General features: G+C 38.2%; 2 protein-coding genes across 4 annotated transcripts; one reads left to right on the top strand and one right to left on the bottom strand.

The window, feature by feature from the left end:
* Positions 1 to 64,350: 64,350 nt before the first annotated feature.
* LOC133545635 (WW domain-containing adapter protein with coiled-coil-like) lies at positions 64,351 to 143,463 on the bottom strand. Of its 3 annotated transcripts, XM_061891393.1 has the most exons (13): positions 143,112 to 143,459; positions 142,832 to 142,865; positions 121,323 to 121,512; positions 116,528 to 116,619; positions 105,663 to 105,772; positions 105,480 to 105,574; positions 91,789 to 92,055; positions 90,362 to 90,478; positions 80,778 to 80,911; positions 80,590 to 80,681; positions 77,308 to 77,491; positions 68,465 to 68,592; positions 64,351 to 65,321 (listed from the first exon to the last, which is right to left on the bottom strand). In XM_061891393.1, exons 1-13 carry the CDS (start codon positions 143,150 to 143,152, stop codon positions 65,252 to 65,254), a joined length of 1,554 nt encoding a protein of 517 aa, XP_061747377.1. In that variant the 5' UTR covers positions 143,153 to 143,459; the 3' UTR covers positions 64,351 to 65,251. The 3 variants fall into 3 exon arrangements, with proteins under 3 accessions (XP_061747377.1, XP_061747379.1, XP_061747378.1); XM_061891395.1 differs by lacking the exon at positions 90,362 to 90,478 and having other exon boundaries at positions 143,112 to 143,463; XM_061891394.1 differs by lacking the exons at positions 142,832 to 142,865; positions 143,112 to 143,459 and adding an exon at positions 128,056 to 128,346.
* On the top strand, positions 127,930 to 128,668 carry LOC133545636 (baculoviral IAP repeat-containing protein 5.2-like). Its single transcript, XM_061891396.1, has one exon. The coding sequence runs from the start codon at positions 127,961 to 127,963 to the stop codon at positions 128,387 to 128,389; it is 429 nt and encodes a 142-aa protein (XP_061747380.1). The 5' UTR covers positions 127,930 to 127,960; the 3' UTR covers positions 128,390 to 128,668.
* Positions 143,464 to 144,179: the final 716 nt, after the last annotated feature.

The following is a 144,179-nucleotide window of genomic DNA, read 5'->3' as shown; positions in this document are numbered from 1 at the left end:
CACACAACACTTTGATCATAGTATAGCACATTACACTTTGATCATAGTATAGCACACTTTGATCATAGTATAGCACACTGCACTTTTATCATAGAATAGCACACTACACTTTGATCATAGTATAGCACACTACACTTTGATCATAGTATAGCACACTTCACTTTGATCATAGTATAGCACACTACACTTTGATCATAGTATAGCACACTTTGATCATAGTATAGCACACTAAACTTTGATCATAGTATAGCACACTAATCTTTGATCATAGTATAGCACACTACACTTTGATCATAGTATAGCACACTACATTTTGATCATAGTATAACACTACACTTTCATCATAGTATAGCACACTACACTTTGATAATTATAGCACACTACACTTTGATCATAGTATAGCACATTACATTTTGATCATAGTATAACACACTGCACTTTGATCATAGTATAGCAAACTACACTTTGATCATAGTATAGACACGACACTTTGATCATAGTATAGCACACTACACTTTGATTATAGTATAGCACACTACACTTTGATCATAGTATAGCACATTATGATCATAGTATAGCACACTACATTTTGATCATAGTATAGCACACTACACTTTGATCATAGTATAGCACACTACACTTTGCTCAAAGTATAGCAAACTATGATCATAGTATAGCACACTACATTTTGATCACAGTATAGCACACTTCACTTTGATCATAGTATAGCACACTATGAACATAGTATAGCACACTATACTTTGATCATAGTATAGCACACTGCACTTTGATCATAGTATAGCACACTTTGATCATAGTATAGCACACTACACTTTGATCATAGTATAGCACATTCTGATCATAGTATAGCACACTTTTATCATAGTATAACACACTACACTTTGATCATAGTATAGCACACTATGAACATAGTATAGCACACTACACTTTGATCATAGTATAGCACACTACACCTTAATCATAGTATAGCACACTACACTTTGATCATAGAATAGCACACTACACTTTGATCATAGTATAGCACACAACACTTTGATCATAGTATAGCACATTACACTTTGATCATAGTATAGCACACTTTGATCATAGTATAGCACACTGCACTTTTATCATAGAATAGCACACTACACTTTGATCATAGTATAGCACACTACACTTTGATCATAGTATAGCACACTTCACTTTGATCATAGTATAGCACATTATGATCATAGTATAGCACACTACACTTTGATCATAGTATAGCACACAACACTTTGATCATAGTATAGCACATTATGATCATAGTATAGCACACTACACTTTGATCATAGTATAGCACACTACACTTTGATGAAAGTATAGCCAACTATGATCATAGTATAGCACACTTTGATCATATATAGCACACTACACTTTGATCATAGTATAGCACATTACACTATGATCATTATAGCACACAACACTTTGATCATAGTATAACACACTACACTTTGATCATAGTATAGCACACGACACTTTGATCATAGTGTAGCACACTATGAACATAGTATAGCACACTACACTTTGATCATAGTATAGCACACTACACTTTGATCATAGTATAGCACACTTTGATCATAGTATAGCACACTACACTTTGATCATAGTATAACACGCTACACTTTGATCATAGAATAGCACACTATGAACATAGTATAGCACACTATGAACATAGTATAGCACACTACACTTTGATCATAGTATTGCACTACACTTTGATCATAGTATAGCACATTATGATCATAGTATAGCACACAACACTTTGATCATAGTATAGCACACTAAACTTTGATCATAGTATAGCAAACTACGCTTTGATCATAGTATAGCACACTACACTTTGTTCATAGTATAGCACACTACACTTTGATCATAGTATAGCACACTATGAACATAGTATAGCACACAACACTCTGATTATAGTATAGCACTACACTTTGATCATAGTATAGCACACTACGCTTTGATCATAGTATAGCACATTACATTTTGATCATAGTATAGCACACTACACTTTGATCATAGTATAGCAAACTACGCTTTGATCATAGTATAGCACACTACACTTTGATCATAGTATAGCACACTACACTTTGATCATAGTATAGCACATTACACTTTGATCATAGTATAACACATTATGATCATAGTATAGCACACTACACTTTGATCATAGTATAGCACACTACACTTTGATCATAGTATAGCACATTACACTATGATCATTATTGCACACTACACTTTGATCATACTATAGCACATTACACTATGATCATTATTGCACACTACACTTTGATCATACTATAGCACACTATGAACATAGTATAGCACACTACACTTTGATCATAGTATAGCACACTATGAACATAGTATAACACACTACACTTTGATCATAGTATAGCACACTACACTTTGATCATAGTATAGCACATTACACTTTGATCATAGTATAACACATTATGATCATAGTATAGCACACTACACTTTGATCATAGTATAGCACACTACACTTTGATCATAGTATAGCACATTACACTATGATCATTATTGCACACTACACTTTGATCATACTATAGCACATTACACTATGATCATTATTGCACACTACACTTTGATCATACTATAGCACACTTTGATCATAGTATAGCACATAATTCTTTGATCATAGTATAGCACACTAAACTTTGATCATAGTATAGCACACTAAACTTTGATCATAGTATAGCACACTACACTTTGATCATAGTATAGCACACTACACTTTGATCATAGTATAGCACACCAAACTTTGATCATAGTATAACACACTTTGATCATAGTATAGCACACTACACTTTGATCATAGTATAGCACACTAAACTTTGATCATAGTATAGCACATTACACTTTGATCATAGTATAGCACATTACACTTTGATCATAGTATAGCACACTTTGATCATAGTATAGCACACTACACTTTGATCATAGTATAGCACACTACACTTTGATCATAGTATAGCACACTAAACTTTGATCATAGTATAACACACTTTGATCATATTATAGCACACTAAACTTTGATCATAGTATAGCACACTAAACTTTGATCATAGTATAGCACACTACACTTTGATCATAGTACAGCACACTACACTTTGATCATAGTATAGCACATTACACTTTGATCATAGTATAGCACACTTTGATCATAGTATAGCACACTACACTTTGATCATAGTATAGCACACTACACTTTGATCATAGAATAGCACACTACACTTTGATCATAGTATAGCACACAACACTTTGATCATAGTATAGCACATTACACTTTTATCATAGTATAGCACACTTTGATCATAGTATAGCACACTGCACTTTTATCATAGTATAGCACACTACACTTTGATCATAGTATAGCACACTACACTTTGATCATAGTATAGCACACTACACTTTGATCATAGTATAGCACACTTTGATCATAGTATAGCGCACTAAACTTTGATCATAGTATAGCACACTAATCTTTGATCATAGTATAACACACTACACTTTCATCATAGTATAGCACACTTCACTTTGATAATTATAGCACACTACACTTTGATCATAGTATAGCACATTACATTTTGATCATAGTATAACACACTGCACTTTGATCATAGTATAGCAAACTACACTTTGATCATAGTATAGCACACTACACTTTGATTATAGTATAGCACACTACACTTTGATCATAGTATAGCACATTATGATCATAGTATAGCACACTACACTTTGATCATAGAATAGCACACTACACTTTGATCATACTATAGCACACTACATTTTGATCATAGTATAGCACACTTCACTTTGATCATAGTATAGCACACTTCACTTTGATCATAGTATAGCACACTTCACTTTGATCATAGTATAGCACACTACACTTTGATCATAGTATAGCACACTGCACTTTGATCATAGTATAGCACACTTTGATCATAGTATAGCACACTATGAACATAGTATTGCACACTACACTTTGATCATAGTATAGCACATTATTATCATAGTATAGCACACTTTGATCATAGTATAACACAGTACACTTTGATCATGGTATAACACACTTTGATCATAATATAGCACACTAAACATTGATCATAGTATAGCACACTACATTTTGATCATAGTATAGCACACTACGCTTTGATCATTATAGCACACTACACTTTGATCATAGTATAACACACTACACTTTGATCATAGTATAGCACTTTGATTATAGTATAGCACACTACGCTTTGATCATTATAGCACACTACACTTTGATCATAGTATAACACACTACACTTTGATCATAGTATAGAACACTTTGACCATACTATAGCACACTACATTTTGATCATAGTATAGCACACTAAACTTTGATCATAGTATAGCACACTACACTTTGCTCAAAGTATAGCAAACTATGATCATAGTATAGCACACTACATTTTGATCACAGTATAGCACACTTCACTTTGATCATAGTATAGCACACTATGAACATAGTATAGCACACTATACTTTGATCATAGTATAGCACACTGCACTTTGATCATAGTATAGCACACTTTGATCATAGTATAGCACACTACACTTTGATCATAGTATAGCACATTCTGATCATAGTATAGCACACTTTTATCATAGTATAACACACTTCACTTTGATCATAGTATAGCACACTATGAACATAGTATAGCACACTACACTTTGATCATAGTATAGCAAACTACGCTTTGATCATAGTATAGCACATTACATTTTGATCATAGTATAGCACACTACACTTTGATCATAGTATAGCACATTATGATCATAGTATAGCACACTACACTTTGATCATAGTATAGCACACTACACCTTAATCATAGTATAGCACACTACACTTTGATCATAGTATAGCACACTACACTTTTATCATAGTATAGCACATTATGATCATAGTATAGCACACTACACTTTGATCATAGTATAGCACACTATGAACATAGTATAGCACACAACACTTTGATCATAGTATAGCACACTACGCTTTGATCATAGTATAGCACACTACACTTTGATCATAGTATAGCACATAACACTTTGATCATTATAGCACACTACACTTTGATCATAGTATAACACACTACACTTTGATCATAGTATAGCACACTATACTTTGATCATAGTATAGCACACTGCACTTTGATCATAGTATAGCACACTTTGATCATAGTATAGCACACTACACTTTGATCATAGTATAGCACATTCTGATCATAGTATAGCACACTTTTATCATAGTATAACACACTACACTTTGATCATAGTATAGCACACTATGAACATAGTATAGCACACTACACTTTGATCATAGTATAGCAAACTACGCTTTGATCATAGTATAGCACATTACATTTTGATCATAGTATAGCACACTACACTTTGATCATAGTATAGCACATTATGATCATAGTATAGCACACTACACTTTGATCATAGTATAGCACACTACACCTTAATCATAGTATAGCACACTACACTTTGATCATAGTATAGCACACTACACTTTTATCATAGTATAGCACATTATGATCATAGTATAGCACACTACACTTTGATCATAGTATAGCACATTATGATCATAGTATAGCACACTACACTTTGATCATAGTATAGCACACAACACTTTGATCATAGTATAGCACATTATGATCATAGTATAGCACACTACACTTTGATCATAGTATAGCACACTACACTTTGATGAAAGTATAGCCAACTATGATCATAGTATAGCACACTTTGATCATATATAGCACACTACACTTTGATCATAGTATAGCACATTACACTATGATCATTATAGCACACAACACTTTGATCATAGTATAACACACTACACTTTGATCATAGTATAGCACACGACACTTTGATCATAGTGTAGCACACTATGAACATAGTATAGCACACTACACTTTGATCATAGTATAGCACACTATGAACATAGTATAGCACACAACACTCTGATTATAGTATAGCACTACACTTTGATCATAGTATAGCACATTATGATCATAGTATAGCACACAACACTTTGATCATAGTATAACACGCTACACTTTGATCATAGAATAGCACACTATGAACATAGTATAGCACACTATGAACATAGTATAGCACACTACACTTTGATCATAGTATTGCACTACACTTTGATCATAGTATAGCACATTATGATCATAGTATAGCACACAACACTCTGATTATAGTATAGCACTACACTTTGATCATAGTATAGCACATTATGATCATAGTATAGCACACAACACTTTGATCATAGTATAGCACACTAAACTTTGATCATAGTATAGCAAACTACGCTTTGATCATAGTATAGCACACTACGCTTTGATCATAGTATAGCACATTACATTTTGATCATAGTATAGCACACTACACTTTGATCATAGTATAGCAAACTACGCTTTGATCATAGTATAGCACACTACACTTTGATCATAGTATAGCACACTACACTTTGATCATAGTATAGCACATTACACTTTGATCATAGTATAACACATTATGATCATAGTATAGCACACTACACTTTGATCATAGTATAGCACACTACACTTTGATCATAGTATAGCACATTACTCTATGATCATTATTGCACACTACACTTTGATCATACTATAGCACATTACACTATGATCATTATTGCACACTACACTTTGATCATACTATAGCACACTATGAACATAGTATAGCACACTACACTTTGATCATAGTATAGCACACTATGAACATAGTATAACACACTACACTTTGATCATAGTATAGCACACTACACTTTGATCATAGTATAGCACATTACACTTTGATCATAGTATAACACATTATGATCATAGTATAGCACACTACACTTTGATCATAGTATAGCACACTACACTTTGATCATAGTATAGCACATTACACTATGATCATTATTGCACACTACACTTTGATCATACTATAGCACATTACACTATGATCATTATTGCACACTACACTTTGATCATACTATAGCACACTTTGATCATAGTATAGCACATAATTCTTTGATCATAGTATAGCACACTAAACTTTGATCATAGTATAGCACACTAAACTTTGATCATAGTATAGCACACTACACTTTGATCATAGTATAGCACACTACACTTTGATCATAGTATAGCACACCAAACTTTGATCATAGTATAACACACTTTGATCATAGTATAGCACACTACACTTTGATCATAGTATAGCACACTAAACTTTGATCATAGTATAGCACATTACACTTTGATCATAGTATAGCACATTACACTTTGATCATAGTATAGCACACTTTGATCATAGTATAGCACACTACACTTTGATCATAGTATAGCACACTACACTTTGATCATAGTATAGCACACTAAACTTTGATCATAGTATAACACACTTTGATCATATTATAGCACACTAAACTTTGATCATAGTATAGCACACTAAACTTTGATCATAGTATAGCACACTACACTTTGATCATAGTACAGCACACTACACTTTGATCATAGTATATTACACTTTGATCATAGTATAGCACACTACACTTTGATCATAGTATAGCACACTACACTTTGATCATAGAATAGCACACTACACTTTGATCATAGTATAGCACACAACACTTTGATCATAGTATAGCACATTACACTTTTATCATAGTATAGCACACTTTGATCATAGTATAGCACACTGCACTTTTATCATAGAATAGCACACTACACTTTGATCATAGTATAGCACACTACACTTTGATCATAGTATAGCACACTACACTTTGATCATAGTATAGCACACTACACTTTGATCATAGTATAGCACACTTTGATCATAGTATAGCACACTAAACTTTGATCATAGTATAGCACACTAATCTTTGATCATAGTATAGCACACTAAACTTTGATCATAGTATAGCACACTACATTTTGATCATAGTATAACACACTACACTTTCATCATAGTATAGCACACTTCACTTTGATAATTATAGCACACTACACTTTGATCATAGTATAGCACACTTCACTTTGATCATAGAATAGCACACTACACTTTGATCATACTATAGCACACTACATTTTGATCATAGTATAGCACACTTCACTTTGATCATAGTATAGCACACTTCACTTTGATCATAGTATAGCACACTTCACTTTGATCATAGTATAGCACACTACACTTTGATCATAGTATAGCACACTGCACTTTGATCATAGTATAGCACACTTTGATCATAGTATAGCACACTATGAACATAGTATTGCACACTACACTTTGATCATAGTATAGCACATTATTATCATAGTATAGCACACTTTGATCATAGTATAACACAGTACACTTTGATCATGGTATAACACACTTTGATCATAATATAGCACACTAAACATTGATCATAGTATAGCACACTACATTTTGATCATAGTATAGCACACTACGCTTTGATCATTATAGCACACTACACTTTGATCATAGTATAACACACTACACTTTGATCATAGTATAGCACTTTGATCATAGTATAGCACACTACGCTTTGATCATTATAGCACACTACACTTTGATCATAGTATAACACACTACACTTTGATCATAGTATAGAACACTTTGACCATACTATAGCACACTACATTTTGATCATAGTATAGCACACTAAACTTTGATCATAGTATAGCACACTACACTTTGCTCAAAGTATAGCAAACTATGATCATAGTATAGCACACTACATTTTGATCACAGTATAGCACACTTCACTTTGATCATAGTATAGCACACTATGAACATAGTATAGCACACTATACTTTGATCATAGTATAGCACACTGCACTTTGATCAAAGTATAGCAAACTATGATCATAGTATAGCACACTACATTTTGATCATAGTATAGCACACTACGCTTTGATCATTATAGCACACTACACTTTGATCATAGTATAACACACTACACTTTGATCATAGTATAGCACTTTGATCATAGTATAGCACACTACGCTTTGATCATTATAGCACACTACACTTTGATCATAGTATAACACACTACACTTTGATCATAGTATAGAACACTTTGACCATACTATAGCACACTACATTTTGATCATAGTATAGCACACTACACTTTGCTCAAAGTATAGCAAACTATGATCATAGTATAGCACACTACATTTTGATCACAGTATAGCACACTTCACTTTGATCATAGTATAGCACACTATGAACATAGTATAGCACACTGCACTTTGATCATAGTATAGCACACTTTGATCATAGTATAGCACACTACACTTTGATCATAGTATAGCACATTCTGATCATAGTATAGCACACTTTTATCATAGTATAACACACTACACTTTGATCATAGTATAGCACACTATGAACATAGTATAGCACACTACACTTTGATCATAGTATAGCAAACTACGCTTTGATCATAGTATAGCACATTACATTTTGATCATAGTATAGCACACTACACTTTGATCATAGTATAGCACATTATGATCATAGTATAGCACACTACACTTTGATCATAGTATAGCACACTACACCTTAATCATAGTATAGCACACTACACTTTGATCATAGTATAGCACACTACACTTTTATCATAGTATAGCACATTATGATCATAGTATAGCACACTACACTTTGATCATAGTATAGCACACTACACTTTGATCATAGTATAGCACACTACACTTTGATCAAAGTATAGCACATAACACTTTGATCATAGTATAGCACACTACACTTTGATCAAAGTATAGCACATAACACTTTGATCATAGTATAGCACACTACACTTTGATCATAGTATAGCACACTAAGAACATTGTATAACACACTACACTTTGATCATAGTATAGCACATGTTCATTGTATAGCACATTACATTTTGATCATAGTATAGCACACTACACTTTGATCATAGTATAGCACACTTTGATCATAGTATAGCACACTACACTTTGATCATAGTATAGCACATAACACTTTGATCATAGTATAGCACACTTTGATCATAGTATAGCACACTACACTTTGATCATAGTATAGCACACTATGATCATAGTATAGCACATTACACTTTGATCATAGTATAGCACACTACACTTTGATCATAGTATAGCACACTAAACTTTGAACATAGTATAGCACATCATAGTATAGCACACTAAACTTTGAACATAGTATAGCACATAACACTTTGATCATAGTATAGCACACTACACTTTGATCATAGTATAACACACTACACTATGAACATAGTATAGCACACTACACTTTGATCATAGTATAGCACATAACACTTTGATCATAGTATAGCACACTAAACTTTGATCATAGTAGCACACTATGAACATAGTATAGCACACTACACTTTGATCATAGTATAGCACATAACACTTTGATCATAGTATAGCACACTACACTTTGATCATAGTATAGCACACTAAACTTTGAACATAGTATAGCACATCATAGTATAGCACACTAAACTTTGAACATAGTATAGCACACTATGAACATAGTATAGCACACTACACTTTGATCATAGTATAGCACATAACACTTTGATCATAGTATAGCACACTACACTTTGATCATAGTATAGCACACTACACTTTGATCATAGTATAGCACACTAAACTTTGATCATAGTAGCACACTATGAACATAGTATAGCACACTACACTTTGATCATAGTATAGCACATAACACTTTGATCATAGTATAGCACACTACACTTTGATCATAGTATAGCACACTACACTTTGATCATAGTATAGCACATACCACTTTGATCATAGTATAGCACATACCACTTTGATCATAGTATAACACACTACACTTTGATCATAGTATAGCACACTACACTTTGATCATAGTATAGCACATACCACTTTGATCATAGTATAGCACACTACACTTTGATCATAGTATAGCACACTACACTTTGATCATAGTATAGCACACTACACTTTGAATAAAGTATAGCACATAACACTTTGATCATAGTATAGCACACTACACTTTGATCATAGTATAGCACACTACACTTTGATCATAGTATAGCACACTACACTTTGATCATAGTATAGCACACTTCACTTTCATCATAGTATAGCACACTACACTTTGATCATAGTATAGCACATACCACTTTGATCATAGTATAGCACACTACACTTTGATCATAGTATAGCACACTACACTTTGATCATAGTATAGCACACTACACTTTGATCATAGTATAGCACACTACACTTTGATCATAGTATAGCACACTACACTTTGATCATAGTATAGCACACTAAGAACATTGTATAACACACTACACTTTGATCATAGTATAGCACATTACATTTTGATCATAGTATAGCACACTACACTTTGATCATAGTATAGCACACTTTGATCATAGTATAGCACACTACACTTTGATCATAGTATAGCACACTACACTTTGATCATAGTATACCACATAACACTTTGATCATAGTAGCACACTATGAACATAGTATAGCACACTACACTTTGATCATAGTATAGCACACTACACTTTGATCATAGTATAGCACACTACACTTTGATCATAGTATAGCACATAACACTTTGATCATAGTATAGCACACTACACTTTGATCATAGTATAGCACACTACACTTTGATCATAGTATAGCACACTAAACTTTGATCATAGTAGCACACTATGAACATAGTATAGCACACTACACTTTGATCATAGTATAGCACACTACACTTTGATCATAGTATAGCACACTATGAACATAATATAGCACACTACACTTTGATCATAGTATAGCACATAACACTTTGATCATAGTATAGCACACTAAACTTTGATCATAGTAGCACACTATGAACATAGTATAGCACACTACACTTTGATCATAGTATAGCACATAACACTTTGATCATAGTATAGCACACTAAACTTTGATCATAGTAGCACACTATGAACATAGTATAGCACACTACACTTTGATCATAGTATAGCACATAACACTTTGATCATAGTATAGCACACTACACTTTGATCATAGTATAGCACACTAAACTTTGAACATAGTATAGCACATCATAGTATAGCACACTAAACTTTGAACATAGTATAGCACATAACACTTTGATCATAGTATAGCACACTACACTTTGATCATAGTATAGCACACTAAACTTTGATCATAGTAGCACACTATGAACATAGTATAGCACACTACACTTTGATCATAGTATAGCACATAACACTTTGATCATAGTATAACACATAACACTTTGATCATAGTATAGCACATAACACTTTGATCATAGTATAACACATAACACTTTGATCATAGTATAGCACACTACACTTTGATCATAGTATAGCACACTACACTTTGATCAAAGTATAGCACATTACACTTTGATCATAGTATAGCACACTATGAACATAGTATAGCACACTACACTTTGATCATAGTATAGCACACTACACTTTAATCATAGTATAGCACACTACACTTTGATCATAGTATAGCACACTACACTTTGATCATAGTATAGCACACTACACTTTGATCATAGTATAGCACACTACACTTTGATCATAGTATAGCACACTACACTTTGATCAAAGTATAGCACATAACACTTTGATCATAGTATAGCACACTACACTTTGATCATAGTATAGCACACTACACTTTGATCATAGTATAGCACATAACACTTTGATCATAGTATAGCACACTACACTTTGATCATAGTATAGCACACTACACTTTGATCATAGTAGCACACTATGAACATAGTATAGCACACTACACTTTGATCATAGTATAGCACACTACACTTTGATCATAGTATAGCACACTATGAACATAATATAGCACACTACACTTTGATCATAGTATAGCACATAACACTTTGATCATAGTATAGCACACTACACTTTGATCATAGTATAGCACACTAAACTTTGAACATAGTATAGCACATCATAGTATAGCACACTAAACTTTGAACATAGTATAGCACATAACACTTTGATCATAGTATAGCACACTACACTTTGATCATAGTATAGCACATAACACTTTGATCATAGTATAGCACACTAAACTTTGATCATAGTAGCACACTATGAACATAGTATAGCACACTACACTTTGATCATAGTATAGCACATAACACTTTGATCATAGTATAGCACACTACACTTTGATCATAGTATAGCACACTAAACTTTGAACATAGTATAGCACATCATAGTATAGCACACTAAACTTTGATCATAGTATAGCACACTACACTTTGATCATAGTATAGCACACTAAACTTTGATCATAGTAGCACACTATGAACATAGTATAGCACACTACACTTTGATCATAGTATAGCACATAACACTTTGATCATAGTATAGCACACTACACTTTGATCATAGTATAGCACACTAAACTTTGAACATAGTATAGCACATCATAGTATAGCACACTAAACTTTGAACATAGTATAGCACATAACACTTTGATCATAGTATAGCACACTACACTTTGATCATAGTATAACACACTACACTATGAACATAGTATAGCACATAACACTTTGATCATAGTATAGCACACTACACTTTGATCATAGTATAGCACACTACACTTTGATCATAGTATAGCACACTACACTTTGATCATAGTATAGCACACTAAACTTTGAACATAGTATAGCACATAACACTTTGATCATAGTATAGCACACTACACTTTGATCATAGTATAGCACACTACACTTTGATCATAGTATAGCACACTTTGATCATAGTATAGCACACTTTGATCATAGTATAGCACACTACACTTTGATCATAGTATAGCACACTACACTTTGATCATAGTATAGCACACTACACTTTGATCATAATATAGCACACTACACTTTGATCATAGTATAGCACACTACACTTTGATCATAGTATAGCACATTACACTTTGATCATAGTATAGCACACTTTGATCATAGTATAGCACACTACACTTTGATCATAGTATAGCACATTATGATCATAGTATAGCACACTTTGATCATAGTATAACACATTACACTTTGATCATAGTATAGCACATTATGAACATAGTATAGCACACTACACTTTGATCATAGTATAGCACACTACACTTTGAACATAGTATAGCACACTACACTATGAACATAGTATAGCACACTACATTTTGATCATAGTATAGCACACTACACTTTGATCATAGTATAGCACACTACACTTTGATCATAGTATAGCACACACTTTGATCATAGTATAGCACACTTTGATCATAGTATAGCACACTACACTTTGATCATAGTATAGCACACTACACTATGAACATAGTATAGCACACTACATTTTGATCATAGTATAGCACACTACACTTTGATCATAGTATAGCACACTACACTTTGATCATAGTATAGCACACACTTTGATCATAGTATAGCACACTTTGATCATAGTATAGCACACTACACTTTGATCATAGTATAGCACATTATGAACATAGTATAGCACACTTTGATCATAGTATAACACACTACACTTTGATCATAGTATAGCACACTACACTTTGATCATAGTATAGCACACTACACTTTGATCATAGTATAGCACACTACACTTTGATCATAATATAGCACACTACACTTTGATCATAGTATAGCACACTACACTTTGATCATAGTATAGCACACTACACTTTGATCATAGTATAGCACACTACACTTTGATCATAGTAGCACACTACACTTTGATCATAGAATAGCACACTACACTTTGATCATAGTATAGCACACTACACTTTGATCATAGTATAGCACACTACACTTTGATCATAGAATAGCACACTACACTATGAACATAGTATAGCACACTACACTTTGATCATAGTATAGCACACTACACTTTGATCGTAGTATAGCACACTACACTTTGATCATAGTATAGCACACTTTGATCATAGTATAGCACACTACACTTTGATCATAGTATAGCACACTTTGATCATAGTATAGCACACTACACTTTGATCATAGTATAACACACTACACTTTGATCATAGTATAGCACACTATGAACATAGTATAGCACACTACACTTTGATCATAGTATAGCACACTACACTTTGATCATAGTATAGCACACTTTGATCATAGAATAGCACACTACACTTTGATCATAGTATAGCACACTTTGATCATAGTATAGCACATTATGAACATAGTATAGCACACTACACTTTGATCATAGTATAGCACACTACACTTTGAACATAGTATAGCACACTATGAACATAGTATAGCACACTACACTTTGATCATAGTATAGCACACTACACTATGAACATAGTATAGCACACTACATTTTGATCATAGTATAGCACACTACACTTTGATCATAGTATAGCACACTACATTTTGATCATAGTATAGCACACTACACTTTGATCATAGTATAGCACATTACACTTTGATCATAGTATAGCACACTTTGATCATAGTATAGCACACTACACTTTGATCATAGTATAGCACACTACACTTTGATCATAGTATAGCACACTACACTTTGATCATAGTATATATAGCACACTACACTTTGATCATAGTATAGCACACTACACTTTGATCATAGTATAGCACATTACACTTTGATCATAGTATAGCACACTTTGATCATAGTATAGCACACTGAACATAGTATAGCACACTACACTTTGATCATAGTATAGCACACTACACTTTGATCATAGTATAGCACACTACACTTTGATCATAGTATAGCACACTACACTTTGATCATAGTATAGCACACTACACTTTGATCATAGTATAGCACATAACACTTTGATCATAGTATAGCACACTACACTTTGATCATAGTATAGCACACTACATTTTGATCATAGTATAGCACACTACACTTTGATCATAGTATAGCACATTACACTTTGATCATAGTATAGCACACTTTGATCATAGTATAGCACACTACACTTTGATCATAGTATAGCACACTACACTTTGATCATAGTATAGCACACTACACTTTGATCATAGTATAGCACACTACACTTTGATCATAGTATAGCACATTACACTTTGATCATAGTATAGCACACTTTGATCATAGTATAGCACACTACACTTTGATCATAGTATAGCACACTACACTTTGAACATAGTATAGCACACTACACTATGAACATAGTATAGCACACTATGAACATAGTATAGCACACTACACTTTGATCATAGTATAGCACACTACACTATGAACATAGTATAGCACACTACATTTTGATCATAGTATAGCACACTACACTTTGATCATAGTATAGCACACTACACTTTGATCATAGTATAGCACACACTTTGATCATAGTATAGCACACTTTGATCATAGTATAGCACACTACACTTTGATCATAGTATAGCACATTACACTTTGATCATAGTATAGCACACTTTGATCATAGTATAGCACACTACACTTTGATCATAGTATACCACATAACACTTTGATCATAGTAGCACACTATGAACATAGTATAGCACACTACACTTTGATCATAGTATAGCACACTACACTTTGATCATAGTATAGCACACTACACTTTGATCATAGTATAGCACATAACACTTTGATCATAGTATAGCACACTACACTTTGATCATAGTATAGCACACTACACTTTGATCATAGTATAGCACACTAAACTTTGATCATAGTAGCACACTATGAACATAGTATAGCACACTACACTTTGATCATAGTATAGCACACTACACTTTGATCATAGTATAGCACACTATGAACATAATATAGCACACTACACTTTGATCATAGTATAGCACATAACACTTTGATCATAGTATAGCACACTAAACTTTGATCATAGTAGCACACTATGAACATAGTATAGCACACTACACTTTGATCATAGTATAGCACATAACACTTTGATCATAGTATAGCACACTAAACTTTGATCATAGTAGCACACTATGAACATAGTATAGCACACTACACTTTGATCATAGTATAGCACATAACACTTTGATCATAGTATAGCACACTACACTTTGATCATAGTATAGCACACTAAACTTTGAACATAGTATAGCACATCATAGTATAGCACACTAAACTTTGAACATAGTATAGCACATAACACTTTGATCATAGTATAGCACACTACACTTTGATCATAGTATAGCACACTAAACTTTGATCATAGTAGCACACTATGAACATAGTATAGCACACTACACTTTGATCATAGTATAGCACATAACACTTTGATCATAGTATAACACATAACACTTTGATCATAGTATAGCACATAACACTTTGATCATAGTATAACACATAACACTTTGATCATAGTATAGCACACTACACTTTGATCATAGTATAGCACACTACACTTTGATCAAAGTATAGCACATTACACTTTGATCATAGTATAGCACACTATGAACATAGTATAGCACACTACACTTTGATCATAGTATAGCACACTACACTTTAATCATAGTATAGCACACTACACTTTGATCATAGTATAGCACACTACACTTTGATCATAGTATAGCACACTACACTTTGATCATAGTATAGCACACTACACTTTGATCATAGTATAGCACACTACACTTTGATCATAGTATAGCACACTACACTTTGATCAAAGTATAGCACATAACACTTTGATCATAGTATAGCACACTACACTTTGATCATAGTATAGCACACTACACTTTGATCATAGTATAGCACATAACACTTTGATCATAGTATAGCACACTACACTTTGATCATAGTATAGCACACTACACTTTGATCATAGTAGCACACTATGAACATAGTATAGCACACTACACTTTGATCATAGTATAGCACACTACACTTTGATCATAGTATAGCACACTATGAACATAATATAGCACACTACACTTTGATCATAGTATAGCACATAACACTTTGATCATAGTATAGCACACTACACTTTGATCATAGTATAGCACACTAAACTTTGAACATAGTATAGCACATCATAGTATAGCACACTAAACTTTGAACATAGTATAGCACATAACACTTTGATCATAGTATAGCACACTACACTTTGAACATAGTATAGCACATAACACTTTGATCATAGTATAGCACACTACACTTTGATCATAGTATAGCACATAACACTTTGATCATAGTATAGCACATAACACTTTGAACATAGTATAGCACACTACACTTTGATCATAGTATAGCACATAACACTTTGATCATAGTATAGCACACTACACTTTGATCATAGTATAGCACACTAAACTTTGAACATAGTATAGCACATCATAGTATAGCACACTAAACTTTGATCATAGTATAGCACACTACACTTTGATCATAGTATAGCACACTAAACTTTGATCATAGTAGCACACTATGAACATAGTATAGCACACTACACTTTGATCATAGTATAGCACATAACACTTTGATCATAGTATAGCACACTACACTTTGATCATAGTATAGCACACTAAACTTTGAACATAGTATAGCACATCATAGTATAGCACACTAAACTTTGAACATAGTATAGCACACTACACTTTGATCATAGTATAGCACACTACACTTTGATCATAGTATAGCACACTTTGATCATAGTATAGCACACTTTGATCATAGTATAGCACACTACACTTTGATCATAGTATAGCACACTACACTTTGATCATAGTATAGCACACTACACTTTGATCATAATATAGCACACTACACTTTGATCATAGTATAGCACACTACACTTTGATCATAGTATAGCACATTACACTTTGATCATAGTATAGCACACTTTGATCATAGTATAGCACACTACACTTTGATCATAGTATAGCACATTACACTTTGATCATAGTATAGCACATTATGAACATAGTATAGCACACTACACTTTGATCATAGTATAGCACACTACACTTTGAACATAGTATAGCACACTACACTATGAACATAGTATAGCACACTATGAACATAGTATAGCACACTACACTTTGATCATAGTATAGCACACTACACTATGAACATAGTATAGCACACTACATTTTGATCATAGTATAGCACACTACACTTTGATCATAGTATAGCACACTACACTTTGATCATAGTATAGCACACACTTTGATCATAGTATAGCACACTTTGATCATAGTATAGCACACTACACTTTGATCATAGTATAGCACATTATGAACATAGTATAGCACACTTTGATCATAGTATAACACACTACACTTTGATCATAGTATAGCACACTACACTTTGATCATAGTATAGCACACTACACTTTGATCATAGTATAGCACACTACACTTTGATCATAATATAGCACACTACACTTTGATCATAGTATAGCACACTACACTTTGATCATAGTATAGCACACTACACTTTGATCATAGTATAGCACACTACACTTTGATCATAGTAGCACACTACACTTTGATCATAGAATAGCACACTACACTTTGATCATAGTATAGCACACTACACTTTGATCATAGTATAGCACACTACACTTTGATCATAGAATAGCACACTACACTATGAACATAGTATAGCACACTACACTTTGATCATAGTATAGCACACTACACTTTGATCGTAGTATAGCACACTACACTTTGATCATAGTATAGCACACTTTGATCATAGTATAGCACACTACACTTTGATCATAGTATAGCACACTACACTTTGATCATAGTATAGCACACTTTGATCATAGTATAGCACACTACACTTTGATCATAGTATAACACACTACACTTTGATCATAGTATAGCACACTATGAACATAGTATAGCACACTACACTTTGATCATAGTATAGCACACTACACTTTGATCATAGTATAGCACACTTTGATCATAGAATAGCACACTACACTTTGATCATAGTATAGCACACTTTGATCATAGTATAGCACATTATGAACATAGTATAGCACACTACACTTTGATCATAGTATAGCACACTACACTTTGAACATAGTATAGCACACTATGAACATAGTATAGCACACTACACTTTGATCATAGTATAGCACACTACACTATGAACATAGTATAGCACACTACATTTTGATCATAGTATAGCACACTACACTTTGATCATAGTATAGCACACTACACTTTGATCATAGTATAGCACACTACTACACTTTGATCATAGTATAGCACACTACATTTTGATCATAGTATAGCACACTACACTTTGATCATAGTATAGCACATTACACTTTGATCATAGTATAGCACACTTTGATCATAGTATAGCACACTACACTTTGATCATAGTATAGCACACTACACTTTGATCATAGTATAGCACACTACACTTTGATCATAGTATATATAGCACACTACACTTTGATCATAGTATAGCACACTACACTTTGATCATAGTATAGCACATTACACTTTGATCATAGTATAGCACACTTTGATCATAGTATAGCACACTATGAACATAGTATAGCACACTACACTTTGATCATAGTATAGCACACTACACTTTGATCATAGTATAGCACACTACACTTTGATCATAGTATAGCACACTACACTTTGATCATAGTATAGCACACTACACTTTGATCATAGTATAGCACATAACACTTTGATCATAGTATAGCACACTACACTTTGATCATAGTATAGCACACTACATTTTGATCATAGTATAGCACACTACACTTTGATCATAGTATAGCACATTACACTTTGATCATAGTATAGCACACTTTGATCATAGTATAGCACACTACACTTTGATCATAGTATAGCACACTACACTTTGATCATAGTATAGCACACTACACTTTGATCATAATATAGCACACTACACTTTGATCATAGTATAGCACACTACACTTTGATCATAGTATAGCACACTACACTTTGATCATAGTATAGCACACTACACTTTGATCATAGTATATATAGCACACTACACTTTGATCATAGTATAGCACACTACACTTTGATCATAGTATATATAGCACACTACACTTTGATCATAGTATAGCACACTACACTTTGATCATAGTATAGCACATTACACTTTGATCATAGTATAGCACACTTTGATCATAGTATAGCACACTGAACATAGTATAGCACACTACACTTTGATCATAGTATAGCACACTACACTTTGATCATAGTATAGCACACTACACTTTGATCATAATATAGCACACTACACTTTGATCATAGTATAGCACACTACACTTTGATCATAGTATAGCACATTACACTTTGATCATAGTATAGCACACTTTGATCATAGTATAGCACACTACACTTTGATCATAGTATAGCACACTACACTTTGAACATAGTATAGCACACTACACTATGAACATAGTATAGCACACTATGAACATAGTATAGCACACTACACTTTGAACATAGTATAGCACACTACACTATGAACATAGTATAGCACACTACATTTTGATCATAGTATAGCACACTACACTTTGATCATAGTATAGCACACTACACTTTGATCATAGTATAGCACACACTTTGATCATAGTATAGCACACTTTGATCATAGTATAGCACACTACACTTTGATCATAGTATAGCACATTACACTTTGATCATAGTATAGCACACTTTGATCATAGTATAGCACACTACACTTTGATCATAGTATAGCACACTACACTTTGATCATAGTATACCACATAACACTTTGATCATAGTAGCACACTATGAACATAGTATAGCACACTACACTTTGATCATAGTATAGCACACTACACTTTGATCATAGTATAGCACACTACACTTTGATCATAGTATAGCACATAACACTTTGATCATAGTATAGCACACTACACTTTGATCATAGTATAGCACACTACACTTTGATCATAGTATAGCACACTAAACTTTGATCATAGTAGCACACTATGAACATAGTATAGCACACTACACTTTGATCATAGTATAGCACACTACACTTTGATCATAGTATAGCACATTACACTTTGATCATAGTATAGCACACTTTGATCATAGTATAGCACACTACACTTTGATCATAGTATAGCACACTACACTTTGATCATAGTATACCACATAACACTTTGATCATAGTAGCACACTATGAACATAGTATAGCACACTACACTTTGATCATAGTATAGCACACTACACTTTGATCATAGTATAGCACACTACACTTTGATCATAGTATAGCACATAACACTTTGATCATAGTATAGCACACTACACTTTGATCATAGTATAGCACACTACACTTTGATCATAGTATAGCACACTAAACTTTGATCATAGTAGCACACTATGAACATAGTATAGCACACTACACTTTGATCATAGTATAGCACATAACACTTTGATGGTGACATTTGTCATAAAATCCTGACTTTTTTTTTTTTACATTGTTGCCATTTTTGGAATTTTTTGGCGTAAAATGACTTTTGTCATAATTTTGCCAAGCAAAATTCAGATTATTATTCCAATATTGTCAAAATGTTAAAAGTTTTTGTATAAAACTGACTTTTGTCAAGTAAAATCCCGACTCTTTACAAAATTGCCAAAATGTTAAGCCTTTCTTGTAAAAATTGCGACTGTTATTGAGTAAAATTCCAACTTTTATCATAACATTGCACAAATGTTCCACTTTTTTCTTGCAAAATTTTCACTTGCGTTGAGTAAAATGACGACTTTTGTTATAATACTAAAAAAACGTGTTTTTCCTGTGAAATTGTGACCATCTTCTTGCGAAATTCCAACTCGTTTTATTTTTACTAGAAAGGGTGGTCCTAAGAAGGAAAGCATTTTTTGGAGGTCTCAAGAAGGTAGGAAATACAAAAACGTGTGTGTGCTCCCACTCGTAGCTAAAAGATTGTTTGTTCGATGCTGGATAATTAGCTATCTAGAAAATGAAAGTCAGCTCTTTCAATTTGATTCCTCACCCACCAGCGTGATGGGTTGGCTGAACAGGCCGACTATTAAAAATGTTGCGCCAATTAAAATAGGTCTTTAAAAAATAAACAAAAAAAAGTCTATAACTCACTGTGATGTAGAGTATTGATTCGACCACTTCTGGTGAAACGTGTCCAGGGCTGAATTTCCTCGGGAAACTCTGGCGATTTGAACCTGGCACACCTGCAGAAATACAGTTCATGAGTGAGTGGGCGTGGAATGAATGGCAATGACAACAGAGAGTTATTAGAGGTTCCCCGAAATGTCAAGAACCCCACTCTTTGCGGTTGTTTAAGGCAGTGTTCTCAGACTTTTTAACACCTAGTCCAGTGGTCTGCGACCCGCGGCTCTTTCGTGCCATCGCCGTGGTTCCCTTTAGCTTTGAAACACAATGGCAACCAATAATGGTTACTTTATTAATTACATTTATTTAGTTATTTTTAATCCAACAGTTGTTATTTTGAAAAGTTCTGGTATCTTATCATATGATTAGATAAATTAAAAAAAATGCAATCTAGACTGGGCTCCTAAGAGGGCCCAGTCTGGAGTGGGAAAAAACCTCCATATATAACAACATACATTCCGAGACTTTCAACACAGAGGGGGGGAGTGGGGGCTATGGTGGCAGGCTGCAGCCATCCATCACCCCTAAGGGATTTGCGTAAATCACAGCCCCTGTGCATGAGCCATCTCTTGCTGCCATGCAATTGTATCGTTTTTAGCGGTCGACCCCCCCGGTAAAATAGCAATGGACGGCTCAAAAAGGAGAATCATTTCTGATGAAAATAGAACAATAGAATTAATTAGCTTTCATTGATGACGAGGTTGTTTTTTCCCCCTTTTTAAGTCAAATGAAATACGCCTTCAGAATATTGCCGCGGCTTGATTTTTAAACATTCAAAAGAAAACCCACTGGTCCTTCCCTTATAAAGGAATTTCCCTCAACGAATTTGGGAAAAAAATAATTTGGCGATTTGCTTGCACCCAGAGATAAAATGTGAATCATTTTCTGCCATTTTCGGGTTCTGTCGGAACTCCTGATTACGTTTTGAGACATCTCCTACAACTACAGCACCAATATTATGTTTCTGAAGCAAATCTGTTTTTTTGAATTTTTGCATAAGGGTCCCCCCCCCCCTTACGACATTTTAGCGAAAAAAAGTTTTCCAAAAATATGCATTTTCTGCCATTTTCAGGTTTTGTCAAGACTCCTGATGACGTTTTGAGACATCTCCTACAACTACAGCACCAATATTATGTTTCTGAAGCAAATCTGTTTTTTTGAATTTTTGCATAAGGGTCCCCCCCCCCCTTACGACATTTTAGCGAAAAAAAGTTTTCCAAAAATATGCATTTTCTGCCATTTTCAGGTTTTGTCAAGACTCCCGATGACGTTTTGAGACATCTCCTACAACTACAGCACCAGTATTATGTTTCTGAAGTAAATAAATTTTTTGGGATTTTTGCATAAGGGTCCCCCCTTACGAAATTTTTGCGAAAAAAAGTTTTTCAAAATTTGATTTCATAAATTTCATAGCATACGTGAAACGAAACTATAAGTGGTTTTATCATTTCAGGAATCGAACACAGTTTGCGGCTCTAGTTGGTAGCCGACACCCTGACCTAGTCCCACCTCAGAGGAAAATTCCATGACCAAGAGTGAAATACAGTAGCGTAGTAAACTTAAGTATCCATCAAAAACAAGGCAGAAGTTTTATTTAACTAGTATTATTCATATTGTGGCCACTGTAACAGTAAACACATTTTGAACAGTAACATTGTGTTTGAATACAGGAAATTAAAACATTGTACTTTAACCAAGTGATTATTTGGCGTACCACTAGTTGAGAGTCACTGGTTTAGGGTCAGAACCACTAGGGAGGTCCACAGATGTTTTTATGTGAGAATGTTCCTCAGTAACTAATGGGATAAGATGTGGGGTTCCTCAAGGCTCAATTTTAGGTCCCAGTCTTTTTCATCTATATACTCTGCTTCATGGGGACGTCATTGGGAGATTGTTTTTAGTTATTGGTTTTGAAGGCCTGAGGAAGAAACCTTTACCAAAGAAAACACAATCTATAAAAGATCTGGGTGGGATTTTTGACCCCGAGCTGACTTTTATCCCACATATTAAAAATATGACAAAAATATTTTTTTGTCATATTGTCTCTTTTGTTTCCTGTCGTGTAGTATGGGGGTTCATTTGTGTATTTCTTACAAAAGCTTTTTTTTTTTTTTTTTTTACACTGAATATATGTAAAACTTTTTGAATTTGAATTTTGTGAACTGAATTATTTTACGTGAAATTATGCTGACATTGGAAAAAAATTATAAAAAATGTGTGTTTAAAATTTCAGTGTAAAAAAATTGGTGTTTAAAAATTTGGGTGTAAAAAATATATTAATGTGAAACATTTTAGTGAGTGAAAAACTGTTTAAAAATTCAGTGAACAAAAATGTAGTTTTTAAAGTCAGTGTATAAATATTCAGTGAATACAAATTTGGGTGTAAAAGATTCAGTGTAAAAAATTGTAGTGTAGAAAAAAAAATTTGTGTTTAAAAATTCAGGGTAAAAAATAAGTGCAAAAAAATCGGTATTTCCAAATTAAATGTAAAAATATATTAATGTAAAAAAAAATTGTGTTTAAAAATTCAGTGAACCAAAATTCTGTGTTTTAAAAGTCAGTGTATGAAAATTCAGTGTTAAAATATTCAGTGTTAAAATATTCAGTGGACAAAAAATTTGGGCATAAAGATATTACGTGTACAAATATTCAGTGAATATAAAAAAAAATTCATTTATATTATTTCATTTTGTGTTGCGGTATTTTATTGTATTTCATTGTTCTGTTTTATTTTATTTCATTGTTTTTAATTCTGTTTATTTGATTTATATAATTTCATTTTATTGTATTTTAAGTTATTTCACTTTGTTGTATTTTATTGTACTGTGGCATTTCCTCTCATTGTTTTAAATTTTGTTTATTTGATTTAATTTGATATTATGTTATTTAATTTTTATGTTGTGTTATTTCACTTTATTTTATGCTGTGGTATTTCATTTTATTGTATTTCATTGTACTGTTTTATTTCATAACATTGTTTTTAATTTTATTTATTTGATTTAATTTTATTGTTATTTTATTTTATGTTGTGTTATTTTACTTTATTTTTATATTGTGGTATTTCATTTTGTTGTATTTCATTGTACTGTTTTATTTAATTTCATTGTTTTTAATTTTGTTTGATTCGATTTATTTTTATGTCATTTCCTTCATATTATCTCATTTTATTATATGTTGTGTTATTTAGTTTTATTGTATTTTATTGTACTGTGGCATTTCCTTTCATTGTTTTCTAATATTTGAATAATTTCATTTTATGTTATTTTATTTACATTATTTCATTTTATTCTATGTTGTGTTAATTGACTTTATTTTATGTTGTGGTATTTCATTGTACTGTTTTATTTAATTTCATTGTTTTTAAGTGTTTATCATTTTATTTTATGTTGTGTTGTTTCATTTTATTGTATTTCATTGTACTGTATTATTTCATTTCATCGTTTTTAATTGTGTTTATTTGGTTTAATTCCATTTTATGTTATTTCATTCATATTATTTTAATGTATTTTATGTTGTATTATTTCATTTTATTGTACTGTGGTATTTCATTATTTTTAATTTAGTTTAGATTTAATTTCATTTTATTTTATGTTGTGGTATTTCATTTTATTGTATTTCATTGTGTTATTTCATTTAATGGTTTTTAATTGTTTATTTAATTTATTTTATTGTACTGTGGTATTATTTCCTTTCATTGTTTTTAATTGTTTTATTTGATTTAATTTAATTTTATGTTACTTCATTTTATGTTGTGTTATTTCACTTTATTTTATGTTGTGGTATTTCATTGTACTGTTTTATTTAATTTCCAGCCATCCATTCATTTTCTACAGCTTGTCCCTTTTGGGGTTGCTGCAGCCTTTTCCAGCTGCATTCGGGCGGCAGGCAGGGTACACCCTGGACAAGTCGCCACCTCGTCACAGTTTATTTCATTTCTTTGTTTTTCATATTGTTTGATTTAATTTCATTTTATGTTATTTCATTTACATTATTTCATTTTATTGTATGTTGTGTTATTTCATTCTATTGTACTGTTTTATTTCCATCCATCCATCCATTTTCTACCGCTTATTCCCTTTCTGGGTCGCGGGGGGCGCTGGCGCCTATCTCAGCTACATTCGGGCGGAAGGCAGGCTACACCCTGGACAAGTCGCCACCTCGTCAGTTTATTTAATTTCTTTGTTTTTCATATTGTTTGATTTAATTTCATTTTATGTTATTTCATTTACATTATTTCATTTTATTGTATGTTGTGTTATTTCATTCTATTGTACTGTTTTATTTCCATCCATCCATCCATTTTCTACCGCTTATTCCCTTTCGGGGTCGCGGGGGGCGCTGGCGCCTATCTCAGCTACAATCGGGCGGAAGGCAGGGTACACCCTGGACAAGTCGCCACCTCGTCAGTTTATTTAATTTCTTTGTTTTTCATATTGTTTGATTTAATTTCATTTTATGTTATTTCATTTACATTATTTCATTTTATTGTATGTTGTGTTATTTCATTCTATTGTACTGTTTTATTTCCATCCATCCATCCATTTTCTACCGCTTATTCCCTTTCGGGGTCGCGGGGGGCGCTGGCGCCTATCTCAGCTACAATCGGGCGGAAGGCAGGGTACACCCTGGACAAGTCGCCGTCTCATCACAGGGCCAACACACATAGACAACATTCACACACTGTTTTATTTCATTATTTTTAATTTTATTTATTTGATTTCATTTCATTTTATTCCATTTGTATTATTTTATTATTATATTTCATGTTGTGTTATTTCATTTTATTGTACTGTGTTATTTCATTATTTTTAATTTAGTTTATTTGATTTAATTTCATTTTATTTTATGTTGTGGTATTTCATTGTGTTATTTCATTTATTGGTTTTTAATTTTGTTTATTCAATTTATTTAAATTGTATGTTATTTCATTTCATTTTTTTTTCTTTGTATTTGATTTTATTATATTTTATAAATATTGTCAAATGTCCTTCATGCTTAATTGTTACCTTCCGAAATTGATGGTATTGTAGTATTTGGTGGATGTGTTATTTATTTTGGTCTTTTGTTTATTTTTCCACTGAATAATCTCTGGCAAATCATTCAATTCCACCAGCATTTTGGTGTAATTTGCTTTGGCATAAATGATTTGGGGAGAAAAAAAGCCTTCCGTCACACAGTTAAAAAAAACAAAAACAGTTTTAAAGCGTCATATTGCAGAAACTCCCCTTGTAAAATATTGGCTTGGTTAATAAACCACCAGCTGGAAAGAGCAAGGGGACACAAATCCTATTCAGGATTGTTTTGTTCTTTTCTTTTTTCCTCTACAAATGATTATATTCATTCTCCCTCTTTGAACAAATCTATCAGCTCATTATTATTCATCCCAAACTTGGACTCACGTCTTAATTTACTGATCAAACAGCACTACCCTGTGGTGACTGTGCGGTATTACACCTCCTCTCCAATGACACTGCTATGTCAGCCCTGTCACTAGAAATATATTCTGTGCTTTATCTGGCCAAATATATCAAAAAGAATGTTTATTTATGTCCCGACTGACAGGACGGTAAATCCGCCGCTACTTTAAGTTGCACAGCGCCTCAGATCTGACAGATTGTGTTTGCAAAATATATCTCGGTGCATTTTGTTTCCCCGTCATACTTGTTACAAGGATTTGCTGCTGGTTGCGGAATCATTTCTGCACCTCGGAGCATAAACACCTGTTGTTTTTTTTTAGATATACCTATTACGTTGGTTTGTATTATTCTTAAAGCATAACCCAAAACGCCAAAAAAACGGAAATGCTGATTATCGGTCCTGCTAGACACCGAACTCTATTTAATAATACAACTCTAACATTTGACAATCAAACAATTAAACAAGGCGACACGGTAAAGAATCTGGGTATTATCTTCGACCCAACTCTCTTCTTTGAGGCACACATTAAAAGCGTTACTAAAACGGCCTTCTTTCATCTCCGTAATATCGCTAAAATTCGCTCCATTCTGTCCACTAAAGACGCCGAGATCATTATCCATGCGTTTGTTACGTCTCGCCTCGACTACTGTAACGTATTATTTTCGGGTCTCCCCATGTCTAGCATTAAAAGATTACAGTTGGTACAAAATGCGGCTGCTAGACTTTTGACAAGAACAAGAAAGTTTGATCACATTACGCCTGTACTGTATATACCTTTATATACATATATACATACATATATACTGTATATACCTTTATATACATATATACATACATATATACTGTATATACCTTTATATACATATATACATACATATATACTGTATATACCTTTATATACATATATACATACATATATACTGTATATACCTTTATATACATATATACATACATATATACCTATACTGTATATACCTTTATATACATATATACATACATATATACCTGTACTGGCTCACCTGCACTGGCTTCCTGTGCACTTAAGATGTGACTTTAAGGTTTTACTACTTACGTATAAAATACTACACGGTCTAGCTCCATCCTATCTTGCCGATTGTATTGTACCATATGTCCCGGCAAGAAATCTGCGTTCAAAGGACTCCGGCTTATTAGTGATTCCTAGAGCCCAAAAAAAGTCTGCGGGCTATAGAGCGTTTTCCGTTCGGGCTCCAGTACTCTGGAATGCCCTCCCGGTAACAGTTTGAGATGCCACCTCAGTAGAAGCATTTAAGTCTCACCTTAAAACTCATTTGTATACTCTAGCCTTTAAATAGACTCCCTTTTTAGACCAGTTGATCTGCCGTTTCTTTTCTTTTTCTTCTATGTCCCACTCTCCCTTGTGGAGGGGGTCCGGTCCGATCCGGTGGCCATGTGCTGCTCGCCTGTGTATCGGCTGGGGACATCTCTGCGATGCTGATCCGCCTCCGCTTGGGATGGTTTCCTGCTGGCTCCGCTGTGAACGGGACTCTCTCTGCTGTGTTGGATCCGCTTTGGACTGGACTCTCGCGACTGTGTTGTATCCATTGTGGATTGAACTTTCACAGTATCATGTTAGACCCGCTCGACATCCATTGCTTTCCTCCTCTCCAAGGTTCTCATAGTCATCATTGTCACCGATGTCCCACTGGGTGTGAGTTTTCCTTGCCCTTATGTGGGCCTACCGAGGATGTTGTAGTGGTTTGTGCAGCCCTTTGAGACACTAGTGATTTAGGGCTATATAAGTAAACATTGATTGATTGATTGAAATAAATGTAAATTAAAACACAAACGAAGCACCGAGGAGTTCATTCATCGGAATTTTTAGATAATCTGGGGCGGAAAAAAAGATGGGATTTGAATAATTGATGGCAAATCCTTCGCAGTGTCGCACGCGTCAATAACCTGACATTTAGGATTGTGTTGGCTCTTTTGCAGCAATTACTGGAGAGCCACAGCATTAGGTACACCTGCAATCAGGGCAAGGGTGTCCAAGGTGCGTTATTTATTTATCATCCCTTTGTACATTTAATAAAATAAGGAAATTATGAACAATACGATAATTATTACAAAAACAAACGAGGAGGATGTTGAATTGTACAAAATGTGTGAAAGTGGCCCTGCACACTTGCATTTTTTCGTACACGGCCCTCAGTGGAAACAGTTCGGACATCTCATTTGTCCAAAAATGAAATGGGTGTGGCTTTTGTTTAGTTTCTCGCTATAGTCCAAAAGAGACCGTATATATCTAAAAACAACATTTGTCAACTCCGGTTTCATGATTCTTAAGTTGTGTTCAGGCACTTCATCTTTCTAGTGCATTTTATTTTCACTGGCGGTTGCCGTTCTTTTTAGCTCACCGTTTGTCACGGTTTACCTGACACATGAAATGTGACAAATTTGGGGAGTGCGTTATCTACTTTAGCCACCAGATGGCAGTAGTGTTGAATATTTTTACGTGTTTTGTGGCCATTTTAAGTTTGACCTCAGCGGCATGTTTAACCCGATATTACAGTATGGCCCAATTTGTCGAGGTTTACCTGACACATGAAACTTGACACATTTGAGGCATGCACTATCTACTTTAGCCACCAGGTGGCAGTAGTGTTGAGTATTTTAAAATATGTTTTTGACCACAGCGGCTGGTTTATCTCATTAATAATACAGTATGGACTTTTTTGTCGCAGTTTACCAGACACATGAAACATGACAAATTTGGGGCATGCTCTCTATCTACTTAAGCCACCAGGTGGCAGAAATATTGAATATTTTAAAACATGTTTTGTGGCCATTGCAATTTTGACATAGCGGCTGGTTTATCTCGTTAATACAGTATTGACTCTTTTGTTGCGGTTTACCTGACACATGAAACGTGACACATTTGGGGCGTGCACTATATACTTCAGCCACCAGACGGCAGTAGTGTTGAACATTTCAAAATGTGTTTTGTGGTCCGTTCCAATTTTGACCACAGCGGCTGGTTTAACTCATTAACCACAGTATGGCGCCATTTGTTGAAGTTTACCTGACACATGAAATGTGACAAATTTGCGGCATGCACTATCTACATCAGCCACCAGATGGCAGTACCATTGAATATTTTAAAATGTGTTTTTGACCACAATGGCTAGTTTATCGCATTAATACAGTATGGACCACTTTGTCGCAGTTTACCAGACACATGAAACGTGACACATTTGGGGTTTACACTATCTACTTCAGCCACCAGACGGCAGTAGTGTTGAATATTTTTACGTGTTATGTGGCCATTCCAATTTTGACCACAGCGGCTGGTTTTTCTCATTATGGGCCCATTTATTCGCGGTTTACCTGACACATGAAACGTGACACATTTGGGGCGTACATTATCTACTTCAGCCACCAGATGGCAGTATTGTTGAATTTTTTCAAACGTGTTTTGTGGCCATTCTAATTTTGACCACAGTGGCTGGTTTAACTCATTAACCACAGTATGGCGCCATTTGTTGAAGTTTACCTGACACATGAAACGGGACAAATTTAGGTCAAGCAGTAGTGTTGAATATCTTAAAAAGAGTTTTGCGGCCCTTCCAATTTTTACCACAGCGGCTGCTTTAACTCGTTATTAACAGTATGGTCCAATTTGTCGAGGTTTACCTGACACATGAAACGTGACAAATTTGGGGTATGCACTATCTAATTTAGCCACCGGGTTGCAGTACTGTTGAATATTTTACAATCTGTTTTTGACCACAGCAGCTGGTTTAACTGACTAATACAGTAGGGCCCCATTTGTCCCGGTTTACCTGACACATGAAACGTGACAAATTTGGGGTATGCACTATCTAATTTAGCCACCGGGTTGCAGTACTGTTGAATATTTTACAATCTGTTTTTGACCAGAGCAGCTGGTTTAACTGTCTAATACAGTAGGGCCCCATTTGTCCCGGTTTAACTGACACATAAAACGTGACAAATTTGGGGTATGCACTATCTAATTTAGCCACCAGGTGGCCGTACTGTTGAATATTTTACAATCTGTTTTTGACCACAGCAGCTGGTTTAACTGACTAATACAGTAGGGCCCCATTTGTCCCGGTTTACCTGACACAAAACGTGACAAATTTGCGGCATGCACTATCTACATCAGCCACCAGATGGCAGTAGTATTGAATATTTTAAAATGTGTTTTTGACCACAACAGCTTGTTTATCTCACTAATACAGTATGGACCATTTTGTCGCAGTTTACCAGACACATGAAACGTGACAAATTTGGGGTGTACACCATCTACTTTAGCCACCAGATGGCAGTAGTGTTGAATATTTTTACGTGTTTTGTGGCCATTCCAATTTTGATCACAGCGGCTGGTTTAACTCGTTAACCACAGTATGGTGCCATTTGTTGAAGTTTACCTGACACATGAAACGTGACACATTTGGGTCAAGCCACCAGATGTCAGTAGTGTTGAATATCTTAAAATGTGTTTTGCGGCCCTTCCAATTTTGACCACAGCGGCTGGTTTAACTCGTTATTAACAGTATGGCCCAATTTGTTGAGGTTTACCTGACACATAAAACGTGACACATTTGGGGCATGCACTATGTTAGCCACCAGGTGGCAGTAATTTTGAATATTTTACAATCTGTTATTGACCACAGCAGCTGGTTTAACTGACTAAATACAGTAGGGCCCCATTTGTCCCAGTTTACCTGACACATGAAACGTGACAAATTTGTGGCATGCACTATCTACATCAGCCACCAGAAGGCAGTAGTATTGAATATTTTAAAATGTGTTTCAGACCATAACGGCTAGTTTATCTCATTAATACAGTATGGACCATTTTGTCGCAGTTTACCAGACACATGAAACGTGACAAATTTGGGGTATACACCATCTACTTCAGCCACCAGACAGCAGTAGTGTTGAATATTTTTACGTGTTTTGTGGCCATTCCAATTTTGACCACAGCCGCTGGTTTTTCTCATTATGGGCCCATTTATTCGTGGTTTACCTGACACATGAAACGTGACACATTTGGGGCGTACTTATCTACTTCAGCCACCAGATGGCAGTAGTGTTGAATTTTTTCAAACGTGTTTTGTGCCCATTCAAATTTTGACCACAGCGGCTGGTTTAACCCGTTAACCACAGTAGGGCGCCATTTGTTGAAGTTTACCTGACACATGAAACGTGACAAATTTGGGTCAAACAGTAGTGTTGAATATCTTAAAAAGTGTTTTGCGGCCGCTTCCAATTTTGACCACAGCGGCTGGTTTAACTCGTTATTAACAGTATGGTCCAATTTGTCGAGGTTTACCTGACACATGAAACGTGACACATTTGGGGCGTACACTATCTACTTCAGCCACCAGATGGCAGTAGTGTTGAATTTTTTCAAACGTGTTTTGTGGCCATTCAAATTTTGACCACAGCGGCTGGTTTAACTCATTAACCACAGTATGGCGCCATTTGATGAAGTTTATCGGACACATGAAACGTGACAAATTTGGGTCAAGCCACCAGACGGCAGTAGTGTTGAATCTCAAAATGTGTTTTGCGGCCCTTCCAATTTTGACCACAGCGGCTGGTTTAACTCGTTATTAACAGTATGGCCCAATTTGTCGAGGTTTACCTGACACATGAAACGTGACAAATTTTGGGCAGATGGCAGTAGTGTTGAATTTTTTTCAATGTGTTTTGTGCCCATTCAAATTTTGACCACAGCGGCTGGTTTAACTCATTAACCACACAGTATGGCGCCATTTGTTGAAGTTTACCTGACACATGAAACGTGACAAATTTGGGTCAAGCCACCAGACGGCAGTAGTGTTGAATATCTCAAAATGTGTTTTGCGGCCCTTCTAATTTTGACCACAGCGGCTGGTTTAACTCGTTATTAACAGTATGGCCCAATTTATCGAGGTTTACCTAACGTGACAAATATGGGGCGTGCACTATCTTATTTAGCCGCCAGGTGGCAGTACTGTTGAATATTTTACAATCTGTTTTTGACCACAGCGGCTGATTTAACTGACTAATACAGTAGAGCCCAATTCGTCCCGGTTTACCTGACACATGAAACGTGACAAATTTGGGGTGTACACTATCTACTTTAACCACCAGACGGCAGTAGTGTTGAATATTTTTACGTGTTTTGTGGCCATTCCAATTTTGACCACAGCGGCTGATTTTCTCATTATGGGCCCATTTATTCACGGTTTACCTGACACATGAAACGTGCCAAATTTGGGTCAACCCACCAGATGGCCCAATTTCTCGAGGTTTACCTAACGTGACAAATATGGGGCGTGCACTATCTTATTTAGCCACCAGGTGGCAGTAATGTTGAATATTTTACAATCTGTTTTTGACCACAGCGGCTGATTTAACTGACTAATACAGTAGAGCCCAATTCGTCCCGGTTTACCTGACACATGAAACGTGACAAATTTGGGGTGTACACTATCTACTTTAACCACCAGACGGCAGTAGTGTTGAATATTTTTACGTGTTTTGTGGCCATTCCAATTTTGACCACAGCGGCTGATTTTCTCATTATGGGCCCATTTATTCACGGTTTACCTGACACATGAAACGTGCCAAATTTGGGTCAACCCACCAGATGGCCCAATTTCTCGAGGTTTACCTAACGTGACAAATATGGGGCGTGCACTATCTAATTTAGCCACCAGGTGGCAGTACTGTTGAATATTTTACAATCTGTTTTTGACCACAGCGGCTGGTTTAACTGACTAATACAGTAGAGCCCAATTCGTCCCGGTTTACCTGACACATGAAACGTGACAAATTTGGGGCGTGCACTATCTACTTTAGTAACCAGACGGTAGTAGGGTTGAATATTAATCTTTTGTTCTTCCTGGGGGGGCAGATCTGATACCACGTTTTAAACCACACTAGCTAGATGCTAACTGCACAATGGCTTTTCCATAAACAAGCTAACGTTTAGCATTTTACATTTCCGAATTTGCTAATGAAAACTACAAGTAAGACGCATGTTACTGGTGTGCAGTAAATACTTTACTTACAGTCCAAACACTTTGTAGGCACAACAAAAGAAAAGACTGGCCCCCTTACAAACGTAATGGCAAATACTAACTTCCTGACTGTGTGGAAGGAACCCGGTCCTAATTGAAATAAATTCCAAGGTAGTAAAAAGTCTGCTTGTCGCCTGATTGAAAAGCAAGTTTTCCATCAGTTTGTGTTACGATTTAATGAGGCGGTTTAAACATTCATATGCTTCTCTAATTAAAAACAAGTTTGACACTTCCGTCGTTACCCGGATAATACATAACACATTTGGCATACCTTATAAAGTGTCAAAACTTTTTTTTTGTCAGCAGGGTGCAAACAGGGTCCTTGGTAAAAAAAGAAGACGAAAAGTTTTATTGCTGTTAGAACTGCAAAGTGACGATACTTTAGGATTTTCGAGTAAATTATCATTTGTGCATATTATTGTATGATGGCTGGAATAATGTAAACGACTAAATGCTACAGCGTTACAGTGCTACCTCAACTTAAGTGTTTTGAGATGAGCGCTGAATCGTGGCTAATTGTTATGCTAACGTCGTTTTTGTTGTAAACATCCCCGCCATTAGTTGGCGGAGCAAATGTCACAGTGATCCCCGCGAGGTAGGACCAGTTGGCTTAAAGCTAAAGATGGATATAACTTTGTTTTGATCTCGGGCCCAGAGAAGCTGGCGGCATGTCTGGATGTTGTTGATAAATGGCTTTCGCTTTGCATAGCAGAGCTTTAACTTGCACTTACAGATGTAGCAACGAACTGTATTTAGTGACAGTGGTTTTCTGAAGTGTTCCTGAGCCCACGTGGTGATATCCTTTAGAGATTGCTACAGCGTTACAGTGCTACCTCAACTTAAGTGTTTTGAGATGAGCGCTGAATCGTGGCTAATTGTTATGCTAACGTCATTTTTGTTGTAAACATCCCCGCCATTAGTTGGCGGAGCAAATGTCACAGTGATCCCCGCGAGGCAGGACCAGTTGGCTTAAAGCTAAAGATGGATATAACTTTGTTTTGATCTCGGGCCCAGAGAAGCTGGCGGCATTTCTGGATGTTGTTGATAAAAGGTTTTCGCTTTGCATAGCAGAGCTTTAACTTGCACTTACAGATGTAGCAACGAACTGTATTTAGTGACAGTGGTTTTCTGAAGTGTTCCTGAGCCCATGTGGTGATATCCTTTAGAGATTGCTACAGCGTTACAGTGCTACCTCAACTTAAGTGTTTTGAGATGAGCGCTGAATCGTGGTTAATTGTTATGCTAACGTCATTTTTGTTGTAAACATCCCCGCCATTAGTTAGCGGAGCAAATGTCACAGTGATCCCCGCGAGGTAGGACCAGTTGGCTTAAAGCTAAAGATGGATATAACTTTGTTTTGATCTCGGGCCCAGAGAAGCTGGCGGCATTTCTGGATGTTGTTGATAAAAGGTTTTCGCTTTGCATAGCAGAGCTTTAACTTGCACTTACAGATGTAGCAACGAACTGTATTTAGTGACAGTGGTTTTCTGAAGTGTTCCTGAGCCCATGTGGTGATATCCTTTAGAGATTGCTACAGCGTTACAGTGCTACCTCAACTTAAGTGTTTTGAGATGAGCGCTGAATCGTGGCTAATTGTTATGTTAACGTCATTTTTGTTGTAAACATCCCCGCCATTAGTTGGCGGAACAAATGTCACAGTGATCCCCGCGAGGTAGGACCAGTTGGCTTAAAGCTAAAGATGGATATAACTTTGTTTTGATCTCGGGCCCAGAGAAGCTGGCGGCATTTCTGGATGTTGTTGATAAAAGGTTTTCGCTTTGCATAGCAGAGCTTTAACTTGCACTTACAGATGTAGCAACGAACTGTATTTAGTGACAGTGGTTTTCTGAAGTGTTCCTGAGCCCATGTGGTGATATCCTTTAGAGATTGCTACAGCGTTACAGTGCTACCTCAACTTAAGTGTTTTGAGATGAGCGCTGAATCGTGGCTAATTGTTATGCTAACGTCATTTTTGTTGTAAACATCCCCGCCATTAGTTGGCGGAACAAATGTCACAGTGATCCCCGCGAGGTAGGACCAGTTGGCTTAAAGCTAAAGATGGATATAACTTTGTTTTGATCTCGGGCCCAGAGAAGCTGGCGGCATTTCTGGATGTTGTTGATAAAAGGTTTTCGCTTTGCATAGCAGAGCTTTAACTTGCACTTACAGATGTAGCAAAGAACTGTATTTAGTGACAGTGGTTTTCTGAAGTGTTCCTGAGCCCATGTGGTGATATCCTTTAGAGATTGCTACAGCGTTACAGTGCTACCTCAACTTAAGTGTTTTGAGATGAGCGCTGAATCGCGGCTAATTGTTATGCTAACGTCGTTTTTGTTGTAGACATCCCCGCCATTAGTTGGCGGAGCAAATGTCACAGTGATCCCCGCGAGGTAGGACCAGTTGGCTTAAAGCTAAAGATGGATATAACTTTGTTTTGATCTCGGGCCCAGAGAAGCTGGCGGCATTTCTGGATGTTGTTGATAAAAGGTTTTTGCTTTGCATAGCAGAGCTTTAACTTGCACTTACAGATGTAGCAAAGAACTGTATTTAGTGACAGTGGTTTTCTGAAGTGTTCCTGAGCCCATGTGGTGATATCCTTTAGAGATTGCTACAGCGTTACAGTGCTACCTCAACTTAAGTGTTTTGAGATGAGCGCTGAATCGTGGCTAATTGTTATGCTAACGTCGTTTTTGTTGTAAACATCCCCGCCATTAGTTGGCGGAGCAAATGTCACAGTGATCCCCGCGAGGTAGGACCAGTTGGCTTAAAGCTAAAGATGGATATAACTTTGTTTTGATCTCGGGCCCAGAGAAGCTGGCGGCATGTCTGGATGTTGTTGATAAAAGGTTTTCGCTTTGCATAGCAGAGCTTTAACTTGCACTTGCAGATGTAGCAACGAACTGTATTTAGTGACAGTGGTTTTCTGAAGTGTTCCTGAGCCCATGTGGTGATATCCTTTAGAGATTGCTACAGCGTTACAGTGCTACCTCAACTTAAGTGTTTTGAGATGAGCGCTGAATCGTGGTTAATTGTTATGCTAACGTCATTTTTGTTGTAAACATCCCCGCCATTAGTTAGCGGAGCAAATGTCACAGTGATCCCCGCGAGGTAGGACCAGTTGGCTTAAAGCTAAAGATGGATATAACTTTGTTTTGATCTCGGGCCCAGAGAAGCTGGCGGCATTTCTGGATGTTGTTGATAAAAGGTTTTCGCTTTGCATAGCAGAGCTTTAACTTGCACTTACAGATGTAGCAACGAACTGTATTTAGTGACAGTGGTTTTCTGAAGTGTTCCTGAGCCCATGTGGTGATATCCTTTAGAGATTGCTACAGCGTTACAGTGCTACCTCAACTTAAGTGTTTTGAGATGAGCGCTGAATCGTGGCTAATTGTTATGCTAACGTCATTTTTGTTGTAAACATCCCCGCCATTAGTTGGCGGAACAAATGTCACAGTGATCCCCGCGAGGTAGGACCAGTTGGCTTAAAGCTAAAGATGGATATAACTTTGTTTTGATCTCGGGCCCAGAGAAGCTGGCGGCATTTCTGGATGTTGTTGATAAAAGGTTTTCGCTTTGCATAGCAGAGCTTTAACTTGCACTTACAGATGTAGCAACGAACTGTATTTAGTGACAGTGGTTTTCTGAAGTGTTCCTGAGCCCATGTGGTGATATCCTTTAGAGATTGCTACAGCGTTACAGTGCTACCTCAACTTAAGTGTTTTGAGATGAGCGCTGAATCGTGGCTAATTGTTATGCTAACGTCATTTTTGTTGTAAACATCCCCGCCATTAGTTGGCGGAACAAATGTCACAGTGATCCCCGCGAGGTAGGACCAGTTGGCTTAAAGCTAAAGATGGATATAACTTTGTTTTGATCTCGGGCCCAGAGAAGCTGGCGGCATTTCTGGATGTTGTTGATAAAAGGTTTTCGCTTTGCATAGCAGAGCTTTAACTTGCACTTACAGATGTAGCAAAGAACTGTATTTAGTGACAGTGGTTTTCTGAAGTGTTCCTGAGCCCATGTGGTGATATCCTTTAGAGATTGCTACAGCGTTACAGTGCTACCTCAACTTAAGTGTTTTGAGATGAGCGCTGAATCGCGGCTAATTGTTATGCTAACGTCGTTTTTGTTGTAGACATCCCCGCCATTAGTTGGCGGAGCAAATGTCACAGTGATCCCCGCGAGGTAGGACCAGTTGGCTTAAAGCTAAAGATGGATATAACTTTGTTTTGATCTCGGGCCCAGAGAAGCTGGCGGCATTTCTGGATGTTGTTGATAAAAGGTTTTTGCTTTGCATAGCAGAGCTTTAACTTGCACTTACAGATGTAGCAAAGAACTGTATTTAGTGACAGTGGTTTTCTGAAGTGTTCCTGAGCCCATGTGGTGATATCCTTTAGAGATTGCTACAGCGTTACAGTGCTACCTCAACTTAAGTGTTTTGAGATGAGCGCTGAATCGTGGCTAATTGTTATGCTAACGTCATTTTTGTTGTAAACATCCCCGCCATTAGTTGGCGGAACAAATGTCACAGTGATCCCCGCGAGGTAGGACCAGTTGGCTTAAAGCTAAAGATGGATATAACTTTGTTTTGATCTCGGGCCCAGAGAAGCTGGCGGCATTTCTGGATGTTGTTGATAAAAGGTTTTCGCTTTGCATAGCAGAGCTTTAACTTGCACTTACAGATGTAGCAAAGAACTGTATTTAGTGACAGTGGTTTTCTGAAGTGTTCCTGAGCCCATGTGGTGATATCCTTTAGAGATTGCTACAGCGTTACAGTGCTACCTCAACTTAAGTGTTTTGAGATGAGCGCTGAATCGCGGCTAATTGTTATGCTAACGTCGTTTTTGTTGTAGACATCCCCGCCATTAGTTGGCGGAGCAAATGTCACAGTGATCCCCGCGAGGTAGGACCAGTTGGCTTAAAGCTAAAGATGGATATAACTTTGTTTTGATCTCGGGCCCAGAGAAGCTGGCGGCATTTCTGGATGTTGTTGATAAAAGGTTTTTGCTTTGCATAGCAGAGCTTTAACTTGCACTTACAGATGTAGCAAAGAACTGTATTTAGTGACAGTGGTTTTCTGAAGTGTTCCTGAGCCCATGTGGTGATATCCTTTAGAGATTGCTACAGCGTTACAGTGCTACCTCAACTTAAGTGTTTTGAGATGAGCGCTGAATCGTGGCTAATTGTTATGCTAACGTCGTTTTTGTTGTAAACATCCCCGCCATTAGTTGGCGGAGCAAATGTCACAGTGATCCCCGCGAGGTAGGACCAGTTGGCTTAAAGCTAAAGATGGATATAACTTTGTTTTGATCTCGGGCCCAGAGAAGCTGGCGGCATGTCTGGATGTTGTTGATAAATGGCTTTCGCTTTGCATAGCAGAGCTTTAACTTGCACTTACAGATGTAGCAACGAACTGTATTTAGTGACAGTGGTTTTCTGAAGTGTTCCTGAGCCCATGTGGTGATATCCTTTAGAGATTGATGTCGGTTTTTGATACAGTGCCGTCTGAGGGCTCGAAGGTCACGGTCATTCAATGTTGCTTTCCGGCCAGTGATTTCTCCAGATTCTCTGAACCTTTTGATGATATTATGGACCGTAGATGTTGAAATCCCTAAATTTCTTGCAATTGCACTTTGAGAAAGGTTGTTCTTAAACTGTTTGACTATTTGCTCACGCAGTTGTGGACAAAGGGGTGTACCTCGCCCCATCCTTTCTTGTGAAAGACTGAGCATTTTTTGGGAAGCTGTTTTTATACCCAATCATGGAACCCACATGTTCCCAATTAGCCTGCACACCTGTGGGATGTTCCAAATAAGTGTTTGATGAGCATTCCTCAACTTTATCAGTATTTATTGCCACCTTTCCCAACTTCTTTGTCACGTGTTGCTGGCATCAAGGTATAAAGTTAATGATTATTCGCAAAAAAAAAAAATGTTTACCAGTTTGAACAGCCCGATTGTAGCTGAGTTAGGCACCAGCGCCCCCCGCAACCCCAAAAGGAATAAGCGGTAGAAAATGGATTGATGGATGGGTTTGAACATCAAATATGTTGTCTTTGTAGCATACACAACTGAATATGGGTTGAAAATTATTTGCAAATCATTGTATTCTGTTTATATTTACATCGAACACAATTTCCCAACTCATATGGAAACGGGGTTTGTACTTCGCAGTGCAGGGGAGTCAAACGTACGGCGAAAAGGTTTAGACTTGGACTTAGACGAACTTTAAAGATCCACAAGGGAAATTAGTCCAAATCCGGAAAAATGTAATCCGGCTTTCGAGATGAGTTTGCCAAGTACGAAAATGAGCTGCAATTTTGTAATGAAAGAAATTGCTGTTCTAAATGTGTCCACTGGATGTCGCTATAGCAATTCTGTTAGGCAAGCAAACGGTTCATCCCGGTAACAAACGAGGTATATTATAATATAAAGCCTGACGTTTTAAGTCTTCTGCTTCGAAAACTTTGATATTTGACACCCTTATTTTCTCGAAATGTTTCTCTTGAGAGGAGAAAAGTGGGAGAAGAGGAAGAAGAAAACATTCTGGCCACTCCCCACAACTATAAATAGTAGCATGTGTACATGCAATTGTTATAAGTACACCTCTGCATCCCTGTTAACGTTAAAGACAACAAAAAAGAAAAATATGTAGATCAGCATACAACAAAAAAAAAACTTTATTGCCATTTTTTAATTCTGTAACTAAAATGATTTAAATTTCACAGATTTGCCTAAAATGGAAAAAAACCTTTTTAAAATTTTAAGTAGAATTTAAAGAAAAAATGTGTTTTATTTAAAAAATATTTTATTTTAAACTAGAAACATTTCTTTACCAACAAAAAGATTTAAATTGGAACGATTTCCCTTAAATAGAAAATAATATATATATACATATATTTTAATTTAGAAAATGGATGGATGGATAAAAATAAATTAGTTAAATGTTCTAATTTTAAGTAGAATTAATGAAAAATATATTTTATTTTAAAACTATTTAATTTTAAACAATAAATATTTCTTGACCAACCCGAAACAACAAAAAGATTTAAATTGGATCGATTTTCCTTAAATAAAAAAAATAATATTAATTTTAATTTAGAAAATGGATGGAAGGATAAAAATAAATTAAATGTTACAATTCGAAGTAGAATTAAGGAAAAATATATTTTATTTTAAAACTATTTTATTTTAAACTATAAACCTTTCTTGACCGACCCGAACCAACAAAGATTTGAATTGGACAAACTTGCCTTAAATAGAAAAATATAAATTATTTTAATTTAGAAAATGGATGGATGGATAAAAACACATTAAATGTTTTAATTTGAAGTACAATTAATGAAAAATATATTTTATTTTAAACTATAAACATTTCTTGACCGACCCGAACCAACAAAAATATTTAAATTGGACCGATTTTCCTTAAAGAGAAAAAATATTATTAATTTTAATTTAGAAAATGAATGGATGGATAAAAATAAATTAATTAAATGTTTTAATTTGAAGTAGAATTAATGAAAAATATATTTTATTTTAAACTATAAACATTTCTTGACCGACCCGAACCAACAAAAAGATTTAAATTGGAACGATTTCCCTTAAATAGAAAATAATATATATATACATATATTTTAATTTAGAAAATGGACGGATGGATAAAAATAAATTAGTTAAATGTTCTAATTTTAAGTAGAATTAATGAAAAATATATTTTATTTTAAAACTATTTAATTTTAAACAATAAATATTTCTTGACCAACCCGAAACAACAAAAAGATTTAAATTGGATCGATTTTCCTTAAATAAAAAAAATAATATTAATTTTAATTTAGAAAATGGATGGAAGGATAAAAATAAATTAAATGTTACAATTCGAAGTAGAATTAAGGAAAAATATATTTTATTTTAAAACTATTTTATTTTAAACTATAAACCTTTCTTGACCGACCCGAACCAACAAAGATTTGAATTGGACAAACTTGCCTTAAATAGAAAAATATAAATTATTTTAATTTAGAAAATGGATGGATGGATAAAAACACATTAAATGTTTTAATTTGAAGTAGAATTAATGAAAAATATATTTTATTTTAAACTATAAACATTACTTGACCGACCCGAACCAACAAAAATATTTAAATTGGACCGATTTTCCTTAAAGAGAAAAAATATTATTAATTTGGATTTAGAAAATGAATGGATGGATAAAAATAAATCAATTAAATGTTTTCATTTGAAGTAGAATTAATGAAAAATATATTTTATTTTAAACTAGAAACATTTCCTGACTGACCCAAACCAACAAATATTTAAATTGGACCAATTTGCCTGGAATAGAAAAAAAATGAATTTTTTTAATTTTGAAAATAGATGGATGGATAAAAATAAATTAATTAAATGGTTTAATTCGAAGTAGAATTATTTTAAACTTTTTTTAAAATTTTATTTTAAACTATAATCTTTTCTTTACCGACCCGAACCAACAAAAAGATTTAAATTGGAACGATTTCCCTTAAATAGAAAATAATATATATATACATATATTTTAATTTAGAAAATGGACGGATGGATAAAAATAAATTAGTTAAATGTTCTAATTTTAAGTAGAATTAATGAAGAATATATTTTATTTTAAAACTATTTAATTTTAAACAATAAATATTTCTTGACCAACCCAAAACAACAAAAAGATTTAAATTGGATCGATTTTCCTTAAATAAAAAAAATAATAATAATTTTAATTTAGAAAATGGATGGAAGGATAAAAATAAATTAAATGTTACAATTCGAAGTAGAATTAAGGAAAAATATATTTTATTTTAAAACTATTTTATTTTAAACTATAAACCTTTCTTGACCGACCCGAACCAACAAAGATTTGAATTGGACAAACTTGCCTTAAATAGAAAAATATAAATTATTTTAATTTAGAAAATGGATGGATGGATAAAAACACATTAAATGTTTTAATTTGAAGTACAATTAATGACAAATATATTTTATTTTAAACTATAAACATTTCTTGACCGACCCGAACCAACAAAAATATTTAAATTGGACCGATTTTCCTTAAAGAGAAAAAATATTATTAATTTTGATTTAGAAAATGAATGGATGGATAAAAATAAATTGATTAAATGTTTTAAATTGAAGTAGAATTAATGAAAAATATATTTTATTTTAAACTAGAAACATTTCTTGACCGACCCGAACCAACAAAAAGATTTAAATTGGACCAAGTTTCCTTAAATAGAAAAACTAATATTAATTTTAATTTAGAAAATGAATGGATGGATGAAAATAAATTAATTAAATGTTTTAATTCCAAGTAGAATTAATGAAAAATATATTTTATTTTAAAACTATTTTATTTTAAACTATAAACCTTTCCTGACTGACCCAAACCAACAAATATTTAAATTGGACCAATTTGCCTGGAATAGAAAAAAAATGAATTTTTTTAATTTTGAAAATAGATGGATGGATAAAAATAAATTAATTAAATGGTTTAATTCGAAGTAGAATTATTTTAAACTTTTTTTTAAATTTTATTTTAAACTATAATCTTTTCTTGACCGACCTGTACCAACGAAGATTTAAATTGGACCAATTTGCCTTTAATAGAAAAACAATTATTATTTTAATTTACAAAATGGATGGATGGATAAAAATAAATTAAATGTTTTAATTCGAAGTAGAATTAATGAAAAATATATTTTATTTTAAAATATAAACATTTCTTGACCGACCCGAACCAACAAAAAGATTTAAATTGGACCTATTTACCTTAAATAGAAAAAAAAAAATTATTATTTAATTTAAAAAATGGATGGATGGATAAAAATACATTATTTTAAAGTTTTAATTTGAATTAGAATTAATGAAATATACATTTTATTTTAAAACTATTTTATTTTAAACTATAAACATTTCTTGACCGACCCGAACCGACAAAAATATTTAAATTGGACCAATTTGCCTTAAATAGAATTTTTCTTTATTTTTTATTTTATTTTACAAAATGGATGGATGGATGGATAAAAATACATTAAATGTTTCAATTCAAAGTAGAATTGATGAAAATACATATTTTATTTTAAATTTGTATTTTTAACTATACACATGTATAAATATTTCAACCTACAAAACAGAAAATGAATAAAACAATTTGTGCAAACATTTTTTTTTGAATAATGGCTACACTGAGACCACTCTAAGTTCATTGCGTTTTTGAAACTGCACCAATTTTTCCTCAGAATTTTCCACTCGTGTTTTGTCAAGAAGGTTATTTTTAATTCGTACATTTTCGGAATGTGCTTGTTCAATTTTTGGCCGAAGGAAAAAAAAACAAAAAACTGTCTTTATTGTTACGTTATCATGCCATGGTTTTACTAGTCCGGTCCACTTGGGAACACATTTTCCTCCATCTGACTAACAAAAAAAACAACACAAGAATCTAGTGTTTTTTGTTTGTTTATTTTTAATCTAAAAGTTAGTATTTCTTTTTCAAAGATAAGTTACATGTTAAAATTGTGCTTTTTGAATTCAGATAGGAAATGTTGATTTGAGATACAAACATTTTAAGTTAAAATCTTCTAATGAGGCTGGTAAGTTAAGGTATTGTATTAGTACTTTGGTAGTGTGCAACAAGGGATAATGTCAACGTCATTCATAGTGTGGACTGTGACGTAACAGTTTGTTTACATGTAAAATCTTCCACTCCTCCTTTGTCTCATTTTGTCCACCAAAGGTTTTTTGCTGTGCGTGAATGCACAAAGGTGAGCTTTGTTAATGTTGTTGACTTGTTGGAGTGCTAATCAGGCATATTTGGTCAGTGCATGACTGCAAGCTAATCGATGCTAAAATGCTATTTAGGCTAGCTGTATGTACATATTGCATCATTATGACTCCTTTGTAGGTATTTTTGAGCTCATTTAATATTCTATACTTTTATCCACTTTGTATTTAATTTATATATTTGCATGTCTCATGACACATTATCTGTATGTAATATTGGCTGCATTTCTGATAGTTGTTTGTGTGCCATGTTGTTCCAGACCACAGCAAACATGACCTAGCTTGCCAAATATTGTAATAAATCTATCAAAATAAGAAAACCTGCTGTTTTCTTTAACTTGGACAAACACATTTATACATTTGGCCATTAAAAGCCAGTCATTTCCAGGAGTTATCTCACAATCTGAGTAGCCTCTGATTTACTAATGGTTTCTAATGTTGTAAAAATGTGTAGAATGAATATCAAATTTCTACATTTCTTTCTACAAGGACTTGCTTCAGCCTGCGACACACAGTCATTTTTATAGTAGGCTAATAAAGCTAATATAGACACTTACATCATGTGTTGCCTTCATTATAATACTTTTTTTATAAGGCTTTTAAAGTTATTTTGATAGTAGGCTAATATAGACACTTAAATAATGTGTTGCCTTCATTATACACTTATGTAAGACTTTTAAATTAATTTTGATGGTAGGCTAATATAGCTAATATAGACACTTACATCATGTGTTGCCTTCATTATAACACTTATAGTAATTTTGATAGTAGGCTAATATAGACACATCATGTGTTGCCTTCATTATAACACTTATATAAGACATTTTAAAGTCATTTTGATAGTAGGCTAATTAGACACTTACATCATGTGTTGCCTTCATTATAATACTTTTATATAAGGCTTTTAAAGTCATTTTGATAGTAGGCTAATATAGACACCTACATAATGTGTTGCTTTCATTATATAAGACTTTTAAAGTCATTTTGATAGTAGGCTAATATAGCTAATACAGACACATCATGTGTTGCCTTCATTATAAAACGTTTAAAGTAATTTTGATAGTAGGCTAATTCAGTCACTTACATCATGTGTTGCCTTCATTATAACACTTATATAAGACTTTTAAAGTCATTTTGATGGTAGGCTAATATAGACACTTACATCATGTGTTGCCTTCATTATAACACTTATATAAGACTTTTAAAGTCATTTTGATAGTAGGCTAATATAGCTAATATAGACACTTACATCATGTGTTGCCTTCATTATAACACTTATATAAGACATTTTAAAGTCATTTTGATAGTAGGCTAATTAGACACTTACATCATGTGTTGCCTTCATTATAATACTTTTATATAAGGCTTTTAAAGTCATTTTGATAGTAGGCTAATATAGACACCTACATAATGTGTTGCTTTCATTATATAAGACTTTTAAAGTCATTTTGATAGTAGGCTAATATAGCTAATACAGACACATCATGTGTTGCCTTCATTATAAAACGTTTAAAGTAATTTTGATAGTAGGCTAATTCAGTCACTTACATCATGTGTTGCCTTCATTATAACACTTATATAAGACATTTAAAGTAATTTTGATAGTAGGCTAATATAGACACATCATCTTTTGCATTCATCATAGCACTTACATAAGACTTTTAAAGTCATTTTGATAGTAGGCTAATAGACACATCATGCATTGCCTTCATTATAACACTTTTAAAGTCATTTTGATAGTAGGCTAATATAACTAATATAGACACTTACATCCTGCATTGCCTTCATTATAACACTTTTAAAGTCATTTTGATAGTAGGCTAATATAGCTAATATAGACACTTACATTCTGTGTTGCCTTCATCATAATACTTTTATATACGGCTTTTTAAATTATTTTGATAGTGGGCTAATATAGACAATTACATCATGTGTTGCCTTCATTATATAACTCTTATATAAGACTTTTAAATTAATTTTGAGCTAATACAGACACATCATGTGTTGCCTTCATTATAAAACGTTTAAAGTCATTTTGATAGTAGGCTAATACAGACACATCATATTTTGCATTCATTATAGCACTTATATAAGACTTTTAAAGTCATTTTGATAGTAGGCTAATAGACACATGTGTTGCCTTCATTATAAAACTTTTAAAGTTGTTTTGATAATAGGCTAATATAGACACTTACACCATGTGTTGCCTTCATTATAACACTTATATAAGACTTTTAAAGTCATTTTGATAGTAGGCTAATATAGACACTTACATCATGTGTTGCCTTCATTATAACACTTATATAAGACTTTTAAAGTCATTTTGATAGTAGGCTAATATAGCTAATATAGACACTTACACCATGTGTTGCCTTCATTATAACACTTATATAAGACTTTTAAAGTCATTTTGATAGTAGGCTAATATAGACACTTACACCATGTGTTGCCTTCATTATAACACTTATATAAGACTTTTAAAGTCATTTTGATAGTAGGCTAATATAGACACTTACATCATGTGTTGTCTTCATTATAACACTTATATAAGACTTAAGGTCATATTGATAGTAGGCTAATAGACACTTAAATCATGTGTTGCCCTCATTATAAAACTTTTAAAGTCGTTTTGATAGTAGGCTAATATAGACACTTACATCATGTGTTGCCTTCATTATAACACTTATATAAAACATTTAACATCATTTTGATAGTAGGCTAATATAGACACTTAAATCATGTGTTGCCTTCATTATAAAACTTTTAAAGTAATTTTGATAGTAAACTAATATAGGTAATATAGACACATCATGTGTTGCCTTCATTATAAGACTTTTAAAGTCATTTTGATAGTAGGCTTATATAGGCACTTACATCATGTGTTGGCTTCATTATAACACTTATATAAGACTTTTAAAGTCATTTTGATAGTAGGCTAATATAGACACTTACATCATGTGTTGCCTTCATTATAACACTTATATAAGACTTTTAAAGTCATTTTGATAGTAGGCTAATATAGACACTTACACCATGTGTTGCCTTCATTATAACACTTATATAAGACTTTTAAAGTCATTTTGATAGTAGGCTAATATAGCTAATATAGACACTTACATCATGTGTTGCCTTCATTATAACACTTATATAAGACTTAAGGTCATATTGATAGTAGGCTAATAGACACTTAAATCATGTGTTGCCTTCATTATAAAACTTATAAAGTCGTTTTGATAGTAGGCTAATATAGCTAATATAGACACTTACATCATGTGTTGCCTTCATTATAACACTTATATAAGACTTAAGGTCATATTGATAGTAGGCTAATAGACACTTAAATCATGTGTTGCCTTCATTATAAAACTTATAAAGTCATTTTGATAGTAGGCTAATATAGCTAATATAGACACTTACATCATGTGTTGCCTTCATTATAACACTTATATAAGACTTAAGGTCATATTGATAGTAGGCTAATAGACACTTAAATCATGTGTTGCCTTCATTATAAAACTTATAAAGTCGTTTTGATAGTAGGCTAAAATAGACACATCATGTGTTGCCTTCATTATAACACTTATATAAAACATTTAACATCATTTTGATGTAGGCTAATATAGACACTTAAATCATGTGTTGCCTTCATTATAAAACTTTTAAAGTAATTTTGATAGTAAGCTAATATAGGTAATATAGACACATGTGTTGCCTTCATTATAAGACTTTTAAAGTCATTTTGATAGTAGGCTAATATAGACACTTACATCATGTGTTGCCTTCATTATAACACTTATATAAAACATTTAACATCATTTTGATGTAGGCTAATATAGACACTTACATCATGTGTTGCCTTCATTATAAGACTTTTAAAGTCATTTTGATAGTAGGCTAATATAGGTAATATAGACACTTACATCATGTGTTGCCTTCATTATAACACTTATATGAGACTTTTAAGGTCATTCTGATAGTAGGCTAATATAGACACTTACACCATGTGTTGCCTTCATTAAATCATATTTTTTTTCACTTTTTGCGGCTCGAGACGGATTGGTTTTTTGCATTTTCGGTCAAATATGGCTCCTTCAACGTTTTGGGTTGCCAACCTCTGGCGTAGTGGTTCACGTATAGGAGCTAACTTTTATCCAAATAACTTAGGTCTGTCTACTCAACGTGTTGTATAAAAATTGTAAGCTTGTTACATCAGACCGGTCTCCAAGGACCACCACGATGACCAACAACCTACTACGCTACAAAGCCCAAGTATTCATTAAAAACATGGCAGAACATTTGAATATTTTTGGCCAGTGTGACATTACACACAGTTTGAACAGTAACACTGTGTTGGAATATAGGAAAATAAAACACTTTGGTACCACATTTTGAGAAATAAGACTAAAACCTCACCTTGCATGTGTCAATCAGTGGTTCACCAGAACGGTCTTTGTGCGCCTACTCCAGTCCGTAGTCAGGGTTTACCTGAGTCATTCGACCCGAGAGAAGAAGAAAACATGTTTGAAGTGAAGAGTTGTCAAGGAAATAAACATATTCAAGTGACTCACCATTCCGGAAGTGAAAGTCTTCAAGTGGGGTCACAAGTCCGGTCCATGTCCACGTACTGATTGGAGGATCTGCCCAAAGGTGATCTATGAACCAGTCCGGACCTGAAAATCCTTCAAGTTCGCAGCCAAATTTTGACCCCGGCCCCTCTGGTGTGAGGCGTCAGCGTCAGTAACTTTGTTTGAAGTCAGCAAGACTTAAAAAGGGACTGAACTTTTTTATTTTTATTTTGCCTATTTTTACAATCATTGTGAGAGACAAGAACACACTTTTTTTTTTTTAAATTAGGATTTTAAAGATGATTAAAAACGTTGTAGCCTTCAAAGCCCTTTAAAGCAACTCCATCAACATTTTATATACACAGTGCAAGTCGATATATAATGTAGTAACACACACATCCATAACAATATGTTCATATATCTAGGTATTTTGGTAATTTTATGCATTCTGTTTCCATGGCAACGCACTTTCAAATTCCGGCAACAAATGTGTTACTACGTCCGGAAACAAATGCGTGTTGAGTTGTAATCATGGCAGACACCGGATGACAGAGACGACTATTTTTGGACAAAATACATTTTTTGAAGGTGAATATACGGAGGATGAACTCCTGCTTGTAAAAAAAACATGTAAACAACTATCTTGGGCATTAAGATGCTAAGTCTAAGACACCTTAAAGTTATTTTCCTACTACAGCCTGGACAGGAAAGTCTAGTGGTTTTAGGATTAAATAAGGTCTCGGCGTGAAGAGTCGATGGGTAATTCTCTGAGGGGTTGGTCACTGATCAATATATCCACAAGTGCTGATCGTTAAGAAACAGGCGGCCAGTAATTTAGTTTGTGGAGTTAATTGAAGATTGACACTTCGATTATCGTCGGCGCCTTCACAGAAGGAAGTTTCTGGATTCAGGGCAGATACGGGATCACGTGACCTGATTTGGCGACCATCGGCCATCAAAGCATCAAATCATTAACTTTACAATTTGATGCCAGCAACACGTGACAAAGAAGTTGGGAAAGGTGGCAGTAAGTACTGATAAAGTTGAGGAATGCTCATCAAACACTTATTTGGAACATCCCACAGGTGTGCAGGCTAATTGGGAACAGGTGGGTGCCATGATTGGGTATAAAAACAGCTTCCCAAAAAATGCTCAGTCTTCCACAAGAAAGGATGGGGCGAGGTACACCCCTTTGTCCACAACTGCGTGAGCAAATAGTCAAACAGTTTTAAGAACAACGTTTCTCAAAGTGCAATTGTAAGAAATTTAGGGATTTCAACATCTACGGTTCATAATATCATCAAAAGGTTCAGAGAATCTGGAGAAATCACTCCACGTAAGCGACATGGCCGGAAACCAACATTGAATGACCGTGACCTTCGATCACTGTATCAAAAACCGACATCAATCTCTAAAGGATATCACCACATGGGCTCAGGAACACTTCCGAAAACCACTGTCACTAAATACAGTTGGTCGCTACATCTGTAAGTGCAAGTTAAAGCTCTACTATGCAAATCAAAAGCCATTTATCAACAACATCCAGAAATGCCCCCGGCTTCTCTGGGCCCGAGATCATCTAAGATGGACTGATGAAAAGTGGAAAAGTGTTCTGTGGTCTGACGAGTCCACATTTCACATTGTATTTTGGAAATATTCCACATCGTGTGATCCGGACCAAAGGGCAAGCGAATCATCCAGACTGTCATCGACGCAAAGTTGAAAAGCCAGCATCTGTGATGGTATGGGGGTGCATTAGTGCCCAAGGCATGGGTAACTTACACATCTGTGAAGGCACCATTAATGCTGAAAGCGCCGTCTTTTTCATGGACGCCCCTGCTTATTTCAGCAAGACAATGCCAAGCCACATTCAGCACGTGTTACAACAGCGTGGCTTCGTAAAAAAAAAAAAAAGAGTGCGGGTACTTTCCTGGCCCGTCTGCAGTCCAGACATGTCTCCTGTTGAAAATGTGTGGCGCATTATGAAGCGTAAAATATGACAGCGGACTGTTGAAGGACTGAAGCTCTACATAAAACAAGAATGGGAAAGAATTCCACTTTCAAAGCTTCAACTATTAGTTTTCTCAGTTCCAAAACGTTTATTGAGTGTTGTTAAAAGAAAAGGTGATGTAACACCTTGGTGAACATGCCCTTTCCCAACTACTTTGGCACGTGTTGCAGCTAAGTTTATTATTATTTGCAAAAAAATAATATCAAATATGTTGTCTTTGTAGCATATTCAACTGAATATGGGTTGAAAAGGATTTGCAAATCATTGAATTCCGTTTATATTTACATCTAACACAATTTCCCAACTCATATGGAAACGGGGTTTGAAAGTCCGTGGGAGACAAGTTGATCAAAGAGTAGGAAAAAGACTAATTGACGCACCGAGAGGTTGAAAAAAAAAAAAAGAGAATGTGGGGACTCGTAAATAAACTTGACAGCGATAAATACGCCGTGACAGGCAATCAGCGGCGTTAAAGCACGGCTCCCAAGGACAGAGCAAGTCCAGGGGTCTCCCAGGACCAGGGGTCCGCTCCGCGTCCCCGTGAGGCTGAGCGATGGACGCCTGATTGAGGCCTCTGGTGCTTTAGAGACATTGCCCCCCCCCTCCCCCCCACCGCACGCTGTTAAGTGCAGATGACCCCTGACCTGCCAGCAGGGGGAGGATGGAGGATCGAAGGCGGCGGGTGATAGCCGCCATCCATCACCTGGCCGGGAGAAATATCGCTTGTTATGTGAGGTGACAGTGATCAAGTCTACCGGGCTTGAAGAAACGCCAGATCCTGCAGTGCTTCACGGGCGAAGACAGCGGTATCTTGTCCGGGCTGCCTCTCGCCGAAACCTACATTCTTGCTGACATCGGCACGGCAGCTCTGCCTTCTAATGTTGGTTCCACTCCAACAACAAGAGTGCAAAAAAGTTCCCACAAAGAAAGTCTGAGTTTTGTTTGTGGGCACTATGAACTTTCTAAAGAGATATTCCTTTTTTGAGACAAAAAAAAAACATTTTTTGTGCAGTCTAAATAGCAAAAACCATTTTTCATATTCTTTCTATTTCTGTAATATTGCAATATTTTCTTGTAAAATTATTACTTTTTTGATGTAAAATTATTACTTTTTCATGCAAATGGTGACATCTGTCATAAAATCCTGACTTTTTGTTTTACATTGTTGCCATTTTTTTGTTATTCTTGTAATAGTGAATTTTCTTGCATAAAATGACCTTTGTAATAATTTTGCCAAGATTTTTAGTAAAACATTGCCAAATTAAAAATAAAAAAATACACACATATATATATATATATATATATATATATGTATAGAGAGAGAGAGAGAGAGAGAGAATATAATAATGAAGTAAATAATGAAAATTCAAAAACAATTACACAAAAAAATTCAAAAACTAATTTTTTTTTCACAATTTGTCGACTTTTTTCTTAAGAAATTGGGAACCATTTTTCATATTCTTTCTATTTCTGTAATATTATTCTTGTAAAATTATTACTTTTTTGATGTAAAATGATTACTTTTTCATGCAAATGGTGACATTTGTCATAAAATCCAGACTTTTTTTTTTACATTGTTGCCATTTTTGGAATTTTTTGGCGTAAAATGACTTTTGTCATAATTTTGCCAAGCAAAATTCAGATTATTATTCCAATATTGTCAAAATGTTAAAAGTTTTTGTATAAAACTGACTATTTAACGTTCCAACTGTAAAATGTTTTTTTGTTGTTGTTGCAAACAGCTCATTTGGAATTGCCTGCAATATGTTTCAAAAAAGCTGGGACAAGTGGCAAAAAAGAAATGCTTGTCTAACACATGTGAACAGGCTCATTGGGAACAGGTGGGTCCCGTGATTGGGTATAAAAGCAGCTTCCGTGAAATGCTCAGTCATTCACAAACAAGGACGGGGCGAGGGTCACCGCTTTGTGAACACGTGTGAGCAAATTGTCGAACAGTTTAAGAACATTTCTCAACAAGCTATTGCAAGGAATTTAGGGATTTCACCATCTACGGTCCGTAATATCATCAAAAGGTTCAGACAATCTGGAGAAATCACTGACGTAAGCGATATTACAGACCTTGGATCCCTTAGGTGGTACTGCATCAAAAAGCGACATCAGTGGGTAAAGGATATTACCACATGGGCTCAGGAACACTTCAGAAAACCACTGAGAGTAACTACAGTTGGTCGCTACATCTGTAAGTGCAAGTTAAAACTCTATTATGCAAAGCGAAAGCCATTTATCAACAACACCCAATTTTTTTTTTTTTTGCAATGTGCTGCTGCCATTCAATTCTAAGTTAATGATTATTTGCAAAAAAAATTAAGTTTCTCATTTGCAACATTAAATATCTTGTCTTTGCAGTCTATTCTTGGTATGTTCCACATGCTAACTATTATTATGGTCACGTTAGCTTGCTAGCATGCCAATATTAGCATGCTAACTTTCTGAGCTACTTTTGCTACCGTTTACCCCTGAGTCATATTACTTGGTATGTGACTTTTAGGATGCAAATGATACGTTAGCATGCTAAAAATTTAAGTGCTGGCTATTTGAGCTAGTTTTACAACCGTTCACCTTACAGTCAAATACCTTATGTGGCACTTGATAACTGCTAACATGTGTATGTTAGCATGGTAACCTTAAAGTGCTAAATGTTTCATACTCTGTAATTCCCCAGCCATACACCTTAGAGTCATATAACTCAGTATGTTCCACATGCTAACTATTATTATGGTCACGTTAGCTTGCTAGCATGCTAACATGCGCGTGCTAACTTTTTGAGCTACTTTTACTACCATTTACCCCTTTTGATTGATTGATACTTTTATTAGTAGATTGCACAGTACAGTACATATTCCGTACAATTGACCACTAAATGGTAACACCCGAATAAGTTTTTCAACTTGTTTAAGTCGGGGTCCACGTTAATCAATTTATGGTAGTCTGAGTCCTGAGTCACATTATGTGACTTTTAGCATGCAAATGATAGCATGCTCGCTAGCTAACTTAAACATGCAAACTTTTTCATTTACTTTTATACATATACACCTTAAAGCCGTGCTAATTGACGTGTGAGACATGCTATCTGTTAGAATTCACTCATTAGCACACATGCTAAGTGTTAACATTTTAATGTGCGCATGCTAACGTTTTAGGCTGGCTCTGTAATTTCTTTTGTACAGTTACACCTAAAACCCAGGGATTCACACCCACGGAGGTTCTATCGCTCGGCTGTCGAGAGCCTGCTGACGTGCTGCATAAAGGTGTGGTACGCCAGCTGCACTAAAGCTGACAATTTTCTAGTTATTATTAATATACTGTGTTCCTAAAAAGTTCATATACAAACTTTAAAATGACAAAATTGTGACCCAGAAGAGGATCCTGCATAAGCGGCGGTGAGAAGAAAAGCAAACCAAGTTAAGCCCGGGGCAATTTATCCGCGGTGGTATCGTTCGGTTGGATCTACATTTACTGGGGAACAAACGGCGCCGAGTGCTGCTGGGGGGGATGTTGTGCGTAGGAGATGTCATTTGGTTTCCCTTCAGCCCCCGCCGAGCGCCTCTGACTGGGTTAGGAAGCCGGCGTGTAAAGCTCAGCAGCACGTCTTGGACAGGACGTGACTTTGTGGGAGGAAATAACTGGACTGAGACAAGATCGCGGTTGAGAAAAAAAAAAAAAAAAAAGAGCTGAGCTCTGCACATCCACTTTTAGTGGCCGAGAACTTTCCCCCAACATTGGCACTTATTTCCAGCAAGCTGCACGGAACTTTACTATTTCTTCCAGTAGTTTGGCGATGCTTCAAAACTCACCAAATTTTACACAAACATCGGTATGGTGCGGCAACCCAACTTATTAAGCAACCAAAACCCCAAAATCTAAATTGCGCGCTAGCGCCCCCTAGGAAAAAAAAACAAAAAAACAGACATCCGTTAGCGATGTCGTAGAGACATGAAACAAAAACCATTATGTAGGGCTGACTTAGACCTAGATTTCATAATTTTACTTTCTAGGGCAAAAATCAAAATTTTTGCAAAAACCCATTCAAAGCAACATTTTCGCAAAAAATGCAATTTTTGCCTCTTTGAGCTGTAATTTGACCTCCTTAAAATGCTTCAAAACTCTCCAAACTTGGCACACACATCAGGACTGGAGAAAATTGCCATCTAATGAAAAAAACAAAGCAAAAACTGCTCCTAGGAAGAAAACAGACAAAATTGCTTGTAACTTCCAGTAGGAATGCCGGAAAACAATGAAACCTCTATGTAGGTCTCACTTAGACCTACATTTTAATAATTGACATCATTCGGCAAAAATCAACAGGGAGTCAAAAATTACCCCTTCAAAATAAAAGTCACCTTTTTTCAAACATTATCTCCTCTGAGCGCGTTTGTCGTGTCGGCTTCAAACTCGCACGGGAGAGAGATTGAACCCTTCTGATTAAAAGTTATTCGCAGAGTTTTGATTACTGCTCCGGTTTTGATTTTACGCGCCTTCAAAGAACCCCTGCGCAAAGTTACCTAAAAAATGTCATTTTTGCCTCTTTGAGCTGTAATTTGACCTCCTTAAAATGCTTCAAAACTCACCAAACTTGGCACACACATCAGGACTGGAGAAAATTGCCATCTAATGAAAAAAACAAAGCCCAAAACAAAGCAAAAACTGCTCCTAGGAAGAAAACAGACAAAATTGCTTGTAACTTCCAGTAGGAATGCCGGAAAAACATGAAACCTCTATGTAGGTCTCACTTAGACCTACATTTTAATAATTGACATCATTCGGCAAAAATCAACAGGGAGTCAAAAATTACCCCTTCAAAATAAAAGTCACCTTTTTTCAAACATTATCTCCTCTGAGCGCGTTTGTCGTGTCGGCTTCAAACTCGCACGGGAGAGAGATTGAACCCTTCTGATTAAAAGTTATTCGCAGAGTTTTGATTACTGCTCTGGTTTTGATTTTACGCGCCTTCAAAGAACCCCTGCGCAAAGTTACCTAAAAAATGTCATTTTTGCCTCTTTGAGCTGTAATTTGACCTCCTTAAAATGCTTCAAAACTCACCAAACTTGGCACACACATCAGGACTGGAGAAAATTGCCATCTAATGAAAAAAACAAAGCCCAAAACAAAGCAAAAACTGCTCCTAGGAAGAAAACAGACAAAATTGCTTGTAACTTCCAGTAGGAATGCCGGAAAAACATGAAACCTCTATGTAGGTCTCACTTAGACCTACATTTTAATAATTGACATCATTCGGCAAAAATCAACAGGGAGTCAAAAATTACCCCTTCAAAATAAAAGTCACCTTTTTTCAAACATTATCTCCTCTGAGCGCGTTTGTCGTGTCGGCTTCAAACTCGCACGGGAGAGAGATTGAACCCTTCTGATTAAAAGTTATTCGCAGAGTTTTGATTACTGCTCCGGTTTTGATTTTACGCGCCTTCAAAGAACCCCTGCGCAAAGTTACCTAAAAAATGTCATTTTTGCCTCTTTGAGCTGTAATTTGACCCCCTTAAAATGCTTCAAAGTGCAAGTTAAAGCTCTACTATGCAAAGCGGTTTAGTTCGGTTGGTAGAGTGGCCAACTTGAGGGTTACAGGTTCGATTCCCGCTTCAGCCATCCTAGTCACTGCCTTTGTGTCCTTGGGCAAGAGACTTTACCCACCTGCTCCCAGTGCCACCCACACTGGTTTAAATGTAACTTAGATATTGGGTTTCACTATGTAAAGCGCTTTGAGTCACTAGAGAAAAAGCGCTATATAAATACAATTCACTTCACATTTATCAACAACATCCAGAAACGCCGAGCTGTAATTTGACCCCCTTAACATGCTTCAAAACTCACAAAATTTTACACACACATGTAATAAAAAACCAAACCCCATAAATCTAAATCGCGCTCTAGCGCCCCCTAGGAAAAAACACAGACAAAACCGCTTGTAACTTCTGTTAGGAATGTCGTAGAGACATGAAACAAAAACCTCTATGTAGGTCTGACTTAGACCAGGGCTTGGGCCATGGGGGCAGCAGCCAAAGGCGGGCCCGACCAACGCTGCTTGCAGCTTTAATTTATGATTGAATCACTTATTTTTCAACAAGTTTTTAGTTATATTTTTATACCTTTTTTTCCAAATAGTTCAAGAAAGACCACTACGAATTAGCAATATTTTGCACTGTTATACAATTTAATTAATCAGAAACTGATGACATAGTGCTGCCTAGTTTCTCTTGTTATGTTTTTATTTTACTGTTATACCTTTATTCCCATTGTTGCTATTGTACTAATTCTGTATTTTGTTTCCATTTATACCCCCGGTGGGTGGGTGTGTCTGTCTGTCGGTCGGTACTGTTTGTTGTTGTTTTTTGCTGCCCTCTTGGCCAAGTCACTCTTGTAAAATCGTAGAGATGCCCAATAATATCAGGCCGCCGATGTCATCGGCCGATAAATGCTTTAAAACGAAATATCGGAAATTATTGGTATCGGTTTAAAAAAAAGTACAATTTATGACTGTACGGAGTGGTACAAGGACCTAGGGGCGGCATAGCTCGGTTGGTAGAGTGGCCGTGCCAGCAACTTAAAGGGTTGCAGGTTCGATTCCCGGTTCCGCCATCCTGGTCACTGCCGTTGTGTCCTTGGGCAAGACACTTTACCCACCTGCTCCCAGTGCCACACCCACACTAGTTTAAATGTAACTTAGATATTGGGTTTCAATATGTAAAGCACTTTGAGTCACTAGAGAAAAGCGCTATATAAATATAATTCACTAGAGAGAATTACAGAGTATGAATAAACCTTAAAAGCACTGCCTTTGCGTGCCTGCCCAGTCACATAATATCTACCGCTTTTCATACACACAAGTGAATGCAAGGCATGCTTGGTCAACAGCCATACAGGTCACACTGAGGGTGGCCGTATAAACAACTAACAGTTACAAATATGCGCCACGCTGTGAACCCACACCAAACAAGAATGACACAACACATTTTCAGGAGAACATCCGCACCGCAACACAACATAAACATAACAGAACAAATAAATGGGTTATAATGGGTTGTACTTGTATAGCGCTTTTCTACCTTCAAGGTACTCAAAGCGCTTTGACACTACTTCCACATTTACCCATTCACACACACATTCACACACTGATGGAGGGAGCTGCCATGCAAGGCGCCAACTAGCACCCATCAGGAGCAAGGGTGAAGTGTCTTGCTCAGGACACAACGGACGTGACGAGGTTGGTTCTAGGTGGGATTTGAACCAGTGACCCTCGGGTTGCGCACGGCCACTCTCCCACTGCGCCACGCCGTCCCTATGCAAGGCATGCTTGGTCAACAGCCATACAGGTCACACTGAGGGTGGCCGTATAAACAACTAACAGTTACAAATATGCGCCACGCTGTGAACCCACACCAAACAAGAATGACACAACACATTTTCAGGAGAACATCCGCACCGTAACACAACATAAACATAACAGAACAAATACCCAGAACCATAACAGAACAAATACCCAGAACCCATTGCAGCACTAACTCTTTCGGGACGTTACAATATACACCCCCCGCTACCTCCTACCCCCGCCCACGTCAACCTCCTCATGCTCTCTCAGGGAGAGCGTGTCCCAAATTCCAAGCTGCTGTTTTGAGACATGTTAAAAAAAAAAAACAATGCACTTTGTGACTTCAATAATAAATATGGCAGTGCCATGTTGGCATTTTTCTTCCATAACTTGAGTTGATTTATTTTGGAAAACCTTGTTACGTTGTTTAATGCAGGGGTCACCAACGCGGGGTCCGCGGGCACCAGGTCGCCCGTAAGGACCAGATGAGTCGCCCGCTGGCCTGTTTTAAAAATAGCTCAAATAGCAGCACTTACCAGTGAGCTGCCTCTATTTCTTAAATTGTATTTATTTACTAGCAAGCTGGTCTCACTTTGCTCGACATTTTTTATTCTAAGTGAGACAAAACTCAAATAGAATTTGAAAATCCAAGAAAATTTTTTTAAAGACTTGGTCTTCACTTATTTAAATAAATTCTTTTTTATTTTTACTTTGCTTCTTATAACTTTCAGAAAGACAATTTTAGAGAAAAAAATACAACCTTAAAAATTATTTTAGGATTTTTAATCACATATACCTTTTAAATTCTTTCCTGACAATTGAAATCAATGTTCAAATAATTTATTTTTTATTGTAAAGAATAATAAATACATTTTAACTTAATTCTTCATTTTAGCTTGTTTTTTGGACGAAGAATACTTGTGAAATATTTCTTCAAACTTATGATTAAAATAAAAAAAAATATTCTGGCAAATGTAGAAAATCTGTGGAATCAAATTTAAATCTTATTTCAAAGTCTTTCAAATTTCTTTAAAAATGTTTGTTCCGGAAAATCTAGAAGAAATAATGATTTGTCTTTGTTGGAAATATAGCTTGGTCCAATTTGTTATATATTCTAACAAAGTGCAGATTGGACTTTTAACCTATTTAAAACATGTCATCAAAATTCGAAAATAAATCTTCATCAGGAAAAATTACTAATGATATTCCATAAAAAAAATGTTTTTAAGTTTTTCAAAAAGATTCGCTTTAGCTAGTATTTCTCTTCATTTTTTGGGATGAATTTAGAATTTTAAAGAGTCGAAATTGAAGATAAAATATGTTTCAAAATTTAATTTTCTTTTTTTTCGTTTTTTCTCCTCTTTTAAACTGTTCAATTAAGTGTTTTTTCATCATTTCTTCTCTACAAAAAACCCGTAAAAGGAAAAAAAAATGTACGACGGAATGACAGACAGAAATACCCACTTTTTTATATATATATATATATAGATTTATTTACTGAAGGTAAATTGAGCAAATTGGCTATTTCTGGCAATTTATTGAAGTGTGTATCAAACTGGTAGCCCTTTGCATTAATCAGTACCCAAGAAGTAGCTCTTGGTTTCAAAAAGGTTGTTGGAAGGTTTAATGCATCCAACAAAATTAGGCATGATAATGCGTTAATTCCAAGACTGTATATTTTGGTATCGGTTAATATCACAATCGGTAATTAAGAGTTGGACAATATCGGATATCGGCAAAAAAGCCATTGTGGGACATCTCTACCCAAAACCTTAGTTTTTGTTTACTCTGTAAACCAAAATCCTAACTGCTCTCTTCTTTTATGACGTCCAACACAAATTTAGGAACACATATTTAGGTAAGTTGCGTTTATGAAGTTTTATAACCATTACTAATTGTTCCCAAACACCTCATTTTTGAGTGACCGAGCTGCTATTATACCCAATCATTATACCCACCTGTTCCTGATTAGCCCGTTCACCTGTGGGATGTTCCAAATAAGTGTTTTGACGAGCATTCCTCAACTTTCTCAGTCTTTCTTGCCACTTGTGCCAGCTTTTTTGAAACATGTTGCAGGCATCAAATTCCAAATGAGCTAATATTTGCAAAAAAATTAAGTTTTCCAGTTTGAACGTTAAGTATATTGTTTTTTTTTAGTCTATTCAATTGAATATAGGTTGAAAAGAATTGTTTTTTAGTTTGTATTTACCATTTACACGACGTGCCAACTTTACTGGTTTTGTACTTATATTGATACCAAATTTCCCAGTATCAGCCACCCTGATATTTTACTGCTTTTGGTGGAAAGCGGTGGATTGCAGCTGCCTTTAAAGCAACCGAAACACAGCCGGTGTTTGTTTGTTGTGAAGCTTTAACACAGAGCGGTCATGCGGACATTTTTCTCTACGTCAACCAGCAAATTTTTGGATGGGAAAATTGTGATATTAAGTCGGCTCTTACCGGAGACTTCAGTGGATTATGTGACCTCCTCCTGCAGCTCAAAAAGGCAGCTGTGATCCTCGGCTTCTCTCAGAGACACTGGCGTTCACCGCAGCCATCCGACTTTCAGGTATGACTTTGTATTCTCACTAAAACACTATTAACACAATAAGCAGATAAGGGATTTTCCAGAATTATCCTATTAAACGTGTCTAATTACATCTGAAACGCTCACACTGCCGCTGCCTGGAGTTGTCGCCTTTTCTTTGTTCTTTTCTTTTTAGTGCTTCACTCTAACTTTCCTCATCCACGAATCTTTCATCCTCGCTCAAATTAATGTGGAAATTGTCGCTTTCTCGGTCCGAATAGCTCTTTCTGCTGGAGGCTATGATTATAAACAATGTGAGGATGTGAGGAGCCTTACAACCCGTGACGTCACGCTACTTCCGGTAAAGACAAGGCTTTTTTATTAGCGACCAAAAGTTACGAACTTTATCGTCGATGTGCTAAAAAATATGGCAATATCGCGAAATGATCAAGTATGACACATAGAATGGACCTTCTATCCCCGTTTAAATAAGAAAATCAAATTTCAGTAGGCTTTTAAAGAGGTGGACAAACTAGGTTAGGCTTGAATAATGTTTAAGTCTGACCTTTCGGGAAACCAATTGCTGCAAGTGTGTATTTTGAAGCTGTGCAAGCAGGAAAAGATGCTGAGGAGTTGTGGCTACAAAGGTCAACGTCACCCGAGCTATTACACACAACATGGGCCAAAGACGCTTTCATCCTGCTATTCTGATTAATCATCCTCAGTCAGCTTGACACACATTTTACCAGCTTTTTGTTTGTTCTGGTCACTCACCACATGACCTATAGCGTCGTTTTGCTGAGAAAGCCGCATGCGAACACTTGCTCACTGTCGCCATCTTGTGGGCACAGGAGTGAAATCGCTTTCAAGATGTATTAAATCCTAAATGACACCCTCGGACAACAGGACTGTGTGAGTAGGTGTGGTATTATATTTTAATCTCATATTTGACGGAATACAAAGCCCTTGCACCCCCTTTCCCACCAGCCTAACCCGCCCCGCTCTGTCAAGAAAAAGTGTGCACATCATCTTGTGGAATCTAGTCAAAAAAAAAAAAAAAAAGTAACTAAAACAGCTGAGACACAAAATAAATCGCATTCCCGGGTGTTTAAGTGTACAAATGTAGCTCGGCGTGATCTCTCGGTTCATAAAAAAAAAAAAAAAAAAAAATGTAAACCCACACGGCATAAAATATTTTTGGGGCGTTAAAGGGGATCAGCCACAGCAGCTGACAAAGTAAAATCCATGTTGAATTTTATTTTGAAATAGTAAAAAAAAAAAAAATTCTTTCCAACGAGATTTTTGCATTATGACTACGACCACAAAAACTCAATCATGTTTAACAATAATTTACATGACTGCCAAGTCAGTCACTTTGCTATTTTACACAACCACTTGCTACACTGCACAAAAGGAATGGAAGATTTGACATAAAAAAATAAAAATAAAAATAAAAAGCAGAACGGATCAAGAGATCACACAACGACCTCATAAGTACTAGCAGCTGACCGAGGTCCGAAAACGTGGGCTTTTTTTTTTTTTTCAATAAATTTTCCTTCAAAATGGCTTTCAAACGTCAGGATTCTGAAGGTTACTAGGATTATTCGTGGACCGAGCTCCATTAATTGGGACAAAGCAAAATGTAAAAAGGTAAAATGTGACTCCGCTGCATGTAGAACCGGAATGGTGATAATAGTAGCGGAAGAAAAGGTGTATCATCACTGCCACTAGATCGTACACTAAAAGTCTGATTCACGTGTTGGAAGGTGGCCACTTCTGCCACCGGCCGATAATGTTTGGATAGTTGTTTTTTCCAAGGTAATAAACTAATCTTTGTCTGACCACAACATCTAAAACACACCTGAAAACAAACTCGGTACAATACACACAATCCGAGAAAGGTGCCGTTTGAAAAGAGCCTGAGGTCCTCTTGTGTCCAGCTTGGTGAACCAGTCACTTTTCACCTTCTCGGTGAGAGCGACTCGCAAGCGGAGGGCGGAGGAAAATAAAACAAACATGGCAGACATGTTCGGGATGACGGAGCTCACCCTTTTGGAAAAAGCCGCTGCCATCTAACAGTCTCTCTCAGTTGCTCTTGTGAGGGGAATAAACAGGCAGGCAAGGAGCAGCTGTCCCCGTCCCGGTCAGTTCTGCTCAGACCATGTAAGAGTTCTGGTTCTTCAGCTTGTCCAGCTCTTTGCTCTGCTGCCTCAGAAACAGGATTCTGGAAGCATACGGCATGGATTTAAGTCTTGTTTTCAATAGCGGGTCATTACCGTATTTTTCGGATTATAAATCGCGGTTACACTCTGGAACAACTTGTGTGTGAAATTATTAACACATAACCATAAAATATCAAATAATATTATTTGTCCCATTCACGTAAGAGACTAGGCGTCTATCAGCAACCGGAACCATCCCGTCTGGATTCAGAAAGGCTGGAATAATTGGAACTGCACCCGACGACGACTCTGAGGTGAGCGACGTACCGAAAGAAGAGGAAGCGGCGCCTTGTCTACCTTTGAAGTTGGCAGAGTTGTTTAGAAGCGACGCAGAGGAAGAAGATTTCATGGGATATAGCGATTAGGATAGCATGTTCTGAATGTTATAGTTACTTGCCAACCGTGAGATCTCCGAATTTGGGGGTCGGGGTGGGTTAAGGGGGGAGGAGTATATTTATAGCTAGAATACACTGAAATTCAAGTATTTCTATACATATATACATATGTATATATACATACATATTCACGTATGTATATATACATATACACATATGTATATATACATACATATTCATACATATATACATACATATTCATACATATATACGTATATATATACATATGTATATATATACATACATACATATGTATATAAATACATACATATGTGTATATATATAAATACATACATATATGTATATATACATACATATATATACATGTATATATATACATACATATATATATATACACATGTATATATATATATATATACATATGTATATAAGGGGTAGGAGTATACTTATAGCTAGAATACACTGAAATTAAAGTATTTCTTTAATATGTATATATACACACATATATATGTGTGTGTGTGTCTATATATATGCGTGTATATATATATATATATGTGTGTGCGTATATATATATATATATATATATATATACATATGTATATACACATGTATATAAGGGGTAGGAGTATACTTATAGCTAGAATACACTGAAATTCAAGTATTTCTTTAATATGTATATATACACATGTATGTGTGTGTGTGTGTGTGTCTATATATATATGTGTGTATATGTATGTATATATATATATATATATATATATATATATATATATATACACCGTATTTCCTTGAATGGCGCTAATTAATTTAAAACCTCTTCTCACTCCTGCGCTTACCAAAGGCATGCGGTTAAAGTAAGCATGCGCTAATTATTTCAAAACCTCTTCTCACTCCGGCACTTACCAAAGGTATGCAGTAAAAATGTGAGTGTGATGTAAGCTTGGCCCTTATATCCTACTGAATAGCTCTTAATCTTCTTCCCTCTATGTGATTTCAAATTACCGGTATAGAAATTAGCCTCCTCCATTTTGAAAATGATGACAGGGGAAGTGTCACCCGTGACGTCACGAGTTTGACCAGGCGGTAATACTAAGCATGCGCTAATTATTTTGGGAAGCGAGTTTGACCCGGCAGTAATTCAATGCAGCCGCATACTATATGCCCTGCGGAAATTCAAGGAAATACGGTGTAATATATATATATATATATATATATATATATGTCTTGATTGGATTATCCAGAGAATAGTGCTCGATACCGTGGTAGAGCGCAATATGTAGGTGTGGGAAAAAAATCACAAGACTACTTCATCTCTACAGATCTGTTTCATGAGGGGTTCCCTCAATCACCCTAAGAAACACCCTAAGAAAAATATTCAACAAGAACAACATTAAATTGAGCTACAGCTGTATGAATAACATGCAACAAATCATTTCAAACCACAACAAAGCAATTGCAAAAGGACTGCCTACCCCCAGACTAAACGACTCTGAAACCAATAATGAATGTAACTGTCGCAAGAAACCTGATTGCCCTCTCAACGGAAGGTGCTTACAGACATCAGTCGTTTACCAAGCAAAGGTAACACGCAAGGACATTAACACATCCGACACGTACGTAGGATTAACCGACGGAGCGTTCAAAACAAGATGGAATAATCACAACGCCTCCTTTAGAAACCAGACTTTGCAGAATTCTACAGAACTCAGCAAACACATTTGGAACCTCAAATACAATAATGTTGAATATTCAATAACATGGCAAATTCTTGCATCCAGCACACCTTACAACAGTGGTAATAAAAGATGCAACTTATGCTTAAAAGAGAAACTGTTTATTATATATCATCCAGATCTATCATCCCTTAACAAGCGCAGTGAAATCATTTCAACATGACGCCATAGACGGAAACACCTCCTAGGTAACACATGAGCCAATCACCACGCCCCTACACCTGCCTGTACCCACCCACTCTGTGCCCTATATAAACCATTGTATGTGAATGCTTCCATTAAAATCTCCTGATGATTGAGGGAACCCCTCATGAAACAGATCTGTAGAGATGAAGTAGTCTTGTGATTTTTTCCCACACACACACACACACACACACACACACACACACACACACACACACACACACACACACACACACACACACACACACACACACACACACACACACACACACACACACACACACACACACACACACACACACACACACACACACACACACACACACACACACACACACACACACACACACACACACACACACACACACACACACACACACACACACACACACACACACACACACACAGGGAAGAAAAGCAGAACGACCGTGCGTCGGCTAAATACAAATATATTCCACAACCCCAATTTCTGCGGTAAAGAAAAAGGTCCGTGATGAGCAAAGACAATTCCAGGAAAAGTGGGAGATGCAATATTTCTTTTGTTGAGGACAGGGGCACCCAGACGTGTCTTATTTGCACAGAGAAAGTTGCGGTGCACAAGGGATACAATTTGAAACGTCATCATAAAACTAGACATGCTGAGGAGTGTGCAACATTTATTTTGGAAGAAATCTTTTCTTGCGGCCCAGCCTCACCTAGACTCTCCGTCCAGTGGCCCTCAGGTAAATCGAGTTTGAGACCCCTGCTCTAGTGCAACTTATGTTTTTTTTTTTCCTTCTTTATTATGTATTTTCGGCCGGTGCGACTTACACTCCGGAGCGATTTATAATCCGAAAATTACAGTACATTTGTATTCTTTGTCAGTGGCCTCACCTCTGTTCCCTCAGTGTGGCCTGGATTTCACTGACTCGGACCAGGGAGCGGAGGTTCTTCATCTCGGTGCACAGCTCCGACATGTACAGGCTGCCCATGTTGTGGATGTCCTCGCGCAGCCGGGCCGCCTGACAAAGAAGGGACAGTGTGTAGTGTGGGACAGCCACTGCAGAAGCATTAAGAAACACGAGGAAAATACTACACGGTCTAGCTCCATCCTATCTTGCCGATTGTATTGTACCATATGTCCCGGCAAGAAATCTGCGTTCAAAGGACTCCGGCTTATTAGTGATCCCCAAAGCCCAAAAAAAGTCTGCGGGCTGTAGAGCTTTTTCATTTCGGGCTCCAGTACTCTGGAATGCCCTCCCGGTAACAGTTCGAGATGCCACCTCAGTAGAAGCATTTAAGTCTCACCTTAAAACTCATTTGTATACTCTAGCCTTTAAATAGACTCCCTTTTTAGACCAGTTGATCTGCCGTTTCTTTTCTTTTTCTTCTATGTCCCACTCTCCTTTGTGGAGGGAGTCCGGTCCGATCCGGTGGCCATGTACTGCTTGCCTGTGTATCGGCTGGGGACATCTCTGCGCTGCTGATCAGCCTCCGCTTGGGATGGTTTCCTGCTGGCTCCGCTGTGAACGGGACTCTCGCTGCTGTGTTGGATCCGCTTTGGACTGGACTCTCGCGACTGTGTTGGATCCATTGTGGATTGATCTTTCACAGTATCATGTTCTCATAGTCATCAGTATCATCAGTATCACAGTATCACGTTCTCATAGTCATTATTGTCACCGATGTCCCACTGGGTGTGAGTTTTCCTTGCCCGAGGATGTCGTAGCGGTTTGTGCAGCCCTTTGAGACACTAGTGATTTAGGGCTATATAAGTAAACATTGATTGATTGATTGATTGATACTCTGTCCCCTCCTGTTATATTCATTTGTCAGAAACAGCAATGGTGCTGCATGTTTAGTTACCCAAAAAGATGTTCGAAACCAAAAAAAAAATGCTAACAAGCATTGTTAATATTTTAGTATCAACTCCATTACTAACTACAGTTGTGATCAAAATTATTCAACCCCCACACAATTTTGGTGTTTAACACTGTGTTTTACAAAATACCAAAAAAGGACATTTTTCTTAATATCTCATTGACAAAATGATTCAACCCCGTAGTTCCATGCATCTTTAGTACTCAGTAGAACACCCTTTGGCAGTGATGACATCCTTCAAACGTGATACATAAGCTTCTTGCAAGCATCTACAGCTATTTTAGCCCATTCCTCTTGGGCAAAGGCCTCCAGTTCATTCATATTCTTGGGCTTGCGTGCTGCAAACATCCTTCTTCAAGTCCCACCACAGCTTTTCTAGAGGATTAAGGTCTGGCGACTGTGAAGGCCACTCCAGAGTCTTCCAGCCCTTCTGCAACCACTCTGATGTTGATTTGGAGGTATGCTTGGGATCCTTGTCCTGTTGGAAGGTCCAACGTCTCCCAAGCCTCAGCTTCCTCACTGACTTCATGACATTTGCAGCTAATATATCCTGCTAGGAAATAGAATTCATAATGCCTTGAACGCGCTGGAGATTCCCGGTACCTGAGTCAGAGAAACAGCCCCAGAGCATGATTGACCCCCCCACCATGCTTAACAGTAGGCAAGGTGTTCTTCTCTTTGTAAGCTTCATTTTTTCTCCTCCAGACATAATGTTGATTCATAGGCCTAAAGAGTTCCAGTTTTGTCTCATCACTCCATAGAACAGTTTCCCAAAACCTTTGGGGTTTGTCCAGATGATTTTTGGCAAACTGGAGTCTATTTTCTTGTGCCTGGTAGTCAGAAGTGGGGTGCGCCTGGGATTTCTGGCATGGAGGCCTTTATCTCGTAGTGCGTGCCTTATTGTCTGGGACGAAACCTGCGTTCCCCCCTCTGCAATGTCCTGTTGTAGTTCCTCAGCTGTTTTTCACCACTGTACGCACACAGCATCCTCTTTCTACCACGCCCAGGTAGTGTTTCCACTGTGCCTTTAGCTTTAAACTTGCGAATTATGCTCCAACTGTGTCTCTTGGAATGTGTAATGTCTTTGCTATTTTCTTATATCCATATCCTTTCTTATGAAGAGGAATTACCTCCCCTCTTGACTTCTTTGACCACTCCCTGGACTTCACCATGTTGCAAATACACCATTAACCATCTACAACAGGGGTAGGGAACCTATGGCTCTAGAGCCAGATGTGGCTCTTTTGATGACTGCATCTGGCTCTCGGATAAATCTGAGCTGACGTTGCTTAACACGATAAGTAATGAATAATTCCACTTGTAATCACAGTGTTAAAAATAATGTTCAAAATATAAATCATTCTCATGCATTTTTAATCCATCCATCCGTTTTCTACCGCACCTGTTCAAGAAGTTGCGTTAATGGTAAGAAGTTATTTATTTATTATTGGTTAGTGTGGGGCTTGCCCTCCTGGGGGTTCTTCAGACCCCCAAGCACCGACATGAGAGCCTGTTTCAGGATTACAATATTGTTTTATTTTTCAATAAGTCTCTCAGTTGCTTTTTAGCAATAGTATTTCCAGCCCCAACCCAGTCTCTTCTCCTGGCTGCTGCTTATAACAGAGCGACAGGTGATTAGATAACAAGGCCCAGGTGGGCCTTCTACGCACCTGTCGCTGCAGGCCCGCAGGCCACGCCCCTCCACAGTTAGCTTCAGAATAACAATGTTATTACAAAGAATAAGAGACCTATTATATTCTAGAAATGTTGGTCTTACTTAAAAATTAGTTGTGTTTAGTGTTAAAAAAATTATATGGCTCTTACGGAAATATATTTAAAAATATTTGGCTTTTTGTCTCTCTCAGCCAAAAAGGTTCCCGACCCCTGATCTACAAGAAGCTGAGCGTCACAGTCTCAATCAGTTTAATTGTTGCTCGTTATGGTTTAAATCACATTTACAGGTGTTTTCAACACCTGATTGAAAAGACCTTATTCAAATTCTGTTCTTAAGAGTTATGATCTTCAAGGGGTTTGATAATTTTGTCAATGAGATATTAAAAGAAATGACACTGTTTGGTATGTTACAAAATATGATGTTGTAATTCAAGTTGCATTTGTCTATTTATTGCATCTTTATTTGATATGACTATAAACAAAATACGGAATAAATGTCCTAGTTGCTAAATACCAACATTGTGTGGGGGTTGAATAATTTTGACCACAACTGTATTCTATCAATATTTAGCTGGTTTGAATGGCATGTATTGCCTACAAGGGCAGCAACCTCAGAATGCCACCAGCCTTTCATCCACTGTGATAATAATAGGGCCTGGGTTAGTGGAAGTTGCTCTACCCACTTGTCCCACACTGTCAGTCTCAATTACTATGGAGAAAATGCAAAAAAAGTCTCCAGAGACGTTGTGGCTTGAAATATAGCCTTGCCTGTCTTTGCGTCCCACAAACTGGCTGTCGATTGACCGTTGGACTCAATCCAGAATGAGGAGCCCCAAATACGCACATAAATGTGTTTGGTCCCGCTCCTTCCGCTTCTCGGAAAAATAGGCCTCCCTTTTAGATGATTATTTTGCAGAATGATTTGCAAAGAAAATCTGACATTAATAGTCTGACATTTCTGACAACTTTTTACCTCCAGTTTGACTGTTGGGTCAAAGTGAACATGCAAGGGGGGGTTGAAAATATGGAAGAGGAACCATTTACATATTATGTTGATTAAACTAATTAAGGCAAAGCAAAAGAAGTTCCATTCTGAAAAATATTTTAAACCATTTTTCATAAGATTTTCAAACTTAAAAACGAGTCAATTTTACCCAAAACATAACACGAGGGTTAAGAAAAAAAAGCATGTGAACGATACAATCAAATGTTGTGTCGTTTGACTGTGTTGCGCCAAACTGTGTTTATCAGGATGCGGGTTTTTTCGCTCGCAGATCAAACGTCGTGGCTTTTTCAATCCAGTCAGGGTTTCCTGTACACCAGTGGGCTGAAGCCCAAAATATTGAAAGAGCCATATTGGCCTAAAAATGCAATATAATTTCTGTCTAGAGCCACAGAAAATTAAGCCTTATACAAGTGATATAATGAAGGCAACACATAATGTTAAGTGCTTGTATTAGCTTAATATCAAAATTACTTTTAAAGTCTTATATAAGTGTTATAAAGAAGACAACACATGTGTCTATATTAGCTATACAAGCCTACTATCAAAGGCTGATGCAAATCTTCGTTGACAGAAATGTTGTATTTGAATTTTTTCTCTACACATTTTTACAACATTGGAAAACATTAGTAAAATGGATGCTTCTCACAGGATGAGATAACTTCTGGAAACTACTGGCTGAGTATGGCAGAAGGTATAGATGTTGGTGTCCCAGTTTAAGGAAACGGCAGGCTGTGTTTTTCTAACTGATTTTTTTTACCATCTTACAAAATTGAATTGTTATTTAAGTATAATCAGACCAAATTACTATTTTAAAGTAGCACATTTGTTGCATTATGTCATTTGTAAAGTACTGAATTCAAGTTACTACCGGTTTTTTACATAAATTCGGATAGGGAACGGACAAACGTTGAAAGACTACGGTCAGTTTAAAACAAACAAAAAATCTAAATTTATGAGTTCAAATGTGTTAAAATTTTCCGACATTGTGTTTTTAAAACCAATGGAAATTATGTTTCGAGTAAAGAACAACAGCCTTCCAGCTTGTATTCGCAGGCTATTTCATTTAAGAGGAGAAAACTATCATTTACGGGGGATATCGATTTTTGAAATGGGTAAAGCGAGAACAAATATAAAATACAAATGTATTACAGTTTTAGGAGTTAAATGGTGGAACAAGCTCAGTGATGAGCTGAAGACATGCAATTCTTTGGTAAGGTTTAAGAAAACATTGAAAGGTGAAATAATTGAAAATGATAAAATATAGTCACAATTACTTTCATCCCATTGATTTTTGATTTATTTATTTTTTTATGTTGATGTTCCAGGCAATCTAATTTTCTGTGGAGGTATAGGATAGGCAAATAAGCTTTGGCTTCAGCCTATTCCTTTTTTGGTCATTCTTTTTCTTTTCTTTTATGTGTAAATGTGCATTATTGTATACATATAACATGTACTGTAAAACTGATCACACACAATGGTTGATTGATTTGATTTGATTGATTATATGACCGAAATAAACTTATTTCATTCATAAATCACTGCCATAATGTCAAGGTGACTCTTCCTGTTTTATGGACAATTTCTTCACTCTTTGTAGCACGCATTTTACTTTCTCTTCTCACTCCAAGCAAAGAATCAACTTCATTGAAACTTGAAACATTGGGTACAATCAGCACCAACAATTAAAAAACTGAGCAAAACAATAACAATACAAGTTAATACTAAAATATAATGACACAGATTTGTTTTCAAACATATGTATAAGGCTACGTCGGATAGTCGAACCTCGGATTCAGGAGGAACAGTGTGGTTTTCGTCCTGGTCGTGGAACTGTGGACCAGCTCTATACTCTCGGCAGGGTTCTTGAGGGTGCATGGGAGTTTGCCCAACCAGTCTACTTGTGCTTTGTGGACTTGGAGAAGGCATTCGACCGTGTCCCTCGGGAAGTCCTGTGGGGAGTGCTCAGAGAGTATGGGGTATCGGACTGTCTTATTGTGGCGGTCCGCTCCCTGTACGATCAGTGCCAGAGCTTGGTCCGCATTGCCGGCAGTAAGTCGAACACATTTCCAGTGAGGGTTGGACTCCGCCAAGGCTGTCCTTTGTCACCCATTCTGTTCATAACTTTTATGGACAGAATTTCTAGGCGCAGTCAAGGCGTTGAGGGGTTCCGGTTTGGTAACCGCAGGATTAGGTCTCTGCTTTTTGCAGATGATGTGGTCCTGATGGCTTCATCTGACCGGGATCTTCAGCTCTCGCTGGATCGGTTCGCAGCCGAGTGTGAAGCGACCGGAATGAGAATCAGCACCTCCAAGTCCGAGTCCATGGTTCTCGCCCGGAAAAGGGTGGAGTGCCATCTCCGGGTTGGGGAGGAGACCCTGCCCCAAGTGGAGGAGTTCAAGTACCTAGGAGTCTTGTTCACGAGTGAGGGAAGAGTGGATCGTGAGATCGACAGGCGGATCGGTGCGGCGTCTTCAGTAATGCGGACGTTGTACCGGTCCGTTGTGGTGAAGAAGGAGCTGAGCCGGAAGGCAAACCTCTCAATTTACCGGTCGATCTACGTTCCCATCCTCACCTATGGTCATGAACTTTGGGTCATGACCGAAATGATAAGATCACGGGTACAAGCGGCCCAAATGAGTTTGGGTCTCTCCCTTAGAGATAGGGTGAGAAGCTCTGCCATCCAGGAGGAACTCAAAGTAAAGCCGCTGCTCCTTCACATCGAGAGGAGCCAGATGAGGTGGTTCGGGCATCTGGTCAGGATGCCACCCGAACGCCTCCCTAGGGAGGTGTTTAGGGCACGTCCAACCGGTAGGAGGCCACGGGGAAGACCCAGGACACGTTGGGAAGACTATGTCTCCCGGCTGGCCTGGGAACGCCTCGGGATCCCCCGGGAAGAGCTAGACGAAGTGGCTGGGGAGAGGGAAGTCTGGGTTTCCCTGCTTAGGCTGTTGCCCCCGCGACCCGACCTCGGATAAGCGGAAGATGATGGATGGATGGATGGATGTATAAGGCCTTTTTAAAGAAAATACATGCATCAGGGCCAATTAATTTACGGGAATTGTTTAAACTTCTACTCTACTCTAGTAGAGGAGTTCAAGTACCTAGGAGTCTTGTTCACGAGTGGGGGAAGAGTGGATCGTGAGATCGACAGGCGGATCGGTGCGGCGTCTTCAGTAATGCGGACGTTGTATCGATCCGTTGTGGTGAAGAAGGAGCTGAGCCGGAAGGCAAAGCTCTCAATTTACCGGTCGATCTACGTTCCCATCCTCACCTATGGTCATGAGCTTTGGGTCATGACCGAAAGGATAAGATCACGGGTACAAGCGGCCCAAATGAGTTTGGGTCTCTCCCTTAGAGATAGGGTGAGAAGCTCTGCCATCCAGGAGGAACTCAAAGTAAAGCCGCTGCTCCTTCACATCGAGAGGAGCCAGATGAGGTGGTTCGGGCATCTGGTCAGGATGCCACCCGAACGCCTCCCTAGGGAGGTGTTTAGGGCACGTCCAACCGGTAGGAGGCCACGGGGAAGACCCAGGACACGTTGGGAAGACTATGTCTCCCGGCTGGCCTGGGAACGCCTCGGGATCCCCCGGGAAGAGCTAGACGAAGTGGCTGGGGAGAGGGAAGTCTGGGTTTCCCTGCTTAGGCTGTTGCCCCCGCGACCCGACCTCGGATAAGCGGAAGATGATGGATGGATGGATGGATGTATAAGGCCTTTTTAAAGAAAATACATGCATCAGGGCCAATTAATTTACGGGAATTGTTTAAACTTCTACTCTACTCTAGTAGAGGAGTTCAAGTACCTAGGAGTCTTGTTCACGAGTGAGGGAAGAGTGGATCGTGAGATCGACAGGCGGATCGGTGCGGCGTCTTCAGTAATGCGGACGTTGTATCGATCCGTTGTGGTGAAGAAGGAGCTGAGCCGGAAGGCAAAGCTCTCAATTTACCGGTCGATCTACGTTCCCATCCTCACCTATGGTCATGAGCTTTGGGTCATGACCGAAAGGATAAGATCACGGGTCTCTCCCTTAGAGATAGGGTGAGAAGCTCTGCCATCCGGGAGGAACTCAAAGTAAAGCCGCTGCTCCTTCACATCGAGAGGAGCCAGATGAGGTGGTTCGGGCATCTGGTCAGGATGCCACCCGAACGCCTCCCTAGGGAGGTGTTTAGGGCACGTCCAACCGGTAGGAGGCCACGGGGAAGACCCAGGACACGTTGGGAAGACTATGTCTCCCGGCTGGCCTGGGAACGCCTCGGGATCCCCCGGGAAGAGCTAGACGAAGTGGCTGGGGAGAGGGAAGTCTGGGTTTCCCTGCTTAGGCTGTTGCCCCCGCGACCCGACCTCGGATAAGCGGAAGATGATGGATGGATGGATGGATGTATAAGGCCTTTTTAAAGAAAATACATGCATCAGGGCCAATTAATTTACGGGAATTGTTTAAACTTCTACTCTACTCTAGTAGAGGAGTTCAAGTACCTAGGAGTCTTGTTCACGAGTGGGGGAAGAGTGGACCGTGAGATCGACAGGCGGATCGGTGCGGCGTCTTCAGTAATGCGGACGTTGTATCGATCCGTTGTGGTGAAGAAGGAGCTGAGCCGGAAGGCAAAGCTCTCAATTTACCGGTCGATCTACGTTCCCATCCTCACCTATGGTCATGAGCTTTGGGTCATGACCGAAAGGATAAGATCACGGGTACAAGCGGCCGAAATGAGTTTGGGTCTCTCCCTTAGAGATAGGGTGAGAAGCTCTGCCATCCGGGAGGAACTCAAAGTAAAGCCGCTGCTCCTCCACATCGAGAGGAGCCTGATGAAGTGGTTCGGGCATCTGGTCAGGATGCCACCCGAACGCCTCCCTAGGGAGGTGTTTAGGGCACGTCCAGCTGGTAGGAAGCCACGGGGAAGACCCAGGACACGTTGGGAAGACTATGTCTCCCGGCTGGCCTGGGAACGCCTCGGGATCCCCCGGGAAGAGCTAGACGAAGTGGCTGGGGAGAGGGAAGTCTGGGCTTCCCTGCTTAGGCTGCTGCCCCCGCGACCCGACCTCGGATAAGCGGAAGATGATGGATGGATGGATGGATGTTTAAACTTCAGCATCAAGGTCAAAATTTGGGGCTCAAACTATTGCAGTCAGAGACAAAGATGAATATTGCTCAAAGTTCTGTATATTTTCTCACATTACCTGTTTCTCAGTGTTCTCTGAAGGCCATCCTTGGATATGTTTAATGAGATTCTCATCAAAGTGAGCTGCCAGGGAGGGGGTGAAGGAGCTAGGGGCGTCAGAGTGACTTGGACCGCTGTTGCTGGAAGCGGCGTGGGACAACGCAGCACCAGCTGTGTTTGATCCCATTGAGAGAAGTTCCTGACTGCAGGAAGAGAGAAAAGGGATGGACAAATGTTATATTCAGGCATGTGAGCACTTGACAGGAAAAAAGAGCAACATTTTTATCAGCATGTGCTGCCACGCAAAGCCTGAAAGAAAATTTAGAAAATCAAAACTGACTTTCCTGCAATTGTGTGCATTTCTACGCAACATTTTACCTTTAGATTTATTCTCATCCACAAACGTCGTTTGGCTGTCTTTTTAACACTTACAGTCACGGTCAAAAGTTTACATACACTTGTAAAGAACATAATGTCATGGCTGTCTTGAGTTTCCAATAATTGTTACAACTCTTATTTTGTTGTGATAGAGTGATTGGAGCACATGCTTGTTTGTCACAAAAAACATTCATGAAGTTTTATGAATTTATTATGGGTCTACTGAAAATGTTATGAATTTATTATGGGTCTTCTGAAAATGTGACCAAATCTGCTGGGTCAAAAGTATACATACAGCAATGTTAATATTTGGTTACATGTCCCTTGGCAAGTTTCACTGCAATATGGAACTTTCAGTAGCCATCCACAAGCTTCTGGTTGAATTTTTGACCACTCCTCTTGACAAAATTGGTGCAATTCAGCTAAATTTGTTGGTTTTCTGACATGGACTTTTTTCTTCTGCATTGTCCACACGTTTAAAGTCAGGACTTTGGCAAGGCCATTCTAAAACCTTAATTCGAGCCTGATTTAACCATTCCTTTACTACTTTTGACGTGTGTTTTTTTATTTATTTATTTTTTTTATTTAATTTTTTAATTTTTTTTTTTTTTATTAAATCAACACAAAAACACACGGAATACACTTTCCATCAGTGCATCAACCCCCCAAAGAAAACCCCTCCCTCCCCCATTCACACCCAGCCACACCCACTCACACAAAAAAGGGTTGTTTCTTTCTGCTACCAAAATGCTGGTTCCCACAACATATATAACACAGTCTGCAAGGGACATAGTCCCTGAAACACACATGATTGTGTGTGTCGCCGGTCCACTAACACTATCATTAATTACTATTTTTTATGTAATTGTTTTATATGATTTTACTTTCTTTTTTATCCAAAAAAAATGTCATTGTTTTCCTTTTTTTTTAATCTCATTTTATTTTATTAAAAAAAAATTAAAAAAAATAACCTTATCTTCATCAGACCAGGTTGTTAATGGAATTAGACTTGTCTAAAAGGTTTTTAAAACCAGGTCCAGTCCAGACAATGTCAAAGTGGGCCTCAGCAACACACACCCTCATCCATGTGCAACAACAAAAATTAGGGAAACAACAGATTGCATATAAGTTATAAACAAAATTACATTTTCATAAAAAGCATTTGTGTATAGTCCCTATTATGTCCAAGTCAGATTCAACACACACCTTCATTTTGTACACTCAAAAAAAGGGAACACAACAACAGATAGCTTTTGACGTGTGTTTGGGGTCATTGTCCTGTTGGAACACGCAACTGCGCCCAAGACCCAACCTCCGGGCTGATGATTTTAGGTTGTCCTGAATAATCTGGGAGGTAATCCTCCTTTTTCACTGTCCCATTTAATCTCTGTAAAGCATCAGTTCCATTGGCTGCAAAACAGGCCCAGAGAAAAATACCACCACCACCACCATGCTTGATGGTAGTCCTGGTGTTCCTGGGATTAAAGGCCTCAATTTTTGTTTCATCTGACCACATAACTTTCCTCCAGAAGGTCTTATCTTATATAACACTAATCTTGTATCAACATTACTGTATGTATACTTTTGACCCAGCAGATTTGGTCACATTTTCAGTATACCCATAATAAACTCTTTAAAAGAATCAACTTAATGAATGTTTTTTTTTGACCAACAAGTATGTGCTCCAATCACTCTATCTGAGCATCCTGGATGATGCCAGTCACCCTCTGCATAGCATTATCAGTAGCCAGAGGAGCCTGTTCAGTGCTAGACTGCTTCATCCCAAGTGCAGGACTAATAGACTCAAAAACTCCTTTGTCCCACACGCCATTAGACTGTACAACTCCTCTCTGGGCCGGAGGGTACAAGGATGACAGGGGATGCAAAACAATAACAGTGCAATACGTTTTCATAACATGGTCACTACTGCCTACTTTCTCTTGTTATATTCTTATTTGCTTTTTATTTTTTATTGTAATATTTCTCGATTTTGTTTCCATTTAAACCCCCATTATTTACTTTTTTTTTTTAATTGATCTCAACTCTGTACACATGCTGCTGGAATTTTAAATTTCCTGGGTTAGGAAGGAACTCTTCTGAAAGAATCAATAAACTACTATCTGTCACAAAAAATAAAAGTTGTAGAAATGATTGGAAACTCAATACAGCCATGACATTATGTTCCATGTAACGTCCATCCATCCATCCATCCATTTTCTACCGCTTATTCCCTTGTGGGGTCGCGGGGGGCGCTGGCGCCTATCTCAGCTACAAATCGGGCGGAAGGCGTGGTACACCCTGGACAAGTCGCCACCTCATCACAGGGCCAAACAGATAGACAGACAACATTCACACACTAGGGCCAATTTAGTGGTACCATATAATTTTTAGTTTTCTTAGTAGATCGTTTACTAACATTGTTATCAATAAAAATGTAATGTAAAACTCTAAAACATGGATGCAAGGAACTGAGAAAATCTTTCACATTTGGCAACTCTATCCTGTTGCCACGCACCTTCAGGTAATATACTTCCTGTGCTGGGATCTCTGTTTACAATCAGGCTACTAATAAATACAGTAGAACTACAACTGGTTACGGAACTAACCATGTTTAAATTGTAATCATCCAAATAGAAAGCCGGTAACGTTGTGGCTCTCAAAACGAACGCAGGCGACATCAAGTAAGCTAGCTCTTTGATGCTAACTAGCGAGCTTGGTTGGGGGCCCCGTCCTGGAACTCAGTGCAGCGTTTAGGCAAGAGGAACAGTGAGTACTTGCGGCTGTGTTTACATCTAAATATTTCATAAAAACTTAAGTGATATTTTGACATAAAAATGAATGTTAAAAATGCGGATTTCACAATGCCTTCATTTTGGGGAATATCAGAAGATGTTGGGAATCAACATTGCTGCATCATAACTACCTTCTTTGCTGGAGAGTTCTGGGGTCCTCTGGGCGCTTCTCCGAAGTCTGAGCCAGGGGGGTAGGGCCTTGCTTAGCGGACGACGTACTACCCTGCAGACACAAAAGAGAGGATGATTTATCAGACACAAATAAGGGCTGCCACAGCAGCAAGGTGAGTTAACACAAAGCCTCAAAAGGGTTTCTCACTCGAGTCTGCAAAGATGTGCCGCTGCTGGGGGTTTTCTGGTTGCCTTGCTGCGTGCCATTCCTCGGCGAAACGTAAGGCCGAGGCGACGACGTGTCTGATGTCAGAGATGCAGGCGACTGACTGGAGTGCTGGGCTGAGGAGGTCATGACGTAAGATCAATGACGAGTAGGACTGTGATCCATATACATAAGACACTCCAAAGCAAACAGACACATCAAAGTGTAGACGTACTCCTGTCCTCAAAATGATTCACACTCATTATTTCAAAGAATACAGTCCAGTTTGTTTGGGACTTACATGTGACATGAAAAACTATTGATAAAAAATCCATGAAATTACAGAATATTGTTCTTCTTTCACTTGTTAGTAACATAGAACAATAACAGTGCAATACGTTTTCATAACATGGTCACTACTGCCTACTTTCTCTTGTTATATTCTTATTTTACTGTTCAATCAATCAATCAATCAATCAATCAATGTTTACTTATATAGCCCTAAATCACTAGTGTCTCAAAAGGCTGCACAAACCACTACGACATCCTCGGTAGGCCCACATAAGGGCAAGGAAAACTCACACCCAGTGGGACGTCGGTGACAATGATGACTATGAGAACCTTGGAGAGGAGGAAAGCAATGGATGTCGAGCGGGTCTAACATGATACTGTGAAAGTTCAATCCACAATGGATCCAACACAGTCGCGAGAGTCCAGTCCAAAGCGGATCCAACACAGCAGCGAGAGTCCCGTTCATAGCGGAGCCAGCAGGAAACCACCCCAAGCGGAGGCGGATCAGCAGCGCAGAGATGTCCCCAGCCGATACACAGGCAAGCAGGACATGGCCACCGGATCGGACCGGACCCCCTCCACAAGGGAGAGTGGGACATAAAAGAAAAAGAAAAGAAACGGCAGATCAACTGGTCTAAAAAGGGAGTCTATTTAAAGGCTAGAGTATACAAATGACTTTTAAGGTGAGACTTAAATGCTTCTACTGAGGTGGCATCTCGAACTGTTACCGGGAGGGCATTCCAGAGTACTGGAGCCCGAACGGAAAACGCTCTATAGCCCGCAGACTTTTTTTGGGCTCTAGGAATCACTAATAAGCCGGAGTCCTTTGAAGGCAGATTTCTTGCCGGGACATATGGTACAATACAATCGGCAAGATAGGCTGGAGCTAGACCGTGTAATATTTTATACGTAAGTAGTAAAACCTTAAAGTCACATCTTAAGTGCACAGGAAGCCAGTGCAGGTGAGCCAGTACAGGTATATATGTATGTATATATGTATATAAAGGTATATACAGTATAGGTATATATGTATGTATATATGTATATAAAGGTATATACAGTATAGGTATATATGTATGTATATATGTATATAAAGGTATATACAGTATATATGTATGTATATACGTATATACAGTATATATGTATGTATATAAAGGTATATACAGTATATATGTATGTATATAAAGGTATATACAGTATAGGTATATATGTATGTATATATGTATATAAAGGTATATACAGTACAGGCGTAATGTGATCAAACTTTCTTGTTCTTGTCAAAAGTCTAGCAGCCGCATTTTGTACCAACTGTAATCTTTTAATGCTAGACATGGGGAGACCCGAAAATAATACGTTACAGTAATCGAGACGTAACAAACGCATGGATAATGATCTCGGCGTCTTTAGTGGACAGAATGGAGCGAATTTAGCGATATTGCGGAGATGAAAGAAGGCCGTTTTAGTAACGCTTTTAATGTGTGCCTCAAAGGAGAGAGTTGGGTCGAAGATAATACACAGATTCTTTACTGTGTCGCCTTGTTTAATTGTTTGGTTGTCAAATGTTAGAGTTGTATTATTAAATAGAGTTCGGTGTCTAGCAGGACCGATAATCAGCATTTCCGTTTTTTTGGCGTTGAGTTGCAAAAAGTTAGAGGACATCCATTGTTTAATTTCATTAAGACACGCCTCCAGCTGACTACAATCCGGCGTGTTGGTCAGCTTTAGGGGCATGTAGAGTTGGGTGTCATCAGCATAACAGTGAAAGCTAACACCGTATTTGCGTATGATGTCACCTAGCGGCAGCATGTAGATGCTGAAGAGTGCAGGGCCAAGGACCGAACCCTGGGGAACTCCACACGTTACCTTAACGTAGTCCGAGGTCACATTGTTATGGGAGACACACTGCATCCTATCAGTAAGATAAGAGTTAAACCAAGACAGGGCTAAGTCTGACATACCAATTCGTGTTTTGATACGTTCTAATAAAATATTATGATCGACGGTATCGAAAGCAGCGCTAAGATCGAGGAGCAGCAACATAGATGACGCATCAGAATCCATCGTTAGCAATAGATCATTAGTCATTTTTGCGAGGGCTGTCTCCGTGGAGTGATTTGCCCTGAAACCGGATTGAAAGGTTTCACATAGATTGTTAGACGCTAAGTGTTCATTTAACTGCTCCGCAACAATTTTTTCGAGGATTTTTGAAATAAAGGGAAGGTGAGACACCGGTCGGTAGTTTACCATGAGGTCAGGATCGAAGTTATGTCTTTTAAGAAGAGGATGAATAACCGCTTTTTTGAATGCTAGGGGAACAGTGCCCGAGGAAAGTGATACGTTTATAATATTTAGCACTGATGGACCTAATAATACAAAGAGCTCCTTGATCAGTTTCCCAGGAAGAGGGTCAAGTAAACATGTTGTTTGTTTTATTCCATTTACACGTTGTAACAATTCCTCTAATGTTATTTCCTCAAAACGAGAGAAACTATTTTGGAGGGCAGTATCCGCCGTATATACAATCGTGTCAGTGTTAATAGAACCCCGTTGTAGCTGGGACGCATTGTCTTTAATCTCCTTTCTAATGACTTCAATTTTCTTACTAAAGAATTGCATAAAGTCATCAGCTGAGTGGGTTGAGCTACTGGAAGGGGTCCCTTGTTGGGTTAGCGATGCTACCGTACTAAACAAAAATTTAGGATCGTTTTTATTACGGTGGATGAGATTTGAGTAATATTTAGCTTTAGCTAAGGTAAGCATGCGTTTATAAGTTATTAAACCATCACTAAATGCTTGATGGTGCACCTCAAGTTTAGTCGTGCGCCATTTGCGTTCCAGCTTTCTACATAATAATTTCTGAGCTCTAGTTTCTTCTGTAAACCACGGGGTGCGCTTTTTTGGAGCCTTTTTTAACTTTAGCGGTGCTATGTTATCAATGGTTTCGCGCAGGGCGTCGTTAAAGTTGTTAGTGAGGTTATCAATAGAGCCCACATATTTTGGGAATGGTGCCATTACCGAGGGCAGTAGGTCAGCAAGAGTTGTCGTTGTGGCCGTATTAATGTTGCGGCTGCTATAGCAGTTATTATTATTATTAGTTTGACGAACATGCGTCTGAACCTCGAATTTTATAAGGTAATGATCGGACAATACTTTAGTATACGGGAGTATCGTAACTTTGGAAACGGTGATACCCCTGACAAGCACTAGGTCTATCGTATTACCGTTGCGATGCGTGGGTTCATTTATTATTTGTGTGAGACCACAGCTATCAATTATACGCACGGTGGGTCCGATGGGGTATTCATATGGATATTAAAGTCCCCCATTATGATTATATTATCGGCGTGTGTCACTAGATCAGCAACGAACTCTGAGAATTCATTGATAAAGTCCGAATAGGGCCCTGGGGGGCGGTAGATAACAGCCAGGTGTAGAGGCAGCGGTGTGACAGACCTCATAGTAAGCACCTCAAACGATTTATATTTATTATTTATGTTAGGACTAAGGTTAAAGTTTTCGTTGTATATTAGTGCGACCCCCCCACCCCTTTTAAGCGGACGGGCAATATGCGCATGTGTAAAGTTAGGAGGACATGCCTCATTTAGCGCAAAAAAGTCGTTTGGTTTAAGCCAGGTTTCACTGAGACCGATGACGTTAAGATTGTTGTCTCTGATGATATCATTAACTAACAACGTTTTGGGAGACAATGATCTTATGTTTAAAAAACCTATATTATAGGTAGTGGGCTGTTTTAGGGAGTTTTTGATCAAATTATCCGTAGTAGCAATATTAATAATGTTGTGTTTATTATGCCCAGTGCATTTAGTATAATTACGACCATATCTAGGAATTGATACGACGGGAATTTTCCGATTGTTTGATTGTTGCTTTGATAAACTGCACGCATCATGGTTAGCCACCTCAGTAACGGGGATTTTCCGATTGTTTGTTTGTTGCTTTGATAAACTGCACGCATCATGGTTAGCCACCTCAGTAACGGGGATTTTCCGATTGTTTGTTGCTTTGATAAACTGCACGCATCATGGTTAGCCACCTCAGTAACGGAGATTTTCCGATTGTTTGTTTGTTGCTTTGATAAACTGCACGCATCATGGTTAGCCACCTCAGTAACGGGGATTTTCCGATTGTTTGATTGTTGCTTTGATAAACTGCATGCATCATGGTTAGCCACCTCAGTAACGGGGATTTTCCGATTGTTTGTTTGTTGCTTTGATAAACTGCACGCATCATGGTTAGCCACCTCAGTAACGGGGATTTTCCGATTGTTTGTTGCTTTGATAAACTGCACGCATCATGGTTAGCCACCTCAGTAACGGAGATTTTCCGATTGTTTGTTTGTTGCTTTGATAAACTGCACGCATCATGGTTAGCCACCTCAGTAACGGGGATTTTCCGATTGTTTGATTGTTGCTTTGATAAACTGCACGCATCATGGTTAGCCACCTCAGTAACGGGGATTTTCCGATTGTTTGTTTGTTGCTTTGATAAACTGCACGCATCATGGTTAGCCACCTCAGTAACGGGAATTTTCCGACTGTTTGTTTGTTGCTTTGATAAACTGCACGCATCATAGTTAGCCACCTCAGTAAAACACATGTCCAACTCTGAAACACTCAAAGCAGAAAAAACTTGTTCTAATTTAACTGACTCCTCACCCAGACCAGTAGTCTCGCATCTTCCATTTAAATCTGGCTGCAGGATGGAGGGAAGTGGTGTCCTGTGGGGATTAGCCTTCTGCTTTGTTTTTAGCCCCGCTCGGCATCCGCGTTTTCGATCACACCGCTGGCGTCTGCTCCGTAGAGGGCCCCCGCTGCTACTAGACTCCGCTGCTTCACAGGCCGCTGGATGTAGCCGCCGACGTATTCCCATGCTAGTTAGCACGTTTAGCACGCACGCGTCTATCGGTCCAAAACGGCCCGATGTGTCCACATCCAGAAGTGTCTGGCGGTCGTACGTGAGCCGCCATCTTGGTTCTTTTATATTTTTATTCCCATTGTTGCTTTTTATTTTTTTATTCTTATTGTAATATTTCTCTATTTTGTTTCCATTTAAACCCCCATTATTTACTTTTTACTTTTTTTAAAATTGATCTCAACTCTGTATACTGCTGCTAGAATTTTAATTTTCCTGAAAGAACTCTCCTGAAGGAATCAATAAAGTGCTATCTATCCATCTCTCTATGTCCTAAATAAACTTGACAAAGGCATTTATTTGATCACAAAAACATCTTAACAACTACAGAGGGCATGTATTTTTCTGAGTGCATGTAGTTAACATACAGTACAAAACACTGAAAATAAAGAACATGCTGGTATGATTTATTGTACAACAGTTTAAAGGCCACAAACTAGTTTTAATCAACTTTAATTCTGCTTCTACCATAAGTGAACTTAACTCTGTCCTTTCCATGGCAATTAACGGGAATATATGGGAATTAATGAGAAATTAATGGGAATAAACATCAAAAGCAACATGCTAGATCTTGCAGCATGATTATTAGCTCCAAACCCCGTTTCCATAAGAGTTGGGAAATTGTGTTAGATGTAAATATAAACGGAATACAATGATTTGCAAATCATTTTCAACCCTTACTCAGTTGAATGCACTACAAAGACAACATATTTGATGTTCAAACTCATAAACTTAAAAACAAACTTAGAATTTCTTGGCTGCAACACGTGCCAAAGTAGTTGGGAAAGGGCATGTTCACCGCTGTGTTACATCACCTTTTCTTTTAAAAACACTCAATAAACGTTTTGGTAACTGAGGAAACTAATTGTTGAAGCTTTGAAAGTGGAATTCTTTCTCATTCTTGTTTTATTCTTCAGTCATTCAAAATTCCGGGGGTCTTCGCTGTCGTATTTTACGCTTCATTATGCGCCACACATTTTCGATGGGAGACAGGTCTGGACTGCAGGCGGGCCAGGAAAGTACCCGCACTCTTTTACTACGAAACCACGCTGTTGTAACACGTGGCTTGGCATTGTTTTGCTGAAATAAGCAGGGGCGTCCATGTTAATGTTGCTTGGATGACAACATATGTTGCTCCAAAACCTGTATGGACCATTCAGCATTAATGGTGCCTTCACAGATGTGTAAGTTACCCATGCCTTGGGCACTAATACACCCCCATGCCATCACAGATGCTGGCTTTTCAACTTTGCGGCTATAACAATCCGGATGGTTATTTTACTCTTTGTTCCGGAGGGCACCACGTCCACAGTTTCCAAATACAATTTGAAATGTGGACTCGTCAGACCACAGACCACTTTTCCACTTTGCATCAGTCCATCTTAGATGAGCTCGGGCCCAGGGAAGCCAGCGGCGTTCCTTGGTCTTGTTGATGAATGGGTTTTGCTTTGCATAGTAGTTTTAACTTGCACTTACAGATGTAGCAACCAACTGTAGTTACTGACAGTGGTTTTAAGAAGTGTTCCTGAGCTCATGTGGTGATATCCTTTACACACTTACTGTATGTCGTTTTTTTATGTAGTACCGCCTGAGGGATCAAAGGTCCGTAATATCATCGCTTACGTACAGTGATTTCTCCAGATTCTCTGAATCTTTTGATGATTTTACGGACCGTATATGGTAAAATCCCTAAATTCTTTGCAATAGCTCGTTGAGAAATGTTGTTCTAAAACTGTTCGACAATTTGCTTACAAATTGGTGGTCCGTCACCCAATCCTTGTTTGTGAATTACTTAGCATTTCATGGCAACCACCTGTTCCCAATTAGCCTGCACACCTGTGGGATGTTCCAAATAAGTGTTTGATGAGTATCTCTCAAGTTTATCAGTATTTATTGCCACATTTTCCAACTTCTTTGTCACGTGTTGCTGGCATCAAATTCTAAAGTTAATGATTATTTGCAAAAATTAGCCTGCACACCTATGGGATGTTCCAAATAAGTGTTTGAAGAGCATTTCTCAAGTGTATCCGTATTTATTGCCACATTTTCCAACTTCTTTGTCACGTGTTGCTGGCATCAAATTCTAAAGTTAATGATTATTTGCAGAAAAAAAAAAAGTTTATCAGTTTGAACATCAAATATGTTGTCTTTGTAGCATATTCAACTGAATATGGGTTGAAAATGATTTGCAAATGATAGTATTCTGTTTATATTTACATCTAACACAATTTCCCAACTCATATGGAAACGGGGTTTGTAAAACCAACTGATTTAATGCAAATGTGTAGTGCATTCTTCCATCACATGCCCAGACAATTCCCAGCATGCTACACACTACAGCAGGTCTATTGAGGCCACATTAGTATTTGAGCCCAAGGACGTCATCCAGTCAGGTAAGTTTTGATGATATTACTGGGGTAAATATATTTGATCTGTGGTATATAAGTTTAATAGAGGTGTAATTGCTTGTTACTATATGACTGTTGACTACTCCAGCAGACTTCCACTCAAGCTAGCTAGCTGTTCCTGTACTTGTTAAATGATTTGGGGGCCAATATCTCTAGCTAGCTAGGTTTATGTACCACCACCGTCTCATAATGAACCTAAAATATTTCTCCGTTAGCCGTGATGCTAATTTTCTCCATTTTAAATCCCATTCATTTATGCTAACAATGTTAGCGATCAAAATGTACCTTTTTTGTGATCTGTAAAGTTCAACTAGCAAATAATGAATCAAAACGTGTAGTTTTCTCTGCCTTCTTTTCTGCTAGCCATTCTGTTGTCGTACAAGAATGTAGGCTATAGTGTGATTTAGCATGCTGATTGACTCCAGTTGACTACTCCAGTTGTTTAGGTGACTATTTATATCGGTGTGTCGCAACGCATTAGTGTTTTACAAGAATAAACAAATACAAACAGAAATTAAAGCTGCAAGCAGCGATGGACGGGACCGCTTTGGCTGCTGCCCCCGCAAAAATAAACGGTAGAAGATGGATGGATGGATTATTACACAGAGAAAAAATTATATACTCGTGTTATACATCAGTCTCATAGTAATAACAGTTGTAAAGTTGCTTGGGCATTTTATAAAGATGCCTTGGTGCCGCCATTTTGAGACTCTAATGCATTGTGAATAAAATGCAGCTTTTGTAGTGAAGTGGGAATAGCAAACTTCCTGTTGATTTTAGTTGGGGGCGGTCAGTGTATGAAATATAGGTCTCAGTGAGACCTACATTGAGGTTTTTGTATCATGTGTGTATGACAGTCCTACATTGCGTTAGAAGCAGTTTTGTCTGAGCAGGAAGCCGCCATTTTGTGACAGCAGTTCACACAACAGCATAAAATCCGGGCTCATAAAATCCAAACCGGGGTAGTAAATTAAAACTCTTTCATCAACTTTTAATCAGAAGGGTTAAATCTCTCTTCTTTTGCTTATTTGAAGTCGAAACGACAAACGTCCTAGGGGGACGTAATGTTTGAAAAAAAAGCGAATTTTTTTTAGCCAACTTTTGTATGTAAGGGGGAATTGCAAACTTCCTGTTGATTTTAACTGGGAGATATGAGTGTATGAAATATAGGTCTAACTGAGACCTACGTAGTGGTTTTTGTTTCATGTTTGTTTCTACGACGTTCCTACTGGAAGTTAGAGACAGCTTTGTCTGTGTTTTCTTCCTAGGGGGCGCTAGAGCGCAATTTTGAGTTTTGGTTTTTTGATTAGATCGCAATTTTTGCCAGTCCTGATGTGTGTGTCAAATCTGAAGCATGTTAAGGGGGTCAAATTACAGCTCAAAGAGGCGGCGGAATAATAATAAAGAATGATAATAATACAACCTTAAAGATTCAATAGGGTCCTCTGTCCCAAAGGGACATCGGTCCCTAAAAAATGCCACGTACACCATCTAATGTGTGGGGAGATTTCACCCCCACCAATGTAGGCGGAAAGGCTGTGTACATTTGCAAATACTGTGCAAAGAGCGACGTCAAAAATGCCACAAAAGTGCAGCAGCAAATAGACATTTGCCCAATAATATGACATTATTGTAATTACCTATTAATTCCCATATATTCCCAATAATCCCCATGGACGGTGTCCAATTTTGTATAATCAAAAAATGGTCAATATTTCCAAACGTCCCGGAAAGTTTCTGGAAATTTACCGGAAACTTTGCGCCCCTAATCTGGTCTCAGACTGTAAACTCAAACTTAACGTTTTGTGGAACGTCTCTGCATGAAGGTCAGTGACAACAGTGAGGTTGAGGCTGCACTCAGCAAACTGAGTTAGGGACATAAAGGACAGTCGGACCGTCGGCGAGGTACAGGGTTAGCACCAGCAGGTGGGGGGAAAAACAGCGTGGAGCTCGTACCTTGGTTGGCGTGCTGAGCAGCTGAGAGCAGAGCAGTGATGTTGAAAGCGGGTCCAGCAGTGAGGAGCTTATGAAGCACAGACCGCAAGGAAGCTTGGGTGACAGCAGCTGCCAAGACTGGAGGAAGAGGAAACGCACACACACACACACACAAACACACAGGTGAGTGACACACAACAAGTGGGTGCAGCGCTAAAGTAGAGCAATGTTAGAAAACAGTAGAAACAAAAATACACATCTGTACATAGACATCACCGTCAACAGCCAGCTTATTAAAAATGAAACTTTACAAGCATGCTCGTGTCTAATCGGCACATCCTGGTTAGGAACAGCCACTAAAACTGGTCCAAAAACAAACTGGAAGCTTTATGAGCTGTGTACACAACATTTAGTGGCACTATAAAATCAAATGTTAGGACTTTTCTGTTAGGACGGACGCCTCTTCTTACAGTGGGGCAAAAAAGTATTTAGTCAGCCACTGATTGTGCAAGTTCTCCCACTTAAAATGGTAACAGAGGTCTGTATTTTCATCATAGGTACACTTCAACTGTGATGAACATAATGTGAAAAAAAATATCCAGGAATTCACATTGTAGGAATTTTAAAGAATTTATTTGTAAATTATGGTCAACCATTCAAAGCTCTCACTGATGGAAGGAGGTTTTGGCTCCAAATCTCACGATACATGGCCCCATTCATTCTTTCCTTAACACGGATCAATCGTCCTGTCCCCTTAGCAGAAAAACAGCCCCAAAGCATAATGTTTCCACCCCCATGCTTCACAGTAGGTTTGGTGTTCTTGGGATGCAACTCAGTATTCTTCTTCCTCCAAACACGACAGGTTGAGTTTATACCAAAAAGGATACATGGATGATACAGCAGAGGATTGGGAGAATGTCATGTGGTCAGATGAAACCAAAATAGAACTTTTTGGTATAAACTCAACTCGTCGTGTTTGGAGGAAGAAGAATACTGAGTTGCATCCCAAGAACACCACACCTACTGTGAAGCATGGGGGTGGAAACATCATGCATTGGGGCTGTTTTTCTGCTAAGGGGACAGGACGATTGATCCGTGTTAAGGAAAGAATGAATGGGGCCATGTATTGTGAGATTTTGAGCCAAAACCTCCTTCCATCAGTGAGAGCTTTGAATGGTTGACCAAATACTTATTTTCCACGATAATTTACAAATAAATTCTTTAAAATTCCTACAATGTGAATTCCTGGATATTTTTTTCCACATTCTGTCTCTCACAGTTGAATTGTACCTATGATGAAAATGACAGACCTCTGTCATCATTTTAAGTGGGAGAACTTGCACAATCGCTGGCTGGCTAAATACTTTTTTGCCCCACTGTACATGTTAAAAGCAGCAATAATATGCAGAATATAATATGAGGAAATTAAATCTGCATATCGTCCTCACCCTCATTGAGCTTCGCCATGTCCATCCCACCGTTGCTCATCTGCAGAGTAGCTTGAAGTGCGGGCAGGAGCTGGCGCAGGAGGGCAGGGTCCTGAAGATGTGCCGGAGATGGGGACTGGACGCTTTGAGTTAACTGGGCCGTGGAAGAGGAGGACGAGGACGAGGACGTGGTCGTGGTCGTGGGGACGGACGTTGTGTTTAGGCTCTGTGAGGAAGAGCACACATTGCCCGAATTGGACGCGCTAGATTGGTCCCCTGAAGTCATCTCTGAAAAGACAAGTGGAAAGGAACACCGTGCTTAATATGGATCCGAAGACAGTGGGACCTTGTTGGGGTTTCCCACAGAAATGGACAACAACTGCGATAGTGAAACCCCTCCTGTGCAATATCCAATACCTTGACTATACAGTCGTGGTCAAACGTTTACATACACTTGTATATATTATTGGAAACTCAGGACAGCCATGACATTGTTCTTTACAACTCTTATTTTTTGTGATTGGAGCACATACTTGTTGATCACAAAAAACATTCATAAGTTTGGTTCTTTTATGAATTTATTATGGGTCTACTGGAAATGTTTTGCTGTCAATGGAACTGGTGCTTTACAGAGAGTAAATGGGACAATGAAAGAGGAGGATTACCTCCAAATTCTTCAAGACAACCTAATATCATCAGCCCGGAGGTTGGGTCTTGGACGCAGTTGGGTGTTCCAACAGGACAATGACCCCAAACACACGTCAACATTGGTAAAGGAATGGCTAAATCAGGCTAAAATGAAGGTTTTCGAATGGCCTTCCCAAAGTCTTGACTTAAACGTGTGGATAATGCAGTCGAAAAAAGTCAATTTCAGAAAACCAACACATTTGGCTGAACTGCACCAATTTTGTCAAGAGTGGTCAAAAATTCAACTTGTGGATGGCTACCAAAAGTGCCTTATTTGCAGTGAAACTTGCCAAGGGACATGTAAGCAAATATTAACATTGCTGTATGTATACTTTTGACCCAGCAGATTTGCTCACATGTTCAGTAGACCCATAATAAATTCATAAAAGAAGTAAACTTCATGAATGTTTTTTGTGACCAACAAGTATGTGCTGCAATCACTCTATCACACAAAAATAAGAGTTGTAGAAATGATTGGAAACTCAAGACAGCCATGACTGTAGTCAGTTGGAAGCGTGTCTTAATGAAATTAAACAATGGATGTCCGCTAACTTTTTGCAACTTAATGCCAAAAAAACGGAAATGCTGATTATCGGTCCTGCTAGACACCGACCTCTATTTAATAATACAACTTTAACATTTGACAACCAAATAATAAAACAAGGTGACTCTGTAAAAAATCTGGGTATTATATTCGACCCAACTCTCTCCTTTGAGTCACACATTAAAAGCGTTACTAAAACGGCCTTCTTTCATCTCCGTAATATCGCTAAAATTCGCTCCATTTTGTCCACTAAAGACGCCGAGATCATTATCCATGCGTTTGTTACGTCTCGTCTCGATTACTGTAACGTATTATTTTCGGGTCTCCCCATGTCTAGCATTAAAAGATTACAGTTGGTACAAAATGCGGCTGCTAGACTTTTGACAAGAACAAGAAAGTTTGATCATATTACGCCTATACTGTATATACCTTTATATACATACATATATACCTATACTGGCTCACCTGCACTGGCTTCCTGTGCACTTAAGATGTGACTTTAAGGTTTTACTACTTACGTATAAAATACTACACGGTCTAGCTCCAGCCTATCTTGCCGATTGTATTGTACCGTATGTCCCGGCAAGAAATCTGCGTTCAAAAGACTCCGGCTTATTAGTGATTCCTAGAGCTCAAAAAAAGTCTGCGGGCTATAGAGCGTTTTCCGTTCGGGCTCCAGTACTCTGGAATGCCCTTCCGGTAACAGTTCGAGATGCTACCTCAGTAGAAGCATTTAAGTCTCATCTTAAAACTAATTTGTATACTCTAGCCTTTAAATAGACCTCCTTTTTAGACCAGTTGATCTGCTGCTTCTTTTCTTTCTCCTATGTCCCCCCCTCCCTTGTGGAGGGGGTCCGGTCCGATGACCATGGATGAAGTACTGACTGTCCAGAGTCGAGACCCAGGATGGACCGCTCGTCGGGACCCAGGATGGACCGCTCGCCTGTATCGGTTGGGGACATCTCTACGCTGCTGATCCGCTTCAGATGGTTTCCTGTGGACGGGACTCTCGCTGCTGTCTTGGAGCCACTATGGATTGAACTTTCACAGTATCATGTTAGACCCGCTCGACATCCATTGCTTTCGGTCCCCTAGAGGGGGGGGGTTGCCCACATCTGAGGTCCTCTCCAAGGTTTCTCATAGTCAGCATTGTCGCTGGCGTCCCACTGAATGTGAATGACATTATGTTCTTTACAAGTGGATGTAAACTTTTGATCGTGACTGTAAGTGTTAAAAAATAACAGCCAAAAGAGGTTGGTGGATAAGAATGAATCTAAAGGATGACCCCAAACTAGGGCGGGTTTGTCTGTGCGATATAGAAAATAACTATCATATTTTTCGGACTATAAGTCGCACCTGCCGAAAATGCATAATAAAAGAAAAAAACATATAAGTCGCACCGGAGTATAAGTCGCATTTTTGGGGGAAATCTATTTGATAAAACCCAACACCAAGAATAGATATTTGAAAGGCAATTTAAAATAAATAAAGATTAGTGAACAACAGGCTGAATAAGTGTACGTTATATGAGGCATGAATAACCAACTGAGAAGGTGCCTGCTATGTTAACCTAACATATTATGGTAAGAGTCATTCAAATAACTATAACATATTGAACATTCTATACATTTACCAAACAATCTGTCACTCCTAATCGATAAATCCCATGAAATCTTATCAGTCTAGTCTTTTACGTGAAAGAGTTAAATAATATTATTTGATATTTTACGGTAATGTGTTACTAATTTCACACAAGTCGCACCCCCGACCAAACTATGAAAAAAACAGTGACTTGTAGTCCAAAAAATACAGTATATCGTGATATTCGAGTATACATTCTCACGCAGTTGCCTTTAGCTGCGGGCATTGTCTCGCTCTTTCCGGTCTCTCACAGACAACAAGCACCTTCTTACACACGTCACATACAGTCACGCCATACGTCACATACATATACGCCCTCGCGGAGCAGAGAGGTAGCAGCATGGGTAACGTTAGCTGTGATGCTAGCAGAGCCGTGCGAGTGGCAATACGAGAGAAAGAAGGTGCGAATGAAGGATCAATCAATCAATCAATCAATGTTTACTTATATAGCCCTAAATCACTAGTGTCTCAAAGGGCTGCACAAACCACTACGACATCCTCGGTAGGCCCACATAAGGGCAAGGAAAACTCACACCCAGTGGGACGTCGGTGACAATGATGACTATGAGAACCTTAGAGAGGAGGAAAGCAATGGATGTCGAGCGGGTCTAACATGATACTGTGAAAGTTCAATCCACAATGGATCCAACACAGTCGCGAGAGTCCAGTCCAAAGCGGATCCAACTCAGCAGCGAGAGTCCCGTTCACAGCGGAGCCAGCAGGGAACCATCCCAAGCGGAGGCGGATCAGCAGCGCAGAGATGTCGAGGCGGATCAGCAGCGCAGAGATGTCCCCAGCCGATACACAGGCAAGCAGTACATGGCCACCGGATCGGACCGGACCCCCTCCACAGGGGAGAGTGGGACATAGAAGAAAAAGAAAAGAAACAGCAGATCAACTGGTCTAAAAAGGGAGTCTATTTAAAGGCTACAGTATACAAATGAGTTTTAAGGTGAGACTTAAATGCTTCTACTGAGGTGGCATCTCGAACTGTTGATGAATTAATCCCCAAGGAAAACAGCAGGGGGTCCATCGTCTGGCGGTGGTTTGGCTTCAAGTGGGAATATATCGGCCAGACAACCGTAATTTCTTAAGTGATTTCAAAAGCGTTGCTATAAAAAGTAGCATTACAGCTAATACGTAACATCATTTGAAAAGTCACCAGCTAGAGAATGAAGAGCGCGCTTACGCCGTATGTCAACATCTCCGTTCGGTGCCACACGCCCACACCATCAAAATGCCGAGGCAAACATTTCCAGGTCAACAACGTGTGGAAAAAAAAGTCAACAACAGAATTCAATAACGTCTGTAGTAACCTACCACAAAGCCAAGGACGAACACTATTGGATTATTCAGCTCATTTTTATTTGACACTTGAAATGTCTCTGACAATCTTGCACTTCCTGTTTTGGAAATGACATGAACGTTTGTGCCATTGCTTAATAACGGTTTAATAAATACACTTTTGGTCAATTGACTTAGTTGTGATTTCCTTCTCTGCATGAAAGTTTAAAGGGGAACATTATCACAATTTCAAAAGGGTTAAAAACAATAAAAATCAGTTCCCAGTGGCTTGTTGTATTTTTTGAAGTTTTTTTCAAAATTTTACCGGTCCCGTAATATCCCTAAATAAAGCTTTAAAGTGCCTTATTTCCGCTATCTTCGAAACCACTGTCCATTTCCCTGTGACGTCATACAGTGCTGCCAATACAAACAACATGGCGGTTACCACAGCAAGATATAGCGACATTAGCTCGGATTCAGACTCGGATTTCAGCGGCTTAAGCGATTCAACAGATTACGCATGTATTGAAACAGATAGTCGGAGTATGGAGGCAGATAGCAAAAACGAAATTGAAGAAGAAATTGAAGCTATTGAGCGACTAGCTATTGACGCTATTCGGCCATAGCGTGGGTGTACCTAATGAAGTGGCCCACAGCATGGCTGCCTTATTAGCATCGCCGGTAAAATGTGCGGACCAAACGATCAGGACTTTCGCATCTTGTGACACTGGAGCAACTTAAATCCGTCGATTGGTAAGTGTTTGTTTCGCATTAAATGTGGGTATCTAGTTTCAAATGTACAAACAGCTAGCGTAAATAGCATGTTAGCATCGATTAGCGTAGCATGTTAGCATCGATTAGCTGGCAGTCATGCCGTGACCAAATATGTCTGATTAGCACATAAGTCAACAACATCAACAAAACTCACCTTTGTGATTTTGTTGACTTAATGGTTGCAAATGCATCTGCAGGTTATCCATACATTTCTGTGCCATGTCTGTCTTAGCATCGCCGGTCAAATGTGCAGACACTCTGGTACATTCAATGGGGGTCTGGTGGCAGATTCCTTGCCAGTGGTGCAACTTGAATCCCTCCCTGTTAGTGTTGTTACACCCTCCGACAACACACCCACGAGGCATGATGTCTCCAAGGTTCCAAAAAATAGTTGAAAAAAACGGAAAATAACAGAGCTGAGACCCGGTGTTTGTAATGTGAAAATGTATATGGCGGGTGTGTTACCTCGGTGACGTCACCTTCTGACGTCATCGCTAAAAGACCGGTAAACAGAAAGGCGTTTAATTTGCCAAAATTCACACATTAAGAGTTCGGAAATCCGTTAAAAAAATACATGGTCTTTTTTCTGCAACATCAAGGTATATATTGACGCTTGCATAGGTTTGGTGATAATGTTCCCCTTTAAAATGAGCATATATTAATGCAGTATGAAAAAGAATGTTTTAATGTAGACACATAAAATCATCATACTGCTGTGATTATATGCATCAAGTGTTCATTCAAGGCCAAGGCAAAAATATCAAGATATGTATCGTGTATCGCGATATGGCCTAAAAATATCGAGATATTAAAAAAAAGCCCTACCCCAAACACACGTCGAAATTGGTAAAGGAATGGCTAAATCAGGCTAGAATTAAGGTTTTAGAATGGCCTTCCCAAAGTCCTGATTTAAACGTGTGGATAATACTGAAAAAACAATTCCATGTCAGATAATTAACACATTTAGCTGAACTGCACCAATTTTGTCAAGAGTGGTCAAAAATTCAAGCAGAAGCTTGTGGATGGCTGCCAAAAGCGCCTTATTGCAGTGAAGCTTCCCAAGGGACATGTAACCAAATATTACCACTGCTGTATGTATACTTTTGACCCAGGAGATCTCCCGTCCAAAGGCAAAACCCAGTAACTCAATTTTGGTCAAAACTGAGCTGATAATTTTGGAGTTCCTAGGTGATATGCTTTACATTAGTGTATGCGATATTGTAATTTGTTCTGTAAAGTAAGCTGTTACGCGCATGGTAGGACCTAGCACAGGGGTAGGGAACCTATGGCTCTAGAGCCAGATGTGGCTCTTTTAATGACTGCATCTGGCTCTCGGATAAATCTTAGCTGACGTTGCTTAACACGATAAGTAATGAATAATTCTGCTGGTAATCAGTGTTAAAAATAACGTTCAAATTATAAAACATTCTCATGCATTTTAATCCAACCATTCATTTTCTATCGCACCTGTTCAAGAAGTTGCATTAATAGTAAGAAGTATTATATTTATTATTGGTTAGCTTTAGAATGGCAGTGTTATTAAAAAGAATAATCAATCAATCAATCAATCAATGTTTATTTATATAGCCCCAAATCACAAATGTCTCAAAGGACTGCACAAATCATTACGACTACAACATCCTCGGAAGAACCCACAAAAGGGCAAGGAAAACTCACACCCAGTGGGCAAAGAGAATTCACATCCAGTGGGACGCCAGTGACAATGCTGACTATGAGAAACCTTGGAGAGGACCTCAGATGTGGGCAACCCCCCCCCCTCTAGGGGACCGAAAGCAATGGATGTCGAGCGGGTCTAACATGATACTGTGAAAGTTCAATTCATAGTGGCTCCAAGACAGCAGTGAGAGTCCCGTCCACAGGAAACCATCTCAAGCGGATCAGCAGCGTAGAGATGTCCCCAACCGATACAGGCGAGCGGTCCATCCTGGGTCCCGACGAGCGGTCCATCCTGGGTCTCGACTCTGGACAGTCAGTACTTCATCCATGGTCATCGGACCGGACCCCCTCCACAAGGGGTAAGAAGTGAAGTATATAGCGCTTTTTCTCTAGTGACTCAAAGCGCTTTACATAGTGAAACCCAATATCAAATTTTTATATTCAAACCAGTGTGGGTGGCACTGGGAGCAAGTGGTTAAAGTGTCTTGCCCAAGGACACAACGGCAGGGACTAGGATGGCAGAATTGGGGATCGAACCTGCAACCCCCAAGTTACTGGCACGGCCGTTCCACCAACCGAGCTATACCGCCCCAACTCATTACACCCTAAAAATGTTGGTCTTACATAAAAATGCACAAATTTAGTTGTATTCAGTGTTAAAAAATATTATATGGTTCTCACGGCAATACATTTTGAAATATTTGGCTTTCATGGCTCTCTCAGCCAAAAAGCTTCCCGACCCCTGACCTAGCAACTACCACATAACCGCGTAGATACAACAGACAAACCTAGTATCTCAAGGGATCAATCGGAGCTTCTTTGTCAGTCGCCTTATTGTCTTTAATGAGACATTTGCAACCTGATGATGTGATATTATGGCACGAGGGGATATTTGGAAGATTGGCCCAGGACGTTGCAAGCACCTTCATTAAATGTATTGTTCTTGATTCTTCCCCTTGCATACTCTTTTGGGCAGATAACTGTGGAGGTCAAAATAAAAACTGGACGCAGTACACGGCTCTTGCCCAATGTGCAAACGCGGAATGGGGCCCACCCGAGATTGTGATAAAATATCTGGAGAAAGGGCACACGTTCATGACAGCAGATTCAATCCATGGCTCAATCGGCAAGAAAATGAAAGCTCAAGAAAACATCTATATGTTTGATGACTTTGTAGATCTTTGTAAGACAGCATCAAGATAGATTGGTTTTCCTTTGTTTTCTCAAAATCAGCTAGAAGTGAGTTACTAGGCTTTGCCTTTGGACGGGAGAGATTGCTCACATGTTCAGTAGACCCACAATAAATTCATAAAAGAACCAAACTTCATGGATGTTTTTTGTGACCAACACGTATGTGCTCCAATCACTCTAACATAAAAAATAAGAGCTGTAGAAATGATTGGAAGCTCAAGAAAGCCAAGACATTATGTTCTTTACAAGTGTATGTAAACTTTTGACCACGACTGTATATGGACCAGGGGTCGGGAGCCTTTTTGCCTGAAAGAGCCTTTAAAGCCAAATATTTCAAAATGTATTTCCGTGAGAGCCATATAGTATTTTTTAACAATGAATACAACTAAATGTGTGCATTTTTAAGTAAGACCAACATGTTTAGAGTATAATAAATCACCTATTCTTTTTAATAGCATTCTTATTCTGAAGTTAACCAATAATAAATCAAATACTTCTTACCATTAATGCGACTTCTTGAACAAGTCTGGTAGAAAACGGATGGATGTATAAAATGCATGAGAATGTTTTATATTTTGAACGGTATTTTTAGCACTGTGATTACGAGCGGAATTATTCATTATTATCGTGTTAAGCCAGGGGTGTCCAAACTTTTTCCCACTGAGGGCCGCACACTGAAAAATCAGAGCAAGCGGGGGCCATTTTCATCATTTTTATTTTAAAAACCAATACAATATATGTCTAAAAATATACATTTAGGCCTCCACTCAGTTATGATCCCGGGGACCCCAAAGGGTTTTGGTCAAAAAAAATATTTAAAATGTGTCATTATTCAGTATTATAATTTTTATTTTTATGCAAGATTTAAATCTCTGGATCAACATTAGAAAAAAAAAATGGAAAAAACACAAAATATGCATTATTTTCACCCAATAACTTTTTTAGGTGGAATATTTATAAATAAATAAATAAATGGGTTGTACTTGTATAGCGCTTTTCTACCTTCAAGGTACTCAAAGCGCTTTGACACTACTTCCACATTTACCCATTCACACACACATTCACACACTGATGGAGGGAGCTGCCATGCAAGGCGCCAACCTGCAACCATCAGGAGCAAGGGTGAAGTGTCTTGCTCAGGACACAACGGACGTGACGAGGTTGGTTCTAGGTGGGATTTGAACCAGTGACCCTCGGGTTGCGCACGGCCACTCTCCCACTGCGCCACGCCGTCCCTATTTGAGATTAGTGAAGTGAATGTGAAGTGAATGATATTTATATAGCGCTTTTTCTCTAGTGACTCAAAGCGCTTTACATAGTGAAACCCAATATCTAAGTTACATTTAAACCAGTGTGGGTGGCACTGGGAGCAAGTGGGTAAAGTGTCTTGCCCAAGGACACAACGGCAGTGACTAGGATGGCGGAAGCGGGGATCGAACCTGCAACCCTCAAGTTGCTGGCACGGCCGCTCTACCAACCGAGCTATACCGCCCCGATTATATAATAATTGGAGCCTTAATTTTGGATTTTGATTCATTATTATTTTTTGAGCAATGACACTTAAAAACAAATCACACTAAAATAATTGGGGATCCAAAAGTGTCCTACTTATTAAAGTGTTAAAAAATAAATTATACATTTTATTTACTGTTTACTTTTAGCACAATAATCTCGAGATCAACTTCAGATATATCCGTCAATTTTAAGTTTGTTTAGGCCCTTCCTAAAAAAAAAAAAAACAACTCAGTTTTTTATATGGCAAAACACAAAATATGCAACATTTTCCCCAAAAAGATATCTCAAAGTGGAATATTTAATGTGATGTAATCAGAGCCTTGAATAGGTCAATTATTCAAAATGACATTGATTCCATCCATCCATTTTCTACCGCTTATTCCCTTTCGGGGTCGCGGGGGGCGCTGGCGCCTATCTCAGCTACAATCGGGCGGAAGGCAGGGTACACCCTGGACAAGTCGCCACCTCATCGCAGGGCCAACACAGATAGACAGACAACATTCACACACTAGGGCCAATTTAGTGTTGCCAATCAACCTATCCCCAGGTGCATGTCTTTGGAAGTGGGAGGAAGCCGGAGTACCCGGAGGGAACCCACGCATTCACGGGGAGAACATGCAAACTCCACACAGAAAGATCCCGAGCCTGGATTTGAACCCAGGACTGCAGGAACTTCGTATTGTGAGGCAGACGCACTAACCCTTCATTGATTTTGATTCATTATTATTTTTTACAGAAAGAAACAGCCTGCATGGCAGCTTTGTGTTATAAGAGTAAGCATTGCAACAATTTCTTGTTACATTTCATCTCTTTGCTCTTTTATACCACTTTTGATGTTTTCAATTTTTTTTTTATTGTATTCTTAAAATGTGCCGTGGAGCCGTTAAAAAATGACCCGCGGGCCGCACTTTGGACACCCCTGTGTTACGCAATGTCAGCTAAGATTTATCTGAGAGCCAGATGAAGTCATCAAAAGAGCCACAGGTTCCCTACCCCTGATATAGACCATTGGAGCATGGTTTGTTTCAGTATCACTGTGGATAGATGACTCACTTTGTTTTCTAGTCGTTCTGCGAGCGATTCAGACTCAAATGTTCCATAGCGGCACAGAGGAGAACTAGCAAAAACAATGTGAATGTGATAGTATGGCAAGCCAATGCCATATCGTCAATACCCCAGAGAGTTTTTATTGACTGAATGTCATTGGGGTTAATCAACACATGGTCATGAGTTATAACCCTTTGCTTCTGACGCTTAGGTGGATCATGTTGGCTCAATTTGTATACAACTAGGCTGAAAACTAACAGTTGATTCCAATTGGTAGTGGTGGACTGAAGCAGAACACACAATGATTTTCTTCTTTTATTCCCGGCAGACTTAAGCTTGGCTGTGTGTGGATGATTACATGCGATCGAAAGGAGACAATTGATGAAACAATTCCAATATGTTGTCTCAGGCAGCTGTCAACAAGTCTACAAATTGAGTTGTGCCCAACCAGAGTGTAATCAAAATAACCTTTGCGTGAGATTTTTTTTAAGAACCTGCAAATAACTGCTTTCCCATGCTTTAAATTCTAGTCGCACAATTGTAACATCGTTCAATATTGCTTCAGAAAGCAGATCTACACTGCAAAGAGTAGTACACAAGTCGATAATAGCATTTAAGAAGTTGTACATGTTGAAACTGTCGCTAACGTGGTGGACTTTTGGGCAAGAAATGGAGCCAGACCTTCCAAAAATGGTTTGTTTTGTATCGTTATCTGAACATGCAGCAAGATGTTGCCAACATTTTTTGTTGTTGTTGTTCCTGTGTCTTTCTGCTGATTAAAAATGTGATTAAAATTTGAAAAGAAAAATCATTAAGTGACCTCAAAGGTATTTGTAAGACAACCGGTAGGGACAATACTTCCCAGGTAACGACATAACAGACTGATTCACAAATTTATATTGTAATATGACCCACTACTATATTTCACTTCCCAAAAACTAAGGTGATTTTCTCTGTTGTTTTTAAGATCATATATTAAGTGGCACTCTTCATAACAAATTAAAACAATTACAGTTAATAGACTTAAGATTTAGACTTCCTTTTATTGTCATTCAAATTTGAACTTTACAGTACAGAGAAGAACGAAATGTCATTGCATTAGCTCATGGTAGTGCAGGATAAAAGAGCAATAAGGTGCAGATATAAATATATTACTGTACATAGATACATATATTGCAATTTTGCATATGTATCCACATTTATTGTTAGAATAATCGTGTATATATTATCACACAAACTTTAGTATGCTTAAACTCTGTTACTATAATTAGCTATTTAGCTTAAGCTGTACTTTTTCTATCTGTGCAAGGACAAAAACTTCTTGTCTGAGAGGCAGCCTCAGCCGCAGATGTTATCTTTATTTTAGCCCGGTAACAAGCAAGGACTTCAAGGACCTCAACAAAGATAAGACGACAGCACGCAGACGAAGCAGAGACAAGGTGAAATCACAAGGCCCCAGCACATTCCGTCACGTATTGTGCGTCCTGGACCTGCTTTGCATGATATACCGTATTTCCTTGAATAGCCGCCGGGGAGCTAATTAATTTAAAACCTCTTCTCACTCCTGCGCCTATTCAAGGCATGCGGTAAAAGTAAGCAGACGCTAATAATTTTAAAACCTCTTCTCCCCCCTGCGCTTACCAATGGCATGCAGTAAAAAATTGAGTGTGATTAAAAAAATAAAAATAATAAATTATTTTGCTCTATATCATGTCATTACGCCCACTTTTACACCATGCTGCTTTTGATACGAGAATGCAAGCATACTTGGTCAACAGCCAGACCTTTTACACTGATGTTTGTGATATAAACAACTTTAAAATTCTTACTAATATGCGCCACACTCTGTGAACCCTCACCAAGCACTATTCTGGAGAGCATTGGCTCTGTGGCACATTCTAAACGCAGCATAGGGATTACCCATAATGCAGTGTATCAGTGTCTCTTGGATATATTATACACGCGCCCTCAACCCCGCCCAGGGGGGAAGGTGTTTGGTGCCAGCGGTTGTATGGACGTGTAGCCAGGAGTCGTGGATGCATTGCATTGTGGGTAGGTGTTGTGTTGCGTTTGTGGTGTGTTGCAGGGCATATGTTCTCCAGAAATGTGTTTGGTTAGGGTTCACAGAGTGTGGCGCATATTATTAAGAGTGTTAAAGTTGTTTTATATCACAACTATTAGTGTGATCTGTATGGCTGTGGAACAAGATCCCTGGTTTACACACAGTAAAAGCAAATAAACTCCTCCGCCGTCTTGAAATGACGGCAGGGGTAAGGTCACTCGTGACGTCACAAATTTGACCCGACGGTAAAAGTAAGCATGCGCTTATTAATATGGGGAGCGAGTTGTGCCCGGCCGTAATTCAAGGCAGGCGCATATTACATGCCCGGCGGCTATTCAAGGAAATACAGTATGTGACCACTCCTTTTAGAAGCAGCCTCAGTGATGTTGAATGTGGAACTCCTGAATAAATAGAGGGACGCGGGAGCTGAACCTTAGAGCGTAGAGCGAGACTGTGACTAAGTGTACAGGTCCTTCCTTGCGTTCTCCTCATGAGCTAAATTGAACTCCGTCTCTGCATGATTCCTTGCTTCTTGTCTGATTAATAGAATAGAATAGAATAGAATGTACTTTATTGATCCCTAGGGGAAATTCAGCACCACAGTTCGCTCATAATAAACAATGATAATAAATCATATATTATATACATAATATCTGAATAATATAAATATATATTCTACATATATTCTACATTTAAGTGCAGTCAAGATGGACATATGCATTAAATATTATACAGTCTGATGGCTGATGTCATCAGTGTTTGAACATGACATTTATGGATGTATGTTATATTGTCTTTATATTCCAGCGAGTTAATCCATTTTGGGGGGGGAATTGAGGGGATTATTTTAATGCCTTCAAGAGTTTTACAGCCTGAGGGAAGAAGCTTTTACAGAACCTGGAGGTTCTGCTACGGAGGCTGTGGAACCTCTTTCTACAGTCCAGCGGTGAAAACAGTTCCTGGTGGAGTGGGATTGTATGAACTGATTTCACTTATGGATGATGAATCCCGGATCAGAACACCCTCAAATACCACTGTACAACAGGGAAAGGAAGCCTCTGTAGGTCAAATCTAAGACTTTGACTTTTCTAAAGACCATAATAAATATAATTTCAGACCATTTCACATCCATATGGACAAAAAAGTTCAAAGACATTAAGGAAAATCAGAGGAACAAAATTAATTCTAAGTATATGAATTCAATCACTGCCTTGTATTGGGTAAAATACAGTAAGTCGCCGCTTTAAAAACAACACTTTTTTAAATTCTGCAACGTACGCTCACACTTACTTGTAGATTTGTCCTGTAAGGCCTCTTGTCTGTAGTCCATGTCCCGTGGGAAACTGTTTGCTGGCAACTTGACTGAGTCCCTCTGCCGTTGCTCTCTGGAGGAAATGCAAAGCAGAAGTTACGATAGAAAAACATTCCAATAGGCAAAGAACAATGTCAGTAGTCGTAACAGGGGGCGCTTGCCTCTCCAACAGGTCCTTGGGCTTCTCCCACTGGGAGACCTCAGTTCTACAGTTGTAGTAGTACTTCTTCCCAGAAGAACTGATGTGTTCTGTCCAGTCATCCGCTGGTTCCTGGTCGTAACAAGACAGTTACATTTCTATTTCAATAAGATAAACCACGGATTAATATGTTCACTGTAAGGGAAAATGGTGAAAAAGGACAATTTGATAGTTAACAGCGCATCACAGCTTACATATTGTGTTGCATGTTCATGTGTAGTTAAGAAAGTAGGGGCTGGGCGATATGGCAAAAAAATGATCACAATTTTTCATAGCATCCGATCTTCAATCAATCAATCAATGTTTACTTATATAGCCCTAAATCACTAGTGTCTCAAAGGGCTGCAAAGACCACCACGACATCCTCGGTAGGCCCACATAAGGGCAAGGAAAACTCACACCCAGTGGGACATCGGTGACAATAATGACTATGAGAACCTTGGAGAGGAGGAAAGCAATGGATGTCGAGCGGGTCTAACATGATACTGTGAAAGTTCAATCCACAATGGATCCAACACAGTCGCGAGAGTCCAGTCCAAAGCGGATCCAACACAGCAGCGAGAGTCCCGTTCACAGCGGAGCCAGCAGGAAACCATCCCAAGCGGAGGCGGATCAGCAGAGCAGAGATGTCCCCAGCCGATACACAGGCGAGCAGTACATGGCCACCGGATCGGACCGGACCCCCTCCACAAGGGAGAGTGGGACATAGAAGAAAAAGAAAAGAAACGGCAGATCAACTGGTCTAAAAAGGGAGTCTATTTAAAGGCTAGAGTATACAAATTAGTTTTAAGGTGAGACTTAAATGCTTCTACTGAGGTGGCATCTCGAACTGTTACCGGGAGGGCATTCCAGAGTACTGGAGCCCGAACGGAAAACGCTCTATAGCCCGCAGACTTTTTTTGGGCTTTGGGAATCACTAATAAGCCGGAGTCCTTTGAACGCAGATTTCTTGCCGGGACATATGGTACAATACAATCGGCAAGATAGGCTGGAGCTAGACCGTGTAGTATTTTATATGTAAGTAGTAAAACCTTAAAGTCACATCTTAAGTGCACAGGAAGCCAGTGCAGGTGAGCCAGTACAGGTATATATGTATGTATATATGTATATAAAGGTATATACAGTATATATGTATGTATATATGTATATAAAGGTATATACAGTATATATGTATGTATATATGTATATAAAGGTATATACAGTATATATGTATGTATATATGTATATAAAGGTATATACAGTATATATGTATGTATATATGTATATAAAGGTATATACAGTATATATGTATGTATATATGTATATAAAGGTATATACAGTACAGGCGTAATGTGATCAAACTTTCTTGTTCTTGTCAAAAGTCTAGCAGCCGCATTTTGTACCAACTGTAATCTTTTAATGCTAGACATGGGGAGACCCGAAAATAATACGTTACAGTAGTCGAGGCGAGACGTAACAAACGCATGGATAATGATCTCAGCGTCTTTAGTGGACAGAATGGAGCGAATTTTAGCGATATTACGGAGATGAAAGAAGGCCGTTTTAGTAACGCTTTTAATGTGTGCCTCAAAGGAGAGAGTTGGGTCGAAGATAACACCCAGATTCTTTACCGTGTCGCCTTGTTTAATTGTTTGGTTGTCAAATGTTAGAGTTGTATTATTAAATAGAGTTCGGTGTCTAGCAGGACCGATAATCAGCATTTCCGTTTTTTTGGCGTTGAGTTGCAAAAAGTTAGCGGACATCCATTGTTTAATTTCATTAAGACACGCCTCCAGCTGACTACAATCCGGCGTGTTGGTCAGCTTTAGTGGCATGTAGAGTTGGGTGTCATCAGCATAACAGTGAAAGCTAATACCGTATTTGCGTATGATGTCACCTAGCGGCAGCATGTAGATGCTGAAGAGTGCAGGGCCAAGGACCGAACCCTGGGGAACTCCACACGTTACCTTAACGTAGTCTTGATTAATATCACGATTATCTTTTTTTAATTAAAGTCGGATTGTCCCGTGCAGGTGTATAGCGAGAACCCTTGCATCCCTAGTATTGCAGGGATGTGATACTATGTCTGTTACTTTCTTGTAACAGACATTTCCGCCATGTTTGAGCGAGGTAATAATACAGGTGCTGTTCATATTATTAGAATATCATGAAAAAGTTGATTTATTTCAGTAATTATATTCAGAACGTGAAACTTACATATTATATCAATTCATTACACACATAGTGATATATTTGAAATGTTTATTTCTTTAAATTTTGATGATTAGTACTGACAATTACTGAAAATCCCAAATACAGTATCTCAGAAAATTAGGATATTAGTTACGACTAGTACCAACAAATATTTCATTGAAATATGGGCCAACTGAAAAGTATGAACATGGAAAGTTTCAGCATGTACGGCAATCAATGCTTAATTGCAGCTCCTTTTGCCTGAATTGCTGCAGCAATACGGCGTGGCATGGAGTCCACCAGTCTGTTGCACCCTCAGGTGTTATGAGAGCCCAGGTTGTTTTAATAGATAGATAGATAGATAGTACTTTATTTATTCCGTCAGGCGAGTTCCTTCAGGAAAATTACAATTTTCAGCACAATCCCAGTCAAGATCAGACAAACATTACAGGGAGACAGAACAGGATCGCTGACGGGTCTGCCGGCTTCCAGCGCCCCTTACAAAAAAGATGACATACAGGTAAACAAGGGGGGTGGAGGGAAAAAAAAAAAGAAAAAAAAATAGAAGATTAAAATAAAATTAAAAAATCGGTCTTAGCCTAGGCCCTGGAGTGGGGGTGCAGACTGAGGCCAAGGGAAAAAAACAAACAAAAAAAACAACAACAACAACAACTCATAGCCATAGTACACATCCCTCTTCCATGTGTGTAAGAGGGAAACATCAAACATCAAAGAACACAGAGGACATTAAAGACATTAAAGCAGCTGATGCAACAAGACACTTCTACATACAGCTATGAATAAAAAGTAAAAGAAACATATCCACTGTGGTGGCCTCTGCGGTGTTCCACGCCATCGTCTGCTGGGGTGGAGGGAGCGTGGCCAGAGACAGGAGCAGACCCAACAAGGCAACCAAGACAGCCGACTCTACTCTCGGCTAGTGTCCAGTCCGCATAATAGTGGCCTTCAGCTCTTCAGCATTGTTGGGTCTGGCATCTGGCATCTTCCGCTTCACAATACCCCATAGGTTTTCTATGGGGTTAAGGTCAGGTGAGTTTGCAGGCCAATCAAGAACAGGGATACCATGGTCCTTAAACCAGGTACTGGTAGATTTGGCACTGTGTGCAGGTGCCAAGTCATGTTGGAAAATGAAATCTTCACCTCCATAAAATTGGTCCGCGGCAGGCAGCATAAAACTTCCTGGTAGACTGCTGCATTGACCCTAGACCTCAGGAAACACAGTGGACCAACACCAGCAGATGACATGGCACCCCAGACCATTACCGATTGTGGAAATTTGACACTGGACTTCGGGCAACGTGGATTCTGTGCCTCTCCTGTCTTCCTCCAGACTCTGGGACTTTGATTTCCAAAGAAGATACAAAATTTACTTTCATCTGAAAACATAACTTTGGACCACTCAGCAGCAGTCCAGTCCTTTTTGTCTTGAGCCCAGGCGAGACGCTTTTGACGTTGTCTCTTATTCAAGAGTGGCTTTACACAAGGAATGCGACAGCTGAAGCCCATATCTTGCATACGTCGGTGCGTGGTGGTTCTTGAAGCACTGACTCCAGCTGCAGTCCACTCTTTGTGGATCTCCCCCACATTTTTGAATCGGTTTTGTTTGACAATCCTCTCCAGGGCGCGGTTATCCCTCTTGCTTCTACACTTTTTTCTACCACATCTTTGTCTTCCCTTGGCCTCTCTAATTAATGTGCTTGGACACAGAGCTCTGGGAACATCCAACCTCTTTGGCAATGACCTTTTGTGTCTTGCCCTCCTTCTTTAAAGTATCAATGGTCATCTTTTGGACAGTTGTCAAGTCAGCAGTCTTCCCCATGATTGTGTGTCATACACAATCAAAACGTGACCATTTAAAGGCTTTTCCAGGTGTTTTGAGTTAGTTAGCTAATTAGAGGGTGGCACCAGGTGTCTTCAATATCTGACCTTTTCACCATATTCTAATTTTCTGAGATGTTGAAGTTAGGGTTTTCATTGGTTGTCAGCTATAATGGTCTCCTTTTTGGCAAAAACCACCTGAAATGTATCAGTCTGTTTGGAATGAATGTATACATTCTACAAGTTTGACTTTCTAAATGGAATTAATGAAATAAATTAACTTTTTCATGATATTATAATATGACCAGCACCTGTATATGCCAACAGCTGACAACTGACTTTTGTTTTTATATATTATATATTCGAAGGATTCGTGGATGATGAATAACTTAATAAAGTGAGCTTTACATGTTTATTTTGTGTGTTGTGACATTAACGTTTGAGCAACGTTGAGTTATTGATATATTGTTGTTGCTTTGCCCTATATCGAGACGTCGTTAATGGAGTCCGTGTCGCTGCTGTTGTGTAGCAGTTCAGTGACAATTCCTGCTTTCCTGAAATCACGTCTCTCAATAGGAGCCATTTTGGGGTCTTTACCTTTAAACACACAATCATATATCCCAGCATGCACCGCGCGCTTCTTCTCCTACGGGGGAAAATGAAACCGGCGGCTGCTTACCGTAGTTGTGAGACCCATTGTGGCACAATATGTCCATACATAAGGCGCCCCGGATTATAAGGCGCACTGTCAGCTTTTGAGAACATTTTTGTTTTTTCAGGTGCGCCTTATAGTGCGGAAAATACGGTATATATGTAGCAGGTATATAACTTGTATTATATGCATTCCACCAAAAATCCATCCATCCATCCATCATCTTCCGCTTATCCGAGGTCGGGTCGCGGGGGCAACAGCCTAAGCAGGGAAACCCAGACTTCCCTCTCCCCAGCCACTTCGTCCAGCTCTTCCCGGGGGATCCCGAGGCGTTCCCAGGCCAGCCGGGAGACATAGTCTTCCCAACGTGTCCTGGGTCTTCCCCGTGGCCTCCTACCGGTTGGACGTGCCCTAAACACCTCCCTAGGGAGGCCTTCGGGTGGCATCCTGACCAGATGCCCGAACCACCTCATCTGGCTCCTCTCGATGTGGAGGAGCAGCGGCTTTACTTTGAGTTCCTCCCGGATGGCAGAGCTTCTCACCCTATCTCTAAGGGAGAGACCTGGAAACCCATTTGGGCCGCTTGTACCCGTGATCTTATCCTTTCGGTCATGACCCAAAGCTCATGACCATAGGTGAGGATGGGAACGTAGATCGACCGGTAAATTGAGAGCTTTGCCTTCCGGCTCAGCTCCTTCTTCACCACAACGGATCGGTACAACGTCCGCATTACTGAAGACGCCGCACCGATCCGCCTGTCGATCTCACGATCCACTCTTCCCTCACTCGTGAACAAGACTCCTAGGTACTTGAACTCCTCCACTTGGGGCAGGGTCTCCTCCCCAACCCGGAGATGGCACTCCACCCTTTTCCGGGCGAGAACCATGGACTCGGACTTGGAGGTGCTGATTCTCATTCCGGTCGCTTCACACTCGGCTGCGAACCGATCCAGCGAGAGCTGAAGATCCCGGTCAGATGAAGCCATCAGGACCACATCATCTGCAAAAAGCAGAGACTTAATCTTGCGGTCACCAAACCGGAACCCCTCAACGCCTTGACTGCGCCTAGAAATTCTGTCCATAAAAGTTATGAACAGAATCGGTGACAAAGGACAGCCTTGGCGGAGTCCAACCCTCACTGGAAATGTGTTCGACTTACTGCCAGCAATGCGAACAAAGCTCTGGCACTGATCGTACAGGGAGCGGACCGCCACAATAAGACAGTCCGATACCCCATACTCTCTGAGCACTCCCCACAGGACTTCCCGAGGGACACGGTCGAATGCCTTCTCCAAGTCCACAAATCCCTCACGTTTTATTTGATTTCTCTATAATATCCATTGTCACTTTTATTTGGTCAGTTTTTTAGGAAATAGTTCGTTTTGGGAGAATTGGTCATTTTATTTTGAATTCCTACCTTCTTCCGGAAGTGACGTTGAGTCCTCACTCGTTGCTGAGACATGCGTGAGGAAGTAAGTGTTTCTCTCTGCTCTCGTGTTTCTAAAGTGTTTGGCTGTGAAACGAGATTATAATGTGCTCATGTGTTGCTGATATGGTTATGTACACGTGTTCTACTCATAGTTTGAGTGTTTTAGCGAACTTTTTGCTGGTGTACTGTTCGGTGGCGTTTCTCGCTCACACACACACGGTGGCTGCGGCATTTCATTGAAGTTTTCCCTCCATTTTAGACCTGGTTTGCTGCTGAGTCCTGTGTTAACGCTGCCGCACTGTTTCCTGTATATTTCATACAGGTATGTTTCTGTTGCTCCCAAAACTGTACTGTTATATCTATTATTTATTTTTCTATTGTATAAAATATTTCACGGTGGTGTATTAATTTTCAGTGTATTTGGAAATGTGATGTATAGGTTTTGTGATAAATGTGAATGTTTCATATAACATTTTTGTTCATTGAAACTCACTCGTTGCTGAGACATGCGTGAGGAAACTGGTTTGCTGCTGAGTCCTGTGTTAACGCTGCCGCACTGTTTCCTGTATATTTCATACAGGTCAAAATAAATACGCCACCTGTTTCGGCTAAAGGCAACCACAGAGTCCTCTTGTCTTCAAAGCAACTACACAATGCAGATTCGAACCGGCTACATATATATCAATCAATGTTTACTTATATAGCCCTAAATCACTAGTGTCTCAAAGGGCTGCACAAACCACTACGACATCCTCGGTAGGCCCACATAAGGGCAAGGAAAACTCACACCCAGTGGGACGTCGGTGACAATGATGACTATGAGAACCTTGGAGAGGAGGAAAGCAATGGATGTCGAGCGGGTCTAACATGATACTGTGAAAGTTCAATCCACAATGGATACAACACAGTCGCGAGAGTCCAGTCCAAAGAGGATCCAAGACACAGCAGCGAGAGTCCCGTTCACAGCGGAGCCAGCAGGAAACCATCCCAAGCGGAGGCGGACCAGCAGCGCAGAGATGTCCCCAGCCGATACACAGGCGAGCAGTACATGGCCACCGGATCGGACCGGACCCCCTCCACACGGGAGAGTGGGACATAGAAGACATAAATTGTTCTCACGGTACAGGTAACCAACGCTCCGGTCCGTACCTCGGTTTTAGGGCCATGGTTTTGCTTATTTTTCGGTTCATTTTGTGGGAATAAGGACAACTTTTTTTCCTCAAAATTATTTTGTTATTTTTCTTGTCATCAAAAAGTGAATAAAAGTCTTACGGTATTCAGTACACCAATGATAATTTGTTTACCGAATACTGTAAGACTTTTACTTCAAGTTAATATTTACTAAACGACACTTTCAAATGACAAATAATTATATGTACTCTTTAATTAGTTGTATACATCAGTGCTTCTCACAAATGGTGACCCAGATCGTGGAGTTTTTAAAACTCAAATACTGTAGCATATATTGAATAAAATGACAATAAAAAGCTGTTTGAATTTGAGTACCGTGTTTTCGGGACTCTAGGGCGCACTGCCGTTGATTGGTCGATTTTTGATCTTTTTTCATATATAAGGCGCACCGGATTATAAAGCACATAAAAGGAGTCATATTATGATTTTTTTCTAAATGGAAAACACTTTCTTGTGGTCTACATAACATGTAATGGTGGTTCTTTGGTCAAAATGTTGTGCAGATTATGTTTTACAGATCAATTTCAAGCCGCTTTCTGACAGTCGCTTCCGGATGCGCCGTTGTGTGGGCGGTCTTATTTACTTGGCTCATTTTCAACAGCATCTTCTCTCTGTCATCTTTGTTTTAGCGGAGTAGCGTGCAAGACGAGAGTGGAAGGAGTGTCAAAAGATGGAGCTAACTGTTTTAATGATATTCAGACTTTACTTAAATAAATAACGGAGCAGCATCTCCTCGTCCGGAAACAACAACGGAAATGTGTCCCGTGAACTCTCTAATCCAAAGTTCCTTGGGTGAATAATGTAAAGTCACTACACCGGTATGTTTTAGCGCTTTAATGGCGAGTTTACTGACAGATATAAGTACGAACTTTACACTACTTTATGTTGGAAATGGCAACAGTGGAGGATGAATGTCCCACAACAAGATAGAGGAAAAAGAAGAAGCTATCGACTACGTTGTCACCGTGGACTACAATTTTTCAGGATTCATGCAGATCCCAAATACAGATCAGCAAGTACCAGAAGGTGAAAAAAGTTGCTCCTGCATAACATTGCAAAACAAAACGCCAGATAAAATGTCTTACCTTATACACACACACACACACCATAAAACTCGTATGTTGAAGGACATCAAACGGTGCAGCCTACACGTATCTCTTATGTATGACTGCCATCTACTGGTCACACTTATTATACCATGTTCCAAATACAATTGATTCGAAGTGGGTAAGCTCAACTAAACTAATTCCTTACATTAGGCGGTTATAAGGCGCACAGTCGAGTTTTGAGATTTAAAAAAAATGATTTTAACTGTGATTTATAGTCTGGAAAATACGATACAGTAAAATAATGTGTACCAACACATAAAACAAGTTTAATGATTATTCCAGGAAACAAATGTTTTCTTATGCACAAACTCAAAAAGATTTGAACACTAAGTGTCTGTATTCAGAGTTTTTTAGTGCATGTTATATCAGAGGAGTTTAATCTTTGCAGACACAAACAACAACTTAGATATAAAAATGCCTTATTCTGATTAAACTAGTGGGTGTGTTTTTATTAGTCCCAGTCAGGTCTAATAAAGACTCATGTGAGTGCCTGCAGGTCCGTATTCATGGCAGGATTACTAGTGTGCTGCAGAAGATAGTGAAAGTAAAGTGTGTCACTAAAGCCGCTGCTCCTTCTAATTGCTGTTTCAACTTCTACGCTTGTGTTAGTCATATTTCTTTATTTTGTTTTTCTGGGCGGCACTTGCAGCTGTGTAAGGGGAAGAGGCACAACGCTGATTAAACATTAATCACGTCGTCACGATACAAAATTTTGTGCGGTGTAACGGGAGGTCGGGCACAGACAAGAACACAAACACATTCACAAAAACACACGCCAACGTACACAAACACTCACATTCACACACACAATCACGACCAGTAAAGGTGAATTGTACCAAACATTGTTGCTTCCCTGCTGTTTACTACTGCGGTAACTTCTAACAGACAGTTCCGCCCTGTTTGATCGAGGAAATATGCTAACAGCTGATGACCGTGATCAAACTCAAAATAAACGCGGTCGACGATCACAATCATATAATCGCCCAAACCTAGGGGTGTAACGTTACGTGTATTTGTATTGAACCGTTTCAGTACGGGGGTTTCGGTTCAGTTCGGAGGTGTACCGAACGTGTTTCCAAACGAACATATTAGGTAGCGCACCGCACGTTATGTAAACAATGCAGAGCGAGGCACAACAGACGGCATGCCTGCAGCGACCGGGCTAGGACAACATGTAAAAGCCAGAGCTGGAAGACCCTCCTGTCTCGTTAACATCTCCCCTTTGGAAACACTTCAGCTTCGTGGTGCGATACAACAATGGAGGACGTTGGTTTTGCCGACATTGTTGAGCAGCAGTAGGGTATGCTTCTGCCAACACGTCAAACATGCTAACCCCTTTGAAGCGGCACCACCCCCAAGTCAACCTCACTTTAAGTAAGAGAAAGATGATCGTGGCTCAAACGCCGCATTCAAGCAGCCTCTCCTCGGCCAGCCAGGCAGGGCTAAAACCATAACAGGATTTTTTTTATAGCAACACATTTAAGACCACCCATCCAGCCATTTTCTACCGCTTGTTCGGTGTCGCAGGGGGTTGCTGTATTGCATTAAAACTAGATTTTGACCCACTTCTATGGTGGAAGAAAAATGAGCATATATATGGTCTTACTACCAAGTTAGCCAGGCTGGGGGTGTAGGGGGGGGGGGGGGGGGTTATTCTGAGGCTGAGTTGACCTGAAACTATTTAATGTTGCACTTTTTATATGTAGAAGAAAAGTTTTGTCATTTTATTTCATCCGGGCAACAACTGGAGGCGGAATAGCTCGGTTGGTAGAGTGGCCGTGTCAGCAACTTGAGGCTTGCAGGTTCGATTCCCGCTTCTGCCATCCTAGTCACTGCCGTTGTGTCCTTGAGCAAGACACTTTACTCACCTGCTCCCAGTGCCTCCCACACTGGTTTAAATGTAGCTTAGATATTGGGTTTCACTATGTAAAGCCCTTTGAGTCACTAGAGAAAAGCGCTATATAAATGTAATTCACTTCACTTTGATGTTGATTAAAGTGGACCCCGACTTAAACAATTTAGAAAACATATTGGAGTGTTAGCCTTTAGTGGTCAATTGTAGGGAATATGTACTGTACTGTGCAATCTACTTATAAAAGTCTCAATCAATCAATCAAAAAAAGCACTTTATATGTAGAAAGGTTTTGTTATGAAAACATTCTGAGCCTTATCTTATGTAGTTTTTATTTTATATATGTTGACCACATAACGGTGGCAATGGACCATGTGTGTTTATGTATGTTATGGCATTGTTTACAAATTTGGTAAATAAATAACCCAAAAATTTATATTTTGTTGTTTTCTTACTGTACCTAAAATGAACCGAACCGTGACCTCTAAACCGACGTACGTACCGCACCGAAATTTTTGTGTACCGTTACACCCCTACCCAGACCTGGAGAAAGGTTTTCAAACAACGCAAAAACACCCTCTTACTCGTTCCGCAGGCTTGCTCTGAGCTGAATGCGAGTCGGCACCATGGTGGGCGCTGTTGTTCTGAGCGTTCTCATGAGGAGAGTCATTGGTCCCTAAAAACAAAAGACATATTTTTCATGAAGCAATTCAAGGTGGCCATTTCAAGTTTTTAATTACGTCATACAAAGTTAAAAGAACAAATAAACTAGCCTGCAAACATGTTTTAGTGTGGTTAAGTTACAGTCGTGGTCAAAAGTCAGACATCACATTGACAAAGATAATTATCTTCTGGAGGAAAGTTCTGTGGTCAGATGAAACAAAAATGGAGCTGTTTGGCCGCAATACCCACCAATATGTTTGGAGGCGAAAAGGTGAGGCATTTAATCCCAGGAATACCATCCCTACCGTCAAACATGGTGGTGGTAGAATTACGCTCTGGGCCTGTTTTGCTGCCAATGGAACTGGTGCTTTACAGACAGTAAATGGGACAATGAAAAAGGAGAATTACCTCCAAATTCTTAAGGTCAACCTAAAATCATCAGCCCGGGAGGTTGGGTCTTAGGAGCAGTTGGGTGTTCCAACAGGACAATGACCCCCAAACACACGTCAAAAGTGGTACAGGAATGGCTAAATAAGGCTAGAATTAAGGTTTTAGAATGGACTTCCCATAGTCCTGACTTAAACACGGGGACAATGCTGAAGAAACAAGTCCATGTCAGAAAACCAACATATTTCGCTGAACTGCACCAATTTTGTCGAGAGGGGTGGTCAAAAAATTCAACCAGAAGCGTGTGGATGGCTACCAAAAGTGTCTTATTGCAGTAAAACTTGCCAAAGGACATGTAAGCAAATATTAACAATGCTGTATGTATACTTTTGACCCAGCAGTTTGGCTCACATTTTCAGTAGACTCATAATAAATTCATAAAAGAACCAAACTTCATGATTGTTTTTTTTGACCAACAAATATGTGCTGCAATCACTCTACCACCAAAAAATAAGAGTTGTAGAAATGATTGGAAACTCAAGACAGCCATGACATCATGTTCTTTACAAGTGTATGTAAACTTTTGACCACGACTGTATGTACGGTGTGCAACATTTTATACATCCATCCATTTTCTACCGCTTATTCCCTTTTGGGGTCACGGGAGGCGCTGGCGCCTATCTCAGCTACAATCGGGCGGAAGGCGGGGTACACCCTGGACAAGTCACCACCTCATCGCAGAGCCAACACAGATAGACAAACAACATTCACACTCACATTCAGACACTAGGGCCCATTTTTTTGTGTTGCCAATCAACCTATCCCCAGGTGCATTTTATACAGCAGACTGTAAAATTAATTTCCCTTTAAACTGATTGTAATTAGTAAACCATAATTATTTATATATCAACATAATGTATTGTACCATATGTCCCGGCAAGAAATCTGCGTTCAAAAGACTCCGGCTTATTAGTGATTCCTAGAGCTCAAAAAAAGTCTGCGGGCTATAGAGCGTTTTCCGTTCGGGCTCTAGTACTCTGGAATGCCCTCCCGGTAACAGTTCGAGATGCTACCTCAGTAGAAGCATTTAAGTCTCATCTTAAAACTCATCTGTATACTCTAGCCTTTAAATAGACCTCCTTTTTAGACCAGTTGATCTGCCGCTTCTTTTCTTGCTCCTATGTCCCCCCCTCCCTTGTGGAGGGGGGTCCGGTCCGATGACCATGGATGAAGTACTGACTGTCCAGAGTCGAGACCCAGGATGGAGCGCTCGCCTGTATCGGTTGGGGACATCTCTACGCTGCTGATCCGCTTGAGATGGTTTCCTGTGGACGGGACTCTCACTGCTGTCTTGGAGCCACTATGGATTGAACTTTCACAGTATCATGTTGGACCCGCTCGACATCCATTGCTTTCGGTCCCCTAGAGGGGGGGGGGTTGCCCACATCTGAGGTCCTCTCCAAGGTTTCTCATAGTCAGCATTGTCACTAGCGTCCCACTGGATGTGAATTCTCCCTGCCCACTGGGTGTGAGTTTTCCTTGCCCTTTTGTGGGTTCTTCCGAGGATGTTGTAGTCGTAATGATTTGTGCAGTCCTTTGAGACATTTGTGATTTGGGGCTATATAAATAAACATTGATTGATTGATTGATTTATTGTCATTGTTATTTGTTATCACAGTATGGCAACAATAACATTACATAATAATAATGATTGTATTGCTGGCCAGGAATGAGCAGTTGCTCTTTAATCATTTTTTAAACCAATTTTGAAATTCTGTGGAAAAATGGAGTTGTTGCATTTCTTTTTAAAGGGGAACATTATCACAATTTCAAAAGGGTTAAAAACAATAAAAATCAGTTCCCAGTGGCTTGTTGTATTTTTTTTTTTTTTTTTCAAAATGTTACCGGTCTCGGAATATCGCTAAATAAAGCTTTAAAGTGCCTTATTTTCGACTCTCTGCGAAGACACTGGCCATTTCTCTGTGACGTCATACAGTGCTGCCAATGTAAACAATGGGAATACCACAGCAAGATATAGCGACATTAGCTCGGATTCAAACTCGGATTTCAGCGACTTAAGCGATTCAACAGATTACGCATGTATTGAAACAGATGGTTGGAGTATGAAAATATTGAAGAAGAAACTGAGCGAATAGCTATTGACGCTATTCATAGCCATAGCTAGGGCCGAAAAGCTGCGTTAGCATCGCCGGTAAAATGTGCGGAACAAACGATCAGGACTTTCGCATCTTTTGACACTGGAGCAACTTCAATCTGTCGATGGGTAAGTGTTTGTTTCGCATTAAATGTGGGTGGAAGGAAACCTAATATAGTTGCAAATGCATCTACAGGTTATCCATACATCTCTGTCCCATGTCTGCTTTAGCACCGCCGGTAAATAGCATGTTAGCATCGATTAGCTGGCAGTCAACATCAACAAAACTCACCTTTGTGATTTCGTTGACTATCGTTGCAAATGCATTTGCAGGTTATCCATACATCTCGGTGCCATGTCTGCCTTAGCATCGCTGGTCAAATGTGGAGACACTGTGGCACATTCAATGGGGGTCTGGCGGGAGACACTTTCGCATCTTTGGGCCAGTGGTGCAACTTGAATCCCTCCCTATTAGTGTTGTTACACCCTCCGACAACACACCGTCGAGGCATGATGTCTCCAAGGTTCCAAAAAATAGTCAAAAAAACGGAAAATAACAGAGCTGAGACCCGGCGTTTGTAATGTGTTGAAAATGAAAATGGTGGGTGTTACCTCGGCGACGTCACATTTTGACGTCATCTCCCCCAGCGTGATAAACAGAAAGGCGTTTAATTCGCCAAAATTCACCCATTTAGAGTTCGGAAATCGGTTAAAAAAATAGATGGTCTTTTTTCTGCACCATCAAGGTATATATTGACGCTTGCATAGGTCTGCTGATAATGTTCCCCTTTAATAAACCCTAGTCGCCCCAACCTTAAATGTTTAGAGTATGTTTTGAGAAGAAAGCCAACCATGAAAACTTATAATTTTCCATCCATCCATCCATCCATTTTCTGCCGCTTGTCCGGTTCGGGGTCGCAGGAGCCTATCTCAGCTGCATTCGGGCGGAAGGCGGGGTACACCCTGGACAAGTCGCAGGGAAACTTATAATTTTGCTGAACTAACGCAATGAGACCATTAAACTATGAATTCTGATAAATGCAGTGCAACATATAAGAACAGTATATTGATAATTGTCTTCCTACAGACATTGTATTTTGCTATCGAATTTAGATGAGATAAATTAGATAATTTCCCACATCACACCAGACTGTATCTCGCGGCACAGTGGTTGAAAAACACCGACAATGTAATCAATCAATCAATCAATCAATGTTTACTTATATAGCCCTAAATCACTAGTGTCTCAAAGGGCTGCACAAACCACCACGACATCCTCGGTAGGAAAACTCACACCCAGTGGGACGTCGGTGACAATAATGACTATGAGAACCTTAGAGAGGAGGAAAGCAATGGATGTCGAGCGGATCTAACATGATACTGTGAAAGTTCAATCCACAATGGATCCAACACAGTCGCGAGAGTCCAGTCCAAAGAGGATCCAACACAGCAGCGAGAGTCCCGTTCACAGCGGAGCCAGCAGGAAACCATCCCAAGCGGAGGCGGACCAGCAGCGCAGAGATGTCCCCAGCCGATACACAGGCGAGCAATACATGGCCACCGGATCGGATCGGACCGGACCCCCTCCACACGGGAGAGTGGGACATAGAAGAAAAAGAAAAGAAACGGCAGATCAACTGGTCTAAAAAGGGAGTCCATTTAAAGGCTAGAGTATACAAATGAGTTTTAAGATGAAACTTAAATGCTTCTACTGAGGTAGCATCTCGAACTGTTACTGGGAGGGCATTCCAGAGTACTGGAGCCCGAACGGAAAATGCTCTTTAGCCCGCAGACTTTTTTTGGGCTTTGGGAATCACTAATAAGCCGGAGTCCTTTGAACGCAGATTTCTTGCCGGGACATACTTTGTATAACAAAATCTGCATTGTGTTACTATTGTTATCTTATCATGAGTTAGTTGCAACTCAACTTTTATTAAATGGAGACAAGGAAATGACATTGACTTCTTTGTTCTTTCATACATTAAAACATAAAAAAATATATATTACATCTCAACATAGAAAGCGGGAAATTAAAATGTTTGCATGAAAAAAAAAAAAAACATTTTGGAACTCCGCGGTCACAAACAAGAGATTTGTTTCCCCGGACACCAATGGGATGTCGTTTTCTGTCTACAGACAAAACACATGTGCGACACTCCCAAGTTCTGACTTACCATTTTTGGCCCGAACCGTGTGGGAGATTTTTGCCTTGCCGTGTCCTGTGCTGTCAACGTGCCTGTTGACAGGACTCTCATCTGAGCGCCGCAGCATCTTATTAGGGGGCGTCGACTCGGACGAGCCATCCCGCACCTTGTCATAACGGTGAAGGCTGCTGGACTGGCTCTTTGGCTGAGATTTGTGGGTCTGGAAAGTAGAAATATGGCGTAAATACATTATGTTGGAGGTCTGAGGTCTATTGTTGAGTAAGGGGTGAAAAACAGAATAACCTATGGCAGGGGTCACCAACCTTTTTGAAACCAAGAGCTACTTCTTGGGTTAATGCGAAGGGCTACCAGTTTGATACACACTTAAATACATTGCCAGAAATTTGCTCAATTTACCTTTAATAAATAAATCTATAAATATATATATATATATATATAAAAAATGGGTATTTCTGTCTGTCATTCCGTCGTACATTTTTTTTCCTTTTACGGAAGGTTTTTTGTAGAGAATAAATGATGAAAAAAAAACCTAATTGAACGGTTTAAAAGAGGAGAAAAGACGAAAAAAATGAAGTTTATCTTCAATTTCGACCCTTTAAAATTCTAATTTCAACCGAAAAAAAATGAGGAAAAAAACTAGCTAATTTGAATCTTTTTGAAAAAATTTAAAAAATAATTTATGGAACATCATTAGTAATTTTTCCTAATTAAGATTAATTTTACAATTTTGATGACATGTTTTAAATAGGTTAAAATCCAATCTGCACTTTGTTAGAATATATAACAAATTGGACCAAACTATATTTCTAACAAAGACAAATCATTATTTCTTCTAGATTTTCCAGAACAACAATTTTAAAAAGGAATTCAAAAGACTTTGAAATAAGATTTAAATTTGATTCTACAGATTTTGTAGATTTGCCAGAATATTTTTGGGGAATTTTAATCATAATAAGTTTGAAGAAATATCTCACAAATATTCTTTGTCGAAAAACAGAAGCGAAAATGAAGTATTAAATTAAAATGTATTTATTATTCTTTACAATGGGGCGGTATAGCTCGGTTGGTAGAGTGGCCGTGCCAGCAATTTGAGGGTTGCAGGTTCGATTCCCGCTTCTGCCATCCTAGTCACTGCCGTTGTGTCCTTGGGCAAGACACTTTACCCACGTGCTCCCAGTGCCACCCACACTGGTTTAAATGTAACTTAGATATTGGGTTTCACTATGTAAAGCGCTTTGAGTCATTAGAGAAAAGCGCTATATGAATATAATTCACTTCACAATTCACTTCACTACAATAAAATAAAATAAAAATACTTGAACATTGATTTCAATTGTCAGGAAAGAAGAGGAAGGAATTCAAAAAGTAAAATGGTATATGTGTTTAAAAATCCTAAAATTATTTTTAAGGTTGTATTTTTTCTCTAAAATTGTCTTTCTGAAAGTTATAAGAAGCAAAGTAAAAAAAATTATGAATTTATTTAAACAAGTGAAGACCAAGTCTTTCAAATATTTTCTTGGATTTTCAAATTTCTATTTGAGTTTTGTCTCTCTTAGAATTAAAAATGTCCAGCAAAACGAGACCAGCTTGCTAGTAAATAAATACAATTTAAAAAATAGAGGCAGCTCACTGGTAAGTGCTGCTATTTGAGCTATTTTTAGAACAGGCCAGTGGCCGACTCATCTGGTCCTTACGGGCAACCTGGTGCCCGTAAGGACCGCGTTGGTGACCCCTGACCTGGGATTGCCGTACTAATAGTAGGTATGTGTGTATTTGCCGCTGGCTGGATAACCGCAGTGGTCACTCGTCGTGCAATCTGAGTACAAACCAAACCCTTGTTTTCACAGTTCACCACAAAGCTCTCACAAAAATTTGGCAAGTTTACGCAACAAAACTCCTCCGCAAAAACATCTCTGGTTAGTGAAATGTTCATTGAACTCCCTATTATAACATAAATTGTGCATTTATCTGTGAGTCTGCCAAATATATTTTAAAATAATCAATTCACACAATGATTTTTTTTGTTACTCACAAGTTGAGTCCGACCAGCCATGTTTACTCAAATTTTCCATCACTTCTAAAGCTAATTTCATGAATCATTTGCAAATACACCGTAACTGTGAAACCTCTTTTTTTCCCCCGTTTCTTTCCAATGATTCAAACCTTTAAAAACAGGGTAAATATTAGGAAAAATACGACATATTTACCAGGAAAGATCACATCTAACATCTTGAGCCCCATTTACCTTGTATTGAAGAAGTTGACCATACTTTGGTATATGCCTGGGCAACATGGCTTTTTTTAATATCTTAATATTTTTAGGCCATATTGCGATACACGATATATATCTCGATATTTTGCCTTAGCCCTGAATGAACACTTGATACATATAATCAAAGCAGTATGATTATATGTGTCTACATTAATACAATCTTGTTCATACTGCATTAATATATGCTCCTTTCAAACTTTCATGCAGAGAAGGAAATCACAACTAAGTAAATTGACCAAAACTGTATTTATTAAACAGTTAAACTGACAGTTGACAGGTAGAAAACAAAGATGCTAAACTGACAGTCAACAGGTAGAAAACAGATGCTAAACTGACAGTTGAAAGGTAGAAAACAAAGATGCTAAACTGATAGTTGACAGGTAGAAAACAAAAATAGTAAAATGACAGTTGAAAGGTAGAACAAAGATGCTAAATTGACAGTTGACAGGTAGAAAACAAAGATGATTAACTGATAGTTGACAGGTAGAAAACAAATATGCTAAACTAACAGGTGACAGGTAGAAAATAAAGATGCTAAATTGACAGTTGACAGGCAGAAAACAAAGATGCTAAACGGACAGTTGACAGGTAGTAAAAAAAGATGCTAAATTGTCAGTTGACAGGGAGAAAACAAAGCTGCTAAATTCACAGTTGACAGGGAGAAAACAAAGATGCTAAACTGACAGTTGACAGGTAGAAAACAAAGATGCTAAACTGACAGTTGACAGGTAGAAAACAAAGATGCTAAACTGACAGTTGACGGGTAGAAAACAGATGCTAAACTGACAGTTGACAGGTAGAAAACAAAGATGCCAAACTGACCGTTGAAGGGTAGAAAACAAAGATGATGAATTCACAGTCGACAGGTAGAAAACCAAGATGCTAATTTCACAGTCGACAGGTAGAAAACAAAGATGCTAAACTGACAGTCAACAGGTAGAAAACAGATGCTAAACTCACAGTTGAAAGGTAGAAAACAAAGATGCAAAACTGACAGTTGACAGGTAGAAAACAAAAATAGTAAAATGACAGTTGAAAGGTAGAACAAAGATGCTAAATCGACAGTTGACAGGTAGAAAACAAAGAAGATAAACTGACAGTTGACAGGTAGAAAACAGATGCTAAACTGACAGTTGACAGGTAGAAAACAAAGATGATAAACTGACAGTTGACAGGTAGAAAACAAAGAAGCTAAACTGACAGTCGACAGGTAGAAAACAGATGCTAAACTGACAGTTGACAGGTAGAAAATAAAGATGCTGAATTGACAGTTGACAGACAGAAAACAAAGATGCTAAACGGACAGTTGACAAGTAGGAAAAAAAGATGCTAAACTGTCAATTGGGATGGCGTGGCGCAGTGGAAGACTGGCCGTGCGCAACCCGAGGGTCCCTGGTTCAAATCCCACCTAGTACCAACCTCGTCACGTCCGTTGTGTCCTGAGCAAGACACTTCACCCTTGCTCCTGATGGGTGCTGGTGGGCGCCTTGCATGGCAGCTCCCTCCATCAGTGTGTGAATGTGTGTGTGAATGGGTAAATGTGGAAGTAGTGTCAAAGCGCTTTGAGTACCTTGAAGGTAGAAAAGCGCTATACAAGTACAACCCATTTATTTATTTATTTATTAGCAGGTGACTCTTCAAATGATGCCACATATTAGCAGTAACGCTACTTTTGGTAGTGCCCCACACTTGACAAATTAAAGTTGTCTATTCGACATCTTCCCGCTTGAAGCCGAACCACCGCTGCTGTTTTTTGGGGGAATTAATTCTTCATTTGTTACCAGATTCGCACTTTCTTTCTCTCGTATTGCCACTCGCACAGCTCCTCTAGCATCACAGCTAACGTTACCCATGCTGCTACCTCTCTGCTCCGGAGGGCGTATACGTATGTGACGTATGACGTGGGAGTATGTGACGTGTGTAAGAAGGTGCGCTTGTTTTATGGCTCCATGAGAATGAAAGACAAGAAAGAGTGAAGAAGAGCCTGTAGTGTAATGCCCGCAGCTAAAAGCAACTGCGTGAGGACGTGTACTCGAATATCACGATATAATCATGTTCTATATCGCACAGAGGCAAACCCCTACTTTGGTGCATTTGCACCATAACTTTCTTAATATTTATCACTGAAAAAATGTACTAACACTACTGAAATCGTCTTTCCATAATACTGGTTTCATGTAAAGCAGGGGTGTCCAAACCTTTTCCACTGAGGGCCGCACACTGAAAAATCAAAGCAAGCGGGGGCCGTTTTGATTTTTTTTTATTTTAAAAACCAATACAATATATGTACAAAAAATATACATTTGGGCCTCCACTCAGGATTGATCCCAGGGACCCTAAAGGGTTTTGGTCAAAAAAATATAAAAAATGTGTCATTATTCAGTATTATTATTATTTTTATTATTATTCAAGGTTTAAATCTCTAGATCAACATTAGGTCTGTCTGTCAAAAAACGTTATTAAAGATTTAAGTTGTACGCTCTTTTTGTCAAAGAAAACCCCAGTTTTTTAATGGAAAAAAACACAAATTATGTAATATTTTCACCCAATAAAATTTTTAAGTGGAATATTTGAGATTATATAATAATTAGTCTTAAAAAGGTCAATAACTCAAAACAACAAACAATATTTTACAGCAAAACACTATATTTTACAGTCAAACACTGTATATTTGACAGTAAAAACACTATTTTACAGCTAAACATTGTATTCTACAATAAAACAATATTTTACACAGTAAAAAACTATATTTTTACAGTAAAAACACCATATTATACAATTTAAAACTATTTATTTTACAGTAAAAACACTATATTATACAATTTGATTCCACTATGTAAAGCGCTTTGAGTCAATAGAGAAAAAGAGCTATATAAATACAATTCACTTCACTTCATTTTAATTCATTATTATTATTTCTTTTTTTAGCAATACACTTAAAAAAAAATTACACAATTATTGGGGATCCAAAAGGCTCCTACTCATTAAAGTGTTAAAAAATTAATTATACATTTTATTAACTGTTTACTTTTAACACAATAACCTCCAGATCAACTTCACATTATAAGTTTTATTGTTGTTTATGTTTGTGTTTGTTTTAGGCCCTTTTTAGAAAGAAAAAACGCCTACTTTTTTATATAGCAAACACAAAATATGCAACATTTTCCCCAAACAATATCTCAAAGTGGAATATTTGGTGTGACGTTATTGGAGCCTTGAATAGGTCAATAATTCATAATGTCATTCATTTTGATTCATTATTTTTTTTTAAAGAAAGAAACAGCCTGCATGGCAGCTTTGTGTTATTAGAGTCAACATTGCAACATTTTATTGTTACATTTAACCTGTTGGCCATTTTATAACACTTATGTTTTTTGTTTTTTTTAAATAGTATTTTTACAATGTGCTGTGGGGCCGTTAAAAAATTACCTGTGGGCCGCAAATAAAAATTTTGGACACCCCTGATGTAAAGCAATCAAAAATGGGACTCTCTCTATTATGCAAAATTGACGTTTCTTACCTACTGGTACCTGCTGTTGTGTATTTGGAATCTGAATTAAGTCCTGAAAATGTGCAATAAAGCCATTGAGGTATTGTGAAAATATTTATAAAACAAACGTGTCTTCCTTCATACTTCTTGGTAACGAGCTGTTCGGAATTTGCCCCGTAAGTGATGTTTTTACCCTTAGCGACGTCAAGGGATTATCCATATATGGTACAAATGTACCCAAATGTCTTTGGGCGGGTCCGCCATCATAGTAAGACATCTTAGTCAACGGTAAATGGGTTATACTTGTATAGCGCTTTTCTACCTTCAAGGTACTCAAAGTGCTTTGACACTATTTCCACATTCACGTATTCATACACTGATGGCGGGAGCTGCCATGCAAGGCCCTAACCACGACCCATCAGGAGCAAGGGTGAAGTGTCTTGCTCAAGGACACAACAGACTTGACAGAGTTGGTAGTAGGTGGGGATCGAACCAGGAAACCTCAGGTTGCCGGTACAGCAACGCTGTCCCCAATAAAAGGGTCCTTCATTTGCTCCATCCTCTTGTTGTGGGGCAGACTGGCTCGTACGAGCACGTGCATCCGCTGCTTTAGCTATTTCTAATACTAAATACCGTACAGCTTGAACTCAAACGGTGAGTAAACTCGCTATGGAAGCGCCAAAACCCTACAACAAAGAAGGCGGGGAGAAGACGCTACCGAATTCGAGCCGCGTAACTGATGGTGCGTTCCATTTACCTCGAAAGTTGGAAATCGGAGCTTGGAATGACGTCACTGCCGAGTTGTGAGCACTCCAGTTAGGAGGTGGGGAATCAAGACGGCCACATTGGTTGTTTTTTTGCCATTTTTACAACTTTTATCCGCAAATGGAGCTTTTTAACGAAAGTGATACATTTAAGATGTACTTTTGCGTGAATAGGTTAAAAACTTTTGAAGGGTGGCCATTTGACGAAGACTGCACCTGCACACCGGAAAACATGGCAAAGGCTGGCTTCATTTACACGCCTGTCGACAACAGCCCAGATGTTGCCACGTGTTTCTTCTGCCTCAAGGAGTTGGAGGGCTGGGAGCCGGACGATGACCCACAGAAAGAGCACAAATCGCATTCACCCTCGTGTCACTTCTTGGCCCTGAAGAAGAAAGTAGAGGAGCTGCCTTTGAACGAGTTCTTGAAGCTCCACCAGGCGAGGCACAAGCGCCTCATCAGCAAAAACTGTAACGAGGCCGTCGACAAGTTTGAGGTGGCTGCAAGATTGGTGAAATCGGAAATTCTCAAGATGGAAATGGGCAAATAAGACATTGGGGACGGCGTGGCGCAGTGGGAGAGTGGCCGTGCACAACCCGAGGGTCCCTGGTTCAATTCCCACCTAGTACCAACTTCGTCACGTCCGTTGTGTCCTGAGCGAGACACTTCACCCTTGCTCCTGATGGGTGCTGGTTGGCGCCTTGCATGGCAGCTCCCTCCATCAGTGTGTGAATGTGTGTGTGAATGGGTAAATGTGGAAGTAGTGTCAAAGCGCTTTGAGTACCTTGAAGGTAGAAAAGCGCTATACAAGTACAACCCATTTATCATTTATTTATTTATCCACAAAAGCTATTTTTGCACATTAACAACTTATGGGAAAATATGCACTGTTTCGCAACCTTAAAGAGAAAACACAGACGCTATTGCTGGCAATGTAGAACGTATGTACCGCACAAAATAAATGTAGCTACAGTAACGTTACCATATGTAAACGTTCAACAATAGATTGTTTATGTCTGATTCAGTGCGGCAAAATTGCTAAAAGCAGGTATTATATAAGCGTACATTATTGTTTATACCCAGAGCAGCCATTTTTGAAGCCAATTCGACGTTTTCCAAGTCGGAAATGTGACCAGGGGGTCTTCCAGTTGAAATTCCATTTAGGAACTTGTAAATTCTGACTTTTAACGCACCATTAACAGTGTCAGTAAGCGACATTTTGACCAAAGAACCACCATTACATGTTATGTAGACCACAAGGAAGTGTTTGAAATGTAGAATAATATGACGTCTTTGGGAAAGTTATCGCATTTTTAACAAGATCACACCTAAAATCTTGAGCCTCATTGACTTTGTATTAAAGAAGTATTTCCACCATAACTCTTTTAATATTTATCCCAGGAAAATGATACTTACACTACTGGATTCATCTTTACAAGACCTGTCCTATACTATTGGTTGGATGTCAATTTTAATGTTACACACATACCTATCACCACTCAAATCAAATGTGTTCACAAATATTAATGAGTGAGATTTATAGTTAGGTTGGCTGGTTTATTTCGAGCATTACATCATTTTTGTATTCTCATTCCTCTTTACATGTCCAAAAAAGGGTAGGAAGAAGTAAAGCTTATTTAATTCTACCCATTTCCAATTCGTAGCACTTACTAGAGTTGGAAATTCTGGACTCCTCACAATTCAGAAGATACTATTTGATTAAAAAACGATTATTGACATCTTTAATTTACATACAGTACAGGCCAAAAGTTTGCACACACCTTCTCATTCCATGCATTTTCTTTATTTTCATGACTATTTACATTGTAGATTGTAACTGAAGGCATCAAAACTATGAACTAACACATGTGGAATTGGACTTAGAGACTTAGACTTCCTTTATTGTCATTCAAATTTGAACTTTAAAGTACAGATAGGAACGACATTTTGTTGCATTAGCTCGTTGTAGTGCAGGATAAAAGAGCAATAAGGTGCAGATATAAATAGATTTACTGTACAGATAAATATATTGCTCTTTTGCATATGCATCCCCGTTTATGGATGCATGTAATATTGTCTTCATATTCCAACGAGTTGTATACTTAAAGGTGACAACTGAAAACACGTTTTATATTCTACTGTCTTAAAAATTGCCACCCTTTGCTCTGATTGTTGTTTTGCACACTCTCGATGAGTTTCAAGAGGTAGTCACCTGAAATGGTTTCCACTTCACAGGTGTAATAGTTTTGATGCCTTCAGTGACAATTTACAATGTAAATAAACGCATTGAAATGAGAATGTGTGTCCAAACATTTTGGCCTGGACTGTACATTGTTTCTGTTTTACATTTCTTTTCCTTTCACCAAATAGGCGTGTATTGCTAGCAACTTTTAAAAACAATGCATTGGTTTAAAGGCCTACTGAAAGCCACCACGCAGTCTGATAGTTTATATATCAATGATGAAATATTAACATTCCAACACATGCCAATATGGCCTTTTTAGTTTACTAAATTACAATTTTAAATTTCCCGGGAGTTTCGTCTTGAAAACGTCGCGTAATGATGACGTGTACGCAAGACGTCATGCGTTTTTAGGAGGTATGAGCGCTACGTAAACACACAGCTAAATGTCGTCTGCTTTAACGGCATAATTACACAGTTTTTTGGACATCTGTGTTGCTGAATCTTTTGCAATTTGTTCAATTAATATTGGAGAAGTCACAGTGGAACGATGGAGTTGGGAAGCTTTAGCCTTTAGCCACACAAACACACGGTGATTCCTTGTTTAAAATTCCCGGAGCTGAAACTTTCCTATGGATCGGAGCGCGGTCAAGCAGACGTGGATCCCAACCGAATGCCAACCAGCAGGTTTTTCGGTGAGAAAACTGTGGTTAAAAAGTCGGTTCTTACCGGAGAAAAGCTGAGCTTGTGCCGTCCATGAAGCTGCCGTCGACTCCCCTGAGACACTGCCCGTCAACACACCCGTGGAGACACCCTTCCGACTATCAGGTACTATTAAACTCACTAAAACACTCGCAACACAATAGAAAGATAAATGATTTCCCAGTACTATCCTAGTAAATGTGTTTAAAAACATCGGTATCCGTCCCAATGCAATCGCGTTGTTTTGTTTTTTTTAACCATGTTTATATTTTTATTTTTTATAGTCCGTCGCGATCAATATCCTCAAACACGAATCTTTCATCCTTGCTCAAATTAATGGGGAAATTATCGTTTTCTCAGTCCGGATAGCACTTTTTTGTTGGAGGCTCCCGTTAAAAACAATGTGAATATGTGAGGAGCCCCCACACTTGTGACATCATCGTCTGCGACTTCCGGTAGAGGCAGGGCTTTTTTCTTAACACCAACAGTTGCAAACTTTATCGTGGATGTTCTCTACTAAATCCTTTCAGCAAAAATATGGCAATATCGCGAAATGATCAAGTATGACACATAGAATGGACCTGCTGTCCCCGTTTAAATAAGAACATCTCATTTCAGTCGGCCTTTAAGAAACAGTCTAATTCATTCCCATCAAATCTTTTAAATTAAAGGAAATTAAACTGCAACAAAAGAGCCCTGGTCGGATCTCTCGATGAGGTAGTTGTCGGAACTGCCGTCACTACTTTATTTACGATAATTAATTATGATAGTGATCTTTTTACCTTTACTAATGGATCTTATAATGTCCAAATTGCGATGCACCTAAAAATCTAGCGCCTATTAAAACAAATATAGTCACTTCTCCGTTTCATGTCTGTCATAATTCACATCAATATATGGTTCTCGTCCGGAAAAGGGTGGAGTGCTATCTCCACGTTGGGAAGGAGACCCTGCCCCGAGTGGAGGAGTTCAAGTAACTCGGGGTCTTGTTCACGAATGGGGGAAGAGCAGATTGTGAGATCGACAGGCGGTTCGGTGCGGCGTCTTCAGTAATGCGGACGCTGTATCCATCCGTTGTGGTGAAGAAGGAGCTGAGCCGGAAGGCAAAGCTCTCAATTTACCGAACCGATCTACGTTCCCATCCTCACCAATGGTCATAAACTTTGGGTTATGACCGAAAGGACAAGATCACGGGTACAAGCGACCAAAATGAGTTTTCTCCACCGGGTGGCGGGGCTCTCCTTTAGAGATAGGGGACGATCGGGACGATCTCAAAGTAAGAGGAGCCAGATGAAGTGGTTCGGGCATCTGGTCAGCGACCGGTAGGAGGCCTCGGGGAAGACCCAGGACATGTGGGGCGACACTTGGGGCGGCATGGGGTAGTGGGTAGAGCGGCCGTGCCAAAAACCTGAGGGTTGTAGGTTCGCTTCCCACCTATGGACATCCAAATCGCTGCCGTTGTGTCCTTGGGCAGGACACTTCACCTTTGCCCCCGGTGCCGCTCACACTGGTGAATGAATGATGAATGAATGATTGGTGGTGGTCGGAGGGGTCGTAGGCGCAAACTGGCAGCCACGCTTCCGTCAGTCTACCCCAGGGCAGCTGTGGCTACAGCTGTAGCTTACCACCACCAGGTGTGAATGAATGATGGGTTCCCACTTCTCTGTGAGCACTTTTTGAGTATCTAACAATAGAAAAGCGCGATATAAATCTAATCCATTATTATTATTATTATTATTATATTATATGTCGGGAAGACGACATGTTGAAGTGGATGGGGAGAGTGAAGTCTAGGCTTTCCTGCTTAGGCTGCTGCCCCCCGCGACCCAACCTCGGATAAGCGGGAGAAGATGGATGGATGGATGGATATTCTAAATACAGCAGTTCTCTTAATAGTTTGGCCCCCACCTCTACTCCACCCGGACGTTACATACCGTTCCCCACAGGTCTATGTGCTGAGCCCTCTTCACCTACAGTCCGACCCAGAACAACAACCTCACAGTGAAGTTCGCAGATGACACTATAGTTGTCGGACTAATCTCAAAGGGGGACGAGGCAGCCTACAGAGAGGAGGTCCGGAAGTTGGTAGACTGGTGCCCAGAGAACAACCTTGCTCTGAACACTAAGAAAACTAAGGATATTGTCGTCGGCTTCAGGAAATACAGGACCGACCTAGCCCCCCCTCTACATCAAGAGTGAGTGTGTGGAGAGGGTCCACACTTTCCAGTTTCTTGGCGTCCTTATCTCTGACAACACCTTCCAGGCAGATAACACTACTGCCATCACTAAGACGGCTTAGCAGCCGCTGCACTTCCTGAGGGTCCTCAAGAAGTACAACCTGCTGCTGACCTTCTACCGCTCATCCATTGAGAGGCCTGCTGACATACTGCATCCCAGCATGGTACGGTAGCTGCACCACTGCAGACAGGGAGAGGCTCCAGAGAGTGGTAAAGGCAGCACAGCGGATCATCGGCCGCCCTCTGCCCTCCCTGACAAGACATTTACACCTCCCGTTGCCTCAGCAGAGCTACGATTGTTACCAAGGACAGCTCCCACCCTGGCTCTGACTTGCTCGACCTGCTGCCCTCAGGAAGGCGCTACAGGGTCATCAGGTCCAAGACAAACAGACTCAGGAACAGTTTTTCCCTTAAAGCCATAACCACGGTAAACTCTCATAGGCACTGATTTTATAGTTTAGCACCTCTTTGTTTACTTTCCACAATCTGAATGTTTCTGTATATATGTAGGGCTGGGCGACATATCAAATATACTCTATATATATATATATATATATATATATATATATATATATATGAGTATACTTATAGTATATTCGGGTCTGTCTCTGCGATATAGAACATGACTATATCGTGATATTCGAGTATACGTCATCACGCAGTTGCTTTTAGCTGCGGGCATTACACTACAGGCTCTTCTCACTCGTTATTGTCTCTCCTTCTCACAGAGACATGAAACAAGCGCACCTTCTTACATACGTCACATACCAGTCAGCAGACAGGTAAATATGTTTTGCATATTTGTAGACTCTCGCACTGTTTTTATCTCATTCTACCTGTGTATAGTGACAATAAAAGGCATACAAAGCCCTATATATGTATATTTATTTCTGTAAACAACACATTTTAAATATTTGTTCTCAGGACCGAACTGCGCACCTTACCTCCTTTTGCACTATTTTTCTTACTATGTTTTGCATATTTGTAGACTCTCGCACTGAATTAACTTCATTGTACCTGAGTATAGTGACAATACAAGGCATAAACAGCCCTAAATATATATGTATAGAGTATATTTGTTCCTGTAAACAACACATCCTGAAAATTTCTCCTCAGGACCGGACTGTGCACCTTACCTCCTTGTGCACTATTTTTCTTTCTATGTTTTGCATATTTGTAGACTCTCGCACTGTTTTTATCTCATTGTACCTGAGTATAGTGAAAATAAAAGGCATACACAGCCCTATATATGTATATTTATTTCTGTAAACAACACATTTTAAATATTTGTTCTCAGGACCGAACTGCGCACCTTACCCCCTTTTGCACTATTTTTCTTTCTATGTTTTGCATATTTGTAGACTCTCGCACTGTTTTTATCTCATTGTACCTGAGTATAGTGAAAATAAAAGGCATACACAGCCCTATATATGTATATTTATTTCTGTAAACAACACATTTTAAATATTTGTTCTCCGGACCGAACTGCGCACCTTACCTCCTTTTGCACTATTTTTCTTTCTATGTTTTGCATATTTGTAGACTCTCGCACTGTTTTTATCTCATTGTACCGGAGTATAGTGAAAATAAAAGGCATATACAGCCCTTTATATGTATATTTATTTCTGTAAACAACACATTTTAAATATTTGTTCTCAGGACCGAACTGCGCACCTTACCTCCTTTTGCACTATTTTTCTTACTATGTTTTGCATATTTGTAGACTCTCGCACTGAATTAACTTCATTGTACCTGAGTATAGTGACAATAAAAGGCATACACAGCCCTAAATATATATGTATAGAGTATATTTATTCCTGTAAACAACACATTCTGAACATTCGTCCTGAGGACCGGACTGTGCACCTTACCTCCTTGTGCACTATTTTTCTTTCTATGTTTTGCATATTTGTAGACTCTCGCACTGTTTTTATCTCATTGTACCTGTGTATAGTGAAAATAAAAGGCATATACAGCCCTTTATATGTATATTTATTTCTGTAAACAACACATTTTAAATATTTGTTCTCAGAACCGGACTGTGCACCTTACCTCCTTTTGCACTATTTTTCTTACTATGTTTTGCATATTTGTACACTCTCGCACTGAATTAACTTCATTGTACCTGAGTATAGTGACAATAAAAGGCATACACAGCCCTATATATGTATATTTATTTCTGTAAACAACACATTTTAAATATTTGTTCTCAGGACCGAACTGCGCACCTTACCTCCTTTTGCACTATTTTTCTTACTATGTTTTGCATATTTGTAGACTCTCGCACTGAATTAACTTCATTGTACCTGAGTATAATGACAATAAAAGGCATACACAGCCCTAAATATATATGTATACAGTATATTTATTCCTGTAAACAACACATTCTGAACATTCGTCCTCAGGACCGGACTGTGCACCTTACCTCCTTGTGCACTATTTTTCTTTCTATGTTTTGCATATTTGTAGACTCTCGCACTGTTTTTATCTCATTGTACCTGAGTATAGTGAAAATAAAAGGCATACACAGCCCTATATATGTATATTTATTTCTGTAAACAACACATTTTAAATATTTGTTCTCAGGACCGAACTGCGCACCTTACCTCCTTTTGCACTATTTTTCTTACTATGTTTTGCATATTTGTAGACTCTCGCACTGAATTAACTTCATTGTACCTGAGTATAATGACAATAAAAGGCATACACAGCCCTAAATATATATGTATACAGTATATTTATTCCTGTAAACAACACATTCTGAACATTCGTCCTCAGGACCGGACTGTGCACCTTACCTCCTTGTGCACTATTTTTCTTTCTATGTTTTGCATATTTGTAGACTCTCGCACTGTTTTTATCTCATTGTACCTGAGTATAGTGAAAATAAAAGGCATACACAGCCCTATATATGTATATTTATTTCTGTAAACAACACATTTTAAATATTTGTTCTCAGGACCGAACTGCGCACCTTACCTCCTTTTGCACTATTTTTCTTACTATGTTTTGCATATTTGTAGACTCTCGCACGGAATTAACTTCATTGTACCTGAGTATAATGACAATAAAAGGCATACACAGCCCTATATATGTTCATAGGATATTTATTTCTGTAAACAACACATTTTAAATATTTGTTCTCAGAACCGAACTGTGCACCTTACCTCCTTGTGCACTATTTTTCTTTCTATGTTTTGCATATTTGTAGACTCTCGCACTGTTTTTATCTCATTGTACCTGAGTATAGTGAAAATAAAACGCATACACAGCCCTATATATGTATATTTATTTCTGTAAACAACACATTTTAAATATTTGTTCTCAGAACCGAACTGTGCACCTTACCTCCTTGTGCACTATTTTTCTTTCTATGTTTTGCATATTTGTAGACTCTCGCACTAAATTAACTTCATTGTACCTGAGTATAGTGACAATAAAAGGCATACACAGCCCTATATATGTATATATGTTCATAGGATATTTATTTCTGTAAACAACACATTTTAAATATTTGTTCTCAGAACCGAACTGCGCACCTTACCCCCTTTTGCACTATTTTTCTTTCTATGTTTTGCATATTTGTAGACTCTCGCACTGAATTAACTTCATTGTACCTGAGTATAGTGACAATAAAAGGCATACACAGCCCTAAATATATAAGTATACAGTATATTTGTTCCTGTAAACAACACATTCTGAAAATTTGTCCTCAGGACCGGACTGCGCACCTTACCTCCTTTTGCACTATTTTTCTTACTATGTTTTGCATATTTGTAGACTCTCACACTGTTTTTATCTCATTGTACCTGAGTATAGTGAAAATAAAAGGCATACACAGCCCTATATATGTATATTTATTTCTGTAAACAACACATTTTAAATATTTGTTCTCAGGACCGAACTGCGCACCTTACCCCATTTTGCACTATTTTTCTTACTATGTTTTGCATATTTGTAGACTCTCGCACTGAATTAACTTCATTGTACCTGAGTATAGTGACAATAAAAGGCATACACAGCCCTAAATATATAAGTATACAGTATATTTATTCCTGTAAACAACACATTCTGAACATTCGTCCTCAGGACCGGACTGTGCACCATACCTCCTTTTGCACTATTTTTCTTTCTATGTTTTGCATATTTGTAGACTCTCGCGCTGTTTTTATCTCATTGTACCTGAGTATAGTGAAAATAAAAGGCATACACAGCCCTATATATGTATATTTATTTCTGTAAACAACACATTTTAAATATTTGTTCTCAGGACCGAACTGCGCACCTTACCCCCTTTTGCACTATTTTTCTTTCTATGTTTTGCATATTTGTAGACTCTCGCACTGAATTAACTTCATTGTACCTGAGTATAATGACAATAAAAGGCATACACGGCCCTAAATATATATGTATAGAGTATATTTGTTCCTGTAAACAACACATTCTGAACATTTGTTCTCAGGACCGGACTGTGCACCTTACCCCCTTTTGCACTATTTTTCTTTCTATGTTTTGCATATTTGTAGACTCTCGCACTGAATTAACTTCATTGTACCTGTGTATAGTGACAATAAAAGGCATACACAGCCCTAAATATATATGTATACAGTATATTTATTCCTGTAAACACATTCTGAACATTCGTCCTCAGGACCGGACTGTGCACCTTACCTCCTTTTGTACTATTTTTCTTTTTATGTTTTGCATATTTGTAGACTCTCACACTGTTTTTATCTCATTGTACCTGAGTATAGTGACAATAAAGGGCATACACAGCCCTATATATATATATTTATTTCTGTAAACAACACATTTTAAATATTTGTTCTCAGAACCGAACTGCGCACCTTACCTCCTTTTGCACTATTTTTCTTTCTATGTTTTACATATTTGTAGACTCTCGCACTGAATTAACTTCATTCTACCTGAGTATAGTGACAATAAAAGGCATACACAGCCCTAAATATATAAGTATACAGTATATTTGTTCCTGTAAACAACACATTCTGAAAATTTGTCCCCAGGACCGGACTGCGCACCTTACCTCCTTTTGCACTATTTTTCTTACTATGTTTTGCATATTTGTAGACTCTCGCACTGTTTTTATCTCATTGTACCGGAGTATAGTGACAATAAAAGGCATACACAGCCCTATATATGTATATTTATTTCTGTAAACAACACATTTTAAATATTTGTTCTCAGAACCGAACTGCGCACCTTACCTCCTTTTGCACTATTTTTCTTTCTATGTTTTGCATATTTGTAGACTCTCGCACTGAATTAACTTCATTCTACCTGAGTATAGTGACAATAAAAGGCATACACAGCCCTAAATATACAAGTATACAGTATATTTGTTCCTGTAAACAACGCATTCTGAACATTCGTCCTGAGGACCAGACTGTGCACCTTACCTCCTTGTGCACTATTTTTCTTTCTATGTTTTGCATATTTCTAGACTCTCGCACTGTTTTTATCTCATTGTACCTGAGTATAGTGAAAATAAAAGGCATACACAGCCCTATATATGTATATTTATTTCTGTAAACAACACATTTTAAATATTTGTTCTCAGGACCGAACTGCGCACCTTACCTCCTTTTGCACTATTTTTCTTACTATGTTTTGCATATTTGTAGACTCTCGCACTGAATTAACTTCATTGTACCTGAGTATAGTGACAATAAAAGGCATACACAGCCCTAAATATATATGTATACAGTATATTTGTTCCTGTAAACAACACATTCTGAACATTCGTCCTCAGGACCGGACGGACTGTGCACCTTACCCCCTTTTGCACTATTTTTCTTTCTATGTTTTGCATATTTGTAGACTCTCGCACTGAATTAACTTCATTGTACCTGAGTATAGTGAAAATAAAAGGCATACACAGCCCTATATATGTATATTTATTTCTGTAAACAACACATTTTAAATATTTGTTCTCAGGACCGAACTGCGCACCTTACCTCCTTTTGCACTATTTTTCTTACTATGTTTTACATATTTGTAGACTCTCGCACTGAATTAACTTCATTCTACCTGAGTATAGTGACAATAAAACGCATACACAGCCCTAAATATATATGTATAGAGTATATTTGTTCCTGTAAACAACACATTCTGAAAATTTGTCCTCAGGACCGGACTGTGCACCTTACCTCCTTGTGCACTATTTTTATTTCTATGTTTTGCATATTTGTAGACTCTCGCACTGTTTTTATCTCATTGTACCGGAGTATAGTGAAAATAAAAGGCATACACAGCCCTATATATGTATATTTATTTCTGTAAACAACACATTTTAAATATTTGTTCTCAGGACCGAACTGCGCACCTTACCCCCTTTTGCACTATTTTTCTTACTATGTTTTGCATATTTGTAGACTCTCGCACTGAATTAACTTCATTGTACCTGAGTATAATGACAATAAAAGGAATACACAGCCCTAAATATATAAGTATACAGTATATTTGTTCCTGTAAACAACACATTCTGAAAATTTGTCCTCAGGACCGGACTGTGCACCTTACCTCCTTTTGCACTATTTTTCTTTCTATGTTTTGCATATTTGTAGACTCTCGCGCTGTTTTTATCTCATTGTACCTGTGTATAGTGACAATAAAAGGCATACACAGCCCTATATATGTATATTTATTTCTGTAAACAACACATTTTAAATATTTGTTCTCAGAACCGAACTGCGCACCTTACCTCCTTTTGCACTATTTTTCTTACTATGTTTTGCATATTTGTAGACTCTCGCACTGAATTAACTTCATTGTACCTGAGTATAGTGACAATAAAAGGCATACACAGCCCTAAATATATAAGTATACAGTATATTTGTTCCTGTAAACAACACATTCTGAAAATTTGTCCTCAGGACCGGACTGTGCACCTTACCTCCTTTTGCACTATTTTTCTTTTTATGTTTTGCATATTTGTAGACTCTCACACTGTTTTTATCTCATTGTACCTGAGTATAGTGAAAATAAAAGGCATACACAGCCCTATATATGTATATTTATTTCTGTAAACAACACATTTTAAATATTTGTTCTCAGGACCGAACTGCGCACCTTACCTCCTTTTGCACTATTTTTCTTACTATGTTTACATATTTGTAGACTCTCACACTGAATTAACTTCATTGTACCTGAGTATAGTGACAATAAAAGGCATACACAGCCCTAAATATATATGTATACAGTATATTTGTTCCTGTAAACAACACATTCTGAACATTCGTCCTCAGGACCGAACTGCGCACCTTACCTCCTTGTGCACTATTTTTATTTCTATGTTTTGCATATTTGTAGACTCTCGCACTGTTTTTATCTCATTGTACCTGAGTATAGTGACAATAAAAGGCATACACAGCCCTATATATGTATATTTATTTCTGTAAACAACACATTTTAAATATTTGTTCTCAGGACCGAACTGCGCACCTTACCTCCTTTTGCACTATTTTTCTTTCTATGTTTTGCATATTTGTAGACTCTCGCACTGTTTTTATCTCATTGTACCTGAGTATTGTGAAAATAAAAGGCATACAAAGCCCTATATATGTATATATGTTTATAGGATATTTATTTCTGTAAACAACACATTTTAAATATTTGTTCTCAGGACCGAACTGTGCACCTTACCTCCTTTTGCACTATTTTTCTTACTATGTTTTGCATATTTGTAGACTCTCGCACTGAATTAACTTCATTGTACCTGAGTATAGTGACAATAAAAGGCATACACAGCCCTACATATATAAGTATACAGTATATTTGTTCCTGTAAACAACACATTCTGAAAATTCGTCCTGAGGACCGGACTGTGCACCTTACCTCCTTGTGCACTATTTTTCTTTCTATGTTTTGCATATTTGTAGACTCTCGCACTGTTTTTATCTCATTGTACCGGAGTATAGTGACAATAAAAGGCATACACAGTCCTAAATATATATGTATAGAGTATATTTGTTCCTGTAAACAACACATTCTGAACATTCGTCCTGAGGACCGGACTGTGCACCTTACCTCCTTTTGCACTATTTTTCTTTCTATGTTTTGCATATTTGTAGACTCTCGCACTGAATTAACTTCATTGTACCTGAGTATAGTGACAATAAAAGGCATACACAGCTCTAAATATATATGTATACAGTATATTTATTCCTGTAAACAACACATTCTGAACATTCGTCCTCAGGACCGGACTGCGCACCTTACCTCCTTGTGCACTATTTTTCTTTCTATATTTTGCATATTTGTAGACTCTCGCACTGTTTTTATCTCATTGTACCTGAGTATAGTGAAAATAAAAGGCATACACAGCCCTATATATGTATATTTATTTCTGTAAACAACACATTTTAAATATTTGTTCTCAGAACCGAACTGCGCACCTTACCTCCTTTTGCACTATTTTTCTTACTATGTTTTGCATATTTGTAGACTCTCGCACTGAATTAACTTCATTCTACCAGAGTATAGTGAAACTAAAAGGCATACACAGCCCTATATATGTATATTTATTTCTGTAAACAACACATTTTAAATATTTGTTCTCAGGACCGAACTGCGCACCTTACCCCCTTTTGCACTATTTTTCTTTCTATGTTTTGCATATTTGTAGACTCTCACACTGAAGTAACTTCATTGTACCTGAGTATAGTGACAATAAAAGGCATACACGGCCCTAAATATATAAGTATACAGTATATTTATTCCTGTAAACACATTCTGAACATTCGTCCTCAGGACCGGACTGTGCACCTTACCTCCTTTTGCACTATTTTTCTTTCTATGTTTTGCATATTTGTAGACTCTCACACTCTTTTTATCTCATTGTACCTGTGTATAGTGAAAATAAAAGGCATACACAGCCCTATATATGTATATTTATTTCTGTAAACAACACATTTAAAATATTTGTTCTCAGAACCGAACTGTGCACCTTACCTCCTTTTGTACTATTTTTCTTTCTATGTTTTCCATATTTGTAGACTCTCACACTGTTTTTATCTCACTGTACCTGTATATAGTGAAAATAAAAGGCATACACAGCCCTATATATGTATATTTATTTCTGTAGACACATTTTAAATATTTGTTCTCAGGACCGAACTGTGCACCTTACCTCCTTTTGCACTATTTTTCTTTCTATGTTTTGCATATTTGTAGACTCTCGCGCTGTTTTTATCTCATTGTACCTGAGTATACTGAAAATAAAAGGCATACACAGCCCTATATATGTATATTTATTTCTGTAAACAACACATTTTAAATATTTGTTCTCAGAACCGAACTGTGCACCTTACCTCCTTTTGCACTATTTTTCTTTCTATGTTTTGCATATTTGTAGACTCTCGCACTGTTTTTATCTCACTGTACCTGTATATAGTGAAAATAAAAGGCATACACAGCCCTATATATGTATATTTATTTCTGTAGACACATTTTAAATATTTGTTCTCAGGACCGAACTGTGCACCTTACCTCCTTTTGCACTATTTTTCTTTCTATGTTTTGCATATTTGTAGACTCTCGCACTGTTTTTATCTCATTGTACCGGAGTATAGTGAAAATAAAAGGCATACACAGCCCTATATATGTATATTTATTTCTGTAAACAACACATTTTAAATATTTGTTCTCAGGACCGAACTGCGCACCTTACCTCCTTGTGCACTATTTTTCTTTCTATGTTTTCCATATTTGTAGACTCTCACACTGTTTTTATCTCATTGTACCGGAGTATAGTGACAATAAAAGGCATTCTATTCTATTCTAAAGAGATAGTTGGGAGTTTAAAAAACACATTATTGATTGGAAAGGGGGGGGAAATAAAAGTAAAGAATACCTGATAGGATTGTGAATCCCTTCTGTCGGTGCACCTACGAAGAAAAAAAAAACACATTATCAAAGATGACCAAGCAATAAGTATTCATTTTTAACAATTGTTGCTGAAATGTTTCGTGAAGTGATAATTAGCGCTGTTGACGTTTAGCTAACGGGTGAAAAAAAATGATGTTAGCATTGTTAGCAAATGGTTAGCATTTAGCAGCTAACTGCTAACAGAAAACCCCGACTTGGGTTCCAATGTATTTGAAGTGTTTAAAATGTTAAAATTCTGCATTTACCCATCACTGACTCTTGCTGGTTTCCTCGCATACATCACCATCAAGGCCGTGGTGATGTGTGCGTGTATTTATGTGTTAGCGAGGGGGGGGAAGAGGGGGGGGGGGGGCTTATGGCCTCCTGACTGCTCTTTCCTTTTATTCCCTCTCCTCCTCCTCCAAGCTTCCCGGACTTGACTTTCTCCCGAGCGAACAACAACCTTACAAGCAGCACGACATTACGGGTGGCGTGGACTTAATGTAGACGCGGTGGAAGCGAGGCTTGGGCCGATGTCGCCAAGGCTGGAAGGCGAGCGGCGGTGTGACGGGGAGGAAACGAAGAAGGCGGAAAGCGCGGTGTTTGGCTGAAGCGAGTTCCGTTTGTTTCTTTTCAGATTAAGATTGTCACTGCGCTACACCGGGGTTACGATTCCGTGGGTGGAATTCGAATGAGTCATGGAATGACTATCATAAAGTGTAGGCAGTGACGTGTAATCATTCGCGAACAGTTTTCTGTGATGACGTTGCACGGCCGAAAGGACTTGTTTTATTTTGAAAAATGAGATAGCGTTTCCGGGCTGCGCGGCACTGTCATTGGGTGGAATGACGTAGCTAAAAGGGAAGCTCGTATGATGCCTCTGTTTATTCTACTGTATGGGACACACCCACGATTTATATTGTTATTTTTATTTTATAAACCTTTATAATATGCAACCTGCACATACAATTTTTTTTCTAATCGTATAAACCTGTATTTAAAATGTGCAACATTTACATACAATCAAGAAATAATAACACTCAAAACAAGTGCAAAAACAGTGCAAAACAGCGCCAGGGTGTTGTGAACTTAATAAAGTAACTATAATAGAATGCAATATGTAACAAAATGTAATGTAAATGTAACTTTTGGAACACAGCATCACGTTTTGACAGCTTTTTGGTGGTTTCCGGTGTACGGCTGAAACGACTTATTTTATTTTGAAAAATGAGATAGCGTTTCCGGGCTGCCCGGTACTGTCACCGGGTGGAATGACGTAGCTAAAAGGGAAGCCCGTATGGGACACACCCACAATTTATATTTTTATTTTTTAT

Source organism: Nerophis ophidion, linkage group LG28 (genome assembly GCF_033978795.1).
Source record: "Nerophis ophidion isolate RoL-2023_Sa linkage group LG28, RoL_Noph_v1.0, whole genome shotgun sequence".
Taxonomy (NCBI): domain Eukaryota; kingdom Metazoa; phylum Chordata; class Actinopteri; order Syngnathiformes; family Syngnathidae; genus Nerophis; species Nerophis ophidion.
The sequence above is the reverse complement of the archived record's forward strand: the minus strand, read 5'-3'. Positions and strand labels throughout refer to the sequence as shown.

Bases quoted from the DNA above. Each gene is read 5' to 3' on its own strand.
- LOC133545636 (XM_061891396.1), top strand. From the start codon at position 127,961: ATGGAGCTTTTTAACGAAAGTGATACATTTAAGATGTACTTTTGCGTG.
- LOC133545635 (XM_061891393.1), bottom strand. From the start codon at position 143,152: ATGGTGATGTATGCGAGGAAACCAGCAAGAGTCAGTGATGG. The intron at 116,620-121,322 runs GTAAGTCAGAAC...TTTTGTTTTTAG, and splicing joins CACGGTTCGGGCCAAAAATG to GGACCAATGACTCTCCTCAT. The intron at 90,479-91,788 runs GTGAGGACGATA...CTCTTCCTCCAG, and splicing joins CATGGCGAAGCTCAATGAGG to TCTTGGCAGCTGCTGTCACC.